The sequence below is a fragment of the Callithrix jacchus genome, chromosome 10 (genome assembly GCF_049354715.1).
Source record: "Callithrix jacchus isolate 240 chromosome 10, calJac240_pri, whole genome shotgun sequence".
In the NCBI taxonomy this organism is placed as follows: Eukaryota; Metazoa; Chordata; class Mammalia; order Primates; family Cebidae; genus Callithrix; species Callithrix jacchus.
This window is the reverse complement of record NC_133511.1, coordinates 129,544,853-129,687,437: the sequence shown is the minus strand read 5'-3', so window position 1 is coordinate 129,687,437 and position 142,585 is coordinate 129,544,853. Positions and strand designations below refer to the sequence as shown.

The following is a 142,585-nucleotide window of genomic DNA, read 5'->3' as shown; positions in this document are numbered from 1 at the left end:
ACGAGGCGCCACCGGGTCTGACCACACAGTGCATCAAGGGGCTTCATCTCCTGAGCGTGGTCGACACAGCGCAATCACAGTCACTCCTGCTCTGAGAACCTGGGCAGAGCCTGTGGCGTTCAGGCCTTCCTGCCTCGCCAACCCCATTCTGCAAAGACCCTCCCGAGTCTTGTAAGCGGAGGTGGCATTCCTTCCCAGAGAATGCACAAGGCCTCTGTATGGGACCCTCACGCAGTCCCTACGATGGGAAGGCGTTTGTGGGACCAAAGCCGTCTTTCCTGCCTTGCACCCACCCGGCGCTCCACGGTTTCGCTGGGCTCTCCGATGCTCTTTGCCTGGGGCCTCCTGTTGCTGCTTGATTTCTATCTAACTGCAGCAATGTCTGTTATTGTTTGGTTCGGGGTATAAACTTCAGTGTACGATAAGCAAAGCAAGCTGATAATAATAATTATTATTTTTTAAGACGGGGTTTTACCATGTTGGTCAGGCTGGTCTTGAACTCCCGACCTCAGGCGATCCGCCCGTCTTGACCTCCAAAGTGCTTGGATTACAGGCGTGAGCCACCGCCCCCAGCCAAGCTTATAATTATATAACTAGAAATAACATAGGTCTGCCCCTGGCCATCTTGACTTACAACACACCACACACAACATACACAAACCACACACATACCACGCATACACACCACATATATCTACATAAATACCACACACCACATACACACAAACCACACGTCGCATACAACACACATAAACTGTGGAAAAAATGTGCGCTGTGAATGAAGAGACCTTCCAAACAGGCTTTGTGTGAGCAACATGGCTGTTTATTCACCTGTGTGCAGGTGGGCTAAGGCCGAAAGGGCGTTAGCAAAGGGCAGTGGGATAGGAGTTGGTTTTATAGGTTGGGGTAGTTTTTTTGGGGGGGGTGTTGCAGAGTAAGCTCAGTTGCAGTGGGCGGGGGGTAGGGGCAAGTATACCTGACCACAAGTTCAGTTACAATGGCAGGCTTGGGGGAGAGGTATTCACATTATCACAGAACAGTTAGGAAGGCAGGGTTGAGTGTGGAGCTTGTCCAGGAAGCTCTGCTGGCCGATTAGGGACAATGGGGAACCCAGGCGCGGTGTGTGAGACCAGCCGAGGCAAGCAGGACTTCAGACTTTCAGGCTCCAGGCTTAGCATATGGAGACCTGACATAAATCACACACCACACATACACACCACACACACCACACACAATACACACCACACATACACACCACACACACACACACCACACACAATACACACCACACATACACACCACACACACCACACACAATACACACCACACATACACACCACACACACACCACACACAATACACACCACACATACACACCACACACACACCACACACAATACACACCACACATACACACCACACACACACACCACACACAATACACACCACACATACACACCACACACACACACCACACACAATACACACCACACATACACACCACACACACACACCACACAATACACACCACACATACACACCACACACACACCACACACAATACACACCACACATACACACCACACACACACACACCACACACAATACACACCACACATACACACCACACACACACCACACACAATACACACCACACATACACACCACACACACCACACACCACACACATACCATGCACCACACACACACACTTCACACACACCTCATACCATGCACGCACAAGCCACACACATAACCACACACTGCACACACTACACACATACCATGCACACCACACACATCATACACATACCACACACATGTCACACATACCATATACACACCACACATACATGCACCACATATTCTACACACCATGCACACACTACACACACTACACACACACACCACACACACCACACACAATACACACCACACACACACCACACACAATACACACCACACACATACCATGCACCACACACACACACTTCACACACACCTCATACCATGCACGCACAAGCCACACACAAAACCACACACTGCACACACTACACACATACCATGCACACCACACACACATCATACACATTCCACACACATGTCACACATGCCATATACACACCACACATACATGCACCACACATTCTACACACCATGCACACACCACTACACACACACCACACACTACACATGTACCACATACCACACACACCACAAACACATCATACACACAGCACACACAGCCCACACACTCCACATGTCACACACATGAACACACCACACACATCCCATGCAGAAGTATGTGTTCTGTCCGCACAGCTTCTGGGTGGGGAGGTGGCCCTGTTGTGTTTTGTGGAATGTTTGTGGATCACTATTCACAAATCCATAGAGGGGAGCTGGCCATTCCCCCTGGCAAAAGCAGTCCTGTTATCTTTGGCGTGGATGCCAAGGCCATTCCATGGGGAGAGGACAGCCTCCTGCACAGACGGGGCTGGGAGACCAGGACACCCACATGCAGAGTGTGACGCCCACATGCAGAGTGTGACGCCCACATGCAGAGTGTGACAACCACATGCAGAGTGTGACGCCCACATGCAGAAGAGTGTGACGCCCATATACAGTGTGTGACTCCCACATGCAGAAGAGTGACGCCCACATGCAGAGTGTGACGCCCACATACAGAGTGTGACGCCCACATGCAGAGTGTGACAACCACATGCAGAGTGTGACGCCCACATGCAGAGTGTGACGCCCACATACAGTGTGTGACTCCCACATGCAGAAGAGTGACGCCCACATGCAGAGTGTGACAACCACATGCAGAGTGTGACAACCACATGCAGAGTGTGACGCCCACATGCAGAGTGTGACAACCACATGCAGAGTGTGACGCCCACATGCAGAGTGTGATGCCCACATGCAGAGTGTGACAACCACATGCAGAGGAGTGTGACGCCCATATACAGTGTGTGACACCCACATGCAGAAGAGTGACGCCCACATGCAGAGTGTGACAACCACATGCAGAGTGTGACGCCCACATGCAGAAGAGTGTGACGCCCATATACAGTGTGTGACACCCACATGCAGAAGAGTGACGCCCACATGCAGAGTGTGACGCCCACATGCAGAGTGTGACGCCCACATGCAGAGTGTGACGCCCACATGCAGAGTGTGACGCCCATATACAGAAGAGTGGCCCCGAGTGCCTGGACGCTCTGACTTTTATTGAGGACAAAGCAGGGGGCAGGGCAGGTAGCATGAGGCACTGGTGGCCAGTGGTAGGGTCAGGTACCTCACGTGTCATTTAGGCAGGGGCCCAGGACTTTCAGGCAGCTGAGATGAGATAAGGAGCATGTTTCAGCACTTTCCCATACTTGTCAAGAAAGAACAAAGACATTCAGATTTATATTCGTTTTACTGATTCCATCTCCTAAGAAAAAGAGGAACCAGGTGCAGAAGTGGATCGTGGAAGTAGCCGTGGAACGTGAGCAGTGAAGCGTAGCCTCACCGAGAGGCAGTGAAGCCCCCGGATGTCTGCGGGTGTCCCTGACAGCCGTCAGGCCTGCCACAGGAGCTTGGAGGAGCGGAGTTTTCTCCTCACTCCCCAGAGGAAGGAAACGTCTCAGACACCTGGGACGTCTCTTTCCCTAGCTGGCTAAACAGCGGGCACTTTCCCAGCGCTGGCGCTGCCGCACAGCCGAGGTGCCCTCCAGCAGCCCTTACGCGGGTGCCACAGAGGCTTAGAGCATCTCGCCTTAGGATCATTCCTTTCACAATGTCACCCCAGGTTCACACTTCGTGACCTGAAAGGCACTAGTAAAAGAACTAAGATCACCTATGGATAACCACCATGGTTACACCTCTAGTTATTTATTCTTCATTATTTATATGGAAACAGGCTGAGCCTTCTGACTCCTGCCGCGGCACTTAGGGGGTCTCCCCCTGCAGTGCAGAACTCGGAGCCGCTGTGGTGGGAACCTGCCATGGGGCAGCCGCTGTGGTCCCCACACCCTGGCAGATCCCCCACAGGTTAAAGAGGCATTACAGGCTGCCACAACCCTATTCTATGCGGATGACCAAAAGAAATGAAAGCTCTGTCCCCACAGGAAGGTGTGCATGAACGCTCACACCTGTGCTATTCACTGTCGGGGAGAAGTGGAGTCAACCCAACACCTGCTGGCTGACGTCGGGATGAACAGAACGTGGTCCACGCATACGAGGAGAGTGACTCAGCCCCAAAAAGGAGGGACATTCCCAGGCCCACTGTGCCGTGGGTGAGCCTCGAGAGCGCTACCATCAGTGAGAGAAGCCAGTCCTCACAGGACCAGCGCTGCCTGATCCACCCCTACGCGGGATGGAGAGGAGAAGGGAGCTGCCGGGAAGGGATGGGGAGTGGAGTCTCGGGGTAGTGTTCCGTTTGGGAAGAGGAGGGAGTCCCGGAGACGAGGGTGCTGATGGGCACACAGGCATGGATGCCTTAATGCTGCTCGACCGTGCACTTAAAGTGGCTCAGATGATACATTTTACGTTTTGTGTATTTGACCACAAGTGAAAAAAACCACTGGGAAAAGTGTAATACAAATAAAGGGAGAAAATGTTTAAAAAGAGACCCCAGCACAAACCGTCCTGCAGAATGAGGAGCCTCACAGGCTCTGCTCTGCCGGCTTGGAGTTTTCTGTTTTTTTGTTTTGTTTTGTTTTTTTGAGACGGAGTTTCACTCTTGTTACCCAGGCTGGAGTGCAATGGTGCGATCTCGGCTCACTGCAGCCTCCGCCTTCTGGGTTCAGGCAATTCTCCTGCCTCAGCCTCCTGAGTAGCTGGGATTACAGGCTTGAGCCGCCGCTCCCAGCCCAGCTTGGAGTTTTCATGTGCAGTCGGCGTGCGCGGAGGGCTGGGCTGGGGCAACGCTGTCTCTCAGCAACCCTGGGGCAGAGCAAGCAGCCCCTCCCAGGAGGCAAGGTGGGCACAGGCCCACCCAGGGGCCGGGCAGTTGGTGGACGCACCCTGTGGGGACTGGGAGTGCAGAGCCACTGAGGCTGCACCTCAGGGAACCCTGGGGCATGTCCCCTCTGGGTCTGCACAGCACTGAGGCCACCCCAGGGCATAAGGTTGGCAGCCCACCCCATGGCACTTCGTGGTCTGTGCCCTCCTCATGGGCAGAGTGGACGTCTAGAGCCCGCAGGGCTTGCTGCCCAGGAGTCCCCAGCTATGCAGCCCGGGCTGGCTTCTGAAAGACACAGTGGCAGAGCCCTTCCCTGCCCTCTGCAGGAGGCCGGGGAGGAAAGTGCGCCCCGCCCGTGCCAGGCTGCTCGCATCCTGCAGGGAGGGCCGTGTGATGGCTGGCAAAGCCTGAGGCTCAGCGTCCAGGCAGAAGGTGCTGCTTCCTCCAGACCACAGAGCGCGGTTGCTGTTTATCTCCTCATGAAAAGCCTCGGGACCATGTATTGATTTCTTATTAAGATGTGTTCTCTTCCGTGATACAGCAAAGTGAACAGGACTGGAGAAAACAGAGGCAGAGGCCAAGGCGACTGTGCACGTGGCCGCCCTGCTAATGGGGCTCCGGGCGTCTTGCTTCACTGCCACTGCAGGTGGCCTCGCTGCCATCATCCTGCTGTGTGTCAGAGACCTCCATAGCGTCCTCGTCAATCCGCTTTCACAAAGAGGAAGGAACAGGCGGAGCCCGTGCCAGCTGCGGAGGGTGAGGGCCGCATGCCCCGGCCTTCGGCTGGGTAGGTTTGGAAAGCACACCCTTTGTCTAATTCCGCCCTGATCCGGTATCCAGGGAAACGGCTGCATCTCAATCCTCAGGCAGGACGTCAGTTTGTCTTTTATCCGTCCACAATCAGCACGTGGAGCCGAAGCGTGCTGACTTCTCGCAGGCACTCGGAGGCTAATTGCAGGGACACGGAAAGCCAGGGACCTCTGTGAGTGGAGCAGCTCCCCGGCGCACAGCGGGCAGGCCAGGGGCTGCCCATGCTGAGGCTGAGCGAGCCCTGGGCACCTGCCTGGTGGGAAGGTTGGGGTGGAGGAAGCGGGTGCAGGCGGCTGAGATCCTGGAGCGGGAAAGGGAGGGAGAGGAGGATGAAGGAAGGAGCCGCCCTGAGGCTTCCTCTCTCGGGGAGGACCCTGTGGCCCAGGACTTTGCAGAGGAGGAACGTAACAGTTCCTGGGTCCTCTTCGTCCGCCGGCGGTGTCGCCAGGCACGTGCTGACGTTTGGGTGGACGGGGGTGTTGGTGGCTTTACTTTTGTTATTGAGGAGCCACAGATTTTGGTTTTCGTTTGGAGACAGGGTCTCTTCTCTGTCACCCAGGCTGGAGTGCTGTGGCAGGATCAGGGCTCACTCCAACCTTCACGGACTCAGTCAATCCTCCCTCCTCAGCCTCCTGAGTAGCTAGGACCACAGGTACACGCCACCACCATACCCTGCTAATTTTGAAACAATTGTTTTGTTGAGACCTACAGGTGGGTCTCACTATGTTGCCCGGCCTGGCCTCAAACTCCTGGGCTTAAGCGATCCCCCTGTCTTGACCTCCCTAAGCACTGGGATTACAGGCTTGAGCCGCCACGCCCGGCCTGAAACCACAGCTTTGCAACTGAAAAAGTAGGTGTATATATTTATGATTTAAAAAGTGACCCCATGCTCGATAGAAAAATGTAAAAGATACATAAATGTGTGAAGAAGAAACTGAGGGATCTCTAGAACTCCTAGAGCAAACACTCGGAATGTGAATGGGAAGAGACCCCTGGGAATCATCAGGGACCCCCGGGAGCCTGGATAGATCGGGTGCCCTGTGTGCATGCCCCGTGTGTGAGGGACACAAAATTGAAAGTGGTCTGCGGGGAATCAGTGACAGGGCGCAGACACGGTCGCTTTCTTATTCTTTAAACCGAGGGTCACGTGCAGCTAAGTCGGGGTTTGACAGAGTGGGCGGTGCCACTCCATGGTCCTAGTGGTGACTGTCTTTGTGAACTGAGATGGTCAGTCATTAACATCCCCTAGACCCCTGGGGTACACCCTGGAAGGCCCCTGGCTGGGTGTGGTGTCACTTCTCAGGGTAAAGCAGAAATGCACCCTCCTGGGTCACCCCTCCAGGTGGAGACCCAACCCCGTTCACTGTGGCCTGGGAAGCAAGAGGTCCTCGGTCACAGGTCCTGTGGTCCAGCCAGGGCTCCTGACCTCCCAGTCCCCGGCCCCCCATATTCCACACCCAAAGGAGGCGATTCTCATCTCCCAGAAGTAGGGCCTATTGGCTGAACCTGGGACACTCTGGGCCAGGCAGTCAGTAGAGCAGCTGTCTCCAGGATGGCCGAGGGCACGCCCGTGCGCAGGGGACGGTGTGGTGAGCTTCTAGGGTGCGCCATGGCTGAGTGCTCTTCCTGCAGAACAAGAACTCGGCTCTAGGAAGGGCCAGCCATTCCCGGAGGAAGCGGAGGCTCAGAGACTCCCACCAAGGACCTGGGTCAGGGGCGCAGACTTGGGGACCCCAGAAGGCAGAGCCTGGCATCTCTGAGCTGACTCTTCAGGAGGTGCATGGCAGCTGACCACTGCAGGCAGCCCCCCCTTTCTCCCTGTTTTCAGGGGTAAGGTTGGCTGTAGCACTGTCCACTGAGGGGCCAGGGTTGTCCTGGGCACCAGGCGCTGGGGCAGGGTCTGATGGTGCCTAGGCAGACAGGGCAGAGGCTTTCTGGGGGCAGCTCAGAGGCCAGAACAGGGCGGGCCCTGGGGGGCTGCTATGTAAAAAGAGGTCAGGCCTGGAAGCCTCATTTGGCCACTCTCTGGTGGGCCTCGGCGTCCCCACCTGGGCGGCATGTGTCCTCATCCTAACCCCATGGCCTACGGTGGGAATCAGAGGCGTGACGAGGTAAGGTGATGGCCCAGGCGGCCACAGTGGCGTCACAGGGCCTGGTGGGTGCACAGCCTAACGGTCCCGCTGGCTGTGGCACAAGATGTTCTCTCCCAGGCTGTGTATCCTGACCTTGCCCGCAGGCGCGGCTGAGCTGCTCTGCTCCCACACAGCGGCCTGGTCTGTGTCACTGTGACAGGTGACACCGCTGCTCCGCTCCACTGGGAGGCAGCCAGAGGCTCCGGGCAGAGACAGGGTGTGCTGTGTGCGGTCCTCAGCAGCCAGTGGGGAGACCAAGGACCACACAGCTCTGCCAGGACAGCGGGTCGGCTAAGGAGAGACTGTCCCTGAGGGCAGGGGCAGGAACGGAGGCACCATTCGGCTGGCTTGGAGCAGGGAGAGCAGGGTGGTGCAGGGGCCCAGCCGCACCCCATTTTTGGAAGGGCCTCAGCCACAGGACTGCGGGGAAGCTCCTGTCCACCGGGGCTACTCTGAACCCCGTGGAGGGCAGGTCCCTGGGAATCCACCCGCAGGGCCACCCCACCCAAAACCCCATGCTCCAGGCCTGGCCCTCTGTACCCTCGGCCCCATGTTCTTCTCCCTGAAGTTGCCAGACTCCAAACCCAGGGAGTGGGGAGCTGGGCCTGTCCCCCGGGACTCATCAGAGTAGCGCTGGGGCCGAAACAGCTGCTATTGTGCACGCACACGTGGGATGCCGAGCGTGCGAGCCTGGCCCTGTGTGCACACGTGTGTGCCTGCCTAGGGTGCCTGACTGTGAAGGCCAGCCCGGCCTGCTGAGAGCGGTGGTGGGACGGGGACAGCACATAGGGCGGCGTTGGGTCCTGATGCTGCCGCCCAGCTGGATCTGCGGCCCACCTGCTGCACAAGGGTCTCCACGGTGTGCATGGGCGCCTCTGTGGGGTGTGGACGGGCGTTTGCTGCAGGTGGGCTGAGTGCCTGTGCGTTTTTATGTGACGGTGTGCGTCCGTGGGCTGAGAAGTTGCCAGTATCTTTCTCCCTGGACCACGTCGATCTGGGATAGGGATGGGGTGGGGTTCCGGGGCCTGCAGCTTCCCTGGCCCCTGCACCCTGAGCTCATCCCGGGGATCCCCCTTGCTCCCAGGGGCTCTGGTGCCTGCCCCACTCCCGACTGTCCACACCCTCTAGCTCCGGGTGGCCGTCGCCACACTCAAGCGTCTGCCCCAGCTGGGCCCTGCCGCCGGCCGGCGCTCCTCTTCCCTGCTGCTGCCATCCTCTCTCTTGCTGCCCGGGTGCAGGCTTCCCGGCGGGTGGCGGGTGGCGGGTGGCGGGGGCGCTGCGCCAGCTATGTCCTTGCAGACGGGCCCGCCCCTTCCCGGTGTCCCCTGAGGCTGGCGCCCCCTCGTGTCCATCTGCGGCATAACCTCGCCCCCTGCCGCCCGCCAGTGTGGGAAAGAGGCTGGGGGCCCCACAAAAGCCCGCTCCCTGCCCGCAAACCCGATAGGGCAGTCTGGGGGGGAATTCGTGCGCGCCTCGAGGGCCTCCAGGCGGGCTGGCATCGGGTGCACTGAAGGTGGATGCCCAGTTTCCCAGGTGCCTCTGGGCTCCCCAAGCCCCTGACTTGGTCGGTTGGGGTGGAATTTTCTTCTTATTTTTATTTATTTTTTTTTTTTGAGGGAAAAAGAGAAAAAGAAGGGGAAAAAAAGAAAAAGAGGGAAAAAGGAATATTACTTCATTCCTAGAATGGGTTTCAATAATGGCCGATCAATATTTTGAGTGTTTAAAGTGGTTAATGCATATTTTATGTGTTTAAAATGGAGACCTCTATTGTGTTTATTTGTTCTGGCTCTGAGTTCAAGTCCTGGATATCGTTATCAATTTGTTGTCTCGTTGAATCTAAATCTCATTATGTGTCTTATGTATCTGGGTGTTAAGATCTCTTATTGTTGCATTAATCCTTTTACCCTTGCATCCTTGTAGCTTTGAAATCTATTTTATTAAGTGTGAGAATTGCAACTCCTGCTTTTTATTTAGTTATTTTTGCTCTCCATTTGGTTGGTACGTTTTTTTTTCCAACCCTTTATTTTGAGTCTATGTATATCTTTGGATATACTGTTAGATTTTGTCTGTATCTTTTGATTGGGAGATTTGGTCGATTTAAATTTAGGGTTGCTGCCGTTTGATATTAACTGGCTATTTTGTCCTTTCGTTGATAAAAATTCTTCTTTATGTTAATGCTCTTTACTTTTTGGTGAATTTTTAGAAAGGGTCATACTGGTTGTTCCTTTCTGTGTATAGTTCTTCTTTTAGAAGTTCTTGTAAAGCAGGCCTGGTGGTAATAAAATCTCTGAGTACTTGCTTGTTCCTAAAAAAAATTATTTTTCCTTCAAATGTAAAGCTTAAATTGGCAGGATATGAAATTCTGGCCTGAAAGTTCTGTTGATTAAGTATATTGAATATTGGCCCCCACTCCCTTCTAGCTAAGGATGCTTCCACACAGCTCCCAGACACCCAGGTGCGGGGGGGGGCTTCTCGAAAGGTCTCTGGAGGCCTGAGAGGACCCCTGCCCCTCACTGGCTCCCACCAAGGGCTCTTCCCTCCTTTCTGAATTGGCCCCAGCCCATGGGCAGCAAAGCAGCCAGGCAGTGGTGCTGGCGCAGCCAGGCCCCTGGCTTGTTTTGGGAAGCCACGCAGCTCCAAGTTCAGACCCCAGCCCTGAGCAAGGATGCCCCTTCTCCCCCTCCACCCCCGCTTACCACCCCCCGGGGAGGGTTGGGCTCATCCATCCACCATGGGCCACCTCAGTGGCTTTGCAGGGCACTGGTGGTCCCACCACAGTCCTGCGAGGCTCTATTCCCATCACTCCCATCCTGCAGATGAGAAGCCAGAAGCCTGCGGACCTGAGTGACAGGGGGGCCGAGGCCTTCAGACCCTGGGAGCCAGGCTGCTTCCACCACCTGGAGGAGGAGGTCATCCTGCCACAATGGAGGGCAGTGGCCACCCTGCCCACAAGTCAGCACATCACAGCTACTGGGCCCCTTCATGGGGCAGTTGTGGCAGGGGTCAGCTGGGGCCTGGGCTGGGGCTGGGGTCTTGGCGTCAGGAGGCTAAGTCTGGCTTGGTGGAGGGTGGGCTGTCCCTGTGCTGTGTGTGGTCCTGCCAGCTCTGGGGTCCAGCCACCGCCATGCTTGTCACTATCCCAGAGGAACCGGTGGGCCCAGGGACAGTGCGAGGAGGTGAAGACCTGGGTTCTGGGCACACAGGTCATGAGGGTCTCCATCTGTGGCAGAGTGGAGTGGGGGGCGGAGGTTGAGGTGAACAGAGGATGGGTGTGACCTCGTCAGTCTGTTTCTCTGGGTCTGCCTCTCTCTGTCTCTCTCCCCATGTCTGTCTATTTCTATCTGTGTCTCTTCCCCCATCTGGCTCTATCTTTGTGTCTCTATTTTTCTGCCTCTGTCTCTATCTCTGTTTCTCTCTCCATCTCTGTCTCTATTTCTGCATCTCCTTGTCTTTCCATCTCTGGCTCCATTTCTGCATCTCTGTCTCCCTGTCTCTGTGTTTGTGTCTCTGCATCTCTATCTCCTTTTCTCCATCTCTGTGTCTCTGTCTCCCCACCTCCATTTCTCAGCGTCTGTGTCTCCTGTCTCTGTGTCCTGGTTTCCATGTCTCTGTCTCCCATCTCACAGGCGCAGTCGCGGGGAGGAGGAACCCTGGGTGTGAAGGCGGAAGTCTGGCGGAGGAGCTGCCCTGCAGGGTGTCCAGGTGGCCACACGGTGGGGCCCTCGACCCATGTCCAGGTGGTCGGTCTGCAGGAGGAGGCTGCTGGTTCCTCAAGGAGGGGAGGGGGTGGGAAGGAGCAGGAAAGGGCAGCTGGGGTGGGACACAGGGGTCTCCATGAGATTGCCCTCGGGGAGCCAGACTGGTCCCCAGGACCCCGAGAGAGAGATGGGACCACAGAGGGTGCAGCTAGACTGTGGCTGCCCCAGGAGTAAGCAGGGGAAGGGTGGAGGGGCCAGGCATGGGCAGGGGTCGCTCGTGTCCTAGAAGCCCCCATGAGACTCCCACAGCAGGGTGCAGGGGTCTCCAAAGCATCTCAGTCCCACCTGCAAACTAGCCATGGGGCTGGGGCTGGGGCTGGGGAGTAGCAGCGGCTGACGGGGGGCCAGGCGTGAGGATATGGGGCTCCCAGACATACTCTCTACGGGCACCTGCATGTGCACACTCACATGCCACACACCACACATGCACACACACACTGTGGGCCCTGCGAACACACATGTGCAGATGCCAGCACACACGGTCCTGTGCGAGCACACATTGCAGTCACACACGCCCTTGGCGGCCTTCTGCACAGCCACACACACACTTACATCACCTGAGAAAGAAAAGAATCCTACCCCAGCCCAGAAGGATGGACCACCGTGGCACCACGCCCAGCCTGCAGGGCAGCAGCAGGGAGGCCAGCAAGCGATGGACAGGGCCGGTCTGAGACCCCAGCTCCCCAGTTAGGTCCAACCTCGGGGTCATCGTGGCCCCAGGGTTCCAGCACCCCGGGAGAATCCACGTGGCCAGGCCACACTCACACCCACCTCTCCCCACCCAGCTCAGCGTCCCCTATCACCCACACCCCACATGCCCTGTGCCGTCCCACTCAGAGGCCCTCACTGCTTCCTTTCTCCCAGGGCAAAGCCCAGTTCAGGGGACAGAGGAGGGGGCCAGCAGGGGCCCCTGGAGTCCCCACAGTTGCTGGGCCTCGCCTGCATGTCGGGGTATGGAAAGGGCATGAGTTATCTGCTGAGGTGGCCTCGAGCCCAAGGTCCTAACTTCAGGGACCCAGAGACCTGGCATATGGCACCTTCCTGGGGGCTGTCCAGGGACCAGGCCTGGCCAGTATCTTCACCTGGGATCAGGCGGGCTCCTCCTCAGAACCCACCCCAGGGACACAGGGTGTGCCCCTCACTCCTCCAGGGTCCTGTCCTCACAGCCACTGCCAGGGAAAGGGTTGTGGCCCCTGCTCCATGGAACTAGGAGCTGGGGCTGCCATGTGGTCATTCACAGGCCAGCCCAGCCACACATCATCCCAGTTCTGGTGGACAGGAAGACGAGGCCACCTGGTGCTGGTCATCTCGCCTCCACAGTGCCAGTGTCCCTTCTTTAATCAGCGCTGGGCCTGGCTATTGTCCCAGCCCCAAAGCCACTGTGCCAGCAGGGTCCTGCTCCTGGGGGTCTGAGGTCGGCCCAGCGCAGCCCTCACAGGCATACCCAGCCCCTGACCTTCTGAGCTGAGCAGTGGGAGCCGGGGCCTGGCTGGTATGGCTCCCTGTCTGCCCTGGGCAGCTTGACCACCGCAGACAGCCACAGATCAATGGCCTGGAGGACTGCCAGCCATGGCAGGAGGGGGCCCAGCAGCTGGCCAGGCACGGTCCTTTGTCCAGCACACCAGCACCTGCAGACAGGGACAACCAGGGTGAGTTGGAGTCAGACCCAGGCTGACCCGCAGAGGGCCTCCAGCTGGGGACATGAGGGCAGACGTCACAGAAGCACAGCATCTCCTGTCTCCCTGCCGCAGGCGTGTGGGGACATGGGGGTGGGGGAACAGGGCAGCTAGCGGAGCCTGGAGCAGGAAGAGGCCTGGACAAGCCTGCAGGAGGGAGCCCTTCTCGCCCTCCTGCCCAGAACACCTTGGTCCTTCCAGCCAGCTCCGTCTCTACCACTGGGGCTCCCTGACCACACTTTCTATACCCACGTCTCTGCTGTGCAAGGGAGGCCGGGAGGCCTGAAACCCAGACTCTGACCCCAAGTTTGGGCCCTCCTTGGCCTGGGCCTTCCCAAGACAGGGGCCCTTTGGGTGGAACTTTTAGCCAGTCAGGTGACGCAGCGCCCACCAGGGACCTCTGGGGCTGAGCTGCCCATCGCCAACTCCAGGAGCAGCCCAGTGCGGCCGTGGGCCCTGGACAGAACCTCCCAGCCGTCGCTGGGCCCCAAACAGAATCCCCCCAGCCACCACTGGGTCCCCATGGCTGCTCCACTGCAGACTTACTGCTGAGCCACTCTGGCACAGGCTTTCCTCAGCGCCTGCCGTGTGCCACTCCACTCTGAAAGTGGGCTGGCCGGCAGGGAGGGGTCCGAGGTCAGCTCAGTGCGGCGTTCAGCACGGGTGTGCTGTTGGTTCCTCTGATGGCTCATGGGGCCAGCCCGCCAGCAAGCGGGGTGTGAGCCCAGAGCCCCAAGGCATTTCTGGGTCCCAGGCTCCCCAGTTGCTTGTTCCAGCCCAACAGGCCCCCTCCTGAGCTGGGTGAGACCAGGGCTCCTCCAAGAAGCCCAAGTCTGCATTGTAAGGCCGGCTGGATCCCCTCCCCAACCCGTGTCCCAGCTCGTTCTCCACCCTAGCACCTACCTGGGCACACGGGTGGGCAGCTGGACAGTCGTTCCACCTGGAGAAAACGTCTCCTGTGCTGAGCAGGACAGACGGGGTAGGTGCAAGGCAAGGGCACCTTGCAAGGGCAAGGTGGAGGCAGGGAATGGACAGGGAGAGGGCACAGCTCGGCTGGGGCTCTGGACCAGCCAGGGCTGTAGACAGGCCGGGGCAGAGAAAGCTATGGCCTGCACAACCTCGCCCTCCCTTATGGGCAGCCAGCCTCCCAGACAAAAGGCAAGCTCTATCCCGAAAGCTCAGTCAGCTCAGGTGGCATCCTCACCTTCTTCCCACAAAGCAGACACTTCCAGACTTCACCTGCAGAGTGGATGTGTGGGCGAGGCCGCCAGCTGGGAACCACCGACCTGGCTTGTGGGCTGCTTCCTGAGCTCAGGCGGCGTCTCCCACACCCCGTCTTCCCACCCACATCTGTCCGCCTTCCGGGGGAAAACTGCCACCTGCCCTTTCCTTTCTTCACCCTCGAGCACTCACTCTGGCATGAGCAGCGCCCACAGCAGAGGATAGGGACCACCCAAGGGCAAAACAAACGTGGGCTCAGAGTTGACCAACAACCAAAAGTCAGTTCTCTATGAAAGTGAAAAATAGATATTTTCAAAGCAACTGAATTAACAGAACCGTCCAACTGCTTAGGAAGCTTTTATTCATTAAAGAACTTCTGGCCAGGTGTGGTGGCTCACACCTGTAATCCCAGCACTTTGGGAGGCCGAGGCGGGCTGATCACGAGGTCAAGAGATCGAGACCATCATGGCCAACATGGTGAAACCCCGTCTCTATTAAAAATACAAAAAATTAGCTGGGCGTGGTGGCGCGTGCCTGTAGTCCCAGCTACTCGGGAGGCAGGAGAACGGCTTGAACCCGGGAGGCAGAGATTGCAGTGAGCTGAGGTCATGCCACTGCACTCCAGCCTGGCGCCTGGTGACGGAGTGAGACTCTGTCTCAAAAAAAAAAAAGAACTTCTGGGAGCCCACCCTGTATTATTATGGGCACACTGAGACAGGTAGACTCTGGACCCCAAAAGCTCTTAAACTAATAAGAGATAAGTTGTGATTTAACCCAGGCCCATCTGCTCATAAAAGTGTTGAGAGTTAAAAAGTGGATAGATGGATGAATAGATACATAAATGTGTAGATAGTGGATCAAGATGGAGGGCAGATCAAAGGAGGAAGGAAGGAAGGAGGAAGGAGGGGAGAGATGGGTAAAGGGATGAATGAATGGATGGGAAAATGGATGGACTGATGGATGGATGGATGGTGGATGGGTGGATGGATGGGTAGTTGGATGGATGGATGGATGGGAAAATGGATGGATGGTGGATGGGTGGATGGATGGGTAGATGGATGGATGGATGGATGGATGGATGGATGGATGGATTGGTGGGTGAATGGAAGTGTGGATGGATGGGAAAATGGATGGATGGATGGGTGGATGGATAGATGGATGGATTGGTGGGTGAATGGAAGTATGGATGGATGGGAAAATGGATGGATGGATAGATGGATTGGTGGGTCGATGGATGGATGGATGGGAAAATGGATGGATGGATGGATGGATGGATAGATGGATGGATTGGTGGGTGGATGGAAGTATGGATGGATGGGAAAATGGATGGATGGATGGGTGGATGGATAGATGGATGGACTGGTGGGTGGGTGGATGGATGGATGGATGGATGGATGGATAGATTGGTGGATGGATGGATAGATGGATGGATTGGTGGGTGGGAAAATGGATGGATGGATGGGTGGATGGATAGATGGATGGATTGGTGGGTGGATGGATGGATGGATAGATTGGTGGATGGATGGATAAATGGATGGATTGGTGGATGGGAAAATGGATGGATGGATGGATGGATGGATGGATAGATGGATGGATTGGTGGGTGGATGGATGGATGGATGGGAAAATGGATGGATGGATGGATGGATGGATGGATGGATGGATGGATGGTGGATGGGTGGATGGATGGGTAGTTGGATGGATGGATGGATGGATGGATGGATGGATGGATTGGTGGGTGAATGGAAGTATGGATGGATGGAAAAATGGATGGATGGATTGATGGATAGATGGATGGATTGGTGGGTGGATGGATGGATGGATGGGAAAATGGATGGATGGATGGATGGATGGATGGATGGATTGGTGGGTGGATGGAAGTATGGATGGATGGGAAAATGGATGGATGGATGGGTGGATGAACAGATGGATAGAAAGACAGATGGATAAGTGGGATGATGGATGAATGAGTGGATAGAAACCGAGAAGAAAGACCTTTGCTGTATTCCAAACACCACATCCTTGGTGTAAAGACTCAGCTCTGGTCCCTGCCACCTTGGAGAGGCGCCTGGGTTGATCCTCTTGTGCACAGACCCAACAGGCCTCCAATTCTCTGAAACCCCAGGTCTTAGCAATGTCAAACTTGGTAGCTCCTTAACATAACCCCAAAACCGTGGCCCACCTGGGTCCTAGCCATAGTGGGGGGGCTGCCCACTGCTAACTGGGTACCAAGTCTGCTGCCAAGCATCAGTATACCAAGTTAAAAATTGGTAAATAAATTGCTGCCCACATCCGTCCATCTCCCTGTAGGGGAATCTCAGGACCCCACTGGGGGGATGCTAGGAGCCATATGCTGTCAATGTCACTCTTGTCTTCTAGGCCCAGCAGAAAGTTCCTCTACTCCTCTGAAACAGAGGGGAGCCCTCAACCCTTCCTCCTTCTCCTCCCCCATGGGGCTATTACGACCCCCATGAGTTGTGGACCATACGGTCCTCTAGAGCCTGGTCTACCCTGGGTGTCTGCAAGGCCCTCTCCAAAACTGCAGCACCTGGGCAGCAAGGGGGCTGAGGCCAAACCCCACCCTCACCCATGCCTGGAACCCGACTCCACGTGGCAACCCCTCCCTCCAAACCCAGCTCATGCCAGGGCTCAGAGCGTGGTGGACAGGGTAGCCCTGGGCACCCTAAGCATGGCAGGACTGTCCTGCCTGCCCCTCCCTGGCCCGTGCCTGGGAAGGCACCGGGGGAAGGCCCCTTCACCTGGCCCCGGGCCCACACTCCACCCAGGGCTGTCTGCACCCCTGGAATGCGGCAATGAAGGCTATGGGGTCCAGCTTCTGGGGACCAAGGCATCTGGGGTAGGGACTGAGGTCATTCGAAGCCCCTGCCCCAAGTCTCCCTTCCCTCCCTGCCCCTCCCCCGCCAGCCCTGGGGAAGGTTTGTAATCCTCAGTGTCATAACCTGTCAGGCCTGTTTGGAAGGGAAGGGCCGCCAGCTTCCTAGCAGCGAAGGAAGCAGGGAGCTCAGGCGTTGGTTAGAGAAAAGGTGAAGCGTGCAGAGGCCGCCCTGGGCGTGGGGGAGGGGTGCCCACCAACGGGAGCCTGGGCACGTGCTCACACACGGGACTGGACTGTGTGTCACAGCAAGCCTGGGTAGGTGCAGACAGGTCTGCGCGTGTCACCTGCACAGTGAGGACAGGGCCTCCGCCGTGGGCACAGGGCCTGCCGGAGTGACTGCCTGGCTGCCCTCGGTTCCAGGAGTCCCATTCCATCCACCGCTGAGTGGTGTCCCCCACCCCAGAGAGCTGGGGCAGCCAAGAAAGGGAGGAGAGTCCCCCACCCACCCAGCCCAGTAGGCTCCAGGCTTGACTGGGGTGCAGCTGGCAGTGGCCCCACCCTCCTGGCTGTCTCCCTCCTAGAGGGATCTGGGAATTCCAGGAATTGGGGACCGAGGGAGGTCTTCTGCAGAGACCAGAGGGCACAGGCCCCAGGCCAGGAAACTATTTTGCCTGCAGTGCCATCGGTGTAGGGAGGTCAGCCGTGGGGTGTCTTGCTGTCTCGAGGGGGCCTTGGGTAAAGCTGTTCACCCCCTTCTTGTGGCCCCCAGCAACCCAGGAGGAACCTGGGGCCCCTGTCCCAGGAGTGCCCTTGGGAAGGTCAACTGCAGGAACCCTTGCAGTCCGGGCCTGGGACTCCTGAGCTGGGATGGGCAGCGGGGGCCCCACAGAGTCACGCAGGCACAGAAATCTCTGTAATCCTGAACCATAAAGAGGCCACCTTCCCTTTTGATTCTGAATTTTTATAGCAAAATGAAGAGATAAGTCAGCTTTGATCTGAGTTTTATTAGCTTGTGCCTTTGTTCCCTCTCTCCTTTGGGGGAACAATTTATGGCTGGTCTCCCCATCCCTCCGTCGCGGAGGTGGGTGGCAGGCAGCTGCTCTGATAAGGCCTGGTCCCAGCCTCCTGGGCCGCCGTGGGGTGTGGGCATGAGCGAGCCTGGAACCCAGGCTGCCGGCTCCTCCGGCGGGTCACCTGGTGGCCTGGGGGGCAGGCACACTCAGGTTGGGGGCACTCTGGAATACGGGCCCCTGCAAGCTTGCTGGCCCCCGTTTCCCGCATCCCACCTCCCACCCTCTGCCTGATGACCCCCCTGGGCAGGGGCTTCTGCCTTCTCAAGTCCCTGTGCCTCAGTTTCCTCACCTAAAGAACAGGATGCTAATGGAACCAAGTGAGACCAGGAGATAGCTCAGCCAGGGTCCAAACCAGCAGCTGTGCTATGGAGGTTCAGGGAGGTGAGGAGGTGGGAGCACAGGGTCGGAGCTGGCTTCCAGGGCCCGTGAGGAGAGCAGGCCTGGGACCCTGGGGCTGAACTGGGGTTGCAGCCTCTCTGGGAGACCTGGTGGACTCCAGTGTGGACTTGGTGTTAGGCTGTGGCTGCTGGGAGTGAGCCACAAGCGTGCCCAGCTTCAAAGGGCCAGGGGAGGCCTCAGGGCCTCGCCCACCTGCGAGTTCGGGGACATCAAAGGGCTCCACCCAAGGGGCTGCTGGCGGCCACAGCAAGTGTAGAAACGCCCAGAACTCTATCTCCAGAGGGAGCGGCGGCGACACCCCACGGCTCTGGGTGAGGGCCTTGTTCCTGGGGGGCTGGGGAGTGATGAGTGGGCCTCCCTGCTGTGGCACAACCACACTCCACTTCATGGCCAGCCACTTTTGACAGGGATCCAGGAGCTTCTGGGGGTGCTGGGTGAGACCATGGCACCCCTGGGCATCCCTGAAAGAGGCCAGCCTGGCCACAGCTGCTCTGGGCCCTCTCCCTAGGACTGTCTGCCTGGATGGCATTTTCTGACCCCCTTTCAACCCACCAGAGCCCCTAACCCAGCCCTGGGCCTTTATGATCAGGACTTGAGGAGGACCCCTCACCCCAAGGAAACCTCATCCTGCATGGGATGGGAGAGGAAGGTGGCCATGGGGCCCTGGATGGTCCACCCAGCCTGGCGTCTGCTGAACTGCACAGGGTGGGGGCCCCTGAGAGCTCCCCTGCCACAGCCCAGGTGCCCCCTTCCGCTGCCCTGGCAGTAGCCAGGGTGGACCATATGGGTGCCCGATTGCAGCCCCACTGTGTGCCAGGTGCCAGGACATGGCCTGGCCTCAGGATTCGGTTCGCTCCTCTCCACAGCCCTTGGCAGGGATCCTCTCCTAGAACCCTCCGGGGCCTGAGGGTCAGAAGATGGTGACATCAGAGTCACATGGAGAGGGGCTTGGAGTGCCCGTCTGACGCCGTCCTGTCCGGCTGCCTGGAGGGAGCCACTGCCCCAGGGCCATAGGAGAAAGCCTTCCTGGACTCCATTCCTGGGATCACCAGTGGAATTCCTGGTAGGGGTGGGACTCTAGAGGATTCCATGATGGGGGAGTGGGTTGGGCCTGAAGGGCAAGGGCCAAATATGGGGGCCTCCCCGGCAGGTGTGAAAGCAGAGGTTTCCCCAGCTCCTGCCGGGGGGCAGGGAGCAGAGATGGCTGCTGTGACTTGGGCAGGATTCCTTTCGGCAGCCTGGTTTTCCAGGGCAGAGGGTGACAAATCGCTAACTGGCCTCTGGGGCAGTGCTGCACCTGACCTGCGCTGTCTTCAGGCACTAGTGATTCACTGGAAAGCCCACATTCTGCCAAGGCTCAGACTGTGTTCTCACCTCCCAGCCACCCATCTTCCTCACCTCCCTACCTCCCAGCCTCCCCACCTCCCAGTCACCCAGCCTTCCCACCTCCCAGCAGCCCAGCCTCCCCATCTCCCTGCCTCCCCACCTCCCTACCTCCCAGCCTCCCCACTTCCCTACCTCCCTGCCTCCTAGCCTTTCAGCCTTCCCACCTCCCCGCCTTCCCACCTCCCCGCCTCCCCACCTCCCCGCCTCCCCACCTCCCCGCCTCCCCATCTCCCTACCTCCCAGCCTCCCCACTTCCCAACCTCCCTGCCTCCTAGCCTTTCAGCCTTCCCACTTCCCCGCCTTCCCACCTCCCTGCCTCCCCACCTCCCTACCTCCCAGCCTCCCCACTTCCCAACCTCCCTGCCTCCTAGCCTTTCAGCCTTCCCACCTCCCTGCCTCCCCACCTCCCTACCTCCCAGCCTCCCCACTTCCCAACCTCCCTGCCTCCTAGCCTTTCAGCCTTCCCACCTCCCCACCTCCCCACCTCCCTGCCTCCCCACCTCCCTACCTCCCAGCCTCCCCACTTCCCAACCTCCCTGCCTCCTAGCCTTTCAGCCTTCCCACCTCCCCGCCTTCCCACCTCCCCACCTCCCCATCTCCCTACCTCCCAGCCTCCCCACTTCCCAACCTCCCTGCCTCCTAGCCTTTCAGCCTTCCCACCTTCCCGCCTTCCCACCTCCCCGCCTTCCCACCTCCCCACCTCCCTACCTCCCTGCCTCCCCACCTCCCTACCTCCCAGCCTCCCCACTTCCCTACCTCCCTGCCTCCTAGCCTTTCAGCCTTCCCACCTCCCCGCCTTCCCACCTCCCCACCTCCCCACCTCCCTGCCTCCCCACCTCCCTACCTCCCAGCCTCCCCACTTCCCTACCTCCCTGCCTCCTAGCCTTTCAGCCTTCCCACCTCCCAGCCTCCCCACCTCCCAGCCTCCTTTCTTCTGGTGTGTGTTGTGGAGGGGCACTGGGAGAAGGGGCTCATCCTGGACACAGTGCGCTGATGCTAAGACACATGTTTACACTTACTGTCTCTGAGAGCAGGTTCCATGTGAATGCTTCTGACAGCCAGATCCATGACATGGTGGCCCCAGCTCAATGCTGAGAAACCCGACTGTCCCTTCTGGTGATGACCCCTCTACACTTCCATCCCAAGCCTCCAGGGCCCATCTAGGGAAGGACAGTGAGTCTGGGGCACCATCCAGAGATCATTTCTTGGCACCTGCTGGTAAGATCCAGGCACTGGCCGAGCAGGCAAAAGGTCCTGGGTGCATCGTGGAGGCCCCTCTTAGGGAACGAGTGTCCCCAGCCCTGGCCCAGAGGAAGAGTGTATGTGGGATGGCTTCGATGCAATGATCTCGACCCAGAGGAAGTGGATTCAGATGTGGGGACAGTAACCCTTACTTGCTGGTATTTTCTCTCTACGTGTGTACACAACAGTGACTCATGAAAATCTGTCCCTCAACCCGTCATTGGCATGACACAAAAAAAGGAAAGCTCCGTTTCCTCGTTTAAGTTCTATTTCTTTTCTCCTCATGATGACAAAACAAGGGCAAAACTCAACATGGCCCTTAGATTTGAAGACCTGGGAGGCTGCTGAACAGCCACCCAGTCTTGTGTGCATTTAGAACCGCGTTTCACTCTTGCAGCTGCCTTATGAGGTAGGGTCTACCGTTGTCCTGATTTTTCACATGAGAAAGCTGAGGCTGAGACTCAGGTCACACAGACAGGCAGACGTCCCTCATCAGAGTGTCCCTGTAGGGTCATCTGCAGGTGCCGAACAGCAGTGATGGAAACCAGGAAGTCGTGGGACAATCACCTCTCGCAGTTCTGGTGTTGACGGGCTCAGCTGGGCAGCTCTCACTCAGGGTGTCTCATGGGCACTAAGACAACAGCCAGAGCTGAAGTTGGCTCAGAGTATTCTCACTGGCACGTCTGGTGGCTGGTGCTGACTTTGTCAGGCTCTGCCAGAGCCATTGGCTTCACATCTGCATGTGCCACCTCAGTGGCACCTGGCTTCCTCACAGCATGGCTGCCAGGCTCCAACCACAGCTGCCCAAGAGCTCCAGCCTGCACATCTGCATGTGCTGCCTCAGTGGTACCTGGGCTTCCTCACAGCATGGCTGCCAGGCTCCAAGCACAGCTGTCCAAGAGCTCCAGCCTGCACATCTGCATGTGCCACCTCAGTGGCACCTGGGCTTCCTCACAGCATGGCTGCCAGGCTCCAAGCACAGCTGCCTGAGGGCTCCAGCCTGCACATCTGCATGTGCCGCCTCAGTGGCACCTGGGCTTCCTCACAGCATGGCTGCCAGGTTCCAAGCATAGCTGCCTGAGAGCTCCAGGAGGAAGCCATGTGGCCTCTTATGATGTGGTCTGGGGAGTTGGCCATCGCTTCTACTGTGGTTGTCAGCCTGCCCCAGGTGTAAGAGGTGGGAGAGGCCCCACATCTGCATGTCCACACCACAACGTGGGAAGGGCAAGCACCACCTTCTGAGAGCATCATCTGCCATGGGGTGGCAAAAGGTCGTGGCATGTCACATGGTTGTCATCCACAGAAAACCCTAAGCTGTGCAGCCTTGCCCTTTCCAGAAGTGTCATAGGAGAAGCCCTGTTATGTCTGCAGACAACTCGTGTGTGTTCACAGCTTCCCTTAGCAGGTCAGCCGTCCATTCCCTCTGAGGAGTAGGACTGGGGGACCAGGCATAGGCCCAGGGGCCACTGAGCACCTGCTGCTAGGCACCCACCCTGCACATAGAGGGACACTGCAGTGAGCAGGTACTGGTCCTCACGCGGCTGCTGCCTGCTGGTGGAGGGAATGTCACAATCAGGGAAGAAGCAGGTCTCACATAGAAATGTCAAATGCTGGCATCCAAGAAAAATCCAGGTGTGTGGCAGGAGCAGAGGGTTGCGTGAGGAGAGGCAGGTTCCTCTCTTCTCGCCTCCCTGGAAAGCGGTGGGAGGAATGTCTGTGCCTTGCAGAGGCCCCAAGGCAGGAGTGAGTGTGTCCGCTGCTGGTGGGCAGGGAGAGGGGAGAGGTGCAGGCCGGGCCAGGAGGGCCACCTCCGAGGAGGGTGCGTGATGAGGACGGCCTGTGCCCTGGCTTGGCTCTGGGGGCAGGGATGCAGAGATGCCAGCCGCACCCAGGCTCCAGGACCCTGGGCAGCCACTCTCAGCGGTGCCTGCAGAGCCCATCTGAATGTGGATCCCAGGCCCTACCTCTGACTCACAGTCTGTGGCCAGGCCTAGGATGTGCATTTTACGGTAATATTCTCAGAGCTCCAGAGCTGGCAGGCTGGGGGCAGCCCATGGCCTAGAAAACCAGGAAGGCCTGGGAGCCTTTCTGCAAAGGCAGGAAGCTTTGGAGAATCGGAGACGAGGGCTGTACTGGTGTCCCTGAGCCTGCTGGGCACGGGTTCACGCAGCCCGGGCTTCTTCGGTGTTCCAGGCATCTGAGGAGTTTGAGGTCTGAATGCCCTGGGGTAGGGCGGGATGGCAAGCCAGTTGCCAAACAGAAAGTGGGGTCACTCCCCTGCTGCCTGTGCGCAGCCCTGAGAAGAGGCTGGCAGCTCTCCACGCCTCACGCCAAGGCTGGCTGGCCCCACATTCCAGAAATAACCCATCCCCGCCCGGCGCTCGTCTCAGCCTGTCCATCTGGAGCACTGGAGGCTGTGCCCAGTTCTGGTCTAGCATGGCCTGGCCCTTTCTCTTCCTGGTAGGGAGCTCAGCGGCCAGCCCACAGCAGCAGAGGAGCAGCGGGCAGCCAGGGCACAGGAAGGCGGCGGCAGACAGGCCCAGGCAATGGAGGCAGAAACCATAAGTTGGAAGCACAGAGGATGGAGGAGGCTGACAAGCACCTCACAGGTGGCAGAGCAGAGCCTGGCCCGGTGGGCAGTGGGGGGGTGAGTGCCAGTTCAGACGCAGGATGGCGGCCAAATGAGAGGGCCTGAGACACACATAGAGGCAGACAGGGCTGCGCTGCAAAGGCTGGAGCTGCTGCCAGCTCAGGACTGGGCACGGAGCAGGGCAAGGTGGCCACCTGGTCAGAGCAAGGGAGTGGAGAGGAGAAGGGCTGTGGGACCCCTTCTGGCCCCAGGCATGGCTGGCCCTTTGCCTCATGGCCAGTTGATGCCCTCGCAGTCCAGGCTGGGACTGAGGCCGGGTGGAGGCCCAGCATGAAGGTGGCCCTATGGCCAAGGGCAGGGACAGGGCCCAGGTCACCCACCACACAGCCACTTAGCCTTCTCTCGGGTTCCCAAACTACCTCCTCACCCTGTGCCGTCCCACAGGCCTGGACCTGCCTCCCGCCTGCCCTCCTCCCTGCCCTGGCCGCCCACACCCCTCTCAAGTCCGTCCCAGCCGCCCTGGCCCTGCTTCCCCAGGAGGTGGGCTCCAGCCTTGGCGCTTGAACGCCTGAGGACCAGGCACTCACTTCCTCCTGAGCCCACTCTGACAGGGAAAGTCCCATAGACTGGGTGCACGCCTGGGACTTCCGCCCAGCCTGCCTGGTGCCCTCTCTGTGGAGACCTGAGACCAGGGTCTTTTCTTGGTCCTGCCTGAGGTCCCTCTGTCTTATCTCCAAGACCGCAGATGGAGGAGGGTCCAGAGCTTGCCCAAGAGGCCCCCTGGCCCTGGAGGAGGTTTCTCAGGAGAAGGGAATGAGCATTAGCAGCAGCTATGAGGGGGTCCTGGGCCTGCCCCCAAAACCCACTCCTCTCCAGGCAGATCCTCAGCCAGCGGCCAGGGCAGCAGCTACCTGGAGCTAGAAAGCCACTCCCACCAGCCCTCTGGCCACTGTGGCCTCTGCCCAGCTCTCCCAGCCCACCCTGCTCCCCAGCTGTGCCCTTCCGTCCCATACCGGGCGACCCTGGAGGAAAGGGCAGAAGCCTGAGCGGGCCTGCTCTGCCCATGGAGGACTCTGCCACTGCTGCTTGTTGGCCTCATTCCCCTTGCTGTGGTCCAGCCCCTCTGGAGCCCATGAGCCCAGCTCTCAGTCCCCTTCTGGCGGGGACTCCCACCCCGGATGTGCACAGGACCTCCTGGCTACTTGTAACCAATAGGGGATGGCAAAAGCGACAACATTGTTTCCAAGCTTAGGTCACTGAAGACGTGGCTTCTGCCCTGGAGGAGCGAGCCCTGCCCTGGAGGACGTGGCCAGGCAGCAAAGGCTGGGCTCCGTCTGTCTGTCCAGTCCCTCCCTGCGTGTCCCTGAGGTGGCTCCTGGAGGACGGTGGCTGGCACCTTGTCAGGGTCCACACCGGTTGGCGTGAGAAGGAAAGGAGAGCCCAGTCCGGGCGGCACCACACGGGTCAGATCCGGGCCGTCTGCCGGCCAGCCAGGTGCATCACCTGTGTCCAAGCACAACTGGAAAGCGGAAAGGGAAGCGGTGGTCTGCACAGGGCATCGGTGCCCCTCAGACCCTAGGGCCAAGGTCCCTGGGCAGCCCGGCCCGCAGACCCATCACCCTGCACTGCCAGCCTAAGCTGCTCGCCCTGGGCTTAGCACACTGGCTATGGCGAGGCTCTGACTGAGACCGCTCTTCCCCTGACTTCCACTCACAGGACCCCTTGGTGCAGGTCCAGGGCCTTGATGGGGCCCCGGGGTGAGGGACGAGGTTGCAGGCAGCGCTGGTGGGCGAGGGCCAGGGCCCAGGCCATTTCGTGAAAGATACCCGCTGGAAGACAGAGGTCCTGGCTGCAGATCCTGGCAGTGCTTCTTTCCTTCACTGGGGTAGGACTTGTGTTAAAAAAGACCTGTCAAGTGGGAAGAGGAGCTGTGGATAAAGGCTCCGGGCCAGTCAGGTCCCGGCCGGCCAGGAGCCAAGGGGGTGGGCTGGGCGGGATGCCCCGCGGACACCTGGCCCCGTGCAGCCGGGCCTCTGCGCCTGGTGAATAGCAAAGCGTTGGCAAGTGGGCTGTGGGCAAGGGAGGCCCACCCGGCAGAGCGCCAGGCCCCGGCAGCTGGCCTGGCCCCTGCACCTGTCCCTTTGTTTGCACAAATCCTGTCCCTAATAGACTTAATCACAACGCTTTGATGACTGTGCCAGGACCCTGCACAAGCCCCTGCGGGCCGCGCTGAACAAACACGCCATTGTCTCCGGGAGCACCGCAGGCGACCTGTTAATGGTTAAACCACGGAGAGAAGGACGGCAGCCCTGCCTGAGGCCAGGGTGGGGGAGCTGCCTGGCATGGTCTGGGCACCAGCCCCCCCACCCCACCAGGGCACAGTCTTCCTACACTGGAGCCCCCAGTGGGCAGAGAGAGCACACGGCTTCTCCCCTGTTTGAGAACCAGCCTCCCAGCAACCCTGAAGCTGGGAGACGAGGCCAGAGGAAGCTGCTAGAGTCCCCAGCAAGACACCTGCCCTGACCCCTCCACGGCAGGTGGGCGCCCAGACTGTGTGAGCTGCTCGGATGCTTGAGAGCCGGCCACTCCAGACCCACGGGCCAGGATGGGCCTGCAGCTAGAGCCCGGCGAGCAACCCTCACACCGCTGAGGGATATTAACAGCACGCCTGCCAGGGAAACGCATGGGAGGACCGTGAGGCCAGTTACCCCAGCACTACCGTGTGACCAGCAGTCCCACCCCGGTCTATCCCCAGAAGTGAAAGCAGGGACACGGACGGACACGTGCACACCCACGCTCCCAGCAGCACCACTCACTGGAGTCGAGAGGTGGAAACGACCCTGGCACACCTCAGCCACATGGAGGACGGGCATGGCGCCGTCTGTGCATACAACGGAATGTGACGGGGCCGTGGGAGGAACGGAGTGTGGAGGCCAGCTGCAGCAGGGACAGGCCACACCAGCAAGGCACTCGGGGGAAGAGGCCGGGCCCACAATGCCACACAGTGTTTCACCCCCTTTATAGGAAATGTCCAGAATGGGCAAAAATCCATAGAGACCAAAAGCAGACAGTGGCCACCAAGGTGGGGGTGGTGGAGATGGGGAGTGACCACCCCGTCACCAGGGTTTCTGCCCGGGGGATGCCAGTGTTTTGGAGCTAGGCCGAGGTGAGGTCGCACAGCTCTGAGGTCGCTCTGGATACAGCGGAGTGTGTACTTAAAATGCTAATTCTGGGTATGTGAGCTTCACCTCATTTTAAAAGTGACAGCCCACTGAGCTAGACGCACAGACAATGGGTCCCTGAGCATGGGAAACGCAGAGAGGCGGGGGGCCGAGACCAAGGCACACCCCAAGCGGGCAGCCTGGCTCACTCCCAGCTCTGCCCGGGGCTGGCCACAGCCTCGGTGGTCTCTTTGTGCCTTGGTCTCCAGGCCTGTGGCCCTGAGCCTGCCATGGCACTGTCCCAGCTCCTGGTGAGAATGCCCACAGGAGGGGCCACCCTGAGAACTGCTGTGGCCACACGCACACTCCTCTGAGCACCTTTGTCCCGTCCATCTGTTCTATCCCATGATGTCCTGAAGACCTACTGTGTACCAGAAGCTGGCCCTGCTGTGGAGATGCAGGAGGGAGCAGGCCGCCCTGGCTCCTGCCGGAATGGAGCACACAGCCCCAGGGGTCACAGGAAAACCCCAGGGGACCCCCCCTGCCGCCTGCAGAGGGGTGCAGGCAGGGCGAGCAGCAGGGTCAGCCTCGTCCCAACCTCCCCAGCCAACTGGCCTGCAGGCTGTGGTGGGTGCCCTCATCCGCTCCTGGGATTTTTCTGCTTTGTAACTGGTAGCCATTGCTATGAAAGGACACACTTTAGGGTTCCCTGATGCCTCCGCACCGCCCAGCCCTCCCCCGTGCCCGCAGCCTTCCCTGTTCCTTCCTCTTGCATCACCACGAGTCAGTCGAAGAGCCCATCAGACACTTTCAAAAGTTGCGTACTTTCTATTGTGGGAAAACCACCGTCATGCCAATGTGCCGTCCTACATGTACAGGTTTTCCCTGCGCAGGTCCGTGGCATTAGGGGCACTCACCCTGGTGCAAGGCCCTCACAGCCATCCAGCTCCAGAACGTCTCATCTTCCCAAGAGGAAACTGTCCCCATTCAACGCAAACTCACTGCCCCTCCCCCGGCCCCAGCACCCACTGCTCTTCCCGTCTCTGTGGGTTCGAGGACTCTCGGAGCCTCACGTCTGTCCTTCCGTGTCTGGTTTTTCCCAGTGACATGTGTGTCAGGTCCACCCTGTGGCAGCGTGGGCCCGGGTACCCCACCGTGTGGGGAGACCACGCTTTGCTTATCCACACTGATACTTTTTTTTAAAGTTTATTTAATTGACAGATAAAACTGTATATTTATCCCGCAGGGCACACTGTCTGGAATGCATTGGTACATCACCGTTAAGCAGAGGCCACAGGGTACACGAGGCCCGGAGCTCGGTGCTGTGAGTTCTATGGTTTGGGGAAATACTACCCTGTTTCCGCCGCGACCGCACCCCACAGAGGAGCTCCCCGGCCCCGAAATCCGCCAGCCTCCGCCTCACTGTTCCTCCCTCCTCCCTGAGCCCTGGCAGCCACCGACCTTTGCCTCCATGGTTTGCTGTTTCTAGAATGTCCTGGGGTAGGACCCACAGGGCCCTGCAGCCTCTTCCACTTAGCGGGTGGCACTGGCGGTTTCTCCGTGTATTTTTCTGGCCTGTAACTTACTTCTTCCACGGGCTTCCAGACGGCTCCATTCTCTCCCATCTTAAACACCCACCCCTCAAGTCCACAGGCTGCCCCACCGCTCGTGCCAACCTCCTTTCTTCACCTTAAAGTCTAGAAACAGAGAAGGCCTGCGCGCTCCCTCTCCCTGCCTCCTCGTGCAGCCCCTCTTCTAACCACAGTCCAGTTCAGTCAGCTCCCGCACCGCCAAGGGGCCCAGTGCTTTGGCCTCCAGCCCTGGAGACCACCCCTGCCTTCCTCGCCCCCTACCCATTTCTTCCCTGCTCTGCTGCTCCTCCCCAGGTCCTTGAGGGATGGCCTCCTCCACGGGGTCCGGAGCTGCGGCAGAGGCCTCCTCTTGCCTTCCTGCCGTAGTTCCCGGCCGCCTCCCTGTCCCCTGTGCTCCAGCACAGAAGCCAGCTGCCCTCTGTCGCTCTCAGGCCATAGGTAGCAGCACAGGCCCAGCTGCCCCAGGCCCGAGCCCCGGGGCTCCCGGCCTCCTGGTACCCTCTCCAGGCCAGATCTTGGTTCTGGGCACCACTGTCCTGCCATCTGCCCTGCCAGCAGCTGCTCCTCCCTGTCCCCACATTCTGTCCTTCAGGCCTGCCTTCGGGAGGCCATCGACGTCTCTGTGGTCTCCCTTTACCCTCCTGCTCTGCCACTTTGCCTCTGCAAATCCTCCTCTGGGAGTCAGAGTGACCTCTGCAAACATGGGCGTCAACGTTCCCTTCTCCACGCTTGGAGGCCCTCGGAGCTGCCCGTCAACCCTTGGTAATGTCACAGAACCCGCATGGAGCCTTTGTGCTTGGCCTGGGCACCTGCCTGCCCTGCCCTCCTGCCTCCCCAGGCTTCAGGTGGCGCCTACCCACCCCAGCCTCTGCAGGGCCATGCCTGACCCACCGCAGGGCTTCTGCGCGCCTGCACTCTGCCCAGATGAACTCCTCTGGACCCTCCCCAGGCTGGCCACACACCCCAGTCCTCATTCAGGGAACATATCTGTGCCCTTCATACACAAGCCAGGCCCCACTCTGGGCACTGCGTCACAGCCGGGAACATAACAGACCCAGGCCCAGAACTGGCAAAGCCTCTACCCTGGGGGGAAGGAAGCAGGGAACAGAGGCGTCACTGAGCACGCAGGAGCTCACAGTGCTAAAATCCATGGAACTGGAAGCTGGGAGCAGCCAGAGAGGGAGCACGGCCCCTGTGGGGGAGGTGGGGGGCCGGGAGCAAGTCAGCACTGGGGGTAGGTGGGGGGGTAGGAGCAAGTCCCCCACTGGAGGGGAAGTTGGGCGGGACACCGGGAGCACGTCTGCGACTGGGGGGGGGCAGGGGGACCGGGAGCAAGTCCACCACATTGGGGGAGGTAGGGGGGCGGGAGCAAGTCTGCCACCGGGGGGAAGGTGAGGTGCTGTGAGCAGGTCCCAGACAAGTGAGTTTTGGGAAGCCGGCGAGGCCTTCAAGTGGACAGGCCAATTGTGTGCCCAGGGCCTGCGGAGACTTGAGGGTGACGTCACTGTCTGCAGAGGGTGCAGGACAGTGGCCACCCAAGAGGTCCTCCAGGGGCCCTCAGTGACAGAGGCAGCCAGGCTGGGCTTCTGCTTGTTCCCGGGACCTTCTGCCCTGACGCACAAGCTCTGTGGGGGCCCTGCTGGCCCCAGTTCCCCCATTGTATCCCAGTGTGTACAGCAGGTGCTCAGGCAATGCCAGTGGACTGGATGGACGCAGCGGGACCAAGAGGCGCTCTTACAGCCCCTGCAGAGGAGCTGGGGGCAGGGCCTCCCTGCAGGATGCACTGGGCATATGGGATGCTCAGGGTGGTCTCACCATCATGCCCCCTTCACAGACGAGGACCCTGATCCCGGAATGGGCACGCCCTTGCCTGAGGAAAGTAGGCACCAACCAGGTGTAATTTGGGCCAGTGGCCACCCTGAGGGCAGTGCCCCACCTCCCAGGCCCCGCTCCAGCCAGGCCCCAGGGAGAGCAGGGTGTGGGCGGGCGGCCACCATGGGCTGCAGGTCCCCTGGGGTCAGCAGGGAGCTTGGAACTGCCTCTTCCTTCAGCTGCCAATCACCCCACCCTCTAAACAGCAGGGAGCCTGGCGTGGACACACGTGTGGCTACCCCTCCTCACACCCTCAGCAGCCCTCAGGGTGACAGGTCATACATTGCCCATCCTTGCAATGGGCTCCCTGTGCTCATGCTCCTGGAGGGCACCAGCCACACACAGGTACACACACAGACACACCCAGACACACAGCCACACAGACATGCACAGACACACAGGTACATACACAAACACACCCAGACACAGCCACACAGACTCGCCCAGACACAAAACCACACAGCCACACAGCCACGCACAGACATTCAGGTACACACAGACACATACAACCACATATGGGCGCACACAGCCACACTCAGATAAATCCAAATACACACAGCCACACAAGGTACACACACAGACACGCCCAGACACACAGCCACACAGACATGCCCAGACACACAGATACATGCACAGCCACACACAGATAAACACAAAATACACACAGCCACGCACAGCACACACAGCCACAAAGACACACACAGGTACACACAGACACATACAACCACACAAGGGCACACACAGCCACACTCAGATAAACACAAATACACACAGCCACACACAGTACACAAAGCCACAAAGACATGCAGAGCCACACACAGATAAACCCAAATACACACCATCATGCACAAACACACAGGGACACATAGCCACACATGGACACACAGCCACACATGGACACACACAGGTGCACAGAGACACTCGGGCACACAAACAGGCATGCACAGGCATGCAGAGACGTGCCCATTCTCTCACAGCCACACGCACCCACACCCACAGCCACAAGCACCCACACCCAGCACAGCTGCCTGCCCATAGGGACACCACCACCACCACCCAGCACTGATGCCCTGGCACCAATGCCTGGCACACATCCTTACCAGTGCCCACCCAGGCCAGCAGGCTCAGACAGACACCACCTCGCAGCGAGCGTGCCTGGAGTCCCACCTGCTGGGACAAGGAGACCTGTGGGTGTGGACACACCAGCCGCTGCCCGCTGCCTGCTGCCTGCTGCCCGCTGCCTGCTGCCTGCTGTTGGGGGCCAGGACTTCTGAGCCTGGCTGAGCTGGGCACCCACCTCCCATGCCCAGGGAGGGGGTTCCAAGATTGTGGACAGGCCAAGCCTTCCCAAGCCACCTCCTGGGGCCAGAGCAGCTCCCCACGACAGCCCCTATGCCTGGGAGGCTCCCTGTGGGCTGGACCCAGCCTTGGAACATTCCCAATGCCCTGTGTGAGGAGGGTACATGGTAAGGAGGAGGTGCCTGGAGCTGCCCAGCCTGGAGCATGCTGCCAGTGCCTCACTGGGTCCCCATCCCCTCTGTCCCACCAGGTCCCTGTCCCAGCCTCTGCTCTGCTGGCCCCTACACCCTCGGCCCCACCTGACTCCTACACTGGCTGTGCAACCATTCCCAGACATAGAGGTTGGCTGTGAGGAGTCACAGCCATCTCCTCAGTGACTCGTCCTCAGGCAAACGGGAGCTTACGTCCCAGGCCAGGAGCAGCCCACGCTGGGAGTGTCCACCTGGGAAGATGAAACCCAGTCCCCTTGCCTCAAACCCCAGCCTACTGCAGGGGTTCCTGCCCTAGAGCTCCTTGAGGCTGTCTGCTGCTGGGACCCGCTCTTGCTTGCCTGTGTTCTCAGCCCCTGCTCTTCCCAGAGGGGCACCCCTCCCGCAACAGACACCAGGCTTGAGAAACCCCACCGAAGATTCTGCTTCAGGGGAACAGGTCTCAGATAGTTGGTGCCAGGCATGGCACAGGGAAGCTGAGCTCAGGTGTGGGCTCTGTGATCAGCTCTCTCACTGATCAGAACAAGGGGGAGCCCTCCTTGGGGGTGAGCAGCGGAGGAGTGGGCAGAGCCCCTGGCAGGCTATAGCAGAACACACATGTCCTGGGTTGCGAGCACATGCCACCTGGTGCCATGTCCCCAGCACTTGAGAACTCTGGGGGAAACCTTAACCAAAGAGCTGTGGAATGGGCGGCTTTTGCTGAGAGCCACCGAGGTCCTGAAGGAAGAAAACTTGGCTCGTGGCGGGAGGGGGAGGAGAGCGGGTGTCCAGACCCGCATGGCGACAGAGGGAGTGAGAGAGGCGAGGTGCTGGGTTCTTCTCAGCAACCAGTGCTCATGGGAATTCAGGGAGAACTTAGCTTTCACCGTCCTCCAGGGAGGCCACTGATCCGCTCATGAGGGATCCAGCCCCGTGACCCAACAGCTCACATCAGACCCCCACCTCCAACACTGGGCTTCAAATTTCAACATGCCGTTGCGGGGACAAATATCCAAACTATAGCATTCCTCCCCAGCCCCCCAAAATGTGTGTCCTTCTCACATGCAAAATACAAGCGTGCCCTAAAGTTTTAACTTGCTCCCGCATCGACTTAAAAGTCCAAAGTCCAAAGCCTCGTCTGAGACTCAAGGCAGCTTCCTTTCAGGTATGAGCCTGTAAAATCTAAACCGAGTCATTTACTTGGAGGGACAATGGTGGGACAGACATCGGGTAAACATTCCCATTCCAAAAGAGAGAAGTTGACCGAAAGAAAGGGAGAATGGGCCCCACACAAGCTTGAAACCCAGAAGAACAGCCACTAAACCTTACACCTCCACAATCTCTTTTGACTCCATGTCCCATACCCCACACCGGAAGGAAGGGTGGCTCCCAGGACTCTGGGCAGCCCTGTCTCCATGGCTTTGTGCTGCCCTCACAGGTTGGAGTCAAATGCCTGCGGCTTTTCCAGGCTGAGCTTGTACACTGCTGGTATCTCTGTAACTCTGGGGTCCACTGGCAGCCCCATTCCCACAGCTTCACTGGAAGAATCTCTCTGAAGTGCTCTGCCCCTGCAGCAGGCTTCTGCCTGGGTGCCCAGATTTCCAAAACACCCTTTGAAATCTAAAAGAGAGCTGCCAAGCCTCCACCACGTTTGCATTCTGGATACCTGCAGACTTAACAACACACGGAAGCCAGCAAGGCCCACGGCTTGTGCTCTGCAGAGTGGCTGCCCAAGTGGGATCTGGGGCTATTGGAGCCACGGCCGGATCTGGAGTGGCTGGGATGTGGGAAGCAGCATTCCAAGGTGGTCCACAGCATTGGCACAGTGGGCCCGACCCCCCAAGCCATTCTGTCCTGCTAGGTCTCTGTGCCTGTGATGGGAAGGGTGGCCCCCACGCTCTTCAAAACGCCTGCCTTCAGGGCTCTTCCTCCACTGTTTTGACTGTTAGCACTAAGCTCTCTTTCAGTCACGCTAATCCCTCTAGCAACCCGTGTCCCGAAGGACCCTCAGATTCCTCTCCCGAAAATGTTCTTTGCTTCTCTACCACAGGCCAGGCTCAGAGTTTTCCACACTTTTGTACTCTACTTCCCTTTTTATTAGAAATTCTACTTTAGATCATGCCTTCACTGCCGTGCTGATGGTGAGCTGTTAGAAGTAGTCACGGCACTTTTAGAACACGCTGCGGCTTAGAAATTCCTTCCACTCAACACTCGAGGTCATCGCTCTTCAGGTTAGCCTTCTACAAAGCCTGGAAGCACAGAGGTGACGCAGCTGCAACGTTTGCTAGAGCGTAACAAGGGTGATCTTCGCTCCGGGCCCCAGTAAATTCCTCATTTCTATCAGAGACCTCATCACTGTGGCCTCTACTGCCTACGGGCCACAGCCACTTAACCAGTCTCTAAGAAGTTTAAAACTGTCCCTCGTCTTCTCGTCCTCAACCTCTGCCCGTCACTCAGTTCCAAAGCCACTTCCACATTTTCAGGTGTCTTTATGGCAACACCCCTTTCCCAGCACCAATTTTCTCAGTCCACTTGCGTTCCTATAAAGGAATACCTGAGACTGGTAATTTATAAAGAAAGGAGGTTTATTTGGCTCACAGTTCCGCAGGCTGTTCAGGAAGCATGGCACTTGCTGCTGGTGAGGGCCTCAGGCTGCTTCCACTCATGGTGGAAGGCAAAGGGGAGCCGGTGTGTGCAGAGACCACATGGTGGGAGAGAGCAAGCAAGAGAGATGGAGGGAGGTGCCAGCCTCTCTTTTTTTTACTGTACTTTGGGCTCTGGGGAACATGTGCGCACCCAGCATCCTGCAGGGTTGCTGCGTAGGTACGTACATGCCATGGTGGTTTGCAGTCTCCATCCCCCACCGTAGCCTACATCAGGCATTTCTCCCCGTGTTATCCCTCCCCATCCCCCCCGCCCCCTGCTGTCCCTCCCTTCCCCTCCCCTCCAATCCCCCACCCACCCCAGTGAGTGTTGTTCCCCTCCCTGTGCCCAACTGTTCTCATTGTTTGTCACCTGCCTGTGAGTGAAAACATGTGGTGTTTGGTTTTCTGTTCTTGTGTCAGTTTGCTGAGAATGATGGTTTTTTAGAGTGGTGATCATTAAAAAATCTGGAGACAACAGATGCTGGAGAGGATGTGGAGAAAAAGGAACACTTTTACACTTTTGGTGGGAGTGTAAATTAGTGCAACCGTTGTGGAAGACAGTGTGGCGATTCCTCAAGGACCTAGAAACAGAAATTCCATTTGACCCAGCAATCCTACTACTGGGTATATATCCAAAGGACTATACATCGTTCTGTTATAAAGACACATGCACATGTATGTTCACTGCAGCACTGTGTACCATAGCAAAGTCCTGGAACCAACCCAAATGCCTATCGATGAAACCCTCTTTTTAACAACCCGCTCTTGAGGGAGTTAATAAAGTGAGACCTCATTTGCCCCTCTTTACCCAGGAGGGCATTAATCCCTTCATGAGGCATCTGCCCCCATGACCCAAACACCTCCCATTAGACCTCCACTTTCAATACTGGATCGTATCTCCACCTGGGGTTTGGGGTGGACAAATATCCAAATTCCAGCAGCTCTAATCCAACCTGACTGATGTCCTTGTGGGAAGAGACTAGGACCCAGGGAGGACCCTGTGAGGACACAGCCAGAAGGCAGCTACCTCAGGAGGAAGCAGCCCTGTGACACCTTGGTCTCGGACTCCAGTCTCCAGGACTAAGAGGAGTACCCTCTGGTTACTAAGTTCCCCAGTTGTGGTACTTAGTTATGGCAGCCACAGAAAGTGAATTCGGGCAGCAAAGTGGAAGTGGCACCAGCTGGGCTTACCCACGGGGATCTAGGAGAAGGGTAATAGAGCATCACGCTCTCAGAGGGGGCAGGTGGACGGCCAACTAGGTTACCACTTAATGAAGAAACAAGGGATCAGGACTGGATGACCTGAGGCTGAGGTCGTCGCCTCAAATGCAATCCTGACCCCTTGACCATTTCCAGACCTGAGCCAGTTCTCAGACGCAGAGTCATCAATAGAAAGAGAAGCTGGGTTCCCATGAGGTGGGACCCTAAAACAGCATACTGAATGCAATCTGTGGTTTGTCCCCTTTCTCCAAGGGACTTCCAGCTGCTGAATCAGATCATCACAGCTGATGACAGAGGGACACACCGATCTTTGCAGGGCTGTTGCTGTGGAGTCTGCGGGGACCCAAGTGCCATGATGGGCCCCCCATTAACGAAGCAGCATAGGGGAGTCAGGTAATAAGCTGAATCCTGGCCCAGTCTATCTCATGGGGTGGGCTATGTTCACAAACCTATTTGAAGATCACCTCCCAGTTCCGTCCTGAATAATCAACAGGGACCCATAAGCAGCCGCACCCCTTCACCAGCTCCTTGACCATTGTAGGAAGACCTACTGAGGCAGGAGGGAATAATTAGAAGTCCTTGAAACTGCCCTCCCTCCCAAGCCAGAAAATAAGTCAAAACTGATGACACCCTCCAAGGTTTTTCACCCACTTCTGGCAAAGATGGAGTAATGGGAACTAGGTTTCCCCTCTCAGCTGAAGTAATAGGCAAAAAGATCGAAAAAGAAAAAGAAACACTGGTTTTCAAGAAAGAATACCGGACAAAGAAGGACAGTGATTTTCTTCCCCAAGAGAAGAAAAACAAAGTGAGCGCTACAATTGTTTTGTCGTGCTGCCCTGATCTCTCAGTTTTTGGACTGCAACACAGGGAGGGAAACTGAGGCAGAGCCCAGTGAATCTGAGTTAAGGAAATGGAGTTGGGAGTTTGGGGAGACCAAGGTGGCTAGAGTTGTAGGGCAGAGAAGAGACTAGCACAAAGAGTGAACCCTGGAGATCTCCAGAAGGTTCCCCCTAAAATACTCAGCAGGATGTGATCATCACAGGTTTGGGAGGGAATGACCCAAGCCTGAAAGGACCAGCTGAACGGTTCGGTACCGCAGGACCCAGTACCCACACAGAGCTAGGAGAAAAACCAGTTTCCACCAGCCATACTGGAGAATGTCATGATTCACAGGGCACTGGGTAGAGTACCAATAAAAAGGTCTTGCCCCAGCAGTGGGGAATAATTACCCCTGGATGGAGTCATGTCCCAGGCCTGCCTGACAAGTCATAAAAGCAAGATATAAACGGAACAAACCGTTCCAGGTCTCTCAACTGCATCCCAGAACAAAGCTCAGCCGTGTTGATAGGAATGCAGGAGAGCCCAGCATCCAACATGGCAGGATTCACAGTATCTGCAGCCGATAAAAAACTGCGAGTTCTGTAAGGAAGCAAAAAAATACAAAAAATACAACCCATAGTGGGGAGAAAACTCAACCCGCTGGAAGGAGCCCAGAACAGACACGAATGTTAGAATTGGCAGGTAAGGACGTTAAAACAGTTACTGTAACTGTGCTCCCCGTGTACAAAGAGCTAAACAGAGATGCGGAAAATGCAAGAATGAACCAAACTGAGCCTGTCAATATAAAACGGCAGTGTCTGAGATGAAAAACACAGGCCGGGAGCGGTGGCTCACGCCTGTAATCCCAGCACTTTGGGAGGCCAAGGCGGGTGGATCACGAGGTCAAGAGATCGAGACCATCCTGGTCAACATGATGAAACCCCGTCTCTACTAAAAACACAAAAACTAGCTGGGCATGGTGGCGTGTGCCTGTAATCCCAGCTGCTCGGGAGGCTGAGGCAGGAGAATTGCCTGAACCCAGGAGGCGGAGGTTGCGGTGAGCCGAGATCGCACCATTGCACCCCAGCCTGGGTAACAGGAGTGAAACTCCGTCTCAAAAAAAAAAAAAAAAAAGAAAAGAAAAAGAAAAATACACTAGATGGAATTACTAAAGATATACCAATAGAAAATATTCCAAATGAGCTGAAAAAAAAAAAAGAATTAAAAAAATGGGACGAGTACCACTGAGCTATGGGCCAATTTCAAGTGTCCTAGTGAACACGTAATCAGAGGGCCTGAAGGAGAGAATAAAAGAGGGGCCAAAAAATTTTGGAAAAAAGAATGGATTTTTTTTCTTCAGCCCCAACACGTAAAGAGCTCCCATTCTTCCACAAGGAAAAGCAGAATGACCTGGAAATCACTAACTTCCTCAGACCCATCAGAGGCTTGCGGTTGTGCGGCAGGTCACTCTCCTGAAACCAGGGGCAGGGGTGAGCCCAGAAGTTGTGGCCAAGACTGGCTTACTGGGAGTAGAAGCCACGGGAGACACAAACAGACACAACGTTTAAATGGCAACTCTGACCAATTGCTAGAGGCAGGCTCCTACCCTGAGAGGAAGAAGATCCTGGGGGTATGAAGTCTTGGGGGCCGCCCACTTCCATAGATTTGACCCCCAGGAACCATCCCAGGTTCTCACTGTGAAGAGCCCAGAAGAGCCTTGTGGCTCTGGTAGGGGACAGGGGTGAAGAGAAATCATGGAGAAACAGGCCCAGAGTGAATCCTTAACAAAAGACCAGTGTCCTGGGGAAAGACTTTTCAGAGCCTTATTCCACCTTGGTGAAGGGCATTTCCCCAACTTCAGCCCCTTCTAGCTTTCCTCTCACCCCCAAATTACAAAAGCTATGGCACCGGGAAATACTTGTGAAGGCTTCAGCCAGAGGCACGGGCTCACTGTAAGACTGATGTTTAATTGGAAGATTATACAACACTATTCTCGCCACATACCTGATTCCTTGTCAGAATAACATAAACCCTCACAGTATAGGGCTATTTACTTCAGTTTCTATTATCTGATAAAATATGTCTAGCTTTCAACAAAAAATTACAAGGCACACCAAAAGGTAAGAAAAGGCACAGCTTGAAAAGACAAAACAAATAACAGAACCAGACTCAGATATGACAGTGACGTCAGAATTGTCACATGGGGAATTTAATATAGCTATGATTGACATGTTAAGAGCGCTAATAAGAAATGAACAAAATATAAGAAAATGTGGGTAATGTAAGCAGAGATATGAAAGTCCTAAGAAAGAATCAAAAGGAAATAATAGAAATACAAAAACATTTTAGCAGAAACAAAGAATGCCTTCAACGGGATTACGGGATTGTCAATAGCCTAAGCACGGCTAAGGAAAGAAATGAGGAGCTTGGACTTTTCCCAAAACGCAAAAGAAAAAAAGAAGAATTGAAAAGAAAAAAAAGAGAGAGAGAGAACAGAGCAACTACAAACTGAGGCAAATATCTGAAATGTGACATACTTGTAGTGAGAATACCAGAAAGAGAAGACAAAAGGAACAGAGCAGAAGAGAGGTTTGAAGTTATGATGACTTAGTACCTGGCAAAATTAATGACAGACATCAAACTACAGATCCAGGAAGCTCAGAGAACACCAAGCAGAATGTTTTAAACATTAAAAAAACCTCAACTACTTGTAGACATGTAATATTCAATCTGAGAAGACCTAGGTCAACAAGAATTCTTGAAAGGCAACAAAAGGAAAAATACCACACTACCTAGAGAGAAATATGGATGAGAATTATGACGACCTCTTGTCAGAAAACTGCAAGCAAGAAGATGGTGAAATAATTGGAGTGTTGAAAGACATATGCCATTATCCTAGAATTCTATATTCAGTTATAGGTATGTGTGTGTATACATATTATATGCATGTATGTATATGTGTGTATGTACGCACATATATATGTCTGTTTATATATGCATGTGTGTGCTTGTATACTTACATATAACTTTAAAATCATTTATGTGTACTTTTTAAAGCCCTCAGAGGAACCAGGGCCACAAGTATGTTCAAAGTGTTGATCGTGAGTTCTGCAATTCACATTAATTCTCACAGCTCTTAGGCTGCGAAACAATATTTTTTCAGAGTCAGAGTCTCACTCTGTTGCCCAGGCTGGAGTGCAATGGTGTGATCATAGCTCGCGGCAGCCTTGACTTCCTGGGCCTTGAAATCCTCCTGCTTCAGCCTTCCAAGTAGCTAGGACTGTAGGTATGCTGCTCCACACCTGACAATATTTTTATTTTTTTGTAGAGACGGGGTCTCACTATGTTGCCCTGGCTAGTCTTAAACTCTGGGGATAAAGTGATCCTCCTGCCTCAGCCTCCCAAAGCACCGGGATAAGGGGTGCTAGTCATTGCACCTAGCTGATATCCAGTGATATTGTCCTCCAGAAGTGAAGAGAAAGTAAAGACTTTTGCAGATAAACAAAAATGGAAGAAATTTATCACCAGATCTGCCCTCCAAGAAATGCTGGGATTATAGGCATGAGCCACTGCACCTGACAGAAATGTTAAGAATTTTTTTTAGACAGATGAAAATGGTAGGTCAGAAACTTGAATCTGCATAAAGAAAAAAGAAGCATGAAGAAGGAATAAATGAAGGTAAAAATAAGAGTTTTTCTTATTCTAAATCAATCTAAAGGTAACTATTTGTTTAAAATAATATTAGCAAGATGCGGAGGTTGCGGTGAGCCGAGATCGCGCCATTGCACTCCAGTCTGGGTAACAAGAGCGAAACTCCATCTCAAAAAAAAAAAAAAAAAAAGCAGTCACTGTAATCCACGCATCAGCAGACTAAAGAAAACAATATGTAACCATATTAATTGAAGCAGAAAAATTATTTGACATTTTCCCCCTTTGGCTTCTTTCCGTTCCTTCTTTTCTTCCCCTTCCCTGTCTTCCTCTTCTCCATTCCTCCTCTTCTCCTCTACTCCACTTTTCTGAGTGGGGAGGACATTATCTTTCCAAATATGTAAGAAGTGGCTGCAAGCATCATAGGTATACCCAGTTTCTGTGACAAGATTTTACCGATCTTATCCAAAGTATCTTATGATGGACAACTGGAGTTAAAAAGAGTGAGGTCAGTAAGATGGCAGAATAGGATATTTCTACCACATCCTCACACAGAAGCATTGATCTTTCAACTACCTGTAGATGAGAGTATCTTTGTAGAAGTCCAGGAGTCCAGTGGAGAAATTCTAGCACTGTTATAGCAAAAAATCTGATAATGAATGCATTGAAGAGGGTGCAAGAACAGTTTGCCTTTATTCCACATCACCCCCTTTTCAAGGCAGCAGAACTCAGTGCCAAAAGAGATCTATCAGGTCCATGAACTTTCCACAGAGGAAACTGAGTGAGTACCAGGCTCCCCAGCCATATGGGAAACTTCCCGAGACACCCGCTTTTTCTCATCCCACTCAGAACACTGAGGTGAGCAGCACAGCTAAGTGATTGCAGAAAGCTGGGAGAAGGAAAGGATGGCTACAGATACTAGTAATTTCTCTGCAGATTTCATGATAAACATAAAATGTAGGAAAGGAAGAGCAGCACTGTAGTTTTTGCATGGAACTTAAGCTCTTATTAGCTTATAGACTGTTATATGATGTTTAATGTAAGTCTCCTGGTAACCACAAGTCAAAAACCTAGAGTAGGTACACAGAATCAAAACATAACACTGCATAAAATTATCAAATCACAAAGAAAGATAGTAAGAAAGGAAGAAAGCAACAAAGGGTGTATAAAACATCCGGGAAACAGTTAACAAAACAGCAATAGTGAGTCTTTATCTATTAATAATTACTTTAAATGTAAATGGATCCAATTCTACAATCAAAAGACACAGAATAGCCAGAGCGTAGTCCCAGTTACTAAGGAGGCTAAGGTAGGATGATTACTGAGCCCAGGAGTTCAAGCCCAACCTGGGAAACATAGTGAGATCTCATCTTTTAAATTAAAAAAAAACAAGACAAAGCGGCTGAATGAATTTAAAAAGCACGACCCAACTATATGCTGCCTACATGAGACTCACTTCAACTTTAAGGATACACGTAGACTGAAGGTAATGGGAAGAAAAATGATCTTTCATACAAACAAAAACCAAAAGAGAGCCGGGGTAGCCGTACTTATATCAGACAACATAGACTTTAAGTCAAAAACTAACAAGAGAAAAAGATTATTACATATGATAAAGTGGTCAATTTACCAGAAGAATGTAGCAATATTAAACATATATGCACCCAACATTGACGTACCTAAATATATAACTAACTAAAGGGAGGAATAGACAGAAATGCAAGATAAAAGGCCTCAACAGAAAATCAACATGGAAGCAAGCATTGGACTTGAACTACACTTTAGACCAATAGACCTAACAGACATATACAGAACATTCCATCCAACAGCAGCAGAATATACATTCTTCTCAAGTGTTCACAGAACATTCTCTAGGATACATCATATGTTAGGCCACAAAACAAGTTTTAACAAATTTAAAAAGACTAAAATTATATCAAGCATCTTTTCCAACCATTTCCAATTTCTAGTTTGGTCTCACACTAGAAATCAGTAACAGGGGAAAAAAAATAGAAAAATTCACAACAACACACTCCTGAACAACCAATGGGTCAAAGAAGAAATCAAAAAGGGACACCAAAAAAAAAAACATCTCAGACAAATGAAAATGGAAACACGATGTATCAGAACTTGTGGGATACAGCAAAAGCAGTTGTAAGAGAGGACTTTATAGTGATAAACGCCTGTGTGAAGAAAAAGGAAAGATCTCAACTAAGCAACTTAACTTTATACCTCAAAGAACTAGAAAAAGAAGAGCAAACTAAGCTGAAGTTAGGAGAAGGAAGAAAATAGCAACAAGCAGTGCATAAATAAATAAGACAGACAGGAAAAGATTCATGAAATTAAGAGTTGTTTTTTGGCCGGGCGCGGTGGCTCACGCCTGTAATCCCAGCACTTTGGGAGGCTGAGGCGGGTGGATCACGAGGTCAAGAGATTGAGACCATCCCGGTCAACATGGTGAAACCCCGTCTCTACTAAAAATACAAAAAATTAGCTGGGCATGGTGGTGCGTGCCTGTAATCCCAGCTACTCAGGAGGCTGAGGCAGGAGAATTGCCTGAATCCAGGAGGCGGAGGTTGCGGTGAACCGAGATTGTGCCATTGCACTCCAGCCTAGGTAACAAGAGCAAAACTCTGTCTCAAAAAAAAAAAAAAAGTTGTTTTTTCAAACGATAATCAAAATTGATGAACATTTAGCTAGATGAAGAAAAAAAGAGATAAGACTAAAATAAATAAAAATGAGAAAGGAGATATTCAGCTGATACTACAGAAATACAAAGAATCATAATAAACCAATACAAACAATTATATGCTAAACAACTGGATAATCTAGAAGAAATGGATAAATTCCTAGAAACATACAATTAACTAAGAATGCATTATAAAAAAAACTAAAAATCTGAACAGACCAAGTAAGGCAGTTGAATAAGTAATCAAAATCTCATACCAAAGAAAAACCCAGGATTTCGTGGCTTCACTGGTAAATTGTGCCAAACGCTTTGAGAGGAACTGATAACAAGGGTTCTCAAACTCTTTCAAAAATTTAAATTTTTGGAATCTTCCAAATTCATTTTACAAAGCAAGTATTACCTTGATACGAAAGACAGACAAGGACATTAAGGGAAAGGATACAAACCAATATTCCTGATAACCATAAATGCAAAAATCCTTAACAGAATGCTAGCAAATCAAATTCAAAAGCATATTAGAAGAGTCACACACCGGGATCAAATGGGATTTATCCCTCAGAAGCAAAGATAGATCAACATAAGCAACTCAAAAAACGATACATCACATTAACATACCGAAACATAAAAATTATACGATTATCCCAATAGATACAGAAAAATCATTTGTGAAAATTCAATATCCTTCTGTGATTAAAAATGTATCAATAAATTTGTCATAGAAGGAATGTACCCAACACAATAAAGGTCATATATGACATCTCACCTCTAACACTGTACTCAATAGTAAAGAGCAAAACGCTTTCTCTCTGAGATCAGGAACAAGGAAAGGATGTCCATTTTTGCCAGTTCTGTTAAACATAATACTGGAAGTCCTAGCCAGAGAAATTTGTTACAGAAAAAAGAAAAGAAAAAAAATACAGAGAAAACCCAAAGACTCCATGAAAAAAAGAACTAATCGATTTAGTAAATTTTTAGGATACAAAATCAATACACAAAAATTGGTTGCATTTTGATACACTAACATGAACTATCCAAAAAAGAAATTAAAAACACAATTTATTCACAATAGCATCAAAAAGGATAAAATACTGAGGAGTAAATTTAATCAAGGAACTGAAAGCTACGTACACTGAAAACTAAAACTTTGATGAAAGAAACTGCTGAAATAAATAAATGGAAGGACACCCTGTGTTCATAGATCAGAGGAATTAGTGTTGGCAGAATCTGCACAATGCCCAAAGTGATGTACAAACTCTATCAAAATTCCAACGGCATTTTGCGCAGAAATAGAAAAAAACAGGGATAAAATTTTTGTAGAACCATGAAAGACCCCAAATAGCTGAAGCAATGTCGAAGAAGAAGCAAGGCAGAGGCATCACACTTCCTGATCCACCAGCACTCAACGTCCTGGCTATTTCAATAAGACAAGAAAAAGGTATATAGAGGGCTGGGTGCAGTGGCTCACACCTGTAATCCCAGCACTTTGGGAGGCCGAGCCGGGTGGATCACGAGGTCAGGAGATCGAGACCATCCTGGTCAACATGGTGAAACCCCGTCTCTACTAAAAATACAAAAAATTAGCTGGGCATGGTGGCGCGTGCCTGTAATCCCAGCTACTCAGGAGGCTGAGGCAGGAGAATTGCCTGAACCCAGGAGGCGGAGGTTGCGGTGAGCCGAGATGGCGCCATTGCACTCCAGCCTGGGTAACAAGAGCGAAACTCCGTCTCAAAAAAAAAAAAAAGGTATATAGATTGGAGAGGAAGAAACAAAACTGTTTATATTTGTAGATGCCATGATTGTACATCTAGAAAATCCCCAAGAATCAACAAAATACTCCTGGAACTAAAAGGCAGCTGCAGCAAGGACCCAGGATGCACATCAAGGCACAAAGTCTGTCGCTTTCCTGCACACTAGCAATGAGCAACTGAGCTCCGAAATGATAAAACAATACCATTTACAATAGAAGCCCCTGAAACATCATTCTTAGGCACAGAATTCACAAAATATTTGTAAGATCTTGTGAAGGTTAATTTTGGTTGTCAACTTGAAGGGATGCCCAGAGAGCTGGTAAGGCATTGTCTGTAGGTGTCCCGTGAGGGGATTCCCAGAAGAGATCTTCCCAGAGTCTGAATCTGTGGAAGATCTGTCTTCACCTGATAAGGGCAGGCCCCATCTGATTGGCTAAGGACCCAGACAGGACAGAAAGGTCAGTGATCTATTGACCCAGTCTCTCTCTCTCTCTATCTACCTGCCTCTCTTTCCTGGAACCGAGACGCCAGCCTTCTCCTGCCCTTGGACAGCAGAACTCCAGGTTCTTCAGCCTTTGGACTTCAGGAGTTGCACTGTGTCCCCTGGGTTCCCAGGCCATCATCTGCAGATGGAGTCACACCACCAGCTTTCCTGGTCCAGCGTCCTGCACATTGGACTGAGCCATGCTCTCGGCTTCCCTGCTTTTCCAGCTTGCAGAAAACACATTGTGGGACTTCTCAGCCTCCATGCATGAGCCAAGTCCCCTAATAAATCCTCTCTCATATAGCTCCATCAATTTTGACGTCTACATTTATATCTACGTGTATATCTACGTCTGTCTGTATCCCACTGATTTTGTCTCTCTGGGTAAGTCATACAAGGTACTGAGAGTGGCCCTAGAGGGGACAGAATTCTAAGGACGAGTTCCCTAAATTGGTCTTAGAGTTTCTGGAATTGGATCTGTAGTCTGATTAGACTTAAAATTGCTGAGGACTCTACTTCCAAGGCACTGATAGTCATGGCGTAAATTGTTTATAAAGACGCGTAACACACCTGCACTAAATACTCCTAAACAACCACTTTCCGATTTGATTTCCTTACTTTTGCTTTTTTATTGTGACAGGAGCTCTCCGCGTTGCCCAGGTGAGGGTGCACAATCACAGCTGACTGCAGCCTCATCGGATCCTCTCACCTCATCTTTTTATTTTTTATTTTTTTGGTAGAGATGAGGTCTCACTATGTTGCCAAGGCTGGTCTTGAACTCCTGAGCTCAAGCGATCCTCCCACCTTGGCCTCCCAAAGTGAGCAACCACTTTTACGAAGCAAGGAACTTAGAGGCTCTGCATGGGATACTTCGGAGCATTTGTGGAGAACACATATGCGAACACACACATGAGAACACACACGAGAACAGCTCCCGTGACAAAGTGGCTAAAGCCGGTTTAGTAGAGAAAGTGTATCTTTCCAACCAGTGATGGTGGAGATTAGACATCCACATGCAAAAAGACAAAATAACTTCAACCGGTACCTCAAAGCGTATTCAAATTCTTTAATTTAAAATGAACGAGTGACCTAATGTAAAACATAAAACTATGAAACTGTTAGACAAAAATACGGTGGAAAATCTCTGTGACCTTGGGTCAGTCACAAAACGGGTATGACAGCAAAGGCACAATTCATAAAAGAAGAGATGGGTACATTGAGCGTCATCGAAATTTTAAAATTCCACTCTCTTGAAAGGCAGTCTTAAGAGAATTTTTAAAAACCAAGCCGTCAGCTGACAGGAAATAAATATGAGGAAGGATTTATATCCAGAATATTCATTGCACATTCTCTGTATATTTTCAAAACCTAATAATTAGAAAACAATCCTACAAAAATGAGCAAAAAAAGATATACAGATATCGCCTATACACTTGACCAAAGAAGACATACGGGTAATAATAAGGTCATGAAAACATGCTCGACGTCATGACTCATCAGGAAAATGAAAACTAAAGATCACAATGAGACCCCACTACACACCTACTAGAATGGTTAAATTTGGGCCAGGCCTGGTGGCTCACACCTATAATCCCAGCACTTTGGGAGGCGGAGGAGGGCAGACCTTGAGGTCAAGAGATCAAGACTATCCTGGCCAACACGGTGAAACCCCATCTCTACTAAAAATACAAAAATCAGCTGGATGTGGTGGTGTGCGCCTATAGTCCCAGCTACTCGGGAGGCTAAGGCAGGAGAATCCCTTGAACCCGAGAGGTGGAGGTTGCAGTAAGTTGAGATTGTGCCACTGCACTCCAGCCTGGTGATAAAGTGAGACTCGGTGTCAAAAAAAAAAAAAAAAGGTTAATTTTTTTTGCTTTAAAACGGATCATGCCAACTTTTGGCAAAGATACGAGAAACTGGAACTCTCATGCACTATGACTGGAAAGATTAACGACACAACTACTTAAAAAAACTATTTGGTAGATTCTTTTTTTTTTATTATTGCATTTTAGGTTTTGGGGTACATGTGCAGAACATGCAAGATAGTTGCATAGGTACACACATGGCAGTGTGCACTGCTGCCTTCCTCCCCTTCACCCACATTTGGCATTTCTCCCCAGGCTATCCCTCCCCAGCTTCCCCCCACCGCTGTCCCTCCCCTGTTCCCCCCAATAGACCCCAGTGTGTAGTGCTCCCTTCCCTGTGTCCGTGTGTTCTCATAGATTCTTACGATTAAACACACACCAGCCGTAGGATCCGTCCATTCCATGCCCAGGTATTTACTCAAGGGAAACGAACGCATTTGTCTCCACAGAGACTGGTGCATGAGTCTTTATAGCTCCGGATTGTAGAAAGCCCAAAGCAGAAACAATCCAAGTGACCCTAACACTTGAGGGTATAAACAAATACATCCATTCACGTTATTCATCAATAAAACCAAATGAACGACCGATACCTGTAACGGTGAACCTCCAAATAAGGCTGAGGCAGGTGGATCAACGGAGGGAGGAGTTCAAGACTGCCTGGCCAACATGGCGAAACATTGCTTCTACTAAAAATACACAAAAAATCAGCCAGGCATGGTGGTGAACACCTGTAGTCCCAGCTACTCACGAGGCTGAGGCAGGAGAATCACTTGAACCCTGGAGGTGGAGGTTGCAGTGAGCCAAGATCGAGCCATTGCACTCCAGCCTGGTCAATAGAGCAAGATCCCATCTCAAAAAAAAAAACCCTTCATATTTTAAATGTGTGTAGTTTATTGTATGCCAACTAGCCCCCAGTAAACCTGTAACTTCCCAGGGGAAATGGCAGGGATTGATGACACCTTGAAAGGGTTAAAGAATGCCTAGGGAGTAACCCCCGTCATCTGCCTCCTGATTTCCCCTCTCTGGCCTCTCTGCAGATTGGTTGAATCAGACTAGGTGATTGCAGACCTCAAACTCGACCAAATGGCAACACCAAATGGGCTGCCAGGCCAGAGGGGGAGCTTCATTTAATCTTAGATTAAATTAACACCGCCTCTGGTACCTGGTATCAGTGGCTACCGATTCTGTGAATGAATTCTCTCACATCTCATCAGGAGGGAGTGTGACCGTTCACACGGGAGGGACAGCGGTACAGTCACAGTTTTGCCCCGGGGATATGCTAATTCTCCTGCTCTTTGTCCTAATATAGTCCAAAGGGAAAAGGGCGTCTGGACATTCCACAGATCGTCACGTTAGTTCCCTGTATTGACAGCATTATGTTAAAGGAACTGACGAGCAAGCAGGGGCAAGTACTCTGGACGCCCCAAGAAAGGCACATGAGCCAGCCAGGCTGGGAGAGAAATTCCACGAAGCTTCAGGGGCCTGCTACATCATGATCTTATTAGCATGAAGTTATTACCATAAAATCTGGCAAACCCCACGGTACCAGAGATATCCGCAATGGAGAAGGACACCGCACACACGGAGCCCCTGGAGAGCCCCAGAGAAGAGTCATGGCCCGGACTCCCTGGGCTCCGGAGAAAGGCCCCACAGAGAACTATGCTGTTTAGAAAGAGATTCCCGGCCTCCCACTGGATCCTCTAGAGAAAGACTGCCTGGTCATGGACATCAAGTGACCATGTGGTCAGAGACACCCATCTGGAGCTAGAACCTGTCCGACCCCCCAAGTCAGAAGGTCAGGCAAGCCCAGCAGTATCCAGCATACATGGGGAAAGATGCAACCTGGGCTTCGAACAAGCAGAGGGCAAAGGAAAGCTATGTGACCTAGGGATCGGAAACCCCATGCCATCTACCAGTGTTACACCCACACCCCTTCTTCAGTCCACACCCGTGGCTCCTGCAGAGGTCCCTCTGGCCAGTGGACGGAGAAGGAAGGGGCCTGAGCTTCACCGGTTGGCGGGTTAGCTAGAAACGTCGGAGAGCCCCCCAGCGACTGTTCTTGCACCGCAGCTCACTCAGGTGATGGTGATGGTGTCGACGGGGGAGCCCTCCCAGTGGGCTGAGCTTTAGTGCAGGACCTGGTCACGTACTTGGTGTAGGGAAAGAAGTGGACCAAATTCGTGGCTCTGTTTCCAGCAATTGTAGGTGCTGTTGGTTGACAGAGGGGGATGCTTCCACCGGAAGACACTATTTCTTTTTTCGAGACGGAGTTTCGCTCTTGTTACCCAGGCTGGAGTGCAATAGTGTGATCTCGGCTCACCGCAACCTCCGCCTCCTGGGTTCAGGCAATTCTCCTGCCTCAGCCTCCTGAGTAGCTGGGATTACAGGCACCACCATGCCCAGCTAATTTTCTGTATTTTTAGTAGAGACGGGGTTTCACCATGTTGACCAGGATGGTCTCGATCTCTCGACCTCGTGATCCACCCACCTCGGCCTCCCAAAGTGCTGGGATTACATATGTGAGCCACCACACCCAGCGCACCAGAAGACACTATTAAGACACAGCTTCCACCCGGCTATTTCGGGATCCTGGTGCCAACCATCCAGCAGGGAGAAGGCAGTTCCCGTCCTGGCAGGGGTAACTGGCCAGGAGCGTCACGTGGCGGTGCGAATGCTGTTACCAGTGGGGGCGGCTGGGTGACCCACCAGGGCATGTCATCGTGCTGCCATGCCCACAACTTCCCACAAGTCAGCGCCACAGTGTGAGCATGATAAGGCCCTGGTGGCCACGGGCTGTTGCTCAAGCTCCCAGCCATCTGGCATGGATGGAGGGGAAGGGACGGCAGGTATCAGTCAGAGCCCCTGGCAATGGCAACGGCAGGAGTGGGCACTGGTGTTCATCCCACTCAGCTGGCTCGTGCCAGCTTCCCCAGGGGTTGGGACCAACTCCATCCTGGGGTAGCTCTCCCAGAGGGCACTAACCTCCTATGCAGGGGAGCTGTGTCGGGGTAAGGCGCGGCCGGTCATGGGTGCTGCTGGGGTCCTCCCCAGCTCCTTTTATCTGGACGGTGTGCCTATCCCCTGGCTGTTGAGTGTTGACACAGCGGCTCAGTGAAGAGCTGTTTGTCTAAAGGGAAGCCCCACATCCTGGAGGTGTTTGCCCCAGGGGACACACAGCAAATGATGGCCGAGGAGGATCAGAAGGCAGCCTCTTGCTTCCAGCCCTGGGAGGCCAGGCTGAAGCCCCGCCTCCTGGCTTATCTGTATCTCCTGCACAAGAATTCCAGCCCAGGCTCTGTTTCTAGGAAATGTGCCTTGAAATGACAGTACTTGAGCTTCGAGAGCATGAGTGGGTAGGTTCTGGGGGACAGGAACCCCAGTGTGACAACGACGTGGTTCACCTTGGACCACCTCCCACCAGGCTGGAAAAGGAGACCAGGACATGGCACCAGCACAGCCCCCAGGCCTAGGCTGGACAGACCAGCAGGCTGGGCTTGCTGAGCTCTTGTGGGGGTGGGTGGGGCTGGTGAGGGGCGGGACTGGCTGCACATCCCTGCAGGACCTCCAGGGCGGGACTGGGGGACAGGAATGAAATTAACACGGACCTGGACTCCTCTCAAGCTCAGTGATCCATGGCTCGGTGATGGCCTGAGCTGCCTCCCTTTGTCCCCCCTGAGCTCCCACCCCATTGTGATTCCCCCCAAAATGCAGAGAGCTCACTAGAGGGAGAAGGCTGAGGGCTCCCAGCTGCCTGGGTCAGGAACACAGCATGCTCCTCCACCTGCAGGCAGGCCCGAGCCCATCAGTGATCCAAGGGGCCCCCACGAGAATCAGAAACCTGACTCCTCCCACCCTCTACATCAGCCCAACGGACTCCCAGACTGCCAGAAGGCCTCATGCGTCAAAGTCAGCCTCCCAGCCGGCCTCCATTTCCAGGTGTGGGCCTGGAGGACAGTGGCCCAGGTGGTAGCAGAAGCTCGCAGGGACAGGCCTAATAGGTGACCCCAGGAGAAGCCAGGCCAATCAGCCTCAGAGAGGGCTGAGGAAGCTCAAGAATCCCCACCCTCTTCAAAACACGCCTGAAACCCCAGCAAGTACCAGCACCATGAGCTGAGAAACGGCCCTAGACATGTCTCCACCAGAGTCTCAGGCAGCGGCTGGGCTGGTCCCCAGTCCCTCGGTCATCGTCTGCCCCACTCGTACAGGAGCTAAAGACACCTGCTGCCCACTCAGGAGGACCTAGCGGGAGCCCAAAGTGCAGATGCTTGCAAAACTCTGGGGAAGGTGAATGTCAGGGGTGACTCCCAGCTTCCACTTAGGACGCAGAGAGCTGGAAAGAGCCTGGCTCCCACCCTTAATCAGCAGCAGCCAAAGGCACCAAGCAACCTGGAAAGTCATGACTTTCCTCAAAACCATCTGAGAGCTGAGGTCACAGGGCAACCAAATAACCCAGAATGGAGGGAAGGCAGCGGGCCCCTGCAGGAGGAGGCGGGATGCAGGCCGTCGGCGAGACAGCCGAGGCTGGACACCGGCAAGAAGGACGGTGACAATGGTCTCACGGTTGTACACGTAGGTCAAAATTTATAAAAGCTCACACCTGTCATCCCAGCACTTTGGGAGGCTGAGGCAGGTTGGTCACCTGAGGTCAGGAGTTCAAGACTGCCTGGCCAACATGGCGAAACGCTGTCTCTACTAATGGACTGGTGAAGGCCCGTGTGGGGTAATGGGAGAGCATAGAAACCCTGAGGGCTGCGGACTGAAGGGAAATCCACACCCACCTGTGGGTCCCCACGGATTTCACTGGGTGCTCTTTGTGGTGTAGGCCCAGCAGAGGAGAACAACAGCCACTGTCCCCAAAACACAAAACCGACATGGGTCATTCTCCTCAACGCAGCAAAGCGCTTAGACTGCTGGAGGAAAGGCAAAAACACCGTCACACTTGGGCACCGGCAGAAGCCACCGAAGCTGGAGGAATCCTAACAGCCATGTGCCCTGGAGAGGGCTAAGCCACATGCTGGGCCCAGAGCTACCGCTGAGTGTAGGACAGGGGTCCCAAGAAGACCCACAAGACCCCAGGACATAGGGTTAATCAGAACAAACCAAACAGCCACCCCGCCCCCCTCTCCAGCGCTTGCCGACAAGCACCATGTAGCAAGTGACCTTGGAGTGTCCTGGGAGAGGCGCCGAGTGTGGACGCCCCCTCCGAGCACAGCACAAGGTAAGGTCACAGCCGCAGGCGGGTGGGCCCCTGGGAACAGCCCTCTCTGTGGTCAACACGAAGTAGTGCTGGAGAGATTCAGTGATTGTGGTGTCCCCGGGACAGCCAGGACAACACCAGGCTCAAACCCAGCTCAGCTCCGGACCAGATTAGCCCCAGGCCCACAGGGAAGGAAGAGCAGAAGGAAAGGCATGCCCGTTTCCAACCGTGAAACAAATTACTTCGGTCTCTGCTGTCCTCTGCACGATGCCTGGAGTCCAACAAATTGATGAGGCCTATTCAAAAAATAAACAAATAGGCTGGGCACGGTGGCTCACACCTGTAATCTCAGCACTTTGGGAGGCGGAGGCAGGCAGATCACCTGAGGTCAGGAGTTCGAGACCAGCCTGGCCAATATGGTGAAATCCCATCTCTACTAAAATAATTAGCCAGGCATGGTGGCACATGCCTGGAGTTTCAGCTACTCGGGAGGCTGAGGCAGGAGAATCACTTGAAGCCGGGAGGTGGAGGTTGTAGTGAGCGGAGATCCCACCACTGCACTCCAGCCTGAGCAACAGAGTGAGACTCTGTCTCAATCAATCAATCAATCAATCAATAATAAACAGATAAATAGATAACGGAATATCAAGACAAAGCAAGCAGCATAACCAGATTGAGAGGCTGGACTCAGCAGCCCACTCCTGGAATCCCAGAACTTTGGGAGGCTCAGGTAGGAGGGCCGCTTGAGCCCAAGAGTTTGAGTCCAGCCTGGGCAACATAGGGAGACCTATCTCTACAAAAAATTAAAAAATCAGCTGTGCATGGTCGTGCACACCTGTGGTTCCAGCTACTCGGGAGGCTGAAGCAGGAGAATCACTTGAGCCCAGGTCAAGGCTGCAGTGAGTTATGACTGCACCTCTGCACTCCAGCCTGGGCAGCAGAGTGAGGCCCCGTCTCAAAATAATAATGATAAAAAAAGAAACAGACTCAGATATGACACAGCTGTTGGAACAGACAGGACATTTTAAATACAAGGAATATGCTAAAGACTAAAGACGCTAAGGACTCTGATGGAGACGGGCGGCAGTACGCAAGCTCAGATAGGCAACTTCGGCACAGAGATGGAAACTAGACGAAATCCAATGGAGATGCTGAAATGGAAAGCAAAGTTACAGCATGCGAAGTCTCCAGTGGGTTCCTGAATAACCTGACACAGCAGGATGGGGTCCCTGAGCTTGAACACAGGTCAGTCAAAATGACCTAAAATGAAATGCGGAGGAAAAAATGAAGACGGGGGAAAAGTCCCAGATCGTCCAAGAATTATGGGACATATTAAGTAATCTAACGTATGTATGAATGAAATCTCAGAAAGAAAAGATAGAAAATACAGGGCAAAAGACATATTTGAAGAAATAGTGGGTGAGAATTTTATAAAATCGTTGACAAACAATAAACCACATGGCCAAGTTCAGAGAAAACCAAGCAAAATAAGTACCTTTTTTTTCTGGAGACAGTTTTGCTCTTGTCCCCCAGGCTGGAGTGCAATGGCGCGATATCAGCTCACTGCAACCTCCACCTTCTGGGTTTGAATGATTCTCCTGCCTCAGCCTCCCAAGTAGCTGGGATTACAGATGCCCACCACCAGGCCCAGCTCATTTTTTGAATTTTTAGTAGAAATGGGATTTCATCATGTTGGCCAGGCTGGTCTGGAACCCCTGACATCAGGTGATCCACCCACCTTGGCCTCCCAAAGTGCTAGGATTATAGGTGTGAGCCACTGCAGCCAGCCTATAAGTACCATTTTTTAAAAAACTGAAGGTATATCACATTCAAACTGCTGAAAACCCCAGACAAAAGAGAAAATCCTGAAAGCAACCAGAGAATACAGGTACATTCCATATAGACACAGGAAAAATGGAAATACGGTAGCAGACCCCTGAGCTTCTCATCAGAAACAAAGTCAGCCAGGTGGGGACCTCTGAGCTTCTCATCAGAAACAAAGTCAGCCAGGTGGGGACCTCTGAGCTTCTCATCAGAAACAAAGTCAGCCAGGGATGGAGGAAAATCAAACAACAAAAAACTCTTGACCTGGAATTCTATATCCAGCACAAATGTCTTTCAAAAAAAGAAGAAGAAATAAAGTCTTTCTCAGACAAACAAAATCTGTACCATTTGTTACTAGAAGACCTTCTCTATAAAAATCTTAAAGGAAGTTCTTCAGGCAAAAACAGACAGAAAGTTGGATCTACACAAAGAAGCAAAGTGCAGTGGAAATGGAATAAATGAAGGTACAAATATAATTTCTTTCTTTCTTATTTTTTAATTGCTCTAAAAGATAACTGACAGGAAAAAGTCCTGGCCATGTGATATATAGCTATAGTACAGCATAAAATAGAGTGTTTGACAGTAATAGCACAAACAGTGGAGGAAGGAATTGAGAATATGCAGTTATACATTTCTTATATGACACATAGAACAAGGTAATATCATTTGATAGACCCTGATTATTTAAAGATGTATATTACAAAACCTAAGACAACTAGGTTTTATAATATACAAATAAGCCAATGGTGGAAATAAAATAAAAAGATATGAATAAGCCAATAGTGGAAATAAAACGGAATCATAAAAAATACACAGTTAATCCCAAAGAAGGCGGGAAAGGGAGTGGGGGAAACAACAGGTGGAATAAATGGAAAAGAGCTAGCAAGATGATGAATTAAATCCAAGCACATGGCAAGAAGCTGTGGCTAAGGCATGGAATCTCAACATTTTAGGATGCCAGGGTGGGAGGACTGCTTGACCCCAGGAGTTCAGAGGCTGCAGTGAGCTATGATCACACACCGCACTCCAGCCTCGGCAACAGAATAAGACACCATCTCTAAAAAAAGGAAAAAAACTGCAAACACATAAATAAATAATTATATTAAACAACCTCAACACACCAATGAAAAGAGATTGTTAATTTGAATAAACAAAAGACCCAACTATATGCCATCTATATGAAACCCACTTTAAATATAAAGACATAAATACATTTAAAGTAAAGGATGGAAAATTTGTAACATAGAAATGTGTTAAAATAAAGCTACAGCAGCTACATTCATCTCAGACAAAGTAGCCTTCAGAACAAAGACTTACAAGGGGTAAGGGAGACCTCACATAACAATAAAGGAGTTCCATTTTCTGAGAAAACAATCCTCAACGTGTAGGCCCCTACCAACCCAGGCTGAAAATGCAGAAAGCAAAAAATGTTAAAATAAAATTTAACATTTATTCATGATTTTAAAAAACTTTCAACAAACTACAAATGTAAGAGAACGGAACCTAACAAAAGGCAAAGCTGAAATACAAAAAAAGAAAAAAGCTAACATACTGAAGGGTGAAAGGCTGATTATCCCTAATATTGTAAAAGTATGATATCACTTCTCACATTCCTATTCCATATTTTACAGGAAGGCCTGGCCAAGATATTAAGGCAAGAAAAAGAAATAAAAACTTGGGCACAGATGTAACCAAAAAAGTATTCTGACCTAAACAAATAGAAAAATATACAATGTTCATGGATTCGATGATTCAATATTGTTAAGATGTCAGTTCTCCCCAAATTGATGTAAATATTCCTACATCCCAGTAACTTTCCCAGAAGAATGTTTTGTAGATGTTGATAAGTTGATGCAAAACTTCATATGCAAATCAAACTACTCCAGGAAATTTAGGAAAATTATTTTCTGATCACACATCTGATTTCACTGATATGTTACTATGTATTTACTACCTGATTTGAGTGTAACCAACACGTTGACACATGGGTGAAGGTGCAGACTCAGCTCAGTGACTCGAGAGCCCAGAAATGCATCGATATAAATACGGGCACGTGAGTTCTGGCAAAGATGCAAAGGCAGATCAATAGACACAGGGCAGTCTTTTCAGCAAATGGAACTGGATCTATTGAAGGTCCGTACGCAAAAAATGAACCTTGACACACACATCTCACACCTTACACAAAAATTAACCCTAAATGAATCATAGACCTTAATGTAAAACATACAACTATAAAACTTCTAGAAGAAAACAGAGAAAATCTTTGTGCTGTTGGGATCCCAGGGTCTTCAGCATCTGCACTATTGCCATGTGGCAACAGTAACTCCTGCGTGGGGCTGCTCTCTGCACCAAGGGAGGTTTGGCCACGGTACTCTCCAGTGGTGACAACTAAGATGTCCCCAGACACTGCCCAATATCCTCTGGGGGCAAAACAGGCCTGAATGATGGGACTTTGTGTAATGTAAAACTTTTCTTCTGTCAAAGGCCATGTTAAGACATTGAAAAGTCCCAACACTTTGGGAGGCCGAGGCGGGTGGATCACGAGGTCAAGAGATCGAGACCATCCTGGTCAACATGGTGAAACCCCGTCTCTACTAAAAATACAAAAAATTAGCTGGGCATGGTGGCGCGTGCCTGTAATCCCAGCTACTCAGGAGGCTGAGGCAGGAGAATTGCCTGAGCCCAGGAGGCGGAGGTTGCGGTGAGCCGAGATCGTGCCATTGCACTCCAGCCTGGGTAACAAGAGCGAAACTCCGTCTCAAAAAAAAAAAAAGAAAAACGACATTGAAAAGACAAACCACAGGTTGGGGGAAAATATTTGCAATCACATGACAGCCCACTTAAAAAGATCGGCTAAGGGCTTGACAGACATGTCACCAAAGAAGGGAGGCAGATGGCAAGAAAACCCCAAAAGGTGGTCCACACGGTTAGTTTCAGGGAAATGCAAACCACCTGCTGTGACAGGGAAAACACACAGGCCCCAACCTACTGCTGTGAGGATGGGGGGCAAGTGGGTCTCATGGCTTGCTGCAGAGTGTGTGCCACAGCCCGTGTGTGCTTGGGAGGCCCTGGGGGTGGCAGGAGGGCAAAGAAGAGGTGGGCAGAGATGGCAGAGCAGCCTCCTAGCACTGGATTTCCTCACCCAGCCAGGGCGGCCTGGGCGGGCGCCAGTGCTGCCAGAGATGGTGAGTCCCAACCTGCTCCAGAGGTGTGTGTGTGCATGTGTGTGTGTGTCCGTGCATGTGTGTCTATGTGTGTGTGTATATATATATATATGCTGTATTTGCGTGTGTGTGGGGGTCTATGTGTGTCTGTGTCTGTGTGTCTCGGTGTGTTTCTCTGTATGTGGTCTCTGTGTCTCAGTGTGTCTGCGTGAGTCTACGTGTGTATAGGTACATGTGTCTGCATGTGTCCCAGTGTGTTATTGTGTCTGTGCGTGTGTGCATGTGCGTGTGAAGGAGGGAGGGAGGGCTCAGGCCTGAGCAGAGTCCCTGCAGCTTTGGGAGTGGAGAGCAGTGAGGCTAAGGCTGGTGCAAGGGTGAGTTCAGGTGCTCAGGTGAAGCGGAGCAAAACCAGAAGCTGGAATCGAGCCCCTGCATTGGTGGCGGCGGCGGCAGCAGCAGTTCCTGCCCTGCCTGGAACTGGTTGGACCTGAGCCAGCACTGCCCTGTTGCCCTGAGGCTGCAGAGACTGAGACAGGGAGGGGAAGCCAGAGGGTGGGGCTGGGAGCCAGGCACTGATGGAACAACTTGCCCTCAACTACTGCCCCTGCTTGGAGACCCTGCCCACCCCCTGTGGTTCTGTTGGCCCAGGTTATGCTGGGCCCACTCCTGGGGTTTGCATCACTGGAGCCCAGGGACCCCTGGTGCCCTCCCCACAGCCCTGGCCCTCCTGCTGCCTCCCACCTCCAGGACACCCCAAAGCCCACGGCAGGAGACCTGCGTCAGACAGGAATAGCCAGGTCGCAGCTCTCTGCCTAGCCTATACCACATGCCACCCTGGGCACACCACCCACCCAAAGGCTCCCCTCCCTCCCCAGGGTGCCCGTCCCACTCAGGAACACCTCCCTGCCCACCCAGCACAGGTGTTTGGCTGAGTTTTGCAGCCCTGACAGAGGTCACCTCCCACACATATGGGGGCTTCAGAAAGTCTGGGAATCCCAGATATCTGACAGGATGGGGTCCCAGAGACCCTCTACCCATCCCCTCCCGCAGAGCTGTGGATGGAGGATGGAGGGAGAGCTGGACAGGGTGACTGTGACTGTCGCAAAGGGTCCTTGGGTCCCCCATCCTTATTCCAAGCCCAGTGCCGGCCAGCCCCACCAGGTGGGTGTGCTGAGCACTCAGGCGGCCTGTGAATCCCCACAGCCACTTCCCTGCCGTGTGACCTCAGGGAATGACCTGGCCTGTCTTTCTATTTATGTCATTTTTATTTCCAGCTTGTGTTTAAGTTCAGGGGTGCCGATGCGGGATGTGCACAATCCCTGTCACAATCATCCCTGTCACAAGATCCCTGTCACAATCATCCCTGTCACAATCATCCCTGTCACAAGATCCCTGTCACAATCATCCCTGTCACAAGATCCCTGTCACAATATCCCTGTCACAATCATCCCTGTCACAAGCATCCTTGTCACAATCATTCCTGTCACAAGATCCCTGTCACAATCATCCCTGTCACAAGATCCCTGTCACAATATCCCTGTCACAATCATCCCTGTCACAAGCATCCTTGTCACAATCATTCCTGTCACAATATCCCTGTCACAAGCATCCCTGTCACAAGATCCCTGTCACAATCATTCCTGTCACAAGATCCCTGTCACAATATCCCTGTCACAATCATCCCTGTCACAATCATTCCTGTCACAAGATCCCTGTCACAATATCCCTGTCACAATCATCCCTGTCACAAGCATCCTTGTCACAATCATCCCTGTCACAATCATCCCTGTCACAAGATCCCTGTCACAATCATCCCTGTCACAATCATCCCTGTCACAAGATCCCTGTCACAATCATTCCTGTCACAAGATCCCTGTCACAATATCCCTGTCACAATCATCCCTGTCACAAGCATCCTTGTCACAATCATCCCTGTCACAATCATCCCTGTCACAAGATCCCTGTCACAAGATCCCTGCTATAAGCATCCTTGTCACAATCATCCCTGTCACAATCATCTCTGTCACAAGCATCCTTGTCACAATCATCCCTGTCACAAGCATCCCTGTCACAAGCATCCTTGTCACAAGCATCCCTGTCACAAGCATCCTTGTCACAATCATCCCTGTCACAAGATCCCTGTCACAATCATCCCTGTCACAATCATCCCTGTCACAATCATCCCTGTCACAAGATCCCTGTCACAATCATCCCTGTTACAAGCATCCCTGTCACAATCATCCCTGTCACAAGATCCCTGTCACAATCATCCCTGTCACAATCATCCCTGTCACAAGCATCCCTGTCACAATCATCCCTGTCACAATCATCCCTGTCACAATCATCCCTGTCACAAGCATCCTTGTCACAATCATCCCTGTCACAATCATCCCTGTCACAAGATCCCTGTCACAATCATCTCTGTCACAAGATCCCTGTCACAAGATCCCTGCCATAAGCATCCTTGTCATAATCATCCCTGTCACAATCATCTCTGTCACAAGCATCCTTGTCACAATCATCCCTGTCACAAGATCCCTGTCACAAGATCCCTGTCACAATCATCCCTGTCACAAGATCCCTGTCACAAGATCCCTGTCACAATCACCCCGTCACAAGATCCCTGTCACAAGATCCCTGTCACAAGATCCCTGCCATAAGCATCCTTGTCACAATCATCCCTGTCACAAGCATCCTTGTCACAATCATCCCTGTCACAATCATCCCTGTCACAAGATCCCTGTCACAAGATCCCTGCCATAAGCATCCCTGTCACAATCATCCCTGTCACAAGCATCCTTGTCACAATCATCCCTGTCACAATCATCCCTGTCACAAGATCCCTGTCACAATCATCCCTGTCACAAGATCCCTGTCACAAGATCCCTGCCATAAGCATCCTTGTCACAATCATCCCTGTCACAAGATCCCTGTCACAAGATCCCTGTCACAATCATCCCTGTCACAATCATCCCTGTCACAAGATCCCTGTCACAATCATCCCTGTCACAAGCATCCCTGTCACAATCATCCCTGTCACAAGATCCCTGTCACAATCATCCCTGTCACAAGATCCCTGTCACAAGATCCCTGCCATAAGCATCCTTGTCACAATCATCCCTGTCACAAGCATCCTTGCCACGACCCTGCCTCGCTCTGAAGGAGTGTCGGGTGGGTGAGCAGAAACGGCCCTTCCCAAATGCCTGTCCTTGTCCAAGCACGAGGACCAGGATGCCTGCTCGGAGGGCGCAGGGAGAAGCCAATGGCATAAGGCACACAGCAGCCAGGGCTGAGGGCCAGGAGCAGGGGCCCCCACCTGCCCGGTGTCCCCTGCTAACCACAGCTCCTCCGCGTCAGGACAAGGCCTGCCCATGGGGCCCTCAGTGACCACCCTGGGTGCAAACACCCTGGATGCCCAGCCTGTCCCTCCTGTGCACAAACGCAGGGCAGAGCAGAGAGCTTACGTCCACCAAAACCCAGACGCAAAAAGCCCCAGGAACACCGTTAATGGCTGCCAAACCCTGGAGCTGCCCCAGGCCCAACGAGAGAAGCATGAGAGGCGACTCCTGCTACGGGCACTGTGGCCATCTATGCGACCGCAGCAAAGAAGAACATGGACGACTCCAGACTCGGAGACGGGGTTCCACGCTGCGCGGTGACGCCCACCTGAAGGTCAAGGACAAACCCTACCTACAGTGACAGATGTCAGGAGGGGCGAAGGGTGAGGGAGGGAGAGGGTGCCAGCTGGAGCGGGTCCCAGGATGGTGGCTGCTGCTGCTGCTGGGAACATTCTGCGTGGGGGTTCGCGTGGCGGTTCTGAGTGCCCCCCATGCACACTTCGTCAGCATGCACTCCATGTTCCTGCATTGGAGGTGCCTGTGCCCCGGTGGAAAGATGACAGACAGACAGAGCTGCTCATCCACTGCCCGGGGTGGAATTCTCCGGGGTGCCTTGGAAGGCCCAGGAGGAAAGGGGACACCAGGCTCCCCACCTGGGAACCCTGCTCCGCCCCCACAGAACAGTTTCCAGTTGAATTTTATCCCCTCCAGATTCACATTTGACTACTTTTGGGGCCAGAGCCTTTAAAGAGGTGATCTAGTTAAAGTGAGGCCATTAGAGCGGACCCTAGTCCCGTATGACCGAGTGCCAGAGGGCCCCGCAATGGGATTCTGGCCGGGGTGGCGCAGGGAGTCACCTGTACAGAGGATAAGTGACTGGAGAAGTGCCCAGGGTCATGCCCTCCCCGGACGGAGAGGCCATCAACTCAGGGAGATGCCCCAGAGCTGCATACCCGTGCAGAAGCACTGGGATGGCAGTGGGCACAAGCCCCACACTGATATCTGCACGTATCAGTGCACACTCACACCCATGCCGGAGAAAGCCTCAGACTCTGAGGGGCTGCTCCATGCCAGCCTGCTGCTGCCACACCCCTCCCACAGAGTGCTGCTCTGGCCCGGGACACAAGGCGCCCAGACCCATCCGGCTTTCCCCTCAATGCCCCGTGTCCTCCCACAGATGCATCCTGCCGCAAGCCTCAGTTTCCATTTCTGACAAATGGGTCTCAAGCTCTCTGCTCTGTCTGCCCTGCATGGGGATGTGCGTGGCACAGAGCAGGGCCGTTGGGGGCTGGGACTCTGGAAAGGTGCTCAGGGAGGGGCCAGCCCGTGGGGCCCGGAAAGCCTTGCAAGGTGGCCCAGGCAGGACCCAGGACGAGTGCTGAGTGGGCACCAAACGGCTCAGAGCTCCCCAAACCTGGCAGCCTGTGAGAGCCGCCGAGGCCCCTTTGCAAGCCCTGCCTGCCAGCCCACAGAGGACATTCAAATGAGAGACAAATACTTGGGGCCCCAAGGTTAAGCCCAGCCCAGCCTCTCAGGCCAAGCCCAGGCTCTCCCAGGCTCTCATTTGGTTATTAATTGCATTTCGTTTAGAGATTTGCATGTCTATCACTCAGGTGGTGGCCAGCCTCAGGGGCCCGGCCAGCCTGGAGAGAACCCCAAGGCTCATAGGCAAATGCCAGCTTCGGGGGTCGGAGGACCCAGGAGCCTCCCGAATGGTATCAGGAGAGCCTGCCTGGGCTGGGCTGCAGGCCACCATTGTGGGCCCTGGGCCACGACCTGGCATCCACGTGGACCCGGATAGGACAAGCAGGTAGAAAACAGTGGATCCCACAAACAGGGCTCCCAGGACGCCCTCCCCCAACACCAGCCCCCAGCATCCCGCCAGGGACTGCAGCCCCTCCATGGTCTATCCGGGCAGCCCTGGGTCCCTGTCACATGAGACCCCCCAGCCCTGCAGCCTGTGGGACAGGCCCTGTGCTCACCGAGGTGCCTGGAACCTTGGCAGGCAGGCTCTCGGAAGATTGGCTCAGGGACCCGCTGCTCCGTGTTCTTGGCATCCCGGGGTGTCCTGGTCCCAGGAGACGCCTCTTCCAAGGCCACATGGGGCCCTAGGCCTCTCTGTCCTCAGCCCTGTCTACTCTACCCTCCGCAAGAGGGGTCCAGAGGGGGCAGTGCTTGACCCAAGAAGAAGAAGAGGCTGTGACTCCGGAGAGGTTGCGGCGGGGGAAGGGCCCTGAGCACTGGAGTTTCTAGAAAGCCCTCTTGTTCCTGCCCATTATGGGTTGAATTTTATGCCCTCCAGATTCACATGTGGCTGTTTTTGGAGCCGGAGCCTTTAAAGAGGCGATCCAGTTAAAGTGAGGCCATGAGGGTGGACCCTAGTCCCGTATGAGCAGTGTCCTTATTAAGAGGAGATGAAGACACACAGAGGAATGACCACGTGAGGACACATGGAGAAGGTGGCGTCCACCAGCCAAGGAGACAGGCCTCGGGGGGCTGCAGATGGTGAGACTGATTTCTGCTGCGTAGGCCCCAAGGTGCTTCTTCACGAAGCACAGGTCGAGCCATCGCAGCTGCTCTCAGGACCCCAAGCCCATCCTCGGGGACATGAATTAACTCTGGGGCCCTTTTCCCTGATGGTGTCACCTCCTAGGCATAATGGGGACCCAGAGGTGCAGGCAGCAGGCCTGGCCGGGACCCCCAAGCCTCCCTGTGCTTCCAGCAGGACAGCGGGTCTGGGGCCTGAAGGCTGTGACTCTGCCCCTGCCAGGCTCACAAACAGGCACCACAGCTGAGCAGACACATTCCCTTCTCTCCCTCTGCTGATCTGCGGCCTTGGACAGGGCTGCTCTGGGAGAGCTGACAGGTGACCCCCCAGGAGGCCCCTCCCTGCCTCTGGGCTGGGAATCCACCCCTGTGGGGGCACCTGGGAATGGCTTATTTCAATAGGTAAGCGGTGGGGAGGGTCCCACCTCAGCAGGGGGACATTGCTGGGGGTAAGGCCAGTGGGTGGGTGGGGAGTCCCCAGTGGCACCGGGGCCTCTTGCTGATTGATGCTCTCCATTAATCATAGCCAGAAGCTGGGGAGGGGTAGAAAGGGGGTGGAGGGAACAGAAGCCCACAGCCTGGAGGCCCTGGGGGCTGGCAGGGGCCTGCACCTGTCTGCAGCCAGCCCTCCAGCCGGGCCCTCTTCCTTCCTTTCCAAGGGGCCAGAGTGTGGGGTGATAAGGGCTCAGTCGGTCCTCAACCTCCCCCCCAGCTCTCAGGGAGACCCCTCCCACACCCTCCCCAGGCCCCAGGGCACAGGACACTTTCCCCACCCTTTGGGAGGCTGGGGTGTCAGGAGACCTGGCCTGACTGCTGGCTTCTGTCTCACTGAAGACCCTCCACTTCAGGGGAAAAACAGCCGGAACAGTGCCCCCTCCAGGCAGAACCAGGGGAGACATTGGTGTGAGGGGCGTCCAGCTCGGTACTGCGGGTTTAACCCTTGCACCTCTGGATCCCTGTGGGCCTCGGGCAGGTCACTGAGCTTGCCTGTTTCTGCAAGCCGGAGTGACACCCCTCAGAGGGGACTGGGAGGAGGAGTGGCCCCTCCTGGTGGGCAGCCGCCACCTCCACCTGCTGCCCTGCCCTCCGAGCCTTCAGGGTCCTTCCCAGCTTCTGTGGGCTCCCGGGTGGACCTGGGCTACCCCTGAGACCCTCCAAAAAGCTCAAGGGCAGCTCACAGCCCATAGGCCAGGACAGCATCGGGCAGGCTGCTGGGCCCGCCTGGCCCCACTACCCCCCATTTTGATGAGAACAAAGACTGAGGGTGTGGCCCCAAAGAAACCACCCCTCCGTGTGCCCTCGCTGCTGGGCAAAGGGTCCCCGCAGCAACCACAGTGGGCTGTGACCGCTACAGCTGAGGATGTGGGGTTGAGAGGCAGGCCTCTCCAACGCCGTCCATCTCGCCCTGTCCAGCCCAGCCTCAGGCCCAGCCTCTCCGGATGGCCAATCACCTCTGGACCCAGCTGAGGTCTCTGGGATGACTGAAGGTCTCTGAAGGCCACCTTGGGGGGATCGAAGGTGCATGGACACCAGGGACCCTGCTCACAGCAAGCCTCCCTGCCCCATCCCTTTGTGCGTTGAGTGGAACAAGCTTCCAACTGGGGGACCATGTATGCTGGGGCCTCTCTGCATGACGCCCCTGCCCCAGCTCCGAGGGGTGGCACTGGGACGGGTGTCACCGGCATAGGACACGAACGGGGCGCCAACCTTGGTTTACTGTTCTGCTACTACTGTCTTGAAGTTCTCCTTTTATTCTGTTTTGCTTTATTTTTATTAGAGGCAGGGTCTCCCACTGTTGCCCAAGCTGGTCTTTGAATCCCTGGGCTCAAGCGATCCTCCGGTCTCAGCCTCCCAAAGCACTGGGATGACAAGCGTGGGCCGCCACGCCTGGCCTTAGGGATTCTGACTACTTTCACCTTTGAACTTGTGCTGCGGGTGCAGGCCAGCGGCAGACCACAACACTCACGTCAGCAACGGAGAGCATGGGCAAGGCACCACACGTGCGTCTCCCCACTCCAGCACCGCATCCACGATGCCCACGGATGCCAGGCCACACAGAAAAGGTGCCAGGGACCCGCAGCAGTACAAGGCAGCGTGTCACACCTACGCCTGAGCCAGCCGGGTGCTGGTGACCACGGAGCTGCCACGTTTTCCATTCAAATCCAAAGTTGCTAGGGATGCAGAAGGAAGCCGGTGGTGTTCCAAGAAACGTGCAGGACCGGGAAGCTGTCGCGTCCTTTCTGACTCAGGCGACTTCCCTGCGTTCACCGAGCACTCTCGCTGACGGCTGGACGTACTGACGCCTCCCTCTCCTCCTTCCTCCCCCATCGGCAACCAGGAGGCGGAGGGTGCTGGTGGAGCCAGCCCACGCCAAGGAGGGAAACAGTTGTGCAGTTTCCACTGTTCTAGTGGCAATGAAATGCAGACACCTGGGCCAGGACAACACACACACTGTGCCATTCCAGGGATTCCGCACAGAAGTCAAATATCCTCAGGTTTGCATGTTAAACTGGCATCACATCCCATGAAGATGGAGGACTAAATTCATGCTAGGCATTTAAATGCTTACCCTTCCTTCCCGGAATGGCGTTAGTATAAAATAAGAAGCATAAAACGGTCAAGAGGCTGATCACAGAAGAAAGGAAACAACCTTACATTTCAGCTCCGTTCACACCGCATCGCGATCACCTTCTGCCTGGAATCAGCTTCTAACTTCCCAGTGGGGACAAGGACCGGACCGTGGGCTCACGGCAGAGCCCTGCTGCCCGCACAGCAGAGCCCAGGACAGGCTGGCACCTGGGCCAGGTGAGGCCCTCTCCAGGCTCAGCAATCTCAAATGCTGAACTGCTAAGGCTATCCTCCCCAGGGGAGCCCCCAGGCTCAGCCTCACCGCCTGGAAGGTGTGAACACGGCAAGGATGTGGACGTGGAAGAGTCCAGGGTTGAAATCTCAGATCTCATCACGTTCAGACTGTGTGACGTCCACGGGAGAGACCACGGTGACGGATTCTTAGTTTCTGCTTCTGGTCGGGTCGGGAGGCCCCTTCCTCATCCCTCTTTTCTGCTTATCACTAGAGACAGAAACTAAAGCCACAACTTCAGGCTCTCCGGCCCCAGTGGGCACTGGGTGAATGAGTGTGGGGAGGGCCTTCATAACGCATCGATCAGCAGCCCACGGTCCTGCTTGTCAACCACAGCCCTTTCCACTCTCGAAAATATCCCCGCCGCGACAGCCGCTTACACGGCCACTATAAGTCCCATCTCCTGGCGAGGTGCATCCTCTGAGCAGCAGGTGTCACATGGGATGACCCGGGCAAGGAGTGTATTCGGGGAAATGGCATGAGAAAGAAATACTCCAGAAGGAGCTGGCCACGGCTGCGGAGCCCCCAGACCACAGCGCAACCTCCCCCAGTGACGGCCAGGGAGTAGTCGCGGCCTAGATTGCTGTGCCGTCTATGGAAGTTTCCACAAGCTTACCGGGTAGTTCTCGAGTCAACTCAGAAAGGGGGTCCCTTGTCTCCATCTTGTTATCTCTGTCACACTCATTAGGTGGGTTTCATGTCAACCCCATTTGCAGTTCACCCCAAAGTTGATCAAAGGACCACTTCTGGCACCCCAGACCCTGTCCTACAGGAAACACAGGGACAGGTTCTCAACACCACCCAGAACGGGGCCATCAAGACCACCATGCACACAGGGGCTCAAGGGAACAAACAGCTCTGCTTCTTCATGAAGACACTGCGGGGAAACTGCCTACAAGATGCTCGAGACCTGCTGAACAAACTTCATCTGTGGACCTGGGGTGAATCCCAATTCTATAAAGCCACCTGTACAAAACCATGAGACCCAGGACTGTGCCACTGGCTGGGTCCCTGGTGATATGAAAGAACAGTGGTTCATTTGAGGGACTGATGATGGTACTGGGGTTTCCTTTAGAGGCACACATGAAATATCAGGGGGAAAGGATTCAGGCTGGGATTTACTTAGCAATGCAGGGATGGGGTGCGAGATGGATGGGGCAGGAAGGGCCTCAGAACTGGCACTGAAGGCTTCCCGGGTCCCCCCTGGGGTCCAGCGCATCCTCCACCGGCCAGAATGTACAATGGTTGGCCCCTGTGCCCACCATAGGCCCCAGGCTCCATGAGCACAGGCCTGTGTGGCACATGCATGCGTCCAAGTCCTGGCACAGAGAATGCCCAACAAAGGCCTTGGTGCTTTTGCAGATATTGGAAATTTTCCGTAATAAAATGTGGGACAACAAAAATGACAGCACTGCTTACCCTCTGCAGAGTTTTGTCCTCTTCGCACCAGTGGGTGGCGGGTCTCTCCTCTGCCCTGTCTTCCCGTGGTTTCCACCCGACCCACTTCACCCACCCAACAGCCCCCTGTGGTCCTGGTAGCCATGGGTCTTTCCCTGCGGTCAAGGTGTGGTACCCTGGGGAGAGCTCAGGTCCTGCGGCTCAGGGAGGCCACCAACTGGGTGTGGACTCTGGGAGAAGGCTCTGGGATGGCTCTCCCTGGGTGACCATGGCAATGTGCCCCTCCTGTCCCTTGGCCAAGGCCAGTTCCCCGAGGCCTGCAGGTCTACTGACCCCAGCTGAGCCTGGTCCTCATCAGACGCCCCCTACGGACGAGGCTTTGACCCTGGCTGCTGAGGAGCCCCCACCCAGCCCAAGGCTGCAGCTGGTGAAAGGAGCCCTGGGCACCCTGCTCCCCTGGTAATAGGGCACCCTGGCAGGCTGTGTGTCCTGATGCCATGGTTACTCAGGAGCCGCCCACTCTAGGACATCCCCAGCTGCTCCCATCTCCCAGCTCTCCAACGGCTCTGCCCCGGCCATCCCCTTCTGAAGGAAGGGGTGCCTCTGTGCCCTAAAGCAACTGGGGATCCCCGTCACCTCCTCCTCCACCAGGGCACTAAAAGGGAGCTTTGGGCACAGGGAGACTTCAAAGCCTCCTGGGCCCTGGGTCAAAGGTAGAGCCGTGTAATATCCCAGTGCCAGTTCTCCAGATGGGGGGGCTGGTGCAAAGCTTCCAAGCCTTCCGTGTTCCTTTCAACAGCCACTGTCAGGATTCAGGTAAGCAGGGGCCTGCAGGGCCTCCGCAGTGCAGGCAAAACCCAAAGCCAGTGAGGGGGCAGCCTCCAGCCACCTCTCACTAACTTCCCCAGAGGCCCCTAAAGTGGTCTGGTCATTCCATTTGCAAGTTAAGCCACTTGCCCTGGGCTGCCCACCTTCAATGGCACTGGAGCTCTGAGCTGCGGCCTGCGGGGAGCCCATGCCCTCAGCCCCACGGCCGGCTCTCTCTGGTCAGACCACCTCCGCCTCGCCCCACACCCAGCACTTACCCCAGCCCCGGGGGTGGCTTGGCATCCTCCAGACTTCAGTTTCCAAGCCACCCACCAGCTCCCACCTCCTGCAGGACGTCCCCAGCCTCACGAGGCGTCCCAGTGGCTCCACTATCAGCGGCCTGACTGGACTCCAGATCTCACCCCGAACCCACCATACAGAGGAGGTCGCAGGGTTCAGGGAGTAGTGACCACATTAGTCTGGCCGTCACCTGAGAAGCAGGTGACAGGAGCTACTAATAAACAGAGCTGACTGATTTATAAAGTTCATGCTCCTTAAAGAGGCTTCCCCAGAAGAGAGCAGCACCGCCCACAAATCAACCCCAGGTGGGGCAGTAATGGGGGCCTCATGCCAGGGACCCCGTCCCTCAGGGGCTGCTCGTGTCCAGGCCTTGGCCAGCACGGAAAACTCCAGAGAGTGGGGGCAGGGGTCCAGATCATCTTTATTGTGCCCCAAGTCAAGGGTTCTTTGTACAAAAATAGGTCTCCATTTGCCAGCACCGTCCCTCCAGCAGCTCCAGCTAACGTGCAGAAAAAAAGATTCTCTGTGCCCTGATACAATCCTCTCTCCTCCGGAAAAATCTCCACGTGTGGTGAACCCACCCCACTGCAGTCCAGAAGCTGTGGGGAGGGGCGACGTCGGAGGAAGCCGCCAGCCCTCACGGGGCCAGCTACAGGTCCGGTTCCACCTGGGCACTGGTCAGGCTGGGCCGGACGGGCGACGCGGCGTCGGTCGGCGGAGGGGGGGGTCTCCGGCTTGCTGGGCGATGAGCGCGCCGGTCGCTCGCTGGGCTTCCAGGGCTGAGGCTGCAAGGGGAAGGTGGGGAAGCGAACGCGCGTCAACGCGGGCGCCGATCGGGACAGACCCCGCCCCCACCTCCCCCCAGCGAAGTCGGCAGTTTCGTTTGCTCGGTCGGCTTTGGAGTACTGAGTCCGTGGGTGCCGCGGCTCGGTCTGAGACAGGGCGGGGGCGGGGCGGGCACTCGGAGTCGCGGTGAGTCAGGGCTCCGCGCTCGCCGCGCCCGCCGACTCATTTCTGCCGCCCCGGGCCGGGAGCGCGATTTGCAATGCAAAGTCACCCCGCCCCCAGCACCCCAATCTGCCCCGAGAACCGCCAGCACTGGAGACCTCAACCGCCCGACGGCCGCTCCCCTCCCCTCCCCTCCCTCGGCGGCGGCGGGGCCGCGAGGGGAAGTTTTGCAATCCCGGACAAACAAACCCCGGTCTTGCACAGGCTTGAAAAAGTCTGGTGAAAACGAAGAGTGAGCGAAATCCAAGCCCTCGCTCGGGCCTGGCGCTCGGCTCCCCCGGGCTCTTGGGGGCGCGACCCGCCGGGCCTGCCCACCCCGCCCCACCCGGTCCCTGCACCCCGGCCCCGGCCCCCACTCCTCCCCGCCGCCCGGCCGTTACCTCCTAGGTCGAGGGTGCTCAGTAGCCACCTAACCAGCTGGAGAAGTCGAGCAGCTCGCGCTCCGCGGGGCTCAGCGCGCCCTCGCAGCCGCTGTCGTCCGACGAGTAGGCGGAACGCGGGGAGCCGGGCTCCGAGCTGCCCCCGCGGCCCGGGGACGAAGACGCGCGGGAGGGCGAGGCGGCCACTGAGGTGGGCCCAGGCGGTCCGCGGGGCGCAGACGGTCGCACGGCCGGCGCCAGCAGCCCTCCAGCCAGCGCGTTACGCACCGCGTCGTGCTCGGCCAGCAGGCGCTGCAGCGCGCGGATGTACTCCACCGCCGAGCGCAGCGTCTCCACCTTGCTCAGCTTCTTGCTGGCGCCGCCGTGCGGCACGTGCTGCCGCAGCGCCTGGAAGCCCAAGTTCACCAGCTTCACGCGGTTGCGCTCCCGCTCGTTGCGCCGCGCCACGGCAGCCGCGCCGCTCCCGGTCTCCGCGTTGGCGGGGCGCCGCCGCCGGCTGCAGCGCAACAGTTCCGGGGACGCGGGTCTCCGCCGGGCGGCGCAGCCGACAGGGACGCGGGGCGCAGGGGGCGCGGGCCTGGGCAGTGCGCCGCCGTCCATCGCGCCCGCATCCACCCGACCGCTCCGGGTCCCGGCGCGCCGCAGGAAGGTGCAGGCGGAGGAACCGGAGGCGGTGGTGAAAACGGTGGCGCCCCCAGGGGCTTCTGGCACGGGGCCACCGAGAAACTTCCCGGGGCACGCGTCCTAGGTCGTCTGGAGTCCGGGCACAAGAGGCCTAGTGATGGCGGGCTGTACGCGCCAAGGAGCGTGGGACGCTCGTGTCCCGCGCGTGCTGCCGGACTCTTCCCCAGTCTCCGCAGGCGTGGCGCAGGCGGCTCGTTTTTAAATGTATAGATAACCCTCCTCCGCGCCGCGGCCGCCGCCTTTCTCACGCCCTCCTTCCTTCGCCTCGCCCTCCTGCCACGCTTCGCCCTCCCCCTCGCGCGATTACATTCTGTAAAGCCCAAAGCGTGCGCGTGTTCCCCTAGCCCATCCCCCGGGCCCAGGCCACAGATTCCCAGTGCGCTCGGCTGGCGAAATCTACGGGTCCCCGGTGCGCCCCCAAAGCAAGGTATGCAGGTGCAGACACCTTCCCGTACCCCCACCCTACCCCACGCTCAGCCCGCAAGTCCCAATAGCCGCCAGCCCTCCGCACGCGCAGCGCGCTCTGTGGGAAGGAAGGCGTGGCCCTGGCGTCAGCTCGGCTGTACCTGAGGCGCGCTAGACCCCCCGAGGGCAGCACGCGCCGCGCAGCCCACACCCGCGCCCCACCCTCCTGGTGCCGAGGAGGCGGGGGCCAGGGTCTCAGCCAATCGTGGGCCATCCGTTTGGCCAATGCGCAGGGCGGGGCCCCACGGCCGGCCCCAAGGAGGAAGCGCGTACGCGCGGCGCGTGTCTCGCGGGGAGCACCGCTAACAAAGCTGGGTGCCCGCTCTGCCCCGCCCTGCTCCTCGCCCCCGTGACTGGGCTGTGCGCAATGCCCCCAAGCACACCTGTGTCCCCAGCGCGCCCCCACCTGTGCGTTAGTCTACTGGGAATGGTGGTGAACTGCGCCTTACTTCGGGCGGAGCGGGGCTTAAGAGTGGTCAAGACGGAGGCGGGTGGGAGGTTCAGGTTCCCGGGGCGCCTTCCCCAACCCGCCCCGCTTTCCCCACGCGCACCCTGCCTGTGGTTTCCGTGTACCCTAGGCCTGAGGGCTCTGGGCGGCACCTGGCACCTTAGCCAGGGGGCTTGGAGGTTTGCACCCGATCGCCTTGTGCCGGGACGGCGGTCAGGCCCACGCCCGCCCCCTGCATGGCTCCCTCCAATTCCAGTATCCCCCTCCTCCACCCCGCCCTGACCTCCCGCTCTCCCTCGAGCTTTGCGTCCGTGCCTCCGGAATCTCACAGCCCTCGTTCCTCTTTCCGTGACCCAGGCTGTTTTTCTGCACCCACCTCTCCCCTGAGGGCACTGAGATTGGGCCACTGGTGGGAAGGTCTCTGGGAGCAGCACCTTGCCAGGGGAGGTGGGACGTGGAGAGCTTCTCCCTAAGAAATGCGGGGAAGTGGTGGGCTCCGAGAGGGCAGGCACTGCAGAAATGCGAAAAATGCAGTGTTAACGGAAGAGTTTTGGCTCTGTCTCACTGTCCGGGAAAGGCGTACCCTCGGGGGAGCCTTTGCCAAGCCGGTTTTTCCAAAGGTGACCAGATGCTCCTGGGCCACTGCCTCTGAGACCTCAGGGAATGGAGCTTTCTGTGGCCCCAGCTGCCTGGAGCTGCTTTCCTGTCCTGGCTGGAGGGGGTGAGGCCCAGGACCCCTCCTGGGAGCCTGGGGACAGAAATCAAGTGTTTCCTGCCAGCCTCGGGTTCCCTGCCTGCTCCCATTACCCTGCAGGATTCTGCTGGGCTGACCCACCTAAGCTCCTAGCACACCTGTGCCCCAGCACCCCCCTGGCCTTCCTGCCTTGAGAGTGGCCTGAAGAGTGGCACCTACCAGGGAGCAAGTGGGCAGCAGTCTCTATTTGGCAGATGAGGAAGACGACTTGGAGAGAACCCTGGAAGTGTCCACAGTCACTCCTCCTCCCAGTGGGGTGATCCACGCAGAAATCGGGGCCCTGTGTCTGAATCCAAGTTCTCCAACCAGGGCAGAGGCCGGCTCACCTCTGCTCTCTGTCCCTGGCGTGAGGCCCCATTCTTCCCAGTCACTTGGCAGATCACAGCCTGGCTTGGATCGGCTTGCACTCCTTCCGCTGCCTCCCTCCTTCCCCTTGTCAAGGCTGCGAGACAAGGATCCAGGAACAATCCTGGGGTCCTGCACATTTGGAAATCCTGCTGGACTTCCACCCGGCCTCCCAGGCTGGGAGCCGCTCGGTTATCTTGCTGTGTAAGCAGACACCAGGATTTTAGCGGTGGGATTCTGTGGGTTGGTGGACGGGCCTTCGCTGCTCCGGGTGTGGCTGTATACACCCTTGAGGTCAACAGGGGAGAGGGGCACAGAGGCTGGGTGGCTTTCTACTTGGTCTTCGCCCGAGTGTCCACAGCTGGTAAGATCTGTGGCGCAGGACCTGCAAGGCCTCTTCAGATCACCCCAGAACTCCTTGTCTAAAACTCAAGCCTCTCAGCGCCTGGGCACAGCCCTGCACCCACCTGTGTCTGCTGGCCATGGCCAGGCCAGCCCCCACTACCACCTACACCTCTCTCCACCTTCATCCTCTTCCCAGTGTGGTCCTCCACCACTGTGGAAAGCCGGTCTACCCCCAACGCCTGGCTTAGAAATAAGAGTTTCCTAGGGACCTGTGTCTCTCCCTGCAGCGGAGTCTCCCTGCCTCCTTCATTCCTTGGCTCCTCCGGTTGTGCAGCATTTGACGCCTTATTTTGGAAGCACACCCTCTCCTAGACTGGTCCCCACGCTATCTGGGCTGTCTTCTCTGGAACTCGGCCTCTCGCTCCATCCTGAGAACTCAGCCTTGGTAAGCATGGCGGTGCCCACATGAGTTTCCCGGCAGCACAATTCAAAATAGCCACATGTCCATCAGCAGATGAGTGGATAAGCAAAATGTGGTCTACCATAACGTGAGATTATTCAGCCCCAAGAAGAGATGAAGCCATTTCACGCCATGATGTGGGTTAGCCTCGAGAACAGCAGGCCGAGTGAACGAAGCCAGACACTGAAGACCACGTGGTGTGTGACTCTGTCTATGAAATGTCCAGAATGGATTCATTCACAGAAGCAGAGAGGAGAGTCATGGTGGCCATGGGCTGGGGAGCGACAGCAGAGGGATGAGAATGGCCACTAAAAGGTACACGGTTTCTTTCCCAGATGCTGAGAACATTCTAGTATGGCCTGTCCTGTTGGCCGCAGCACTCTACAACACACACACAAAAGCCATTGAAATGTACACTTCAAATCTATGGAATACGGACTGTGTGTTAATAAAGCAGAAGACCTTTGAACATAAGCAGGCAGCCTCGTGAGGACTTTGCCTGGGCACCCTGGCACCCCGCCCGGGCTCTACCTCCCTCCAGTTCTTCATCCCTGAGCTCTTGAGCAGGGGTAGGCAAACTTTCTGTGAGGAGCACATGGTGAGTATATTCGGCCTTGCTGGTGGCAGGTCTCTGCCAGTTCTCTGCCTTGTGGAGCAAATGCAGGCAGGGACAGGAGGAAATGACAGCAAAGCCCGCTTCCTGGTCACGGAAACGTGAGGTCTAGGTCACACTCACTGTCACAAAATGCTCCGGATTTTTGGATGGTGGTTCAACGCACGTGACGTAAAATGAACCTTAGCCGTCTGTGAGTGTGCAGTTCAGTGGTGTCGGGTATGTTCACACGGTAGTGCAATCATCACCGCCGTCCTTCTCCAGAAGGTTCCCATTTCCCAGACTGAAAGTCCGTTCCCATTAAACACCAACTCCCCGTGACCCTTCCCCTAGCCCCTGGCACCCACCGTCCACTCTGTCTGTACACACTGGACTGCTCCGGGGACTTCACGTCAGTGGAATGCCGCAGCATTTGTCTTTCTGTGGACTGGCTTCCCGCACTGATGGCGATGGCCTCCAGCTTCGTCCATATTCGTGGGTGAATAATATTCCACGTGGACATGCATAGAGCGCGGTGTCAAAGCATTCTTCCATCAGTGGACACTGCGGTGGCTTCCACCCTTGGCTCTTGTCGGTGGTGCTGCTGCGGACGAGGGGCTACAGTATCTCTGTGAGACTCCGCTTTCCATTCTTTTGACAACAGATGGAGAAGTGGAGCTGCTGGGTCACATGGCAAACCTCCGTTTAACCTTTTGCGGGACCCCCGCCGTGGTTTTCCGCAGTGGCTGCCCACTGTGCACTCCCTGCAGCACACAAGGTTCTAACGTCTCCACATCGCCACCAACACTTGGTACTTCCTGGGTGTGTTGTTTTGTTCTGTTTGTTCTGCCTGTTTGCCTCGCTCTGTCTTCCAGGCTGGAGTGCAATGGCACGGTCTCGGCTCGCTGCAACCTCTGCCTCCCGAGTTCCAGCGGTTCTCCCTTCTTAGCTTCCTGAGCGGCTGGGATTACAGATGCATGCCACCAATCCCTGCCAAATTTTTATTTTTCGTAGAGATGGAGTCTTACTACTGCCCCAGCTGGCTAAGATTTTTGATAATAGGTTTTTGACGATAGCTAATGGCTATAGAATTTAAAGAAAGGTCCTCACTTTGGGGCAGTACAGAAGCAGGCCAGGGCTGGATCGGGCCCGTGGGCCTCGGTCCGCTGCAGCTGCTCGAGAGGAGTGGTGTTCTCGTGACACCTGGGCCGACCCCATCCTCCTGCAGCTCCTCCAACTCAGCTTGCCACAGGTTGAACTCCGCCTCCTTTCCTCCAAGGAAAGACCCTTCCTCAGAGAACGCCAGGTTGGCAGTGCGGCCGCTCCCTTCCTCTCGCCTGTCCTCTGCTGTCCCTCAGCCAAGCCGCTTGTCCAGCCAGATCCCCATCTTGCCCTCAGACACTGTCCCCACCTCTGCCCTGGTCTCCTGGCTTCTCAGTTTGCTGCTCCTGTCTGAGCAGCGACTGGAAGTGGGGACCTTACACAGCATCCAGCCCAGCTAGATCGTGCCCATGCCCTCGAGGTTCAGGCCCAGCACCCTCACATGCCATCTCCCACTGCCTCCCATCCAGCTCAGACGCCACATCACCTGGAGGCCTTCCCTGACCTCAGCAGCCTCCTGGAGCCTCCTTGTCCCTGTGCTTCACACGGGGCTGCGGCTGCCCGGGTCAGCTCTGTCCAACTGGCTTACCCGACCTGCTCCTTGGACATCTGAGGTGCTGCTCATGTGTGCTCATGACTTGGGTGAATGTACAGCAAAGCCCAGGTCCAGCAAAGAGGGGCATGAGCAGGGCACACCGGGGTTGGTGATGGCCCATGGGAAGCTTTTGGCCTGGTTGGCCAGACCTCCTGGTGACCAAGGCTGATTTCAAAGTCAATGTGAGCCTGACTCCCATAGGATGAGCCTAGGGGTCTAAGAGCAGCTCTGTGGCTGGCTAGCCGGGAGCCACCACCCACAGTCCCACTGTCTCCAGGGAGCCGGCTCCTCCTCCAGGGGTGAGCAAAGCTCACGTTGACTTTGAAGTTACCCACAGGTTGTTTGGAACCGGGGTGCAGGAGCTGGAAGTGTGGGGCACCCTGGGGAGTCATGAAGCCTGACTGATTGGCAGGCAGCTATGTGGCAGTAGTTGGGGAGATACGGCAGGACATGGGGGGACCTGGGGGCCGGTGTGGCCACGGCCTGAGTTGGGGAGATGCGGCAGGACACGGGGGGACCTGGGGGCCGGTGTGGCCACGGCCTGGAGTTGGGGAGATGCGGCAGGACACGGGGGGACCTGGGGGCCAGTGTGGCCGCGGCCTGGAGTTGGGGAGATGCGGCAGGACACGGGGGGACCTGGGGCCAGTGTGGCCGCGGCCTGGAGTTGGGGAGATGCGGCAGGACACGGGGGGACCTGGGGCCAGTGTGGCCGCGGCCTGGGAGGTATCATAGTAACTTCACATTGTCTGGTAGCCACATTTTTAAAACACCTAGAGAGGGATGGGTGGGATGAGCTTTAACAACATACCCACAATATTAGCATTTTCAACGTATAGAAATTACTTGAGAGCTGTTTCATGTTTACATCCCAAGGTTTTTGAAATCAGGCATGTGTCTTTTTACATTCACAGCCAGTGTGGACCAGCCACATCCCAATGTCAGTGGCACCCATGGCTGGTGGCTGCCGTACTGGACAACACAGATCTGGACTGGGAGAGCCTCATGCCCCCTGTGGTACCAGTTTTCTGCTCTCTGTATCTGATAGTGTGACATCACTGGGACTTGGTGACTGTGACGGGCCAGCCCTCATAGTGTGACATCACTGGGACTTGGTGACTGTGAAGGGCCAGCCCTCATTGATAGTGTGACATCACTGGGACTTGGTGACTGTGAAGGGCCAGCCCTCATAGTGTGACATCACTGGGACTTGGTGACTGTGAAGGGCCAGCCCTCATTGATAGTGTGACATCACTGGGACTTGGTGACTGTGAAGGGCCAGCCCTCATTGATAGTGTGACATCACTGGGACTTGGTGACTGTGACGGGCCAGCCCTCATTGATAGTGTGACATCACTGGGACTTGGTGACTGTGACGGGCCAGCCCTCATAGTGTGACATCACTGGGACTTGGTGACTGTGAAGGGCCAGCCCTCATAGTGTGAGCTATCACTGGGACTTGGTGACTGTGAAGGGCCAGCCCTCATTGATAGTGTGACATCACTGGGACTTGGTGACTGTGAAGGGCCAGCCCTCATAGTGTGACATCACTGGGACTTGGTGACTGTGACGGGCCAGCCCTCCCAGGATAAGCTAAGTCCTACACACAGTGAAGCAGGCCCTTTTCACAGGCAAACCGACTGCTGCAGAGCCCACCGCTGGCCCCCTCCTCTATCAGGGTCTTACACTGAAGGGCACTACCCCTGCCCTTGTCACCCCAAGGGCAAGTGCCAGACAAACAGCAGTCCCGAGGCCCCAGAGCTCTGAAATTACTCAACCTGCCCAATCCTAAACCCATGTGCCCTGCCTTGCCCATTCTACAGAAACCACAAGAAAGGGTCTTGCCCAGGTCTCCTGGTGGCTCCCCCACCATCTGACGGACCCTGGGCCGCCCCGCCTGCCGCATGGGATGCCAGCGCTTTGAGAACTGTGAGTTCACAATTGTCTTTTCCATGGCAATTGACTCTGTTTTCCTCACCACACCTGAATAATAATGAAACCTACATTTTAGAACGCCACGGCCTCACATGACAGACCAGGAAGCTGCAGCCCAGAGAGAAGCCAGTACTCAAGGCTGGCCGCGAGTGACAGGCAGAGACTTGGGAGCCCTTCATGGAGTTCCCTCCGTTCAGCCGCCTTAACATCCGTCCCTACCCCACCGTGGAGGCTTGGGACTGAGAAGGGGATTTCCTGGCTGCACTCCAGGGATGGCCAGACCCAGGCAGGAGGCGGCACTCCCAGCGGCTGGAGGAGAAGAGGCTGCTTCTCTCCCAAGCTCGTGTCATTCCCCTGAGAAACTGACAGCTGCCCAGGTATGAGACCATGGAGAAAGCGGCCATGCACGAAAGACAGGACTCGTTCTCCACCACGTTTCCTAACCACAGGACAATAAAGCTAGAAAGAAAGCCCCTAGGTCCCAGCTCTAACACGGCAAACGCATGAGGAAAAGAACAGCCTTCTGAATAACTGTTAGTTAAAGAACAATCAAAATGGGCCTTTGGAAAGTCAACAGCCAATGCAACTTCATAACCCCAAATTCCTCAAAAACAAGAAACCCTGAACACAAGTGAACAGAGCATTCAACGCTGGGAGAAAAGGAAACCCGCAATCAGCGTGAAAGAAGTCATAAGGGCTGACTTATGATGAGGAGGGAAATGAACAGGGCAGAAAAGTGAGCTGTTCACTGAGTCGACAGAATGGAAAACTGATTGTTTTAAAAGACCAACAAAATAGGTAACTCTAAATAAGAAAGGAGACACAGTTTTAAAATAACAGAAAAGTGAAGATGACTTAAGTACAAATACGGAAAAGATGAAGAACTAAGGATGTTCGTTCATGACCACGACGGAATAACAGGAGCTGAATGCACTGCCCTCCCCCCACCCCAGAGAAAAACAGCAACAAAATGCATCAAATGTAGGAAGCAGCAGTTTTCAAGACACTGGACGTATGGCGGCAAAGGACAGTAGTCCTCAAGAGATGGCAAACAGGTGAAGGGTGCCCTACAGCTTCCCAGCTGCTGCCCCGAGAGAGTTTCCCAGTCCAGAAGGAGGTTCCCCGGGCAGAGCCCAGTGGAGTGCCTGGAGGAGGAGACAGAGCTCAGAGTCGAGGAGGCGCAGGCACCTGGGTTCTCAGGACACAGCAGTGGATTGGAGAGAGCTGCCCAGAGGGAGAACCCAGAGAGCAGCAGAAAGTTCCTCCAAGGATTCCGCAGAGAGCCGATCACCGATGCATGTGAAGAGCCCAAGGCTGGGGAAGGAATGGTCCTGAAGGATGAGAAAGCGGTTCCCAGTGCTCACTCAGGACGGGAGGAGGGCTATCCCAACCAGCCAGAGGGGAAATCACAGTTCCTGAGGCCACGGACAGAGTACACAGCAGGCTCTCGCCTCCCTGGTGGGGATCATTCACCCTAGACTGGACACCGTTCCAATCTCACCTCACCCAAGTGTTTCTAAGTAACTCAACTATGGCCGAGGCGAAACTGAAAAATAGAAATATAAAAATACCTAGCACGTAAAAAGATAAAGGTTACAATGTATGAATGTATGATATTTAATGACAAATGGCACATGTGCGTAAAGCAGAAAAATATGCCTTCTGATAAGGATATAGATAAGAAGTAAATATCCAGAGCTGGCAAAGGCGTTAATAAGGACAAGAACATTAAAACAGGTGTTTGGACTGTATTTCCTGTGTTGAAAGCCAAGTAGAGACATGGAAGGTACATACATATATATATATTTTACATATATCTAAAATATATATTATATACAAATTATGTACATTTATATATAATATATATGATATATAAATTATATACATATTTTATATCTAAAATATATATTATATACAAATTAGGTACATTTATATATATAATATATATGATATATAAATTATATACATATTTTATATCTAAAATATATATTATATACAAATTGTATACATATATTATATATAAATTATATGCATATTATATAATATATATTATATATAAATTATATACATATTATATATAACATAATATATTATATGTATTATATATCTGTTTATTATATATGTTCTGAGGCTGTACTTCAAGGGCTGGCCAAGCCCTAGCAGGAGGCAGTACCGCCAGCCTGCTGGAACAGGAGAGTCTGCCCCTCTGTCAACCTCATGTCATTCTCCCATGCAACCAGAAGCCTTCCAGATACGAGGCCATGGAGGAAGTGGCTATACAACTAGGGACAGGACAGATTCCTTTGGGACCATTTATTTATTTAGAGATGATAACTACAGTGTCTGCGATGAAGAATGCACTGAGCTGGAAAAACTGCAAGGATATTATGAAAGAAAAGGTTAATGAACTTGAAGACATCGCAATAGATGATAGTCAGAATTATGCATAAAGAGAAAAGAGAAATGCTTAAAAGTGAAGAGAGCATCAGTGAGCTATGGAAAAATCCAAGTGGTCTAATATACTTGCAGTCGAAGTCCCTGAATCAAAAGACAAAAGAGATGGAATAAGTATATGGAGAAAAAAAATGACAGAAAATTTCCCAAAGTTGATGAAGATTATAACACACAGATCCACAAAGCTCAGCAAACTCTGAGAAGGAGGAACTTGAAGAAAATGGCAGCATCATGACACATCTTAATCAAATTGCTTAAAAGCCAGTAGCAAAGAAAAATAAAATAAAACCTTAAAAGCAGCCAGAGGAAGACGAACATATGTACGAAAGACCAACTTATGTACAGAGGAATAGAAATAAGGATGATACAATATTCGTACACCTGTGTTCATAGCGGCACTATTTACAGTAGCCAAAAGGTGAAAGCAACCAACTACCCATTGACGATGAATGAATGAACAAAATGTGGTCCATCTGTGCAGTGGAATATTCTTCACTCTTAAAATAGCAAGGGAATTCTGACACATGTCAAACAGAGATCCATCTTGAGGACATTATGCTGAGCAAAATAAGCCAGACAGGCTGAGGCGGGAGAATTGCCTGAACCCAGGAGGTGGAGGTTGTGGTGAGCCGAGATCGCGCCATTGCACTCCAGCCTGGGTAAAAGAGTGAAACTCTGTCTTAAAAAAAAAAAAAAAAAAAAAAAAATTCAGTAATCAAGATAAATAATAGTTTAATGTGACATGTTTTAAAATGCAAATGCATATTGTGTGATTCCACCTCCATGAGGTAGAGTCATTACATCCATAAAGACAGAAAGTGGAATGGTGGTTGTCAGAGGGTAGGAGTTTGTGATTAATGGGATAGAGATTCAGTTGGGAAAGATAAAAAAGTTCCGGAGATGGATGGTGGTAATGGCTGCCCAACAATCTGAGTGTGCTTAACACCACTGAGTTATACACTTACAAGTAATTAAGATAGTAAATTTGTATTCATGAATATTTTACCACAATAAAAAATTAGAGAAAGATACAAAAATAAAAATGGATGATACAGATTTCTCACTGGAAACAATGCAAAGAGAAGACAGGGAAGCAACGTCTTTAAAAAACTGAAAAAAATACTGTCAACCTAGAATTCTATACCTAGAAAGTCAAAATATCTTTCAAAAGTACACATGAAATAGTTTGTTCAGACATTCAAAACCTGGAAGAATTCATCACCAGCAGACCTTCACTACAAAAATATTAAAGGAAGTCTTTCAGGAATAAGGAAAAGTATGTGAGGTAGAATTACAGAATTACGTGAAGGAATGAAGAGCACCAGAAATGGTAACTATGTGGGTAAATACATGTAAATTTTTGTTACTATTTAAATATTTTTATAAAATAAGTGACTACCTAAAGAAAAACAGTAACTGATAGGAAGTTGACACCATATGTAAAAATAGATTATATGGCAATGCTGCAAAGGCGAGGAGGGAAGAAATGGAGGTATACTATTATAAAGTTCTTATACTATATGTTAAGTTGTACCATTTCACTTTAAGTTGAAGATGTAAGCTATATACCCTAGAGGAAGCACTAATTTTTTTAAAAAAAAGAATTAGAGTAAATATGTTAATTAAAAACGAATGGAATCATTAACAAATTATTCAATTAATTGCTATCTTACACACACACACACACACACACACACACACACAGAAAAAGAGGAAATGGAACAAAGACAGATAGAACAAATGGAAATGACAGGTTTATATAGTCAAGCCTAACCACAACAATAAACACAATAAATGTAAATGATCTAAATACCCAATCAAAACCTCATAGGTTGGATAACAAAATAATACCTAACTCTCTGCTGCCTTCAAGAAACACATTTCAAATACAAATATATAAATATGTTTAAAGTAAGATGGTGCTATGGTAAGCAGCTTCTGAGGAGGCCCCACTTATCTTAGTATTCACACCTGTGTCTGGGACTGGGGGAGGCAAATACGGTACTTGCCTCAGTCATGAAATTCAAAAAAGAGTCAGAAAATTCAGTAATCGCCAGGTGCAGTGGCTCACGCCTGTAATCCCAGCACTTTGGGAGGCGGAGGTGGGTGGATCATGAGGTCAAGAGAACGAGACCATCCTGGTCAACATGGTGAAACCCCGTCTCTACTAAAAATACAAAAAATTAGCTGGGCTTGGTAGCGCGTGCCTGTAATCCCAGCTACTCAGGAGGCTGAGGCAGGAGAATTGCCTGAACCCAGGAGGCGGAGGTTGTGGTGAGCCGAGATCGCGCCATTGCACTCCAGCCTGGGAAACAAGAGCGAAACTCTGTCAAAAAAAAAAAAAATTCAGTAATCAAGACAAATAATAGTTTAATGCAACATGTTTTAAAATGCAAATGAACTCAAAAAATATGTGAAGACCAAATTCTTGGAATTTTAAATTAAGACAGGCTGAGCAACAGTGCCATACTATGCTGAGCCTCTACTGAAGGCTGAAACAAAAGGGCAAAGTCAGCCTTCTCAGAAGCCTGGATTTGGAGACACCGAGCTAAACGGCGCTTAGTTTCCTGGCCCACAGGAATCTGTGAGGTTAAGTACTGGTCACTTTAAGCCACTACATTTGGGGTGTCTGTTAGACAGCAGTAGATAGGATGAAGTTCAGGATTCTGTGCCAAAACTGCTCCAAATAATGGAGGAGCGGCCATTTTAATCGATTTCAGGATGAAGACTATTACCAGGCATTAAGAAGGTCACTTCACAACGATTAAGGGGTCAGTCATGAGGGCATCACAATCCACATTGTTAATGAACAAAGCACAAGCTGACAGACCTGCGAGGAGAAATAGATGAACCCGTAGTTAGAGTCAGAGTCTTCAGCACGCTCTTCTGGATACTTGTGCTTGAGAGGATAAATTGACAGAACATCAGAAAAAATACAGAAAAGGTAAACAACACCATCAACTGTGTTGACCTCATTGGCATTAATAGAAAATCCCGCCTGTTAACAGCAAAATACACTTTCTTTTAAAGTGCACGTGAAATATTTACCAACATAAACTGACTTATGGGCCATAAAACATCTTGAAAAATGTAAAGGAGAATTCAAGTCATACAAAATATATTATCTGACCATAATGAAGTTAAATTTGGCTGATAACAGAGATATATGAAAAATGCCCAAATATTTGGAGATAAATAAAATAGATCTAAATAACCCATGGTTTAACAAATAAGAGAGAAATTAGAAACTGTTTTAAACCAGGTAAAAATGAAAACACAACATTTCAAAATTTATGCAATTCCGTACTTAGAAGAAGATTTAGGCAGCTAAACATATATTCTATATTAGAATAGAATAAAGGCTTGAAATCAACAACCACAGCTTCCTTCGAAACTAGAAAAACAAATCCAATGGAAGTGCAAGGAGTACAAAAATTAGAATCAGAGTAAAATCGGTGAGACTAAAAACAGAAAACAATAGAGCTATTACTGAAACAAAAGACAGGTTCATTGAGAGGTCAATAAAATTAATGAAAGCCAGACTGGCCGGGAGGAAAAGGAAAAAGATGTTATTTGCCAATATCATGAATGAGGTGTCATCATTTCAGATCCCATAGATATTAAAAGTACCATAAAAGAATATCAGGAACCATTTTACATCATTAAATTTATCAGCTTAGATGAAATAGACAAAATCTTTGTAAGACACAAGCTAATAACACTTAAGAAGAATTAGATAACCAGGATAGCACCATATTTATTCAGTGAATTAAACGTGTAGGTAACATCCAGAAAACACCAAGCCTATATGACATCACTAGTGAATTTGATCAAATATTTAAGGAAGAAATCAAATCAAATCTACATAAATAAACCCAGAAAAATTGAAAAAGATGGAATACTTTTAAATTCATTCTATAAGACCAGCATGACCTGGATACTAAAGCCAGACAGTCAAAACACAATATTCCTCATGAACATAGATGTGAGAATTCTAAAGAGAAGTTCAGCCGATCAAACCCAACCATATACAAGTGCTATTCAAGGAATGCAAGGTTGGTTTAACATTCAGAAAAATCAACTCATTGAATTGACCTTTTTTTTTTTTTGAGACGGAGTTTCCCTCTTGTTACCCAGGCTGGAGTGCAATGGCGCGATCTCGGCTCACCGCAACCTCCGCCTCCTGGGTTCAGGCAATTCTCCCACCTCAGCCTCCCGAGTAGCTGGGATTACAGACACGCGCCACCATGCCCAGCTAATTTTTTGTATTTTTAGTAGAGACGGGGTTTCACCATGTTGACCAGGATGGTCTCGATCTCTTGACCTCGTGATCCACCCGCCTAGGCCTCCCAAAGTGCTGGGATTACAGGCTTGAGCCACCGTGCCCGGCCCTGAATTGACCATATTACATTTAAAAAGAAAAATCATATAATATCAATAGACACAGAAAAAGCATTTGACAAAATCCAATGCCCATTCCTGATTTTTTAAATCTCAGCAAACTAGGAATGGAAGGACATTTTGTCAGCCTTGTAAAGGGCATCAAAGTTAATGGTACAAGACTGGTTGCTTTCCCCACAAAGCCATAGGCAAGACAAAGGCATCCTCATAATTTCTATTAAACAACGTCCTAGAGGTTTTAGTCGGTAGAACAAAGCAAGAAAAAGGAACAAAAGGTTTCCACTTTGGAAAGAGTTAAACTACCCTCATTCACAGAAAATGATCGGCTGTGAAGAAAAGTTGACCAACTCTGCAGAAACACTGCACTAATTAAAGTGAGTTTAGCAAGGTCGCAGCACACAGGATCAATCTAGACAATCAATTGTGTTTGCGTACAATAGCAAAGAACAATTGGAAATTGAACTAAAAATACCATTTGCAAAAACAAAGTATTAAATGCTCAGCTATAATTATGGCCAAATATGTGCAAACTTGTACACAAAAAACTCACCCAAAACCGTTGCTGAGGGACGTTGATGAAGATTCACTAAATGGAGAGAGATGCCGTGTTCGTGGATTAGAAAATTCAGCATTAAGATGTCAATTTTCCTCAAAGTAATCTGTGAATTCAGCACAATTCCAGTCAGAATGTCAGAAGCCTTCTCTGCAGAAACTGGCAAACCGATGTGAAGATCTGTGATTCTCAATTCCTCATGCAAATTTATTTCCATTCTTCAACTGACGTTCTGTCTGTGAAAATCTGAGAGGTATCAGGTTGGCATGGAGCATAGCATAATTTTTCACATTAAAAGTAGTGGACCCAGCACTTTGGGAGGCCGAGGCGGGTGAATCACGAGGTCAAGAGATCGAGACCATCCTGGTCAACATGCTGAAATCCCGTCTCTACTAAAAATACAAAAAATTAGCTGGGCATGGTGGCGCGTGCCTGCAATCCCAGCTACTCAGGAGGCTGAGGCAGGAGAATTGCCTGAACCCAGGAGGCGGAGGTTGCAGTGAGCCGAGATTGCGCCATTGCACTCCGGCCTGGGTAACAAGAGGGAAACTCTGTCTCAAAAAAAAAAAAACCCATGTCTACTAAAAATACAAAAAAAAAAAATTAGCTGGGCATGGTGGCACATGTCTGTAATCCCAGCTACTCAGGAGGCTGAGGCAGGAGAATTGCCTGAACCCAGGGGGCGGAGGTTGCGGTGAGCCGAGATCGCGCCATTGCACTCCAGCCTGGGTGACAAGAGCGAAACTCCGTCTCAAAAAAAAAAAAAAAGTAGTGGAAATATTTTTGTTTAATTGTTTTTTATTTCACAGAAGGGCATTCATGAATGTATGCATATCTGATATAATACATGTACATATATAATACATATTAATACACGTAATACATGTATATAATATGTTCAGAGACAGAACCTCACTGTGTTGCCCAGGCTGGAGTACAGTGGTATGATTGTAGCTCTCTGTGGCCTCAGACTCCTGGCCTCAAGCTATCCTCCTGCCTCGGCCTCCCAAAGCACTGTCATTACAGACATGTGAGCCACTGCACCCAGCCTAAATGGACAGTTGTAAGCATGGACTATGTGCATACAGGGGTCTGCCTGCACACTCTCTACCCTCTGTCTTTAGTCTAACTTTGCTCTTGTACCAATCCCGTGGGATTTTCATATCAGGCTTCATCACACGTCTTAACACCAGACAGAGTGAATTCCTCTCTTTTCGTTCTTTTCTTTATTTTCTTTTTCTTTTCTTTTCTTTTTTTTTTTTTGAGACGGAGTTTCGCTCTTGTCAGCCAGGCTGGAGTGCAATGGCGTGATCTCGGCTCACCGCAACCTCCGCCTCCTGGGTTCAGGCAATTCTCCTGCCTCAGCCTCCCGAGTAGCTGGGATTACAGGCACGCACCACCATGCCCAGCTAATTTTTGTATTTTAGTAGAGACGGGGTTTCACCATGTTGACCAGGATGGTCTCGATCTCTTGACCTCGTGATCCACCCGCCTCGGCCTCCCAAAGTGCTGGGATTACAGGCGTGAGCCACCGCGCCTGGCCCTCGTTCTTTTCAAAGTTGACATGTGGCAGACGTATACCAGACATCGCTGTGGAAACGCTATACTCAACTGAGGATCTTGGTAGGTTTATTCAGGGTACACAGGCAGACACTTCACATGGGAATGGGTTCATACCACAAAGATACCACACCTCCCTACGTGAATGTAAGGACCCAGTGCAACCCCAATCCGCACCTTAGCTGGGGGGTGGGGAGATGCCCCGTGACCTTACTCCAACACCAGGATTGAATGCAGAAGTCCGTGAGTAGATCAGTCAGGTCTGAGCCTTTGCAAAATGAGTGGCAAATATTCCTGATATTCCCTGAGGCTTGGCATGCCTAAGAGTATTTTCATCTCACCGATGCATCTAAACGATAATCATGCCCATAAAATCCTGTACACAAAGTTATCTCCCATGCCTTTGAAATTTGACTGCTCTGTCTTCTCATATCCAGTATCACTCTTGAGACAAATGATGTGCTTCTTGCTCTTTCGGGCAATTCTGCTGATTTTCTACGGGACGATTTAGGACTTTGATATTTAAAAATTTCACTGTAGTGCACGTAGGTTCTTTCTTGTCTGTCCTCGTTGGCCTGCTGAGAGCCCTTGCGTCCGTCTCTTTAATTCTGGGAAACTTATTTTCATTATTTCTTTAAATAGCTCCCCTCTCTTTTCCTCTGCCTTCTGGGACTCCTCCCAGCCAATCCACTCATTTCTCCTTTTCTCCCCACGTCTCGGCTTCCCTTTTGATGTTTTCGTCTCATCATTGCTCCGGAACCTTCTAGAACACTTCTGCCGCTTGCTGTTTCGTCTCACTCATTTCTTAGCGGCACTCATGGTATTGCTTGCCTCATTCACCATTGCCCTGGTGTATCCTTCACACCAGGTATTTTCCCCTGGCTCCTTCTCATCCTGTTTCATACCGTACCAGCACCGTCCCTTATGTTTTTGAGGGGTTTTTTTTTTTTTCAAGGCTGGAGTGCAGTGGCACAATCAGGGCTCAGCCAACCTCAACCTCCTGGACTCAAGCAATCCTCCCGCCTCAGCCTCCCAAGTAGCTGGGACAACAGGCACGAACCACCAGGACCGGCCAACGTTTGTACATTTTGGAGAGGTGGAATCTTGCCATGTTACCCAGGCTGGTCTTGAACTCCTTGGCTCAAGCGATGCACTCACCTCAGCCTTCCAAAGTGTTGGGAGTACCGGCATGAATCATTGCACCCGGCCATGTTTTCAAGTTTCCACCAGGATTGCTTCAGCCTCACAGTCCGTGCTTTCAGCAGGTTTTCTTTGTATGCAATGCAATTATCAGATCGCTGCCTCTCCGTTCTCGCATGTGTGCCCACCAGTTCAGGCTCCTTCTGAGGTGACAGTGCCCCCGCCTGGCAGTGCGTCGGGGGAGGACCCAGAGCCTGGCCCTGGCTGGGCCATCCCAGGCCACCAAAGGTTCCTCTTCCCTTCCCTTCCCTTCCCCTCTCCTTTAATACTTAAAACATATTTACCCCTCCCCTCCCCTCCCAGCTAATATGTATAGAAGGAAGGACGGGATTCGAACCGTGTAACTTGGCACCCAGCACAGTAATTACTTAGGCACAAATCCTCAACTGGTGTTAAAAACAGAGAGTAAAAGACTAAGAAGCAACAGGAAGTTACGTAGCATAGGTTCCGCCCCACGAAATAGAAATTACGAAGCGCAGAACATCAACTTCACATTGGAGAAACCTGCTGGCCACGACGTTAACGGTGCTTCAAGTTCATGTCGCCGGGTGTTTCTTCCTCTTTGGGCCGTGATGGAGCAGTTAGGACTGTATGGAGCCTTCACGGCACACGACCAGCAACCAGGATGCAGTAACACAGTGTGTGAAGCAAGTTCAGCGCTGGACGGCGCCCAGAGGGTGATCTGTGAAGGACGTGAAACCAGCCGGGGGCACCCGGTGACCTTGAGGGTGACGGAGAGTCTCCAGGTTGAGCCCTGGGTCTCACTGAGGTGAAGAGACAGAGCTCAGAGCTCAGGGAAGATGAGGCAACTAGAATTTTCAGGGCAGATCTTTGAAGAGGGGGTGGGGAAAGAGAAAGAGGAAAAGAAAGACAGAGGCAGAGATATATAGAGAGGGAGAGAGAGAGAAAGTGGGGGGGGGAGGGAAGAGAGGGAAGGAGAAATAGGGGAGAAACAGGGGTACAGAGAGGGAGAGAAATAGGGAGGGAGATAGAAAGGGAAGAAGAGACATAGAGAAAGACAGAGAGACAGAGAGAAGCAGGGATCTGCAGAGACCCTCAGGTCTGTGACTGAATATGGATCCCAGCATGAGGCTGGAGAAGGAACCCCCGCGGCTCAGCTCACACAGGTCTGGAGACGGTGTGTGTTCCCACCAAAGTGTGTAACACATAGCGGGTCAGGAAGGGTCCTCAGGAGAGCCTCTCTTGAGTGCTGATTTTGAACCAACCCTGGATTTACCCCACAAAGTTTAGAAGCAAAGCTCCAAAGATCACGTGGGTATCAGGGATTCACGGATACCAGAACAAGACCCAACACCCATGAAAAGGTGACAACCAAACCTGGCACCTGACCATGTGACGTTCGCAAGAAAAACATGGCCGGGCATTCAGAGGAACAGGAAAATGTGACCCAGAACCGGGAGAAAAACCAGGAGGCAGGTGCTGCTGTGGACGGACGAGGACCGGAGTGGCTGTTTTAGAGGGGCCCCGCGGGCAAGCAGGTCGGTTAATAGGGAGAGGGCGGTAACACAGTGGTGGCAGGGTCCTCGCAGGTGGCGAATAGGCAGAGATGTGGGAGTCCTTTGTGCTACTCGTGAAACTTTTCTGCACGTTGGAAATGATATCAAAACAAAAACCTAACAAATGAAAGAGGTGGGGTGACCTAGAGCATGGAGCCCGGGACCCACAGCGTTTTGTTGACCTCTCTTACCAGGCACCTTGTTGCTGCTAGCCAGGCACCTTGTGTGAAATTTGCCATTAACTCCCTGGAAAATAATTCGTCTTGGGAGGAGGCCACTGCCTGTGTGGCCACCTTCAGCCCTGAGAGCAGAGCAAAAGGATAAAGGAGCAACTGCTTGGAGCCGGCGGGCAGACCTGCACCTGTTTCTCTCCGTCCCCCTTCCCCTCTGTAAGGTTTCACTCTGCCCCGCTGTTCTCCCTGCTGTCCAGGCCGTTGCTTCTGATTTCGCAGTGAAGGGGCCAGCGATGATTCCCTCAAGGCAACTCAGGAAAAGACAACTCGCCTCCACCTGCTGCTCTTGTCACTACCTCTAGCTGTGTCCTCCCCAGGCTGCAGCTCCCAACACCACACACATATGTGCGTGCACACACGCATGCATGCACAGACATGAGAGCACACCACTCGCATACATGTGTACCCACACACGCACACACTGGAAAACACACATGTGCACACACGCATGCATGCACAGACATGAGAGCACAGCACTCAGGCATACACGTGTACCCACACACGCACACACTGGAAAACACACATGTGCGCACACACACATGCATGCACAGACATGAGAGCACAGCACTCAGGCATACACGTGTACCCACACACGCACACACTGGCAAACACATGTGTGCACACACGCATGCATGCACAGACATGAGAGCACAGCACTCAGGCATACACGTGTACCCACACACGCACACACTGGCAAACACATGTGTGCACACACGCATGCATGCACAGACATGAGAGCACAGCACTCAGGCATACACGTGTACCCACACACGCGCACACTGGCAAACACACATGTGCGCACACACACGCACAACACATACAACGTATACACACGTGCACATGCACACCAGCTCAACCACAGCCTGCAGTGTTCTTAGAGATTTACCACATTGTTGTTTTTTCCTCAAGCCTGTTTTTTTCTCCCTCTAGATTCTGAAGCTTCTCCAGCAGTGATTTTGGGGACAGAAGCCTGGGCAAAATACACATTCTGGCAGCCAGTGCCAGCTTTAAGATGGTCACACTGCCTACTGTGTGGACGGATTGGATGGGGTGGGGGTGGGACCTGTGAGTTTAGCAAGGGGGCTATTGTGGGCAGAAGAGCAACAGGCACCAGCGGCCTGCATGGGCTCCAGGAGGGAGGTCAGACCTGAGGGCCAGTCTGGACACTGGGATCGGTGAAAGAAGCCGGTCACAAAAGGACAAATCCTGTGTGATTCCACGGGGAGAAGGTCCCTAGAGTGGTCGAATCCGTAGAGACAGAAAGTGAATGGCGGGTGCCAGGGCCTGGGGGAGGGGATGGGGAGTGAGTGCTTAATGGCAACAGAGTTTCAGTTTGGGAAGACAAGAGAGCTCTGGAGACGAAGGGGGGTGACAACTGCACGGCAGCACGAATGTGCTTAATGCCACTGAACCGTGGCCGAAAGTGGTTAAGATGGTCACTTTTGTGTTAGGCCAACTGTACCACACTGTTTCTAAAGAGAAGCATCCTGGAGAAAGCGTCAGTACCGCTCGTGGGAGTGCAGTGGGGAGGCAGCCCTAGTGGCTGCTGGGCTCTTGTCTGAGATGAGAAGGGAGGCTGGCCCTGGGGGGTAGGGCTGCAGGAACCCAGGGTTCCTGGGTGGATCTGTGGAGTCTGAGGTTCCTGGGAATTATCCCCATAGAAATGGAAAGCCACCACTGAGATTCCAGTGCAGGGCTTGAAATAAAAAGTTAACAAATGAAAGAGAGGTGGGGTGAGCCCTAGAGCACAGAGCGCCAGGACCCATAGAATTTTGTTGATTCCTCTTACGTTGCTGAGGAAGGGCTGGGCTGGAGGGTCCCCTGCAGTCTGTGGCAGCTCAGCCCCTGGCTCTGAGGGACCATACAAGAAGCAGGAGAGAAAAGAGAAAAGGCAGGAGGAGCCCATTTCCTCCACTGGGGAGTGGGCAGAGTTGGAGAGAGACCCCCTCGGGTTCCTGCCTGGAGGGCTGGAGTGAAGGCAGAGGGGGCCTGCTAGACCCAGGAGCAGAGAACTCACTGGTGACTCCTGAGAGTCAGAGGACTCTCAGGAATGAATGGAATCCAGGATGCCACTTTCTCCACCCTGGCAACAGGGCAGGCGGCCGGCTGGGGCCCAGACTCCCAGGAGGATGCTGACGCGGCTGCTGCCCAGGCCTACTGCAGTGCACAGCCAAGCAGCAAGGGCCCCGGGGCCTTGAGCAAACTTCCAGCCTTATAAAGAGGCTGTCCACCACATCCCTCACCACCCAGAGCTGGCACAGGCCACGTGTGCCTCACCCTCCCCTCACCAGGCAGCTTGGCAAGTCCTGGAAGACGCACGTCCCACTCAGCTAGGGTGACCCCATGGCAATCCCGCCCTCGGGCTTCCACCTGCACCTCCTGTTTCTTACTCAGCTTTGTTGAAATATAGTTCACATGCTTTAAATTGCACTCTTTTAACTGTACATTCAGGGGCTTTTAGGGTATTCACAGAGACTTGCCACCCTCGCCACTGTCTGGCCTTAGAATACCCACAGCACCCCCAAACAACTCCCTGCTCACTAACAGTCATTCCCCTCGCCCCAGCCTCTGGCCAACACTGACCCGCTGCCTTCTGCAGGAGTTGCACGTTCCGCACATTTCATACACATGGAGTCCTTCAATTCCTCACCCACAATTTTTAATCCTACTTAACTTTCTTTCTTTTTTTTTTTTTTTTTGAGACGGAGTTTCACTATTGTTACCCAGGCTGGAGTGCAATGGCATGATCTCGGCTCACCAGAACCTCCACCTCTTGGGTTCAGGCAATTCTCCTGCCTCAGCCTCCCGAGTAGCTGGGATTACAGGCACGCGCCACCATGCCCAGCTAATTTTTTGTATTTTTAGTAGAGACAGGGTTTCACCATGTTGACCAGGATGGTCTCGATCTCTTGACCTCGTGATCCACTTGCCTCGGCCTCCCAAAGTGCTGGGATTACAGGCTTGAGCCACCGTGCCCGGCCCCTACTTAACTTTCAAATAAAGACCAAGTCAAATCCCTCTTCCACCTAACGAGATGCGGCCAAGCCTGAACAAGAGAAAAACGTGCTCCCCTCTCCCCCAGAGAAGAGGAGGGCCCTGATCCTGAGCCATCTCTGGGTGGTGTTCCTTCTCCTTCCAGATGAATCCCATTTCCCCTTGGATATCCTAATTTATTTATTTTTTTTTTTTTTGGAGACAGAGTCTGTCTCTGTTGCCCGGGCTGGAGTGCAGTGGCACAAACTCGGCTCATTGCAACCTCCACTTCCTGGGTTCAAGCGATTCTCCTGCCTCAGCATCCCATGTAGCTGGGATTACAGGCATGTCCCACCATGCCTGGCTAATGTTTGTGTTTTTAGTAGAGACTGAGTGTCAGCATGTTGGCCAGGCTGGTCTCGAACTCCTGACCTCAGGTGATCCACCTTCCTTGACCTCTGAAAGTGCTAGGATGACAGGCATGAGCCCCCGGCCTGATATCCTAAAATCTAAACACTGAGATATTTACGATAATTAAATGTCAACTACTATCAAATGCACACTTCTCACAGTAGTACCATGTGACGTGGTAGGGAATGGAAGAGGAGATACAGTGGGTAACGTGGCCCTACCCAGCACACTCGGGTCAAAACGAGAAAGAAATCCCTACGACCGCTGTCGGCTTCGTTTCTGCGGCGGCCGTGCAGTGGGAACTAGCGTTTCTGCCACCGTCGCCCGCGTGGCCTTTGCCTCTGCAGGCACTCAGCTGATGTGGCTCTTTGCCTTTGCCTCTGCAGGCACTCAGCTGATGTGGCTCTTTGCCTTTGCCTCTGCAGGCACTCAGCTGATGTGGCTCTTTGCCTGGTGGGATGACCTAAGCCTTCATTGCTGGAGAGCCTGGGCCGTGAGTGGCTCTGCTTGGATCGGGGGCAATGGTTTTCCGTGATTTTAGTCACAGGCCATGGGAACCTGAAAACGCGCTGCAGGGGACCGTCCGCATTCCAGACGTGCTCCTCCTCACCTTCCTGTGCAACCACGGCCGGCCAGCTCCGCCTGATAAGATCAGCTCCCTGGCCCGGGTGATTCTCCAGAGTGATGATCCAAAATGGCCTGGTGTAATCTCACCTTCCAGGCTAGTGGAGCCACCGTGGTGCCTCTGCGGGAAACCCTCCTCCCTGGAGCACTCAGACGTCTGCACCAGGAGGACCTAGAGTTGTGGGGACAGGGAGCAAACGTGTCACCAGTAGAATTTTAAGAGGGTGAAAGAGAAACCGTTGCCACGTCCCCTTCTTGACTCCCAGAACTGTGAGGTCTGGGCTGCAGGAGAAGCCACTCCAGAGCCTGGACCACCTCCCGGAGGACACGGCCAGCTCTGCAAAGCATCCCCACTCGGCGGGTGTCACATGAGTCTCCCGAAGGCCATTCCACGGTCCTGTTCACCAGCTACTTCAGGGGGAGGGGGATCACAGAAGACCTCCAAGGTCACGAGCATGGGGCCTTTGCCCCACTCCACTAACTGTGGCGAGTTCCTTAGGCAGAAGGGTGAGAATGTTGAATGAGGCACTCCAGAGTCCATGGGTGGTTTTGGCAAAAGTACTGTGGGCAAGGAGGGCCAATCCAGTCCCCCTACTGAGCAAGCCTCTATCTCTAGGGAAGTGCAGTGTCCCTGTGGGGCAAGCCTCTGTCCCAACGAAAGCGCAGTGGTCCCTGTTCCATGCCAGCAGCTGCCTCATGTCATCCACTCCACCTGGAAGCTGGCAGATACCCCGCGATACTGAGGCCAACGCCTGTCTCTGTCTTTGCTTTTGCAGGCGGGCACTTAGTGGATGGGTCTTGGTGAGTCGAGCCCCTGGGCCAAGCCCATGCGTGACCTCCATCCCTGCTGCCGCAGTCCCTGTCTCCATCAGCCCGCTGGCAATGATGGGGTGGCTGGGGAAGGAGCCTGACTACGGCCGAGGAAAGGGCCCTCTTGTCTACCTGGTGGCTGAGCTTCTCCTCGGCTGACGCGGTTGATTTTTGTCAGACGTCACATGGGCTCCAAGGATCTTCACGCTCTGCCCTTCAGAGAGCTCCAACCACACACCACTTCCGACACCTCCTGCTACCATTCTCCCAAATGTGTTCCTTCCAAGTCCCTGACCATCTATCTGGCCAAGCTAGGAGCAAAACTGATCACGAGTGGGTGGAACTGGTAGCTCTGGCCTCTCCTTCCAGGCGAAGGGAAAACAGCCAGGGGCCCTGCTCGGAGTTCTGCCCGCTGGGAGTGCCTCCCTTCACCATCGGTGCTCAGCAGGGCTGAGCTCTGTGGCCATCCGTGTGTGTCCCGCAGAAGCATCTGTAAGCTGGGACTGGACTTTTCTTCCGCAATGATCAAGGTGCAGGGTTTGTCTCACGAAGCCACAGGTGCTGGCTGGGAGAATAACCGCAGAACAGCAGGAGTCGGCACCGTGGTTGCTCGAGCCCCTTTTTCACGTAACTTGCTTGTGCCTTCAGGGCCTGCCTGAGCCCGGGGTTGTATACGCTGCTTCCACTTGAAGACAGAACACAGCTGTGCACGCCCAACTCCGTGTTCACACGGTCCAGCAACATCCCGCTCGTGATGTACAGTTCTGGCCACATGGTGACTTGGTGGCCTGCAGTTACGTGTCCAGACTCTATGGAGGCCTGGAGACAATCCACAGAGTTGTCCACAGAGGATAGCAGAGCTTGACTCCAAAATCCTAAGGGACCTGGGCTGGGCTTCACCTGCAGGAGCCTGCCACGGCCCCCACACAGCATCCTTATCTGCCACGGACACCTCCAGTGCTGTGGCATCTGCCGGTCGCGTGGCTCCAGTGGCTCAGCAGCTTTCATTTCCACTTGTGGCAGAGCCTTCCCTTGTTCTGGGACTCACAGAAAGCAGACAGCATTTTAGGCCATTCCTCCATGGGTCAGGATATCACAGCTGAGCTGCCTCCAAGATCCAAAGACACCCGTGAGGCACTGTGCTTCCTCTTAGGTAGAAGGAAGGATCAGAGGTAGATCACAGCATGCCCCAGACCACTGGACCCCCAGCAGTTTCGTCAAAGGCTCAGGCCCCTGCCCCGGTTTTTGTGGGATTCATTCCCCACCTCCCAGCACAAACCACGTTATCAAGTTGTCCTTGAGTCAATGCCAGTTCCGCTCAGCACATTTGCTCACAAGTTCTGCACCAAGATCAGTTCCATCATCAGTGTGATGGGTCAGCCGATGGTTGTGGAAGGGAAAGCTGGCCAAGGTCGCTGTGGGCTGGATTACGGCATAGAGCTGATATACTCTATCCCAGAACAGGACGGTGCACATGTATTGTTGCCCTTATCAGCTGAAAGCACCAGCTTTTGGTGGCCTTTACTCACAGGTATCAAGGAATCGAAAGCGTTCACTGGATCACGGCTGATAAGCTGCACGTCATTAATATAAAGGGCTCTACTTCGTAAAAGACACTTAAAGGAATGAAAGGACAAGCCACAGACTGGGAGAAAATCTTTGCAAAACATGTATCTAATAAAGGACTTGCCTCTAAAGTAGTCAAAGAACTCTTTTTTTTTTTTTTTTTTTTTTGAGACGGAGTTTCGCTCTTGTTACCCAGGCTGGAGTGCAATGGCGCGATCTCGGCTCCCGCAACCTCCGCCTCCTGGGTTCAGGCAATTCTCCTGCCTCAGCCTCCTGAGTAGCTGGGATTACAGGCACTCGCCACCATGCCCAGCTAATTTTTTGTATTTTTAGTAGAGACGGGGTTTCACCATGTTGACCAGGATGGTCTCGATCTCTTGACTTCATGATCCACCTGCCGCGGCCTCCCAAAGTGCTGGGATTACAGGCGTGAGCCACCGTGCCTGGCCCTCAAAGAACTCTTAAACTCAACAACAAAAAACAAACAGCTGAATGTAGAAATAGGAAAAGTTATGAACAGACACCTCACCAAAGGAGGTATACAGATGGCAAATAAGCTCATGAGAAGAGGTTTCATATCACATGTTATTAGAGTATTTCAAATTAAAACAATGAGATACCTATAAGAATGGCCAAAATCCAAAACACTGACATCAACAAATGGTGGCAAGAGCATGGAGCAACAGGAACTCTGTCACAGCGGGTGGAAATGCAACATGAGACAGCCATTTTGGAGGACAGTTTGGTGATTTCTTGCGAAGCCAAACATGGTCTTAGCACACAATCCGGCAATCCAGGAAGCACAGTGCCTCGTGGGTGTCTTTGGATCTTGGAGGCAGCTCAGATGTGATATCCTGATCCACGCGGGGGTGACCTAATTAGTGGTGGTTTCTTACAAAGGCAGACAGTCTTACCATGCAATGCAGCCTTGGGCGTTTACCCAGAGAAGCTAAAAACGTGTGTCCACCCAAGAACCTTCACGCTGATCTTTGTACAGCTTTATGTATAATCGTCAAAACTTGGAAGCAACCATGAAGTTCTTCAATAGGTGAATGGATAAACAAGGTCTAGTATATGCAAGCAATGGAATATTATTCAGAGAGAAGAGAAATGAACTATCGTGCCGTGAAAAGATGTGGAGGAAACTTAAGTGTGTGTCGCTAAGTGAAAGTAGCCAATCTGTTGGGAGGCTGAGGCGGGTGGATCACGAGGTCAGGAGATCGAGACCATCCTGGTCAACATGGTGAAACCCCATCTCTACTAAAAATTACAAAAAATTAGCTGGGCATGGTGGCGCGTGCCTGTAATCCCGGCTACTCGGGAGGCTGAGGCAGGAGAACTGCCTGAACCCAGGAGGCGGAGGTTGCGGTGAGCTGAGATTGCGCCATTGCGCTCCAGCCTGGGTAACAAGAGCGAAACTCCGTCTCAAAAAAAAAAAAAAAAAAGAAAGAAAGTAGCCAATCTGAAGTCTCCCTGCCTTTTCGGATTGTCTAACTTCCACTGTGTGACATTTTGGACAAGGCAGAGCTATGCAGGCAGTGAAAAGATCACTGGTTTTCCCGGACTTAGTGGGGAGGGAGAGGAGAATAAATGGAGCACAGATGGATTTTAGGGCAGTGAAATAATTCTGCATGGCACTATAACAGTGGACACACGCCATTACGCATTTGCCCAAACCCATAGAACGTACAACACCAGGAGGGAACCCTCATGTAACCTGATCAATGACCGGATCAATACTGGCTCATGAGTTGTAAAGACGTAAACACTAATTCAAGATATTGATGATGGGGAAACTGTGTGTAGGGAGACGTGCTTCATGAGAACTCGCAAATCTGCTCAATTTCTCTGTAAACCTCAAACTTCTCTAAGAAATAGAATCTATTTTAAAAATCAAAGCTTCCGCCAGATCAGTGTCTGTACACCAGGTGTGTGGGGATGCTGCGATTTCCCCCCGTGATCAGCACTCACATCTGAAACAGCAGCTGCAGTTGGAGTCCTGGCTAAGTTTACCAGAATTCACTGTCCTTCTTTCTCCAGGACCCCCCGTCTTCTGCACAAACCACTTAGACAAGTGGAATGGGGCTGTGGTGGGGGTCACCACCCAGCATCTGCCACGTCCTCAGTGGCAGCGCTGACCTCTGCGGTCCCTCCAGGGTTGCGCATTGCTTTTGACTGACAATTTTCCCACCCCAGTGGCTTCCACTTGGCCTTTCCCACCATAGTAGCCCCCACCCCCCAGATCAGGGGACAAATGTGCGGACTCCGTTGGCTGCCACATATCTGTTTACTGACCCGTCACAGGCTGGGGAAGTGACCTCTGCACCCACCAACAGTTGGACCTGAGCTAGAACTCCGTGGGCAACCCGGCCTCCACATGCCCTTCCTCTGACTATTAGATCTGAGGGATGTTTGTGTCTCCAGGAGTGGGTGGCAGGTTCTAGCCAGTGTCCAGTTGTCCCTCTGAGTCTGATCATCCTCCTTTCCAAACTAGCGACCCCAGCAAATGGCTGCAGGTCCCTGGGGGGGAGAGGGGAGTCAGGAGCAATGTAAACTTGCAGGCGTGTGGCAGGTCCTTCCTAGGGGAAGGCTGGGCCCCCACTGCACTTTCCCTCCCATCCTGGGATCCTTGGCCTCTCCCCAAAGCGGAGGGGGGGGGGACGCTGCTGGCAACTGGTGACCCAGAGAGCATGGGCTGGAGGGATGGCCCTGAGTAGGCCATACAGCCATCCTGAAAGCCATCACCAGGACACAGGGGGCCCTGCAGTGAGAGTGTCAGTGTGGGGACAGGCCAGCAGACCCCAAGCCACCCCCTGAGGCTTCTTCTCATGTGAGTACCACCGGCGGGCTGTGGGCTCCTGCCTGGGCCCTGGCCTCTAGCCCCATCCCACTTCTCACCTGCATGGCCCCCAGCATTGCCCAAACTCACCGCCCTCACTCCCAAGTTCACAGTGGTGTCTCATCCAGACAGGTGAAACTACACCTGGTCTACAACTGGGGACCTACACTCGGGGTTGGGAGGCTGGTGAAGTCTAGTATGGGGGGGCACCACTTACCTCTCTTCTTTGTCTCACTGCCTTGAAACCCCCCACATCTATCACCACTGCCCCTGAGGCTCCCCAGTTTGCCCCATGCCAGCCTCAGCTCAACTGAGCCTGTGCCTCTGGCCAGCCCTGCTGGGGTTCCCAGGGCCTCTGCCCTCTCCACTGAAGTCCACCGTCTCTAAACATACTCCACGTCGGGGGCGGTGTGTGACTCACTGCTTCCCAGAGCCAGCCCAGAGCTGTGCAGTAGACGTGAGGTGAATGAATGAATGAACAAATGGATGGGTGAGTGCGGGGAACTGTGTCAGTTAGCTCTGGCTGCCATTAGGAAGCACCCAGGGCTGGGCATGTAAACAGCAGGTGCTTATTTCTTGCAGTTCAGGAAACTGGGAGTCCAATATCAAGGTGCCACTGGTTCCAGTCTTGGTGAGGGCGCTCTTCCTGGCTTGCAGATGACCGCCTTCTCTGTGTCTTCATAGAGCCTTCCCTTAGTGCATGAAGGGGGGAGAGAGACAGAGAGAGAGAGAGAGAGTGAGAGAGTGAGAGAGTGAGAGAGAGAGAGTGAGAGAGAGAGAGAGTGAGAGAGAGAGAGACAGAGAGAGAGAGAGAGAGAGAGGAGAGGAGGGAGCTCCTAAATGTCTCTTCGTATAGGGACACTAATCCTACGGGACCAGGGACCTTCATCTCCTCGTCTGTCCCGAATACCTCCCAGATATCCACTCCCTAATGCCACAGAATTGGGGGGCAGGGCTTCAGCCTATGAATTCTGCAGGAACTTGATTCTGTCCGTATGGATGCTGACATGGAGCCCGTCTCCTAAAGCCTTCTCTCCCCATTCCTCACTCTGCTTAAAGGTCCTCTGCAACTTCACACCCCTCCCAAGGGGCCCTGCACCTGTCCCAGAGAGAGGGCTGCCTGGCAAGAGGCTGGGCCTTGACCCTTGAGCCTCGGGGTCTGGCCTGAATGGGGATGGGTGTCCACTTCTAGGTTCCTGAGAGAGGCGACGCCGAAGCTTTAAAAGTGCCAGGAGCTCACTGCAGTCACTGGTCAGGGACTCTTCTCTTCATGAAGGGCTAAATAAAGCACGTTGGCCGCTAGGAACGGGGCTGGAAGCTTCTGCCCTGCAGGCTGCCTCGTCTGCACAGGGAGTGTGGGGACCTTTAGGAGGAGGGTCTGGTGTGCACTTTTTGGCCAGCCTGCCTTTCCCCCATCCCCAGCCCTGCCCAGCCCTGGGGGGGTCACTCTGAAGACATCCGACTTTTACCCTGGGCACCTCCTGCCCCTGTCCCACTCCTCTACCCCCACAGGGTGCTGAGTCTCAGCCGGGCTTCAGTGGCCCAGACAGGACAGCAGGTTTGGTGGTGCCCGGCCCCACATGCTAGTGTGTGGCTCAGCATGGATGTGGATGGAGATGCCTCGCCTACAGTCTGTCCCCGGCATCTGTGATGCAGGTGTTGGGTCCCTTAGACTCCCCTGGAAGGCAGCCATGTCCATGCAGGGACGCCATCCCTGGGTCCCCTCTGCCTCTACTGAGGGCAGGGCCTAGGCTCCCAGGATGGGAGCAGGGAAAAGCAGGGTGCCCATCACTGCCCTCTGGGGTTGGGCAGTGGGGGCAGCAGTCCACGGCACTGAAAGGGAAGGCCCAGGCAACTGTGCCCCAGAACCTCCCTGGTGGGAGCAGAGCAGCACCCAGACCCCAGACCCCTGTTTGAGTATGGGCTTGGCTCTCAGGGGACAGGCCAGGAGGCGTCCAGGGAAAGGGGGCTGCCTGGGCAGTGAGGGTTCAGAGGTCCCTTTGGGCCCACCCAGCTGACCTAGGCCTAGGGCGATCAGGAAGGGGAGCTGCCCTTCTCCTCCCTGGGCTCAGGAGAGGCTGCAAAGACAGCTCCCTCGATGCATCTGCGCTGTGGGGACAATTTCAGAATCGGGGAAAAGACAGAGAGGAACCAAATTCAGGCGCTTGTGTGGCCTCCACAGGTCTCTTCAGGCTCCAGGCCCTACTCCCTGTGACACAGAAGGGAAGCTCTTGAGTGCCTCCCTGATGGGAGGGGCTGTGCTCACAGACAGCTCAGGGGCCCTCCAGGCTCCAAGCCACCTCCAAGCCAGGCTGCTCACAGGTCCCTGGCTCGGGAGGGCAGAGGCTGCCACCTCCTGGCCTTAGGACACAGTTTCCCAGGAAGAGGCCTGCTTCTAAGTAAGAGCCCTGCCCAGCCAGATAGCCAGGGGCAACTGTGCAGGTAAACCGAGGCAGCAGCCACAGGCGAGCCAGAGAGGAGCTGGGTCATCCAGCTTCAGGAGCGGTGGCAGGTGGAACAAGGACCCATGGTGGAGGGCTGGGCAGCTGTGGGTGGCATTGAGGGGCCAGGGGCCTGCTGGTGGGGAAGGATGTTGTAGAGCAAGCAGGGACACCTGGGAACCAGTTCACAGGAAGGAGAGAGGAAAAGGAAGTCTCTGGAAGCTAAACACTGTCACATACACCTGCACACATACCCACGCCTGCACACACATCCACTCCTACACACACATCCACTCCTGCACACACATCACACACATCCACTCCTACACACACATCCACTCCTACACACACATCACACACATCCACTCCTACACACACATCACACACATCCACTCCTACACACACATCACACACATCCACTCCTACACACCCATCCACTCCTACACACACATCCACTCCTACACACACATCACACACATCCACTCCTACACACACATCACACACATCCACTCCTACACACACATCCACTCCTGCACACACATCACACACATCCACTCCTACACACACATCCACTCCTACACACACATCCACTCCTACACACACATCACACACATCCACTCCTACACACACATCCACTCCTGCACACACATCACACACATCCACTCCTACACACACATCCACTCCTGCACACACATCACACACATCCACTCCTACACACACATCCACTCCTGCACACACATCACACACATCCACTCCTACACACACATCCACTCCTGCACACACATCCACTCCTGCACACACATCCACTCCACACACATCACACACATCCACTCCTACACACATCACACACATCCACTCCTACACACACATCCACTCCTACACACACATCCACTCCTACACACATCACACACATCCACTCCTGCACACACATCCACTCCACACACATCACACACATCCACTCCTACACACACATCCACTCCTACACACACATCACGCACATCCACTCCTACACACACATCCACTCCTGCACACACATCACACACATCGACTCCTACACACACATCACACACATCCACTCCTACACACACATCCACTCCTGCACACACATCCACTCCTACACACACATCACACACATCCACTCCTACACACACATCCACTCCTGCACACACATCACACACATCCACTCCTACACACACATCACACACATCCACTCCTACACACACATCCACTCCTACACACACATCCACTCCTACACACATCACACACATCCACTCCTGCACACACATCCACTCCACACACATCACACACATCCACTCCTACACACACATCCACTCCTACACACACATCACGCACATCCACTCCTACACACACATCCACTCCTGCACACACATCACACACATCGACTCCTACACACACATCACACACATCCACTCCTACACACACATCCACTCCTGCACACACATCCACTCCTACACACACATCACACACATCCACTCCTACACACACATCCACTCCTGCACACACATCACACACATCCACTCCTACACACACATCACACACATCCACTCCTACACACACATCCACTCCTACACACACATCCACTCCTGCACACACATCCACTCCACACACATCACACACATCCACTCCTGCACACACATCCACTCCACACACATCACACACATCCACTCCTACACACATCACACACATCCACTCCTACACACACATCACACACATCCACTCCACACACATCACACACATCCACTCCTACACACACATCACACACATCCACTCCTACACACATCACACACATCCACTCCTGCACACACATCCACTCCACACACATCACACACATCCACTCCTACACACACATCCACTCCTACACACACATCACACACATCCACTCCTACACACACATCCACTCCTACACACACATCCACTCCTACACACACATCCACTCCTGCACACACATCACACACATCCACTCCTACATCCACTCCTACACACCTCCACTCCTGCACACACATCCACTCCTGCACACACATCCACTCCTACACACACATCCACTCCTGCACACACATCCACTCATACACACACATCCACTCCTACACACACATCACACACATCCACTCCTACATCCACTCCTACACACCTCCACTCCTGCACACACATCCACTCCTGCACACACATCCACTCCTACACACACATCCACTCCTACACACACATCCACTCCTACACACACATCACACACATCCACTCCTACATCCACTCCTACACACCTCCACTCCTGCACACACATCCACTCCTGCACACACATCCACTCCTACACACACATCCACTCCTGCACACACATCACACACATCCACTCCTACACACACATCCACTCCTGAACACATTCACTCCTACACACACATCCACTCCTACACACACATCCACTCCTGAACACATTCACTCCTGCACACACATCCACTCCTACACACGCATCCACCCCAGATCTCTTCCCTGGAAATAAATCGAGGGACCCCTCGGCAGACTTGCAGTGTGGCCCGACCCTTAGGACAGGCTCCTTGGTGCGGTGGGGTGGGCAGCTGTCCTCCTGTGTCAATCCCTTGCGCCTGAACCAGCTGGTGTAAGGGCCTGTCAGGCTCCAAGCGGCAGCACCACCTCTAGAGCAGGTGGCTAGGGGTGTGTGAGAGCCGGCGGCAACCTGCACAGTGGCTTCCCCTCAAGCCACTTATTCTTGAAGAGGGGGTGTCAGGGTGGATGGGTGTGGTCAGCAAAGGGCATTGGGTTTCCACTGGCTCCCTGCCCCCACTGGTGGGGCACAGGGAGGGGGGCTGTGGTCTGACCTGGTCTCTGGAGGGCTGGCCCGGGGATTCTGTCCACCAGACGGGAGTTTTGATGCCACTTTGAGATGACAAGTGAGGCCACCTGGGCACAGTGCTGGTGTGAGAAGGTGCCCACCAGGGCGGGTCAAGAGCCCAGGCCCACCCTGCTCCAAAATTCTTCATACCTGGCAAAGAGGCACCCCAGGAGGGCGTGGTGTTTCAGGCCCAGCTCACAGGCTCCAGGGCGGCCAAGGATGGAGACAGACAATTCCAGGGATGAGCTGGATATAGCCAAGAGCATCTTCCCGGGAGAGGCCAAGCTGGCCACTTGCACAGCCCGGGGGCCTCCTGACCCTGGACCTGGTACCTTCACTCTTGCTGCCACCCCTAGATTCATACCTGCACCCCAACCTGAGCCATGCCTAGGCCTCCAGCTAAAGTGACGCTATGGGTGCCAGGCGTCTGAGGTCTACACAAGCCCCCTCAGACTCGGGACGGGAATTCCTGGGGGCCAGAGCTACCAAGGGTGCTGTCTGGGGGTGCTGGGCGATGCGGGAGGGAGGAGGAGGCCTGGGCAGTTCCTCCAGCAGCTCCCGACAGGCGGCAGCGCACCCACCCTCCCATAGCCACTTGGGATCCCCCCACCATGAGGTCCTGACCAAATGCAGAAGGGAGGGGGCGGCAGAGGTGGGAGGGCTAGCAGAGCCACCTGTCAGCACCGCCGTGGAGCGCCCCGAGTGGTCCCTGCACAGGATTCACCGGGAGCATTTTCACCCTCTCCAGGCCCACCCTCGCCCAGAGGCCACGAAAACCCTGCCTTAACTGGGGCCTGCAGCGGGGCCCCCACCACGTGTAATTACAAACTTGAGGTTGTCAAAGCCTCCCTGGAGGCCACGCGTGGCTGTGAGAGAGGACCCAGCCTACCCCGTGGCCCAGGAAGGCTCTGCATCAAAGACCAGGACCTCAAAACAAGCTGTCACTGGGCATTTCAAATGCACTATTGAGAGCACCTCAATAGCTGTGTTCCGAGACCTGTCTCCAAATTCCCCCGACGATCACGCCCCCAAGGCCCACTCCACGCTTGCACACCCCCTGTTCGGGGAGCTCACCTCTCCTCTCTGGGCGTGTCTCCTCGTATCCCACACTCAGCCCTGCTCGTGACTTTCTGCTCTCAGCGCCGTCCTCAGTGGCCACACCAGGAATGAGGCCGTGTCCTCCTGGCTTCGAAGGGCCTCAGGTGTCAGCAAATGCCCTGGCGTCTTGGGCCGGGCTGGGGGCAGCAGGGTGAGGTGGGGTGAGGAGGCCGACCTCACTGCCACTCCCTTTCCTGCCTGCCCTTCTTCCGGGGCACCCAGCAGCTCCGTCCTAGGGCCCTGTTGACAGACAGACAGCGGGTGGATGCAGCCTACCTCCTGGGCCAGCAGCTGTGGTCTGAGGCCCCTGCCCAGCTGGAAACCACAGGGAGGGGAGGGGAAGGGAGGGGAGGGGAAGGGAAGGGAGAAGAGAAGAGGAGGGGAGGGGAAGGGAAGGGAGGAGAGAAGAGGAGGGGAGGGGAGGGTAAGGGAGGAGAGAAGAGGAGGGGAGGGGAGGGGAAGGGAGGAGAGAAGAGGAGGGGAGCTGCCATGGGGCCTTGGAGTCGAGTCAGGGTTGCCAAATGCCAGATGCTGGTCACCTGCTTCTTTGTCTTGGTAATAGGGCAGGAGTGGGTGGTGGGTGGGGGTGAGCAGGGGTGAAGCCTGCTCCCCAGGCCTCCAGCACTGGGGCTACCCCTCCCCTCACACACGTTCCGGCCCTACGGTCCCCTTCCTGCCCTTGTAGACATGTGCCTGGGGCTTCTGGTGGCAGACCGTGGGAAGGCAGTGACCGCTGTGGGCAGCCCATCTCTCCTCCTGAGGGGCAGTGCAGGGCCTGGAGGAGGCCTGAGGCAGGGCAAGGCCTGGGCGAGCTGGGCTTGGGGGCACTGGCTGCCGAATGCCAGGGATCTTCTTCCCTTCCTGCCCGGGTGGGTGTTGGCATGAGGTGGGGCCCACTCCCACTCCAGACAGAATGACTGGAGGTCCTGGGTGCCTAGGGAAGCCGGGCTGTGAGTGCCCGCCTGGCCATGTGTGGGTGCCCGAGAGTGTGCTGAGGCATCTGCGGTGAAGGCCCCCGAGACCATTCCACAGAGACCCCAGGAAACCCTGCGGCTGAGCCTGTCTCTCATGGGACCAGGGAGCTGGAGAGAGCCCCAGACCTGCCTCCCGGGCTGAGGGCCTCCCTTCCAGGGCCACACTCTGACGCTGCCCTGTCTGCAGCTGCTGGGCCTCTCTGTGGCCACCACGGTGGCTCTCACCTCCTTTGGGGCCCACTTTGCTGTCATCCGCCAAGCGTCCCTGGAGAAGAACCCATACCAGGCTGTGCACCGATGGGGTAAGCGAGATCCGGGCCTGGCTGTGTCGGGAGGGGCTTCGGGTGCCAGGGACTGGTGGGAACCCAGCTGGGCGTGAGGTCTCACAGTCGGAATGGTGCCAGGCCCTGGGCAGGCGCCAGGGTGGTCAGGGGCTGCCCTGGAGTTCTCGCTCCCCAGGACAGAGCCTGGGGTCTTGGTGACAGCCGGTGTTCCTGCCTGGCTCTCGTGCCCCACAGGAGCATGGGCACAGTGTGGGTATATGTTGGGCAAGGTCAGGACTTGGTGGCTCTGTGCAGTCAGGGCTCAATTCCAGGCAGGCGCCCCCGGGACTGGCCTGGGGCCGGGCTCAGCAGGTCCACAGAAAGGGCTCCACGCCGGCTGATGTTCCACTCAGCTCCTGGGATGGGGTGGCGAGGGGGTGGCGGCTGCTCTAGCCGGATGCCTCCCTGCAGAGACTCAGCAGTGACTTATCCAACACCCAGAGAGCAGGAAGGAGGGCTCGCTGGGCCACTCAGGGGTGAGGCCGAGGAAGGCGCCTTTCATGAGGGGATGCGGGAGCCGGATCTGTGGAGGACTCTCAGACAGGAGCTCGGGAGGCCCAGGAGGGCTGCAGCCCAGTTGGCAGATGTGGGGAAACTGAGGCCCAGAAGGTCAGCGCTGCTGCCTCAGAACCCACTGCTTTTCCCCAAGTCCTAGGACCAGGGCTTCCCTGGAGGAGGACACCTAGGGCCAGGGTCCAGGTCTGGACTGATAAGATTACAGCTCCACTCCGGCCACTTGTCACTGGGGTATGGCGGGGAGCATCTGGCTTCAAAGATAGCCCCACAGGCAGGGAGGGCAAGGAGGGAAATAGGGAAGGAGGGGCAGTCCCCTAGGCTGAATGAGTCCCACCTCTCTCTTCCTTCCCTCAAGGCCCTGTCTGATGGAGCCCCCAGAAGTCCAGCACGGTCCCTGACTCCCAAGTCAGATGGGGCCCTGACTGGACTCCAAGGTCCCATGGCGGCCCCTCCCCTCCCCTCCCCTCTCCTCCCCTGCCCTCCTCTCCTCTCCCCTCCCTTCCCCTCCTATCCCCTCCTCTCCCCTCCCCTCCCCTCCTATCCCCTTCCCTCCCCTGCTCTCGTCTCCTCCCCTGCTCTCCTCTCCCCTTCCTTCCCCTCCCCTCCCGTGCTCTCCCCTCCTCTCCCCTCCCCTCCCCTCGTCTCCTCTCCCCTCCCCTCCTCTCCCCTCCCCTGCTCTCCTCTCCCCTCCCCTCTCCTTCCCTCCCCTCCCCTGCTCTCCTCTCCCCTCCCTTCCCCTCCTATCCCCTCCTCTCCCCTCCCCTCCCCTCCTATCCTCTTCCCTCCCCTTTCTCCCCTCCCGTCTGTTCCTTGTGGTTTCCAGCTTGGCAGGGCCTCAGACCGCAGCTGCCCGCCCAGGAGATAGGCTGCATCCGCCCCTCTGTCTATTAACGTGGCCCTGGGACCCAGCTGCTGGGTGCCCTAGAAGCAAGTTAGATTCCAGACCCAGGCTGTGTGCACTCAGGACCTGTCCTGGGAACCCCTAACCCTCCTCCTCTCTCCTCCCAACCAGCCTTGTCTGTGGGGTTGAGCCTAGTGGGCCTCCTGACTCTGGGAGCCGTGCTGAGTGCTGCAGCCACCGTGAGGGAGGCCCAGGGTCTCATGGCCGGGGTGAGTTCACTGTGTTCTGAGATGCCCCAGTACCCCTTCAAGAGCTGGCAGGGCTATGCCTCACCCCCTCACCTGAGTGTCCAGGCAGAAACAGAGGCCCCAGGGATGCTCGTCAGCAAAGACCCCCAACCTGGATCGCCAAGGCCCCTCCACCAGGCCCTCCCTCACCCTGTCATCCACATGCCCAATGAGGGTTCCCACAGGAGCCCTGAAAGAGAGAGATGGCCTGGCCAGGTGCGGTGACTCATGCCTGTAATCCCAGCACTTTGGGAGGCCAAGGCGGGTAGGATCCCATGAGGTCAGGAGTTCGAGACCAGCCTGGCCAATATGGTGAAACCCCGTCTCTACTAAAAATACAAAAATTAGCTGGGCATGGTGGCGCATGCCTGTAATCTCAGCTACTCAGGAGGCTGAGGCAGGAGAATCGCTTGAACCCAGGAAATGGAGGTTGCAGTGAGCTGAGATCACACCACTGCACTCTAGTCTGGGCAACAAGAATGAAACTCCATCTCAAAAATAGAGAGAGAGAGTGCGCCTCTCTGGGAGCTGTTTCCAAAGTCCCCGGGAGGGTCTGGTTCTATTACCCAGCAAGCTCTGGGAGGTGCCGGGTGCAACCCATTTCCTGTTTGCAGGAGGCCAGGCAAGGCAAGAGCAGTGCCTCTCGCTACGCTCTCCAGCTGGGTTCTCTTGAGCGGCACGCCCTCCTTTCCAGCTGCTGGAGGGGTCTCCGAAGCCCTAAGGCCCCACAGGCCCCTCTACCCCACCCCCACAGCCATGACCCCTGTCACCCCACTCCTACCCCTCCCCATAGGCTCTGTCCTGGTCCCTGCCCCACCCCCACAGCCATGGCCCCTGTCACCCCACTCCTACCCCTCCCCATAGGCTCTGTCCTGGTCCCTGCCCCACCCCCACAGCCATGGCCCCTGTCACCCCACTCCTACCCCTCCCCATAGGCTCTGTCCTGGTCCCTGCCCCACCCCCACAGCCATGGCCCCTGTCACCCCACTCCTACCCCTCCCCATAGGCTCTGTCCTGGTCCCTGCCCCACCCCCACAGCCATGGCCCCTGTCACCCCACTCCTACCCCTCCCCATAGGCTCTGTCCTGGTCCCTGCCCCACCCCCACAGCCATGGCCCCTGTCACCCCACTCCTACCCCTCCCCATAGGCTCTGTCCTGGTCCCTGCCCCACCCCCACAGCCATGGCCCCTGTCACCCCACTCCTACCCCTCCCCATAGGCTCTGTCCTGGTCCCTGCCCCACCCCCACAGCCATGGCCCCTGTCACCCCACTCCTACCCCTCCCCATAGGCTCTGTCCTGGTCCCTGCCAGCCCTCGATGGTCATACCAGACCCCACCTGGCAGCAGCCTCCCCACACCCATCCGGCCCCTGCTAGGCCTGGCGCCCTCCTCTCACCCCATCTGGGCCAGCTCCTCCCTGGCACCCTCAGCTCCCCCCTCTCCCTCTAGCCTCCCATCTTCCCATCCCAACCATGAAGAGTATGCGCTGGGGGCTTTGTTTCCCTGTTTAGCCTGTGAAGCTGGACCACTCTGGGGGTCTCTGAGGGCAGAGCCCCCTGGGTCCCCAGGGCTGGCAGGGTTTTCAGCTCAGCCACCAAGTTCAGCAATGCTTGTTGAATGACCCCTGGTTCATCAATGCCTCCAAGGATAGGAATCTAGTCACCTCCTGGAGCTGCTGCTCAGGCCAACTGGCCCCGGGCAGGCCCACGGGGAGCAGAGGAGGAGCCAGCAGCTCCAGCACAAGCCAGGATTCCCACTCCGGGGCACGGGAGCGTGGGCAGGGACAGCACCGGCCCTTGGCGGGCACCAAAATCCCGGGCTCCAGGGCCACGTGGGAGACCCCAGTGGGAAGACGACAGGGCAGGTAGACTGTTCCCCAGAGGGTGTGTGGCCTGCAAAGGGACAGCTGGATGTAAGGCAAGGCTGGCAACAGGGCCAGACCAAGGGATCCAGGTCAGAGCTGGGGCTGCAGCACTGTCCACCAGGGGGCGCCATGGTGCTGGGCTTGAGGCCATACCTGCAGAAGCCAGCGCTGGGCTGGGGGCTCTTGTCTCTGTCACCACCTTTCTGACCCCACCTTGTCCCCCCCGTGCACAAACCAGCCTAGCACCCTGATCTGTAACCGAGACGGTCAGGGAGCACCTGGCTCGAGTTCTGTGTCCCTAGCCAGCTTCAAGGCAGGGTGACTTGATATGTGGGTCAGGTTTGTAGAGCTGCCCGGGAGGCCCCAGCTGGACGTTTGCACTGGGCCGGGGTCCTGAGGACACTCCAGTACAAGCTGGGTAGGTTCCAGCTCACCCCAAACCCCAGTGCACTCAGCCCTGGCCTGAATGGTGAGCTCAGCATGGCCACAGCAGGGGACAGGGAGACCCCAGCCAAGAGACTTGCCCCGTTGAGCTGCATGCAGGTGTGTACATGAACGTGAGCCCATGTGTATGCGTGTGCATGTACATGTGTATGCGCAGGTGCCTGTGTGTGTGCATGAGTGGGTGTGGATGAGTGTGTGTGTGCCCATGAGTGTGTGCATGAGTATGTACAGATGCCTGTGTGCAGGTGTGTGAGGGTGTGTGCATGTGCAGGTGCCTGTGTGTGTACATGTGTGTGCATGAGTGTGTGTGCAGATGCGTGTGTGCGTGAGTGTGTGCATGTGTATGTGTGTGCGCATGTGCAGGTGCCTGTATGCATGTGTGTGTGCATGAGTGTGTGTGCAGATGCGTGTGTGCGTGAGTGTGTGCGCCCGAGTGTGTGCATGTGTATGTGTGTGCGCATGTGCAGGTGCCTGTATGCATGTGTGTGTGCATGAGTGTGTGCGTGTGCCTGTACAAGTGACTGCACGTGTGCATGAGTGTGTGGGTGCAGGTACCTGTGTGTTCATGCATGTGCGTGTGCATGAGTGTGTGTTCCAGTGTGTGCACGTGTGCATATGCAGGTGCCTGTGTGTGCACATGAGTGTGCGTGAGTGTGCAGGTGCACATGCCTCTGTATGTGTGTGCACATGAGTGTGTGCATGTGCAGGTGTATCTGTGTGTGCGTGTGTGTATGAGTGTGTTCATGATTGTGTGTGCAGGTGCCTCTGTGCGGGTGTTGTGTGCATGTGTGCATGCGTGTGTGCATGTGCAGGTGCTTGTGTGTGTGTATCTGTTGCCGGTCTTTGCCTGCCCTGTTGCCATATGGGTGTGGTGGCTGCATGTTGCATCTGGCACATCTGTATGTGTGTCTGCATGCATGAGCACAAGTGAAGGGGCTAGGCATGGGGAGCAGGGAGCGGAAAGATTGTTTTCCAACGTTCTGGGCGCCTGGCTTCTCCCCACAAAGCTCCTTCCTGCCGGCCCCCACCCCTAGGGCCTCTCCTCTAGCTGGCCTCTCACACAGGAAATGAAAGAGTTTGCTGGGCTGAGAGAGCAGAGCTGGCAGCGCGGCCCAAGGAAGCACGTTCTATTCGCTTGTGGGTCTATTTCCATTTAGAACGAAGGGAAAGAAAACGGCCAGGGCAGACCTGACCATGCAGCAGCCTCTGAGGGCCAAGGCCTCCCGGAGGTCTGGGTGGGCCCATCCACTGCCCAAGATCCTCTCTGCAGGGGTGGAGTGGGGAGAGGGAGGGAGGGAGGGAGGGAGAGAGAGAGAGAGAGAGGATTGACCGTGGATGCTCTTTCTCCTGAGGAGTGAAATGGTTTCTGGAAAATGCTGCTCTCCTGAGCTGGCTCCGGGCCTCAAGCCTGGGAGGCAGCATTGAGTGATAGCTTCCAGATGGGAATGGTGGCCCTCAGCCAGCGAGGAGGAGGGTGATGATGATGAAGAAGGAGGAGGGAGGAGAAGAAGGAGGGAGAAAGAGGGAGAAGAAAGAGGAGGAAAAGGAGGGAGAAGGGAGAGAAGGCAGAGGGAGGGGGACAAGGGAGAGGGAGGGGGAGGAGGGAAGAGGAGGGAGGAGGAGGGAAGACAAGGGAGGAGAAAGAGGGGGAAGGAGGAGAAAAGAGAAAGGAGGGAAAAAGGTGAGAAGGAGGGTGGAGGGAGGAGGAGGAAGAGGAGGAAGGAGGAGAGCAGCAGAGAGGAGGAGGCAGCTCCCAGGCCATCCCCCATCAGGCCTTGCAGCCTCCAGGGCAGGCGGGAGGGCCATGGGGAGCTGCCAGCGCCAGCTTGTGTTTGGGGCCGGCAGGACACCCCAGCTCTTCCCACACCCCTCTTGCCCAGCTTCCCCTGGCATGCCCCTCACTGCTGCCTGCCTGCCAGCATGTGTGGGTCTCTCTATTCCAAGGGTGCCCGTGCTCCTGCCGTCACCCTGAATGGAGCTCCCGGGTTGAAAGGGCCCAGCCCCAACCTGCCCTAGGCTGTGGACCACCCAAGCGGGCACAGTGTTGCCTGCAGGACATGCATGCCAGGGTGGAGGGGCTGGTGTGTCACCAGGGCCTCAGGGTCCCTGGGGAAGCTGCCTGGACAGCAGCTAGACTCACCATCCAGTCCTCTGGGTCCTCAGGGCACCAGCACGAAGGTGAAGGAGGCCGAGCAGGCCCTGGTGACAGGACATCCCCAAGGTTCTTACCCTGGGGTGCCCTCTGCGGCCATCCACAGACTGTATGGGGACACATGGATCGGTCAGGGAAGGGGTCTCTCATGTTCCTCAGGTGCTGCAAGGGGGCCAAGGGGGCTCTCAACAGCCTGGAAGCCCTGACCGAGAGAATAACTGGGCCAGTGCCCGGGGCTGCGGAGCAGGGGTTTCTGCCAGAGAATGCCTGACCCCACGACCGGGGGCAGGGGCGTCAGTGAGGGAAAGGGGACAGTGGTTGGCCGGGCCATGAGGACCCAGGCAGAGTATGGAGAGCAAGGGAGGTGAGGAAGGCGGGCTCACCTGCCAGGATGGAGGCCACAGCATCCTGGACAGCCTCTGCCTCTGTCCCAAGCCTCGGTGGTGCTGGGCTTTAGCGGGAGGCTTGCTTCACAACAGAAGGCAAGACAGGAGCCTCAGGCCCAGGGGAGGCTCTGCCTGGCCCTGCCCAGATCCACACCCCCAGGAAGCAACCCCAGTGGGCAGGGGTCTCCATCTTCCCAGAGGCACCCTGCTCCTCCCAGCCAGGGGAGTGGTGCTGCCATCAACAGACCCTTGGGGGCCAAAATGGGAGAACAAGGGACAAATTTTCCTGAAAAGCGCCTGAAAGAGGGATGGAAAGGTGCTGGGGAACCCACGTGCCCAGCACCCACGCCCTCCCCAGGCCAGGTCTCTCTTTCAGGCAGTGGGGAGCAGGGCTCAGACCCACACCTCAGCCAAGCACCCCACAAGGGGGCACAACCTCAGAGCACTGCTCTGCCCAGGCCTGCCGGGCCCCACAGTGAATGGCCAGACGCCCAGAGTGACCAGCCACCTGCAGGGACCATCCCCCCACAGTGAGCCCTCTCAGTGACCATCCCCCCACAGTGACCAGGCCCCTGCAGTAACCAGCCCCCTGCAGTGACCTTTCCCCCACAGTGACCCCCCTGCAGTGACCATCCCCCCATAGTGACCCCCTCAGTGACCATCCCCCACAGTGACCCCCCTCAGTGACCATCCCCCCACAGTGACCATCCCCCACAGTGACCCCCCTCAGTGACCATCCCCCACAGTGACCCCCCTCAGTGACCATCCCCCCACAGTGACCAGCCCCCACAGTGACCATCCCCCCACAGTGATTCCCCCCTCAGTGACCATCCCCCCACAGTGACCCCCCTCAGTGACCATACCCCCACAGTGACCAGCCCCTGCAGTGACCATCCCCCCACAGTGATCACCCCCCAATAGTGACTGGCCCCACACAGTGACCAGCCCTCACAGTGACCAGCCCCACTCTGCCCCCAGGGCTTCCTGTGCTTCGCCCTGGCGTTCTGCACACAGGTGCAGGTGGCCTTCTGGAGACTCCACAGCCCCACCCAGGTGAGCGCCAGCTGCCCTCACCCTGCAGTGAAGGGCCCCCCAGCAAGCCAGTGGGCCCCTGAGGACTGGGGAGCAATGGTGTGGGGGGCAGCTTCAGCTTCCGTACTTGTGCTGACGGGTGGGGTGGGGGGACCACAACCTGGGATCTCTGCCTGAGGCAGGGAGGCCACGGGCTGGAGGTGGGTGAAGTACAGGACTCCCTGGTGGGAAGAGGCCTATGCTGTGCCCATGCCTTGCCCCAGTCTCATTTCCTTGAAGCCCCTCAGCCCACCCCCTCCTGGGCTGATGCCCCTGGGGTTTGGGGGAGGAAATGAGGAGGAGGAAGAAGGAAGGGCCCCGGCTTGGCTTTAGGGGCTCACTGGAAGGAACAGAGTGATCCAGGGCCCAAGCTCCTGATGGAGACCTAGTGGGACAGACATGCCATGGGGAAGGGGCCTGGAGACCCACAGGCTGCGGTGTCGCAGCCTCCTCACCACCCTCCGTCCTGGCTGCTGACCTGCCTGGAGGAGGGGCTGACCTAGCTGACCCTGGGCAGGGGCCAAGGGCATCCCTGTGGAAAGGTCAGCAGCTTGGAGAGGAAGGAGGATCTCTGGCCCAGCAGAGAAAGAGAGCTCGGTGGCAGAGTCAGCCCTACCTTCCACTTAAGAGCCCAGACCCGGTGAGAGCTCCTACAGCAGCCCGGGTACTGCCAGGACAGCCACAGGCAGGGTCATCGGCGGGGGCAGGAAAGCCTGGCAGGTCACAAGAGGTGATGTCTTGGAGCCCCTGCTGGAGTCCCAGTGGCCTCGTGTATTCAAGTGCCAGGTTGCCCAGGGCCCCCAAACACGGGCTTGGCCATGGGAGCTGCGAGGCTGGTGGCAGACAGGTCCCCTGGCCGAGCTCTGCAGGCATCTGTTATGCAGGTGGGCTCTGCGGGGCATCTTCTGTGCAGGTGCTGGAACTGCATTGGCAGCCTGAGTGTGGTGGTTCCCATGTGGTTTGCAGATGGGGGGACTCAGGCCCTCCCGGGGTGGGGGAAGCTGAAGGTTACCCTGGCAGTACCAGGGCTGCAGGGGGCTACAGGCTTATCATAAAGGCCCTTGGCCCGGAACCATGGCCTCTTCTCCCTTTCCTGCCCACGGCTGGCTCCAAAGTGTTCCCCTACCCCCAGCATCATTTTGGATGAACTCTTTTCTCAGGCCTAGAAGGCTCCCAGAGGGGCTGAGCCCCCAGAAGAGTGTTGTGCCTTGAGGACTGGCCCAGTAGTCTTGTTGGGAGAGCTGGGCCAGGTCCGTGTTTTGGCCTCAGGTTTCCTGTCCACTGAGAGGGGGTCTGCTTCATTTGAGGTCTGGGTCACAGTGTGGGTGGCCAAGGTCAAGACGGCTGCCAGGGTGCCCGGGCTTGTCGGGGGCAGCTGCAGCCTGTGCCCCGTGCTTCTCTGTTTATGGCTCTGACCCAGGGGCCACAGTGCTGGAGGAAAGGGGGCCGTGCAGGGGGCACAGTACAGAACACAGCTGGGGCCTGCTCCCCGGGAAGGGAAGGAAGGGAAAGGGGTGCAAAACGACAGACGCCCCTGCTGGGCTGGCCTCTGGCCCGTCCCAGCCCCAGGCAGAATCCACACACACATTGCCTTTGTCTGGCCCGTGGGCCCAGCTGGCCTTCAGGGGTCAGTTCTCAGGGCCTTGCTTGACCCCATACAGGGGACTGGGGCTTCCTCCTGGGCCTCTGGCCTCTGGTCTCTGGGCCCTATCTGCCTCTCCCAGTGGGTTCTGACTATTGGAATGGTCTGTGTCAGGCCTGATGGGCATGGGGGTGGCCTAGCCCCCCGAAGGAGCTCTGAATTTGAAGTCAGGCTCCTTGGGGCACCCTGGGGCAAGCCACTTAATCTTCCTGGGCCTCAGTTTCCTTTTCTGTGAAGGGAGTGCCAAGATCCAGGGACTGCAGCCGGGTGTGTGCAAAGACTCTTCCATGTCCCCTGCACGCCCCCTGCCATGCCCCATTGCCCAGCCTGGTCTTGCAGGACATGGGACTCACTCGGAGCTGTCCTGGGCGTGGACGGCGTAGCTTTGGTGCCAAGGCCTGGGCCCTGAGCAGGACAGGTGGCTGCCTATCCCATCTTCTGCCCTCCACCCTCAGGTCCCACCAGAGCCAAACGGGCTTCCTCCTTGGGCTTCCTGTCCTGCTGGCAGCCCAGACAGTGGCAAAGGCCAAAGGGCCCAGGTTGTTGGCACTAGCCCGGCCCCACCCCCTTCCCCCTGCACCACCCCCCCCACGGGGCCCCTGAGGTGTCCGGAACCCAAGGTCCAATAACTCATGGGGTGGCCCTGCAGATGCGAAGGCAGAGGACAGAGGAGGAAAGGGGTCGGCCACGTGCCCTCGGCGGTGCCCTGTGGCCACAGACCCTGGCCCAGGGCTGAGAGTGGGGTGCCCCTCCCCATCCCATCCCTGCCCCAGAAAGTCCCAGCAGCCACTTCCTGCGATGCTCGTTTGGGCAGCAGGCGAAGGCTGGGCGGCCGGGATGAAGTGGAGCTTGAGGGCTATTAATTACCTTCCCCAGGCCTGGGCCACTTTGCCGCAACCCTCCCCTGCCCACAGATGAGTCTGCATCGGGAAAATGGATGGCCCAGCACCCTCTAATAATTCAGGCTCCAATTAAGTCGGGCAGTGGGGGCTGCAGCCTCATCGTCCAGGTCTGGCCCCACCCCGGAGCCACCCGCTTCCTGGATCCTCCAGCAGCCCAGTGGGCTCAGGCCAGAGCCGGTCCTGGACCCGTGTGGCGGGTCCACAGGCCTCCGGCAAATCCTTCCCCACCCCCCGCAGGGCCTGCCTGAGCAGGTTCAGCAGACACGGGATGGGGTCATCCAGCCCAGGCAGATACCAGGGACCATCTGGTCATGGGGATAAGCTGCAGTGGGAAACCCCCGACCTCAGGCCTCAGCCTGGGCAGCGGTTAGAGGAACGCATGGCAGGATGGGTGGGCCCAGCAGCCAGGAATTCTGCACTGGTCCTGCGGCTCCCGGTCCTTGTCCCGAAGCACTCTCCCCGCCCCGGGCACCAGAAGACAGAGCTGAGTGCATTGGGTACCTGACTGGAGCAGTTGTCCCCAGGTGTCCCGAGAAACCCAGGCCCCAGGCCCCTACAGAGCCGCCAGAATCTGGAATGCAGGCAGATGGTGAAGCACCACCCGGAAGCCCCAGCCCTGTGGGGAGCGGCCGGCCCGGCCTCCAGGGCCCTCCAGGGACAGGCTGTGGGCTTCGAGGCAGAAGGGCTACCTCGCTGAGCTCTGCCTCCTCGGTGGTGGGGAGGGCCTCATGGCAGAGCCAGGCAGAGCAGCCCCTCCGCCGCTAACAGATGTTGTCACTCCCAGCCATGCTGTGGTGATCACCACACCTTGCTCAGAGCCTCGGAGACACCTGTGTCCTCCCTGGGCCGTAGCAGGCGCCTGACAGTGGGGACGGTCGTTGCAGTTAGGAGGGAAGCAGGAGGGGAGGTCCCAGCGGACCCCAAGCCCGCTAGGCCAGGCCTCCAGTCCTCCATTCCCAGGACCTCCACCCACAGGGACACAATGGGCCGGCCAGACTCCACCCCGTTTCACACTCACAGATGCTGAGGCTGAACAAGGCCCCCGCCCAGGCCGACAGTGGTGTGGCCAGCCAGGACGCTGCGGGGAGGAGGAGACCGGCTGAGTTGGGGTGACTCATGTACAGTGATCTGACTTGTATTAGCCATCGATGGCAGGGATTAATTAGGGTCAGGAGCCAAGTTTGGCCTGGAAAGTCCATCTGGCTCCTGTTGGGGCCTCCAGGCTTGGGCAGGGCCGACCAGGAGCCTCCTTCCACTGCCCGCTGCCCGCCTAGTTGGCTGCTGTCGGGACCTGCCATGGAGGCCGGGCCCCCGTGCACTAAGCTCGGCTGGCAGCCGCCCTTCCTTTCTGAAGGGCAGGTCTGAGTGACCAGAGCAGGCCTGGGGCTTCCATTCCACCCCTGCCCTTTGGGGCAGCTGCTGAGCACCCCCTCAGTGTGTCCCTGCGGTCAGCATGGCATGTGGGGGACAACTGAGGGCCTCTGAGGCAGGAAGGAGACATCGGGGGGCAGGGACCTCAAAGAGGGCCTCACCCTGTGCCATGAGACCAGCGACTCCTGGAGCAGTCACAGAAGCCTTCCTGTAGGAGGCGAGATTCCAGTTTGTCTTTGAAGGAGTAACTTGGCGGCAGAGGGCATCTTGCTTCGGAAGGTGGAGACAGAAGGTCTAGGTGGCGTTGGGGTGTGGAGCACAGGCAGCATCCAGCCAGCACCCACCCAGGCCCTGTCACCCCCACCTCCTCCACTCCCTGCCCCACAGTGGCCTTGTCCACCCAGATCTGACGCCAGGTCCCCAAGGCATCTCTGGTCCAAAGCCTTACCCAGAGCCTACCTGCCCGGCCTTCCGGAAGGCAGCTGAGTAATTCTGGGGAGAGACCTAGACTCCCCAGCTTTTCGGGAGCTGAGGTCTGGCACAGGGCCTCTCCAAGGCTCTTCAGCAGGCCCAGCCCCGTCACCTGTCTCCAGGTCCCCAGTAGCATGCTGGACACTTCCCTGGGCCGACTTTGCAAGACCACAGTGGGGCGGACACAGAGCTAGGCCTCTGCTTTACCCTGCAGGACCTCTGGGGGCAGGAGGGCCACACTGACGGCCACTGAGTGGAAGCCCCACTGCTGAAGCTGGGAAGCACAGTGACCGGCTGCCCAGGGACCCGGGCTCCCCCTTGGGGAGATGCACCTGCTGTGAGGCGGGGGCAGTGCTGGGACAGCACTCAGCACCGAGGGCCCAGCAACCTTCTGGATGTCATGGGGAGGGGGCTCTGTCTCCAGGTCTCCCACCAGGGCCAGGACCTCCCTGTGGTCTCTTGGTGCAGGTTGAGGATGCCATGCTGGACACCTACGACCTGGTGTATGAGCAGGCAGTGAAAGGCACATCCCACGTCCGGTGGCAGGAGCTGGTGGCCATCCAGGACATGGTGAGCGTGGGGACGGCTGGGTGGCAGGGCGATCCGCCTCTGTGTGGACTTCAGTTCAGAGGTCAGGCACAGGTTGGCCAGCGAGCAGCCTGGCCAGGCACCAGGGGGTTCCAGGACACAGGCCACAGCTGGGGGCTGGGGACAAAAAGCTCCCATCCTCTGTCTGCCCAGGACAGGGTCACCTACCAGATTCTGGAGACCCAGTGCAGAATGAGAGGGCAGGGCCCCTTATTCAGAAACACTGAAGGATTTCAAGAATGTTCAGGCAAACACAGGGCTAGACATAGTGACTCATGCCTATAATGACAGCACTTTGGGAGGACTTTGAGGCAGGCAAATTGCTTGAGCCCAGGAGTTCAAGACCAGTGTGAGCAACACAGGGAGACCTTGTCTCTACTTAACAAAACAAGAAAGGCCGGGCGCGGTGGCTCACGCCTGTAATCCCAGCACTGTGCGAGGCCGAGGCAGGTGGATCACAAGGTCAGGAGTTCGAGACCAGCCTGACCAACATGGTGAAACCCCCTCTCTACTAAAAGTACAAAAAAATTATCATGGTGGTGCCTGCCTGTAATCCCCGCTACTCAAGAGGCTGAGGCAGGAGAATCGCTTGAACCCGGGAGGAGGAGACTGCAGTGAGCCGAGGTCACCCCACTGCACTCTAGCCTGGTAACAGAGAGAGACTCCATCTCAAAACAAAACAACAAAAAGCACACATGGCCCCTTGTGAGCAGGGCTGGGAAGCTGGCCTGGCTCCAGCAGGCGTTCCGCCCCCAGTGGGCAGGCAGTGCGGCTTGAGAGCGCTCCCTCGCCAGGCCTGGCTGTGCTGTGGCTGGAGACCCCAGCAGAAGCAGCCGTAATACCCCCGGCCCTGGGCTGCAGGGGACCCCACCTGGGTCATTTGGCCTTGTGATGCCTCAGTTTCCGCATATGTGCTGTCCGCCCTGGGGCCTCAGCACACCACCACTCCCTCCCATCTGTTCTTGTAGTTTCTGTGCTGTGGGAAGAGATCTCCTTTCAGCCGTCTGGGGAACACAGAGGCTGACCTGTGTCAGGGAGAAGAGGTGGCAAGAGAGGTGAGGGGGGCACCTGGATGCTGGCCAGGCAAGACCCTCGGGGGCTGAACACCCTGGGGCCCAACCCGAGACCCAGGGACATCCTCTCGCCCCAGCCCTTGGCCTCCCCAGACCCTTGAGACCTGCCCGCTGAAGGGCTCAGGGAAGGCTCTGCTGTGATCAGAGGCTAGTGAGTGTTCATGGGGCATGAAGCCCGCCGTGTGGCCAGGCTGGGCTCAAGGCATAGACACAGGACCCTCCGCCCAGCTGGACGCAGGCCCCGTGCGCCGTTCACTCCTTCTAGCCAGTTCCGGCTGGGGGGCTTCCTAAGGCCTGCTGCATCCACAGAAGCCTCTTGGAGTGCACCCATGAGGGCTCTGTGCCAAGGGCCCGCAGGGCAGGCCCTGCGCAGAGCAGGAAGGGTGCAGGGATCCTGGGGGGCATCAGGAGGAGTGGAAGGGCGCTCGGAGGAGGAGAATGAGGCTGGAGGGTCAGCGTAGGCCAGGGTGTGGCCAAGGCTTCAGCAGCAGCAGAGCCAGAGCGGGCCTAGGCCAGGAAGTCCTTCCTTCCCAGGGCCCTGGGAGAGATGGGGCCCTCCCCTCCCTCTCCTGGTGCCCAGCAACCCTCCCCCATCCCGCCCTGCCCCCTCCCTGCTTCCCTCTCCTACTGTCCTGGAAACAGACCCACCCTATCTCACGGTGGGAGGTGCCTGGCGACCCTCCAAGAAACAGAGGGGAGGAGAGCAAATGGCTGGAGGCTTGGCAAGGGGTGGAGCCACAGCCCAGGCCGGTGCTGGGGATGGCGCTGGGGAGGCACCAGCAGCAGCAAGGGCAGGACTGACAGTTGGGAGCCCTGTGCCACCCAAGGAGAAGCCCCAGGGCCCCTGACTGAAAAACAGGGATTGCCTTGAGCACCCAGGGATGCCGGGAACCATGGGCCCGACTTTGAAGCCTCCTGGGGAGCCAGAAGAGCCAGCACAGGCAGTGGGCACAGAGCCACCCAGATGGGCGGCCATGGGCAGGAGGCTGAGCCCTGAGACCCTGTGGAAGCCTCCAAAGCCTGCCCCAGTTGTCACCATCTCCAGGATTCAGAGACACGCCTGCCACCTCCCTTTTCTGGAAAGATGCCTCTGGGTGCCATGCCCTGGGGTGGCACTGGAAGCCCAGGATGGAATCAGGACCTGGGGACCGTGCGGGAGCCCCCATATCCCTCTACCCGCTGGCTTCCTGCCCTCCCTGTTAGCCAGCTCCCTCTCTGGTCACCAAGGCGCTGGACGCTGGGAACCCAGAGTGAGTCAGAAACAGCCCAGCCCAGGGGAGCCAACGTGTGGCCCAACACGGACACTCAGGACAGATGGGAGACGGCACCTGCTGGGCCCAGGGCAGTGCCTGGGTGCCCACAGAGGCCAATCCTGTCCCACTGGGCTTCAGCTGTTTGTGCTGCCTTTCCCTAGAACTCTCTGGGAATGGGCTGCACCCCACTTCCCTGCTGCCCTGGCATTGGCCTGGGTGGGTGCTGCAGTTCCGTGCCCCAAACAGTCCACTCGCCCAGGCAGGGAGGGCTGGTCAGGGCGGGTGCCATGCCTGCTGCCCTCTCACAGGACTGCCTGCAGGGCATCCGGAGGTTCCTGAGGACACACCAGCAGGTCGCCTCTAGCCTGACCACCATCGGCCTAGCCTTCACGGTAGGCCCTCTCCGCCCTCTCCGCCCTCACCTCCCTCACCTCCCCTTCCCCCCTCACCTCCCTCACCACCCCTTCCTCCCTCATCTCCCTCACTGCCCCTTCCCCCCTCCCCTCCCTCACCGCCCCTCCCTCCCTCACCTCCCTCACTGCCCCTTCCCCCTCACCTCCCTCACTGCCCCTTCCCCCTCACCTCCCTCACTGCCCCTTCTCCCCTCACCTCCCTCACTGCCCCTTCCCCCCTCACCTCCCTCACCACCGCTTCCTCCCTCATCTCCCTCACCGCCCCTTCCCCCCTCCCCTCCCTCACCGCCCCTCCCTCCCTCACCTCCCTCACTGCCCCTTCCCCCTCACCTCCCTCACTGCCCTCACCTCCCTCACCACCCCTAACCCCTCACCTCCCTCACCGCCCCTTCCCCCCATCTTCCTCACCTCCCTCACCACCCCTTCCCCCTCACCTCCCTCACCTCCCTCACTGCCCCTTCCCCCTCACCTCCCTCACTGCCCTTTCCCCCCTCACCTCCCTCACCGCCCTCACCTCCCTCACCACCCCTAACCCCTCACCTCCCTCACCGCCCCTTCCCCCTCACCTCCCTCACCTCCCTCACTGCCCCTTCCCCCTCACCTCCCTCACTGCCCTTTCCCCCCTCACCTCCCTCACCGCCCTCACCTCCCTCACCACCCCTAACCCCTCACCTCCCTCACCGCCCCTTCCCCCCCGTCTTCCTCACCTCCCTCACTGCCCTCACCGCCCCTTCCCACTCATTCCCTCACCACCCTCACCTCCCTCACTACCCTCACCGCCCCTTCCCCCTCACCTCCCTCACCTCCCTCACTGCCCCTTCCCCCTCACCTCCCTCACCGCCCCTTCCCCCCTCACCACCCCTTCCCCCTTCACCTCCCTCACCTCCCTCACCACCCTCACCGCCCCTTCCCCCCTCACCTCCCTCACCTCCCTCACTGCCCTTTCCTCCCTCACTGCCCTCACCACCCCTTCTCCCTCACCCCCCTCACTGCCCTCACCACCCCTTCTCCCTCACCTCCCTCACTGCCCTCACCACCCCTTCTCCCTCACCTCCCTCACTGCCCCTTCCCACCTTCTACCCCTCCACCTGCCTAGCCCCCAACTCAGGTAGAAGGGGGATCCAGGACAGCATCTCTGGTCTTGGGCCTCACTGCCCGACACCCTCAGGGAGGTGCTCCCGTGTGACGGTGCCTGACCTCAGGGATCCTGACCTCAGGGAGGTGGTTCCATGTGACGGTGCCTGACCTCAGGGATCCTGACCTCAGGGAGGCGGTCCCATGTGACAGTGCCTGACCTCAGGAGGCGGTCCCACATGACGGTGCCTGACCTCAGGAGGCGGTCCCACATGACGGTGCCTGACCTCAGGAGGCGGTCCCATGTGACAGTGCCTGACCTCAGGGATCCTGACCTCAGGGAGGTGGTCCCGTGTGATGGTGCCTGACCTCAGGGATCCTGACCTCAGGAGGCGGTCTCGTGTGATGGTGCCTGACCTCAGGGATCCTGACCTCAGGGAGGTGGTCCCGTGTGACAGTGCCTGACCTCAGGAGGCGGTCCCACATGACGGTTCCTGTCCTCGGGAGGTGGTCCGATGTGACAGTGCCTGCCTCCTGCAGCTGGACCACTCCCCACACAGCAGAATCCTAATGCTTCCTGGGGAGGGGCACCCCCACCTTGGAGCAGTGGGGAAGGGCACCCCCACCCTGGAGCAGAGGTGCAGCCATGGACATCTCCCTCCCAGGTGCACGCCTTACTCCTCAGCTCCTTCCTGTGGTTTGCCATCCGCTCTGGCCGCAGCTTGGATCGCAAGGGCAAATACATCATGGCCCCACGGTAGGGCCCCCTGCCTGCACCCACCCTCTCCAGAAGGGTCCTCCAGCTCTGCCCCAGATGCTTCTGCTCTGCCAGTAGCTGGGAGGAAGCCCCAGACCAGGCAACAGGCTGATGCTGTAGAGGAAACGCTTAGGGGTGGCTGAGTGCCAGGGTGGGTGGCAGGCCGGGAGAGTTGCCAGACCCAATGCACTGCATCCCACGGGCTGCATGGAGACCCCCCACTTTGCTTGCCACCAGGCCTCACAAAGACCTGGAGATGGATGCTTCTAGGCCCCCAGATTACAGCCCCAGGCCAGGGGCTCTGTGCTTGAATACCCCAGAGCTCCTGAGGCTTACAGGGCAGGGAGGGCCCAACTGGCGGCCAGCCAGTTCTTCCTGCCCTGATGGAGTCTGGCCTGTCTCTGCCTGCCATGCCTGTTAACCCACCCACTCGTTCTTCCTGGCCATCCAAGACCCCGTCCCTGGCTCCTCGACATTCTACAACAGCCTCACAGTCCCCATAGAACATTCCACAGCAGCTCCGTAATCCTCTCTAGAACATTCCACAATAGCGTCGCAGTCCCCTCTAGAACACTACACCACAGTCTCATGATCCCCTTGCTCCTCAGAGCATGTGGCCACCAGCCCCAGGAGCCCAGCCTCTTCAGACACTCCCAGGGTAGAGCTGCAAGCTATCCCCACTCTGAAGCAGATGCTGTTGGTCCAAGAGGATGCTCAGGCCATCTTCAGTGGCTCCAGGACAAGGATGCTGTGCCTCGGCCCCTGTCCTGCCACCTGCCTGCCCACAGAAGTGAAGATGCCCCTACTGTCAGCCGTCATGGGAGGGTTCAAGCTGTGAGCAGGGGAGGGAGTGAGAGCCCCGCCAGAGAGCCAGGCTCCACTGGGAACAGATGGAAGGGTAAGGGGTGTTTCACCAAATCCCTCCGTGGGAATGGGCTAGGTGCAAGCACAGAGGAGGCCACCCTGGAGGGAGCAGCCCAGGGCAGCCTGCGAGACCCTTGTGGTCCACGCCCTGGAGGGCTCTACCCAGACAGAAGCCGCGCTGGTTTTCCATGCTGTGTAAGAAGCAGCACCCATTTATGATCTTGCAGTTCTCCAGGGCAGAGGTCCCGGTGGGCTCAGGGGGCGCCCCGTGCGGGGTCTCTCAGGCTGATGTCAGGCCCTGGTGGGCTGCGCTGTCACCTGGAGGCTCCAGGGACACGTCTGCCTACAGGACCATTCAGGCTGTTGACAAGTCAACTCCTCACGGCTGTAGGACTGAGGTTCCCACGTCCTGCTCCTGTGGCCCCTCCACCTTCAAACCAGCAATGGCACGCGGAGTAGACTGCCGTCAAACGTACATCACATAGAATTCGCCATCTGAACCATTTTTTAAGTGTCATTAAATACGTGCACGTTGCTGTGCAGCCATCACCATGATCCATCTCCAGAACTGTCCATCTCCTCAAGGTGAACATCTGGCCCCAGCAAACACCAACTCCCATCCTCTGCCCCGGTCTCCGGCACCCAGCAGCCACTTTCTGTCTCTACGGATCCAGCTGCTCCAGGGGCCTGGCATCGTGGGGTCACACAAGATGTTCCTTTTTACTGCTATGTCCATAGGTTCACCCGTGGTGTAGCCTGTGTCCGAGTTCTTGGAAGAGAAATCTTATCGGCTTTCCCACGTGGTCCAGCGATTAAGGCAGGACACCTAGTGGGTAACAGCTCAGATATTCTGCCTGCCACCCCCACTCTCACTGGACTTTCAGACCTTGTCTCTAATGGTCCCTGAATGTTTGCATAATTTGCTCAACATGCTAAGTCCTGGGTGGAGCAGCAAGTTGGCCCAGCCTAGGCCAAGGCCCTAGCGATGCTGACAGAAGAGGACGGTCAGAGCCCTTTCGAACTTCCATAGCGGGCGTGTGGCCCCATCCCCCACCAAGACCAGCCAAGGCAGATTCCCCCCAAATAAGAACGATCCTATAATGAGCGGCCAGAGTGACAAATGCCAGCTACGGTCCACCCTATCTCTCCAGTGACACCCACACACCCCTCCGGAAATGAGAACACTCCCACGTAACACACAGTGCTCCTTCCACTGAAAGCGCACAGGCCTGGTTGCCAAAGGTGGACGCCAAAGGTCTCATGGATTCCACACCTGGTGACAACCCAGGGTCTCTGGTGGTGGGCGTTCCCGCTGGCTCCGTCCTGGTCGCGTCGCTGTTCTGCAGCCACTGGGTTTAGTGTGAAAGGCGGCACCAACACACCCAACGCACAGTCTCAGCAGAAAGAGAAGGGAGGGGGGAAGCTGAGTTCAGTTCTGGTGACGTTTAGACAGCATGACAATAACAGAAACGTTGCCAGAGCTCTGGGTGGCTCATCTCTGCAGCTGGCCATGAGACGGGGATGTGTGTTCATGGCTCACGCTCTTCACAGCATGTTTGCTCAGCCCGGCAGCCCAGTTCTTCACTCCCCCAGGGTCTGAGTCCTGCACTCTGCTCATGTGGGTGTCTACCAATTTCATCTCCAACCACGGGAGGATGGGAAGACACCCAGGACCCCCTGCCAACATCACATCTCTGCTTCTTCTTGTTACGGCCACCTCGCTATTCCCAAGGCCCCCGTTAAGGCTTCTTAATCCACGTGGCACCCACAACTTTCAGCTCCATCATACCATGATTTATTCTCTGACCAAAGCACTCTCTGTTAGTTACTGAAATCTCCAAACCAAGCCAGGCATGGTGGGCTCACACCTGGAATCCCAACACTTTGGGAGGCCAAGGAAGGAGGACTGGAGGCAGCAGCCCAGCGCACACAGGACACCCATGGTCCATGCCTTGGAGGGCTCCACCCAGACACAGGCTGCGCTGGTTTTCTCAGCTACGTAAGAGCAGCATAGATCAAGCAGTGTGTGCCTTCATGGCGTGTTCATTCCTAACATCCCGACGCTTTGGGAGGCCGGGGCAGGAGGACTGCTTGAAGCTGGGAGCTCAAGACCAGTCTGGGCAACACAGCAGGATCTTGTTTCTACAACAAAGACAGAAAGGAAATATTAGCCAGGCATGGTGATGAACACCTGTGGTCACAGCTACTCAGAGGCTGAGGTGGGAGGATCTCTTGAGCCCAGGAGGTAGAGGCTGTGATCACAGCCCTGAACTCCAGCCTGGGTGGCAGAATGAGACCCTGTCTCAAAATATAAACAAATAGGCCAGGTGTGGTGGCTCATGCCTGTAATCCTAGCACTTTGGGAGGCTGTGGGAAATAGAAAAGTTCCTCTTTAAAGTTTCCTCTCTCGATAAAGAATCAGTGTGCCAATAACTTTGTGAAGCCCTATCCTATGTAGCTGTTAGACACGCCGCGCTTACAGGCACTTGGTACATTCTACGTCCTTGTACCTTCACCAAGGTATCTGTGCTGGATGTGCTCACAGGCATGTCCCAGCTCTCCACTGCTTTTACCTGTTTAGAAAAGTTTTAGGTTATTAGCCAATCAGGTTTTAGTTTAGATTGTGAGGTCTGGCTCCAGCCAACTGAGATCAGAGACAGCAGTAAGGACGACCCCAAATGCGTGAGGGATAAATTTGCGTGTTTCCTTTTGTTCTTTGTACTCTCCTGGAACAGAGCCTACCGGGAGTGCCCGTCCTGCGGTCCAGGAAGTAAAAATTGCATTGCTGAAAGATCCTTTGCCTCGGTGCTGATTCTTCTTTGCAGCACCCAGCATCTACTTCCAACATAGGCCAAGGCGGGCAGATCAGTTGAGGTCAGGAGTTAGAAACCAGCCTGGCCAACATAGTGAAACCCCATCTCTACTAAAAAAAAAAAAAAAAAGCCAGGTGTGGTGGCAGGTGCCTGTAATCCCAGCTACTCAGCAGGCTGAGGCAGAAGACTCCCTTGAACCCAGGAGGCAGAGGTTGCAGTCAGCCGAGATCATGCCATTTCACCTCAGCCTGGGTGACAAAAGCAAAACCCCCTCTCGAAAAAATAAATTAGAAAAAAATGAATAAATAAATAAAATACAAAAAAGGTTAGTTGGGCATAGTGGTGGGCGTCTGTAATCACAGCTACTCGGGAGGCTGAGGCAGGAGAATTGCTGTAACCCCGGAGACAGAGGGTTCAGTGAGCTGAGATTGCGCCAATGCCCTCCAGCCTGGGTGACAGAGCAAGACACAGTCTCAAAAACTATATATACATATGTACATGTGTGTATTTATATGTATATATAGGCTTATATACATATATATGCAATGTGTATATATATATGCCTACACACACACACATACACACACATACACACACACATACACACACATACACATACACAAACACACACATACACACACATACACATACACACATACACACACATACACACACATACCATACACACACATACACATACACACATACACACACATACACACATACACACATACACACACATACACGCACATATACACACATACACACACATACACATACACACATACACACACATACACATACACACACATACACACACATACACATACACAAACACACACATACACACACACATACACATACACACATACACACACATACACACACATACACATACACACACACACACATACACACATACACACACACATACACACACACATACACATACACACACATACACAAACACACATACACACACATACACATACACACATACACACACATACACATACACATACACATACACACACATACACATACACACACATACACATACACACATACACATACACACATACACATACACACATACACACATACACACACATACACACATACACACGTACACATACACACATACACACACATACACACACACATACACACACACATACACATACACATACACACATACACACATACACACATACACGCATACACACACATACACACACATACACACATACACACGTACACATACACACATACACACACATACACACATACACATACACAAACACACACATACACACACACATACACACACATACACACACACATACACACATACACACACATACACACACACACACACATAAAACTAAATAAAATAAACTAAAATAAATCTCCAGACCCGAAGAGTAAGGACTAACAGGGCCAGGAGGTGAACGCTTTGCGAATGTCTAACTGTAAGCGCTGCCCTCACTCTCACCCCCAGGCCCCTGGCCTGTGGATCCTGGTTTGGGGGTGAAGCACCAGTCACTGGGAACCAGGACCGTATGCTGTAGGACCTCCCTGCAGTCTTCCGGCGGCATCTCCCGGATGAGCTCCTAAATAATCCCGAATGGTCCTGAGAAGCCAGATCACCATCCCGCAGGGGCGGCTTCTCTGGAGGGACAGGGTACGTGGACACCCTAGTAAATCCCATGGCGTGTCCCCACTGTCCTTCAGCTGTAAAGACAATGCCGTGGCTAGAAACAGCAGCGGGTGCGGGAGCAGGCGGTAGGCTGGGAAGGAGAGCGCTGGTGCTGGCAGAAGCAGTGCCAGGGGAGGGGAGGAGGGTCCAGATCAAGAAGGGTCAAGTGCAGTCATCTTCCCCCTCATCTCATAGCCACGCGGTGCAGGGATGAAGACAGGGCAGTCAGCGGGGAGGGGAACAGGCTGGTTGAAGAACACAGCTGAAGACGTGGTCTGAATGTTTGCACGTTTGTTGAAGGTTCCAAGTCCCAGTGGAACACCAAGTTAGGCTGAGGCCCTAAGTAGGTGACAAGAGAGAAGGAATGTCAAGGCCGTTCTAGCCTCCATAGTGGGGGTGTGCCCCCCCCATGAAGTGGGAGTAGCACCAGTGAGGGGGCATCAAGCATCAGCACCATATCCTGTGGGACTTCACTGCAGTCTTGTGCTGGCATCTCCCAGCTGTGCTCCTAGATGATCCTGTCCCCCTCTGCACTAAATGTCCTGCCTTCGTCCCTGAGAAAAGCCAGACCCCCTTCACGAAGGAAGGCACCCAAAGCCAGTCAGCCCATGGCCAGGTGGCTCGGTGGTCTCCCATGAGATGTGGTGCCCTTCTGCAGGGCAGGACATCACACGATGCTGACCAGGCATCGGCTGCAGGGATGATTGGAAGAGCTTGGTAAGCTGAGTCCCTGTGGCTGGGCCACGGCGGCTCCCCTTTTCCAGATGTCTGCCTCAAGGCAGCACCATCTCCCTTGGGGCAGAGGCTGCCTGTCTGCTACAGGTTCCAAGAACCTTACTAGAGTCCAGTACCCAGTGAGCTTGACGGTAGAGAATGCCCAGCCTGTCCAGCTACAGGACTCAGCAGACAAGCAACACCCAGATCAGACTACATCTGATGCCCATGGACGGACACGAGGCCCAGGGGAAGCCAAGTGCTGTATCGCCAAGCAAGAAAAGGTCCCGACCGCAAACGGCAAACCCTGCTCCCCTCAGTGGTCGCAGGGGCCTCCGCCATGGATTGTATCAGGCTCCGAGGGCGCCTCGGTCAGCCAACACCCCAAGAGGACCTTTGGGTCCCTGGGCCACAACAATCGAGTGAGTGTCTCAGCCCACACAATAACAGGACCACATGGGCATTGTCACTGGCTGTGCCTCCTGCAGAAAGCAGGCCACCCACTGGGGCTCCTGGACACAGGGAAAGCACATACCCAAATGTGGGCTGTGTTTCCTCCAAAGAGTGCTGTGCGCCGACGACCCAGGGTGCAGGACCAGTCCTTCACCACCACGGAGTAGGCATGCCCGGCTTTGTTGGACCCCGGGGAGAACTTCAGGAGAAAGCAGGAGTCTGTTTTCGCAGGGTTTCCTTCTCACCCTGCCACACATGGTTTTGGTTAAAGCAACCTACAACTTCCTCCCCTCCAGGTCACATCAGCTCAGTGTCCTGTGGGCTGGGGAGATAATCAGGGCCAACATGGGCTAAACAATGGCTGAGATCTAGGGCATTCGTGTAATCCCGAGGCAGGTTCATGCTGCCGTCCCTCCCAGGTGAGAGCAAACCAAACCACCCTTGTGGCTTTCTACATGTTGGGATAGACGGAAAAACAACAAAAGCAGGTGTTCGCTGGCCAGACACTGTTCGTCAGCACAAAGACCTGCACTGATTTGCTCCGATTAAGAATATCTGGTGCTCCCTTCAGCAGCACATAACTAAAATTGGAGCCACACGGAGAAGGTTAGCACGGCCCCTGCACAAGGATGACACACAGATTCTGGATGTGTTCCATATTTTTTGAGCATACCTCAAAATTATAAGAGCCATATACGACAAACCCACAACCAATATCATACTGAATGGTCAAAAGCTGGAAGCATTCCCCTTGAAAACCAGCACAAGACAAGGAAGCCCTCTCACGACTCCTGTTAACGTAGTTTTGGAAGTTGTGGCCAGGGCAATCAGACAAGAGAAAGAAAGAAAGTGTATTCAGATAGGAAGGGAGGAAGTCAAACTATCTTTGTCTACAGACAACATGATCCTATATCTAGAAAACCCCATCGTCTCAGCCCAAAAGCTTCTACTTTTTTTTTTGAGACAGAGTTTCGCTCTTGTTACCCAGGCTGGAGTGCAATGGCGCGATCTCGGCTCACCACAACCTCCGCCTCCTGGGTTCAGGCAATTCTCCTGCCTCAGCCTCCCGAGTAGCTGAGATTACAGGCACGCGCCACCATGCCCAGCTAATTGTTTGTATTTTTAGTAGAGACGGGGTTTCACCATGTGGACCAGGATGGTCTCGATCTCTTGACCTCGTGAGCCGCCGCGCCTCGGCCTCCCAAAGTGCTGGGATTACAGGTGTGAGCCACCGGGCCCGGCCCCAAAAGCTTCTTAAGCTGCTAAGCAACATCACCAAAGTCTCAGAATACAAAACCGATGTGTAAAAACCGCTGGGGTTCCTGTACACCGACAGGCAAGCCGAGGGGACTCCCATCTGCAATTGCCACAAAAAGAATAAAACACTTAAGAATACAGGCAACGGCTCACGCCTGTAATCCCAGCACTTTGGGAGGCCGAGGTGGGTGGATCACGAGGCCAGGAGATCGAGACCATCCTGGTCCACATGGTGAAACCCCGTCTCTACTAAAAATACAAAAAAATTAGCTGGGCATGGTGGCGCGTGCCTGTAATCCCAGCTACTCAGGAGGCTGAGGCAGGAGAATTGCCTGAACCCAGGAGGCGGAGGTTGCGGTGAGCCGAGATCGCGCCATTGCACTCCAGCCTGGGTAACAAGAGCGAAACTCCGTCTCAAAAAAAAAAAAAAAAAAAAAGAATACAGGTAACAAGGGAAGTGAAGGACCTCTTCAAGGAGAACTACAAACCACTGCTCAAAGAAATCAGAAAGGACACAAACAAATGGAAAAACATTCCATGTTCGTGGATAGGAAGAATCAATATCATGAAAATGGCCTCACTGCCCAAAGCAATTTACAGATTCAGTGCTTTTCCCATTACACTACCATTGACATTCTTCACATAGTTAGAAAAAAACTATTTTAAAATTCATATGGAATCAGAAAAGCCTGAACCTCCTAGGCAATCCTAAGCAAAAAAGAGCAAAACTGGAGGCATCACGCTACCCGACTTCAACTATACTACAGGGATACGATAATCAAAACACCGTGGCGCTGGTACAAAAACAGACACATAGACCAATCGAACAGAATAAAGAACACAGAAATAAAACTGCACACGTAACAACCATTTCATCTTTGACAAACCTGACAAAAATAAGCAATGGGGAAAGGGTTCCCTATTTAATGAGTGGTGCTGGGAGAACTGGCTAGCCATATGCAGAAAGCTGAAACTGGACCTCTTCCTTACACCATATACAAAAATCAACTCAAGATGAATTACAGATGTAAGTGTAAAACCCAAAGCTTTAAAAACCGTAGAGAAAAACCTAGGCAATACCATTCAAGACATAGGCACAGGCAAAGATTTCACCACGAAGATGCCGAAAGCAATTGCGGCAAAAGCAAAATGTGACAAATGGGATCTAATTAAAGGAAAGAGCTTCCGCACAGCAGAAGGAACTATCGACAGAGTAAACAGACGACCTACAGAATGGGAGAGAAATTTTGCAACCTGTGCATCTGACACAGGTCTAATATCCAGTGTCCATAAGGAGCATAAACAAATGTACAGGAAAAAACCAAACAACTTCATTAAAAAAGTGGGCAAAGGACATGAACAGACACTTTTATTTTTTTTGAGATGGGGTTTCACCAAGTTGGCCAGGATGATCTCGATCTCTTGATCTTGTGATCCGCCTACCTTGGCCTCCCAAAGTACTGGGATTACAGGTGTGAACCACCACGCCTGACCGAGCAGACACTTCTCAAAAGACGACATATGTGAGACCAACATATAAAAAAAGCTCAACATCACTAATCATTAGAGAAATGGAAATCAAAACCACAATGAGATACTATCCCACACCAGTCAGAATGGCCATTATTAAAAAGACAAAAAAATAACAGATGCTGGGGAGGCGGTGGAGGAGAAGGAACTCTTTCACACTGCTGGTGGGAGTGTCAATTAGTTCAGCCATGGTGGAAGACAGTGTGAGAATCCCTCAGAGACCTAGAGGCAGGAACGTCCTTCTACCCAGCAATCCCATTGCTAGGCATATACTCAAAGGAATAGAAATTGTTCTGTCATAAAGACACATGCATACGTATGCTCACTGCAGCATGATTCACAATAGCCGAGACATGGAATCAACCTAAATGTTCATCAAAGGTAGACTGGATAAAGAAAATGTGGTACATACGCACCATGGAGTACTATGCAGCCATACAAAGGAATAAGGTCAGGTCCTTTGCAGGGATGTGGCTGGAGCTGGAGGCCATTATCCTCAGCAAACTAACGCAGGAACAGAAAACCAAATACCGCATGTTCTCACTTACAAGTGGGAGCTAGATGATGAGAACACAGGGACACATGGGGTGAACCACAGACACACAGTGTGGCCTGTTGTTGGGTTGGGGGGTGAGAAGAGGGAGGAGGGAGAGCATCAGGAAGAACAGCTAATGAATGGGTGCTGGGCTTAATACCTGGGCTATGGGACGATCTGTGCAGCAAACCACCGTGGCACGTGTTTCCCTGTGTAACAAACCTGTACATCCCGCCCATGCACCCCTGAACTTAAAAGTTGGAAATTTGAAAAAGAAGAATATCTGAAGCTAGGGCTGCAGTTATGTTACTACCTGATGTCAGGACCCCTCGGAGTGGGCAGTGGCTCCCGGGTTGAAGAACTCTGCTTTGATGGCGTGCACAACCAGAGGAGGAATTGCTGAATCCCTGCGTATGTGCCCGTCCATATCCACTGAACGTCACAAGGCAACCCAGCAACCCGAAGCCCTGGCAGTCCCCAGGGGGCTTGCCATGGCTGGGCCTGGGTCATCTCAAGAATGCTGTATAATGACCATCGTACAGCAAATGGCCTTTCCAGCTTACTTACCTTTTGTCACTCGGCATAATTCCCTCGAGGTCTGCCCACACTGGAGCATGTATCAATAGTTCATTTTTATGGGCTGATGCGGTGGCTCACACCTGTAATCCCAGCACTTTGGGAGGCCAAGGCGGGTGGATCATGAGGTCAAGAGATCAAGACCATCCTGGCCAACATGATGAAACCCTGTCCCTACTAAAAATACAAAAGGTATCTGGGCATGGTGGCGCATGCCTGTAGTCCCAGCTACTCAGGAGGCTGAGGTAGGAGAATCGCTGGAACTTCAGAGGCGAAGGTTGCAGGGAGCCAAGATCAAGCCACTGCACTCCAGCCTGGGTGACAGAGTGAGACTTCATCTCAAATATAAATAAATAAAAATAAAATAAACCAGACAAGAAGGTCATTATTTTTTAGAGCTGCATAGTAGTCCATGGGTGGACCTCAGTGTGTTCAACCACTTGCTTTTTAAGGGACCCTTGTTTCCAGTTTGGGGCTATTATAAGTAAAGCCACTGTGAATAGCCACGTGCAGTTGTTGTGAGTGAACATGAATTCTTATTTATTTATTTTTTTTTTTTGAGACGGAGTTTCGCTCTTGTGACCCAGGCTGGAGTGCAATGGCGCGATCTCGGCTCACCGCAACCTCCGCCTCCTGGGTTCAGGCAATTCTCCTGCCTCAGCCTCCTGAGTAGCTGGGATTACAGGCACGCACCACCATGCCCAGCTAATTTTTTGTATTTTTAGTAGAGACGGGGTTTCACCATGTTGACCAGGATGGTCTGGATCTCTTGACCTCGTGATCCACCCGCCTCGGCCTTCCAAAGTGCTGGGATTACAGGCGTGAGCCACCGTGCCCGGCCAAATTCTTCTTTCTTTTGGAGGGAACTCCAACAGTGCGACTGCTGGGCCGTGTGGCCGCTGCATGCTGAGATTTATAACCGACTGGGGCTTTAAGCAGCGTTCTCTCTCCGACATTTTAACCACCTGCTGGATCCACGCAGAGGCCCCTTTCCCTTTCCTGACATGTTTCTGTTTTGTCTGAGTCGTGAGGCTTTGCTAACTTTATCCATCTTTCCGAGGAAGCTTTGGCTCCTGGACCTCTCCATGACCACCCCTCCCCCGATCTCATCAATGCCCACTCTGATCTTTATTATTTCCTTCCACCTGTATTACTGGGGCGATCCCATCGTGTCTAATCTAGCGTTTTCACTGGGGCGCTCGGCTCATTCACTTCCAGCCTCTGTCTAACACACCTGCCGAGTCCGCGCACGTCCTCCCAACTCGGCTTCACCATATCCCACCAGCTTTTAACACAGCTCTTTCAGTGTCGCTCACCTCTAAGTACTTTTAACTTTTCGTCACAACTTCCTCTTTGGCCTATTAGCTGCTTATTTTTGAAACAGGGTCTCACTCTGTCGCCCAGGTGTCAGAGACATCACCCAGGTGTCAGAGACATCACCCAGGTGTCAGAGACATCACCCAGGTGTCAGAGACAGAATGCTTGTTCTTAGGTCCTGCAAGGAAAAACTAGGATTCAGACACAGAGTCATCTCAGCAACGCAAGTTTACGTTCTTCAGGAAGGGTGCTCCCATCAGCCATCTTGCCCCGAGAGTACAATGAACCAAGGAAAGGCAGGCGTACTTATTCCTCATGCGCTGGGGTCTCACTGCTGTGTCTGATCGCCACTGGTTGGAGCCGGACATCACAGTCTAAAACTGAACCTGATTGGCTAAAAGCTCAAAACTTTTCTAAATAGGTAAAGGCAATGGAGAACAAAGGAATGAGAGGAAGTCCACATAAGGAAGGGGACAGGCTGCGAGCCGGGACACGCCTGTGGGCACGTCCAGCACAGGGATCTTAATTAAAGTACAAGGACATCGTGTGTACTACGTGCTGTGCGCGTGTCTGACAACAGCAGAGGATAGGGTTTAACAGAGTTATTTGTGAAAAGCAAGAAGGCTTTGAAGAAAGTCTTTAAAGCAAACTATTATTTCTAAGATTTCTTATTATTCTTCTTTAAAAGAAGGGACACTTTGAGGAGGAATGTTTTGCTTTCTACACCAGGCTGAAGTGCGGTGGTGTGATCAAGGCTCTCTGCGGGCTTGACTTCCTGGGCTCAAGTGATCCTCCCACCTCAGCCTCCCAAGTAGCTGGGACCACACGTGCGCATCACAACATCCGGCTATCTTTTTTTTTTTTTTTGTAGAGACAGTGTTTTCTTGTGTTGCCCAGGCTGGTCCCAAACTTTTGGTCTCAAACAATCCTCCTGCATCAGCCTCCCAAAGTGCTGAGATTACAGGCATAAGTCACCACGCCCTGCCCCTTGGTTGTTTAGAATAAATATTCCAAGCCACCTTGTCATCAGGGACCTCTGACTTACTCCAGCAGGGTGAGACACTGTGGCCTGAAGGATTCTAAGCCATGTTGTTGGTTGAAACCCTCGAGGCCTGGTGTTGAGGAGGGGCCTGAGGGGCACCCGGTGGAGGGTGCCTGTGCCCAGGTTACACTCTCACCAGGAGCCTGGCCCAGCTCTCTGTCCTCGGCCTGAACTGATCGCGTGACAATGACAACCTGCCGTTGGGGTCATCTGGGTGCACTCACCCCAGCAGGCCTGGACCCGGCCCTGAGCACCGGACCCAGGCCCTGGTGCTATGTAAAGAGGCACACTCCTGCCTGCTGTCCTTATCTGGCCCTGACGCTGCCCTTCTAGTCCTGACTGTGGAGGCCACAGGTTTCCCAGGGCATTCTCCTGGCTCTTCCCCCACGCTCCCCACAGGAAGGTCCAACAAAGTCGCCAGAGGCCGTAGCCAGCCCCATCCTAGGAGCCCTGCGCCCATCCTCCTGTGGCCATGGGGCTGAGTGCGTTGGTGGCTCGGGGCGTCCGCTCTGAGGGAGCCCCACGTAGATGGGCATGCAGGCTCTGAGGAAGCCCGACGCCCTCCTTCCTCTGCTGGGGCCACCTTGTCATTGTTCCCTGAGCTGCACATAGATGTTGCATGTGCTCTCCTGTGTATATGGCACATTTCACAGCCTTTCAAATGTAAGCCTACGCAGGCCCAGCCGTCCCCGCCACCAGCCTCCTCTGCTCTGAGCTTCTGCGTCCTGGTCTCAAGCTCTGGGAGGTCCTGGTCCCCGAAGGTGTGGTGCAGCCACTGAGCTGGCTGCAAGCCCAGGCTTCTCCCAGGGCTGACTCCCCCTACTCAGTGGCCCAGTAAAGTCTGGTCTCACCTCTCATTTAAGGAAACTGAGGCACAGCCATCAGGAGGAAAGAGGGCTGACTGTGTGGGCGTCTCACTGTGATGTGGGCAGCAGTGGGTGCCTGATCTACGGCAGACCTTCCCACTGGGGGCTCTTGGCAGTGTCCTGTGCCCATGGACCCTGCTGTCCTCCCGACCTCCCCCAGAGGGTGTCTGGCAGTCTCTCCAGACCATGCCAGGGTGACCATAAGGACAAGCCACCCGTTAGGTCTCAGATCCAGGCAGGGGGGTTCAGCTACTCAGGCACAGAAGCACTGAGGTGGGCATGAGCCATTTCAGCCTCTCAGCCACAGGGAACAGGGGACAATCATAGCAAGTGGGCCTCCCAGGCCCTGGGTCCCTGCTGGGCCTCGGGAGGTAGATGCCAGGCAGCAGCTCCTGCACACCCGGCCTGAGTGTCTGGAAATAAGGCCCCAACACGGGGGCTCTGGGGCCCATCTTCGCAGCACAGCTGGAGATGCCTACCTCACCTTCGCACAAGGCTCCCTCCTGGACACCTCCAGGCAGCTGTGACAATGGCAGGAAATGCCATTGTTGTCCGGCCCCTTTCTCCCAGGAGGAAACTCACAAGCAGAGAACTGGTGTGTTCCTTGGCAGGTCCAGAGGCTCTAGGAACTCGAGAGAGCTGCGCAAACCCCTTCTCACCTCAAACCGGGTGCAGTAAGGGAACCCTGTGCCACTTTGGGGTTTCACCTACCCTGCGCTGGGGCTGGTTCACCTCCAGGCTGCAGCATCGAAACTCCTGAACAGCAGAGGAGGAAGTGGGAGGGTCCAGGAAAAATTAGGGGGCTGCTAAAGAGCAGCCTTTAGGCTGTTGAGAAAGAGAGGCCAGGAAGCGCCAGCCGCCACCCCATCCTGCCTCAGCCTGAGCTGGAGGCTCCAGCAAAGCTCCTCAGTGGCCTGGCCTCGGGGGGGGGGCCTCCTCAGAGCCCCCTGCATGGGTGGGTCCCACCAGCTTTCCCACGGAATGACTGGGCCAGATCCTACACGTGCCATAGCCAGGAGCACCAGCTCGAGGGCCCACAGGCAGCCCCTCACCCATCTGCTTAGTCGTGCCCTCATGTACCCAACAGACAAAAATCCACAGAGGCTGGTTGGGCACAGGAGGGTGGAGGGAGCAGCTCTAAGCCAGCATCACAGGCTGGTGGGGAAGGAAGAGGAAGGCCAGGCAATGCGGCACCCAGAGGAGGGAAGGAAGGGCAGGAGTGGAGCCATGGGGGGCTGGAGGGGCCCCCCAGTGCAATTCCAAACTGAGATCCAAAACGCAAGGAGGAAGTGTGTGCATGCATGTGTGCCTGGGAGTGTGTGTGTGTGCATGTGTGTGCCTGGGAGTGTGTGTGTGCATGGATGTGCCTGGGAGTGTGTGCATGTGTGTGTGCCTGGGAGTGTGTGTGCATGTGTGTGTGCCTGGGAGTGTGTGTGCATGCATGTGTGCCCAGGAGGGTGTGTGCATGTGTGTGCCTGGAAGTGTGTGTGCATGCGTGTGTGCACCTGGGAGTGTGTGTGCATATGTGTGCCTGAGTGTGTGTACATATGTGTGTGTGCTTGGGAGTGTGTGTGCATGTGTGTGTGCACCTGGGAGTGTGTGTGCATGCATGTGTGCCTGGGAATGTATGTGCATGTGTGTATGCCCAGGAGGATGTGTGCACATGTGTGTGTCCAGGAGTGTGTGTACATGCATGTGTGCCTGGGAGTGTGAGTGCATGTGTGTGTGTCCATATATGTGTGTGCACACACGTGTGTGTTGAGCAAGAGGGAACCTTCTAAGCAGAGGAGACTGAATGCCCAGTGTCCTGCAGGTGAGGGCCACAGTGTGGGGAGCCCCGAAGCCTGCAGGTTCAGGTTGCTGATGTCACCCAGCTCAGAGATGCAGGCCCCAGGGCCAGGGGCCAGGGAACAGGCTGGGGCCTGCTGTGCAGGGACAGGGCCGGATGGTGCAAGGCAGGGCATGGGCCCACCTCCTCTTCCCAGGTGTGCTCCTGCATGATTGACCCAGGTAGAAAGGCAGGTGGCACACAGCGTATCTCAGCCCAGCCTGCCCCCAGCCCTTCATTCCCTCACCACGGTAACCCCAGACGCCACTCATCCCCTCCAGCACACTCACCACACCAGCCTGTGACTCAAGGGGCCTAGCATTGTGTGATCCTTCATCTATGTGTCAACAAGGGGCCCAGCGTCGTGTGATGCTTAATCTATAGGTCAACATGACCGGGCGACGGGGCGCCCTGACTAAACGTTGTTTCTGGGTGGGAAAGTGAGGTGTTTCCCATTGAGACTGGCCCCTGAGACCCTGGGCTCCATGCAGAAGACACCGCTCCCAGTGTGGGGGCCTCATCCAGGGCACTCAGGACCTGAAGACAACAAACGTGGGCAAAGGAGGAGTTTCCTTCCCTTTCTGGCCTCACCGTTGGGCTGGGACATCAGTGTTCTCCTGCTCTCTGTCTGGAAGTCACACAGTCAGTGCTCCTGGTTTTCAGGCTTCCAAAGTCAGGCAGAACTATACACCACTGGCTCCCCTGGATCAGCTTGCAGAGGGCAGATTGTGGGACTTTTCAGCCTTCACAGGAGCCAGTTCTTCATTTTACACACACGCACACACACGCACACACACACACGCACACACACGCACACACACGCACACACACACAATCTGTGTGTTATATATATGTATGTATGTATGTATGTATGCATAATGTCAACCCTTGGTATCTACAGGGGATTGATTCCCCAGGACCCAGCTCCAAGGATCCCCAAATCCATGGAGGCCTGAGCCCGGATGTGACTGGCATAGTATTTGCATAGAACCTATGCCTATCCTCCCACATAGTTTAAATCATCTCCAGATTAGGAATCATACCTCATACAGTGTAAATGCTGTGTAAATAGCTGTTATTCTATGTTGCTTTTTATTTGCATTTTATTATTTTTTATTTTTTCAACTATTTTCAATCCTCGGTTGAATTTGCAGATGCGGAACCCGTGAATATGGAGGGGCCCTTCTACAGCACAGGTGGGGACTTTAAGTGTCCACTTAGATGGGGATTTTCTTCCACTTCTGCCACCCCTGAGACAACAAGACCAACACCTCCTCTTCCTCCTCCTCCTCAGCCTAATCGACGTGAAGATAACGAGGATGAAGACCTTCATGATAACCCACTTTTACTTAATGGAGAGTGTATTGGTCCACGTTCATGCTGCTGTTGGAGAGATACCCAAGGCTGGGCAATTTACAAAAGAAAGAGGCTGAACTGGACTTACAGTTCCACGTGGCTGGGGAAGCCTCAGAATCATGGTGGAAGGCAAGGAGGAGCAAGGCATGTTTTTCATGGATGGCAGCAGACAAACACAGGCAGGGTGTGCAGGGAAATCCCTCTTTTTAAAACCATTCCATCTTGTGAGACTTACTGACCATCAGAACAGCACTGGAAAGACTCACCCCCTGAGTCAATCATCTTCCACCGAGTCCCTCCAACAACACATGGCAATTCAAGTTGAGATTTGGGTAGAAACACAGCCAAACCATATCAAAGAGTAAACGTATTTTCTCTTCCTTATGATTTTCTTTCTTTTTTTTTTTTTTGAGATGGAATTTGTTACCCAATGGAGTGCAATGGTGAGATCTCGGCTCACCACAATCTCCACCTCCTGGGTTCAGGCAATTCTCCTGCCTCAGCCTCCCGAGTAACTGGGATTACAGGCACGCGCCACCATGCCCAGCTAATTTTTTGTATTTTTAGTAGAGACGGGGTTTCACCATGTTGACCAGGATGGTCTCGATCTCTTGACCTTGTGATCCACCCGCCTCAGCCTCTCGATTTTCTTAATTATATTTTCTTTTCTCTGGCTTGCTTTGTAAGAATACAGTGCGTAATACATGTACAAAATCTGTGTTAATTGACTCTTTCCATTATCAGTAACACTTCCAGTCAACAGTAGGCTACTAGGAACGTCTGGGGGAGTCAAAAGTTGTACATACACTCTCAACTGCATAGGGGTCAGCACCCCGAATCTGGAAAACCTAGACTAGTACAGATTTTGGTGGTTCTGGCAAAACAGAAAGTTAAGGATGAGTTTTCTGGATTGGTTTCAGGGGCTCTTGAATTAGTGCTCCCCTAGTCTATTAGTCTATTAGTGATCCCTAGTCTATTAGTCTATTAGATTCCAGGTGTGAGCCAGGGTGGGTGATATTTGGGAGGCTGAGGTGGGCAGATCAGGAGGTCTGGAGTTTGAGACCATTCCTAGCCAACATGGTAGAGAAACCCCATCTCTACTAAAAATACGAAAATTAGCTGGGTGTGCTGGCGTGTGCCTGTAGTCTCAGCTACTCGGGAGGCTGAGGCAGGAGAATCTCTGGAACCTGGGAGGCAGAGTTTGCAGTGAGCCAAGATTGCACCACTGCACTCCAGCCTGGCAACAGAGCCAGTCTCCGCCTCCACCAAAAAAAAAAAAAAAAAAGGTTTGGAAAAGGCATGAATGACTCCATTTCAAGCGGTAAAGAGTGCTGATGGACCACGAGGTAAGCTGCGTCAGAAATACACGAAACACTTGCACTGGATACTTCATTCAGCCACTTTTAAGAAGCAAAGAGCTAAGTAACCCTGTATATAACGTTTTGAAATGTTTTTTGAAAATTAAAAAATGTAATGTTAGTTCATTGCTCTTAATGTCACTGCACAGAAGTGATTCAAGGAAAGAAGGTGCTCAAGGGTTAAAATTCCCATCCCAAGGGCGTGGTGGCTCACGCCTGTAATCCCAGCACTTTGGGAGGCCGAGGCGGGTGGATCACAAGGTCAAGAGATCGAGACCATCCTGGTCAACATGGTGAAACCCCGTCTCTACTAAAAATACAAAAATTAGCTGGGCATGGTGGCGCGTGCCTGTAATCCCAGCTACTCGGGAGGCTGAGGCAGGAGAATTGCCCGAGCCCAGGAGGTGGAGGTTGCAGTGAGCCGAGATCGCGCCATTGCACTCCAGCCTGGGTAACGAGCGAAACTCCGTCTCAAAAAAAAAAAAAAAATTCCCAGCCCAAGCACACCACACACCACATAGATGACTTAAGAGCTTCTGAGTATGTTCCAAGGGACAGCCTCATCTCCTGCAGCCAAGGCCAACGTCAC

General features: G+C 54.7%; 3 protein-coding genes, 1 long non-coding RNA gene, 1 other non-coding gene and 1 pseudogene across 5 annotated transcripts; 2 read left to right on the top strand and 4 right to left on the bottom strand.

Annotated features, from left to right (window-relative positions):
* Positions 1-69,138: 69,138 nt before the first annotated feature.
* ASCL2 (achaete-scute family bHLH transcription factor 2) lies at positions 69,139-70,980 on the bottom strand. The gene is made up of 2 exons (XM_009008704.5): positions 70,125-70,980; positions 69,139-69,521 (listed from the first exon to the last, which is right to left on the bottom strand). Exon 1 carries the CDS (start codon positions 70,722-70,724, stop codon positions 70,143-70,145), a length of 582 nt encoding a protein of 193 aa, XP_009006952.1. The 5' UTR covers positions 70,725-70,980; the 3' UTR covers positions 69,139-69,521; positions 70,125-70,142.
* LOC144577930 (uncharacterized) lies at positions 70,900-74,740 on the bottom strand (annotated as a pseudogene).
* A 21,550-nt stretch (positions 74,741-96,290) lies between these two features.
* On the bottom strand, positions 96,291-105,685 carry LOC144578205 (uncharacterized). The gene is made up of 2 exons (XR_013523608.1): positions 105,362-105,685; positions 96,291-99,678 (listed from the first exon to the last, which is right to left on the bottom strand). It is a non-coding gene; the product is annotated as an uncharacterized LOC144578205 (long non-coding RNA).
* Positions 99,711-105,685, bottom strand: C10H11orf21 (chromosome 10 C11orf21 homolog). Its single transcript, XM_078341773.1, is given in 6 exon segments — positions 99,711-101,396; positions 101,398-101,481; positions 101,483-101,509; positions 101,511-101,563; positions 104,274-104,367; positions 104,438-105,685. Coding segments are annotated over 6 exon segments (564 nt in total). The 5' UTR covers positions 104,650-105,685; the 3' UTR covers positions 99,711-101,302.
* Positions 105,686-105,874: 189 nt separating this feature from the next.
* On the top strand, positions 105,875-127,525 carry TSPAN32 (tetraspanin 32). The gene is made up of 9 exons (XM_054241220.2): positions 105,875-105,940; positions 106,547-106,661; positions 108,211-108,308; positions 114,152-114,226; positions 119,099-119,200; positions 120,187-120,273; positions 121,853-121,936; positions 123,697-123,788; positions 124,397-127,525. The coding sequence occupies exons 1-9, from the start codon at positions 105,875-105,877 to the stop codon at positions 124,869-124,871; spliced, it is 1,194 nt and encodes a 397-aa protein (XP_054097195.2). The 3' UTR covers positions 124,872-127,525.
* Positions 127,526-130,890: 3,365 nt separating this feature from the next.
* Positions 130,891-130,995, top strand: LOC118145915 (U6 spliceosomal RNA). Its single transcript, XR_004731399.1, has one exon. It is a non-coding gene; the product is annotated as a U6 spliceosomal RNA (small nuclear RNA).
* Positions 130,996-142,585: the final 11,590 nt, after the last annotated feature.

Excerpts from the sequence above, each read along its gene's own strand:
- ASCL2 (XM_009008704.5), bottom strand. The coding sequence starts at position 70,724 with ATGGACGGCGGCGCACTGCCCAGGCCCGCGCCCCCTGCGCCCCGCGTC.
- TSPAN32 (XM_054241220.2), top strand. The coding sequence starts at position 105,875 with ATGGGGCCTTGGAGTCGAGTCAGGGTTGCCAAATGCCAGATGCTGGTC. Across the intron at positions 108,309-114,151 it reads CCCAGGGTCTCATGGCCGGG|GGCTTCCTGTGCTTCGCCCT; the intron begins GTGAGTTCACTG and ends CTCTGCCCCCAG. Across the intron at positions 120,274-121,852 it reads GAGAAGAGGTGGCAAGAGAG|GACTGCCTGCAGGGCATCCG; the intron begins GTGAGGGGGGCA and ends GCCCTCTCACAG.